Source organism: Dermochelys coriacea, chromosome 3, assembly GCF_009764565.3.
Source record: "Dermochelys coriacea isolate rDerCor1 chromosome 3, rDerCor1.pri.v4, whole genome shotgun sequence".
In the NCBI taxonomy this organism is placed as follows: Eukaryota; Metazoa; Chordata; order Testudines; family Dermochelyidae; genus Dermochelys; species Dermochelys coriacea.
The window spans coordinates 67,215,574-67,359,752 of NC_050070.1; positions in this window are offsets into that span (position 1 = coordinate 67,215,574).

Consider the following 144,179-nt stretch of genomic DNA (forward strand, 5'->3'; position numbering starts at 1 on the left):
ACAATCACCACACCACATAAAAAAGATGAAAATCCTCAGTAAAACTCCCAGGAGAGAATTAGTTATGACCAAAGGCATTACATAGCATTTGGTAATCCACAAATGCCAGTTCACTTGGTACATTGCATATTATAGAATCAGACCTTTTCTGACTGAAATAAATCTGATTGCTGAGAGAACATTTCAGGGTAGGAAGGCATCTGTGTGCGCATCTACCTTCAGAGAACAGCAATTACAGCTAAGTCATTTAATGCATATTCTCTAAAGATAGCTGAGCATTTCTGGTTGGGGCTTTTCCCTTTTGCGGGTGCATGATACCACAGCTGTGGGCTACAACTGGGTACTTATGTGTATCTTATCCACTAGGACCAAACCTGCCTAGTTAAAATAATCCTGAAAAGAAATTGGTCCTGTTCTTCAATTGTATGAAGAAATAAAACCTAATAACATTACAGAACACTTCATAATTCAGACACTTAAATTTCCATATTTGGAGGCTTTCCTGCTCCATCCCAGGAGAGATTGTTGCCTGAACTCTATTTCCTCTCTTGCCCTCAGTGCTAACTCTGAACTCTTTCTGTGCATCCTCTTTCACAACCCTTTTTACTTTTTTCCTTATTTTTACTTTTGTTTTTCCTCCTGATCTCCTTTCTCACAAATCTGCTTTTCTCACCGTCCATCTCTTTCCTCCTCTTTCCTTCTTTGGTTCTGTCACTTTCTTTCTCTTAACTCTCCCCTTCCCCCAACTTCTTCATTCTCTTATGATTCTTTCCCTCCATTCTCCCTTTCCTGCCTCTTCCTTCTTATGCTCATGTGGTCACCTGTGCTACACAACATGGCTCCCTGTCTGTTGCCATAGAGATTGCAGGCAACAAGGCTGTGTATTGCCATCTAAAGCAAACGGGAAGAACCCAGGGCCTGATGTGCAGCAGCAGCAGAGAGATGAAAATAAGCACTAAGCAAATCACTGTCTCCCTGCAACTAGAGAACCTTAAATGGGTCTGATCTCCCTATCGTTTGGAAACATTGGCTGTAAGCTTTTTTATTTGTTTGGTTATATATAAACAATCTCTGCTCTGAGAGTACAGAGATTGGCTGCTATACCTGACAAAGAGAATACCTGTCACAGAGTGGCTTGGCTTCTTAAGGGGATTTGGTCTCAGTCCCACTTGTGCCTAGTAATCTGCCTTCCAGGTGATGAGTTTGGGCTTAGGTTGGTGGCTAGGTCAGGTGACAGGCATGACATGAAGGTAACCAAAGACTTTCTGACCCTCTATCAAAGGGAACTTGCTCATGCAGGGGGACACTTGGGACTAGAAAAGACCTAAGAGGGGGCTGAGGAGCTGAGAGAGACTGCTGATACAAGGATGAAGAGGAGAAACCTTCAGGGAGGCTCCTGAGGAGACCTAGCTTAAGAGAGGGCCAGGGAACAAGTTCCCCTAGACCAGCCATAGGAAAAAGATAGGCTAAAGCACTGCCTGGACTGGATAGTGTTGAAGGGAGCTGATACTTGCACTTTGTCTGCAGTTCAATCTAGGACTTCCAGTTAGGGTGAGAGGAAGTCCCTTCTTCTGTTGCCATGTACAAACCAGGTGTAACAGAGCACGGAGCCCAGTGAAGGTGAAGACAGCATGTGGCCCCATGAGGGAGCTTTCGATGGAACAAGGGAAGACTCAGAGTCGGTTGCAGGATATATTTGTTTTGCTGAACTGTGTTTCATTAAACTAGATTGCAGAAGGGACAAGAGTCTGGGACAGTTTGTTGACATCCCAAAAGTGGGGAGGCTGAGATAGTGGCAGGGTCCAATGTCAGAGAAGGTTATAGTGACAAATACAACTGAAAGGCTGTCCCAGAAACTAGAGGAGCTAGCCTCTTGAATAAGATACTAGTATAATAAATTGGCTGTATGTTCTATGCCTTTCATACTGTATGTATTCATTATTTTCCATAGAAAATAAACATCCCCTGGATTGCCTTCGTAGAACACTCATATCCTGCTTTTGGATGCTCAAAGGAATTTATAGACTTATTTATGTACCTCAGTGCTGATTAGTGTCCCAATGCTGGATTTGAATGTCCTCTTAAGGTACCAAAACTTTAAAAATGGGCTCCCTGCCTTTTTTTCCATAGTGATAGATGCCTTAGAAATACCATAGAAAAGACAGTACGTTTTGAAAACTGGTGCTTTGAAGTTTCTGATGCTGCTCTGAAAATGTCTTGAGAAAATAAGAACATAGGAATTGCCAGATTGGATCAGATGAGTGGTCTCTCTAGTCCAGTATTCTGTCTCCAATAGAGACCAGCACCAGATGCTTCAGACTAAGGCTATGTCTACACTACTGCAGTAAGTCGACCTACGCTACGCAACTCCACCTACATGAATAACGTAGCTGGAGTTGACGTACCTTAGGTTGAGTTATCGTGGGCTCTACATCAGGGAAGGGGAGGTCAATGGGAGGAAATCTCCTGTCCACTTACCTTACTTTTCTTGTCAGGGGTAGAGTACAGGGGTCGACTGGAGAGCAATCTGCAGTCGATTTGGCGAGGCTTTGTTAGACCCGCTAAATTGACAACTGGTGGATAGATCTCAGAGCATCGATTCCTGCTGTAGTGTAGACCTGCCCTAAGATGCAAGAGGTTCTATAAATACATTAGGAGCAAGAGAAAGATGAAGGAAAACATAGGTTCATTTTTAGCAGGGAAGGAAAGCTAATAATGAGCAACATCAAGAAGGCTGAGGAGTGTAATGCTTATTTTGCTTCAGTATTAACTAAAAATGTAAATTGTGACTGGATATTAACAACAAGGGGGAAACACAAGACAAAATAGGGAAAAAACAGATTCAAGAATATTTAGATAAACTGATGTATTCAAATCAACAAAGACTAATGAAATTCACCCTACAATATTTAAGGAACTATCTGAAACCGTCTCAGAACCATTAGCTATTATCTTTCAGACTTCCTGGAGGACAGTGATGTTTCAGAGGATAGGAGAAGGACAAACATAGTACCTATCTTTAAAAAGAGGAACAAAGAGGACTCAGTGAACTACAGACCGGTCAGTCTAACTTCGATTCCTGGACAGATATTAGAACAAATTATTAAACAATCAAATTTGTAAGCACCTAAAAGGTAATAGGGTGATAAATAATAGCCAGCCTGGATTTGTCAAGTACAAATAATTCAAAGCCATCCTAATTTCCTTTTTTGACAAGGTTACTGGCCAAGTAGATGGGAGGAAGCAGTAGACGTGATATCTTGATTTGAGTAAGGCTTTTGACACAGTCCCACACAACTTTCTCATATGCAAAGTAAGAAAATGTGGACTAGATGAAATTACTATAAGATGGGTGCATAACTGGGTGAAAGAATATACTTAGAGTAGTTATTAATGGTTCACTGTCAAACTAGGAAGACTTATCTAGTGTGGTGCCACAGGGGTCTGTCCTCCATCTGGTATTAGTCAATATATTAATGGCTTGGATAGTACAGTGGAGAACATGCTTTATAAAATTTGACGATGACACCAAGTTGGGACAGTGTCACCACCTCTGGGGGTGGTATCTCGAGGGGCCTCAGTTTATCCTGACTGATGCTTTGTAGTTTGCTCTCACTCAGGTCAGTTCCTGGGACCTCATTTAAATTAAGCCTGGCAGTCCTTCTCTTTTTGGGCTTAAAGTCTTTTTTTTTTGGCTGTTTTCTTGGAGGCATCCTGGTGTAGGGCAATTGCCACCTTGCTGTTCCAGGCCTTACTGCCTCCTTTTCCTTCTTTGCAGTCTCCCCTTTCCAACAGGCCTTGTTTTCTCTGTTGGTTGCAGATGAGAGTGCCTGTCTTCATGACTGGCAACTCTGGCAGCTGCACAAGGTTCAGATCAAGCTACTTGCTTGTAAACAGGAGAGACTCTCCTTCCCCCCACTACAAATGGGTTGCAAGCACTCTGGAGGACAGGATGACAATTCAAAACAACCTTGACAAATTGGAGAATTGATCTAAAATCAACAAGATCAAATTCAATAAAAAACAAATGCAAAGTACTACACTTGGGAAGGAAAAAATCAAATTCCCAACTACAAAATAGGGAATAACTGACTAGGCAGTAGTACTGCTAAACAATCAGGTATTATAGAAGGGCACACTGTTAACTCATATCCAGCTTCTCGTCCACTGTAAACCCTAGGTCCTTTTCTGCAGAACTGCTGCCTAGCCATTCGGCCCCTAGTCTGTAGTGGTGCATGGGATTCTTCTGTCCTAAGTGCAGGACTCTGCACTTGTCCTTGTTGAGCCTCATCAGATTTCTTTTGGCCCAATCCTCTAATTTGTCTAGGGCCCTATGTATCCTATCCCTACCCTCCGGCATATCTACCTCTCCTCCCAGTTTAGTGTTATCTGCAAACTTGCTGAAGGTGCAATCAACGCCATCCTCCAGATCATTAATGAAGATATTGAACAAAACCTGCCCAAGGACTGACCCTTGGGGCACTCCAGGGAGTAGGTAATAGAAGCATGGCTCTAAACCATTTATATTGTACAAGCAGTAGTTCTTCCAACTGCTAAATTACTCCAAATGTTCAAGTATTTCTTTAAAAAAATTAATGCCTTGGAACAATAAGTGACTTTTAAAAAATATTTTTTGATTTAAAAACAGATCAATCAATCAAATATTTTAATTAGAACTGCACTTTCTATCTGTGGCTGTGAACAGTCAGTGACAGATCATAGAATCATAGAATATCAGAGTTGGAAGGGACCTCAGGAGATCAACTAGTCTGAACTCCTGCTCAAAGCAGGCACAATCCCCAATTTTTTTTGCCCCAGATCTCTAAATGGCCCCCTCAAGGACTGAGCTCACAAGCCTGGGTTTAGCAGGCCAATGCTCAAACCACTGAGCTATGAACAGTGTCCCCCTCCCTGCACATCCTTCCACAAGAGAGGAAAAAAAAGCCCAGTGACTATCTTTTTAAGCAGGTGAGCAGTATTTTCTACAAGTAATTAATTTAAAATGAGAAGTTACAGTTTTAAACTCTATCACATGATGAACCTGTTATAACAGTATAACAAGAATAAATTTAATCTACTGTATATAGTGGCTTTTAATGGAGAATCTGTATGTGCCCATCAAACACTGAGACACTTTGGAGTAAAAAGAAAAGGAGTACTTGTGGCACCTTAGAGACTAACAAATTTATTAGAGCATAAGCTTTCGTGAGCTACAGCTCACTTCATCGGATGCATTTGGTGGAAAAAACAGAGGAGAGATTTATATACACACACACAGAGAACATGAAACAATGGGTTTATCATACACACTGTAAGGAGAGTGATCACTTAAGATAAGCCATCACCAACAGCAGGGGGGGGGAAGGAGGAAAACCTTTCATGGTGGCAAGCAGGTAGGCTAATTCCAGCAGTTAACAAGAATATCAGAGGAACAGTGGGGGGTGGGGTGGGAGGGAGAAATACCATGGGGAAATAGTTTTACTTTGTGTAATGATTCATCCATTCCCAGTCTCTATTCAAGCCTAAGTTAATTGTATCCAGTTTGCAAATTAATTCCAATTCAGCAGTCTCTCGTTGGAGTCTGTTTTTGAAGCTTTTTTGTTGAAGTATAGCCACTCTTAGGTCTGTGATCGAGTGACCAGAGAGATTGAAGTGTTCTCCAACTGGTTTTTGAATGTTATAATTCTTGACGTCTGATTTGTGTCCATTCATTCTTTTACGTAGAGACTGTCCAGTTTGGCCAATGTACATGGCAGAGGGGCATTGCTGGCACATGATGGCATATATCACATTGGTAGATGCGCAGGTGAACGAGCCTCTGATAGTGTGGCTGATGTGATTAGGCCCTATGATGGTATCCCCTGAATAGATATGTGGACAGAGTTGGCAACGGGCTTTGTTGCAAGGATAGGTTCCTGGGTTAGTGGTTCTGTTGTGTGGTGTGTGTACGTAAGTAGGATAGCACTTTACAAATGTGTAAACTGAAGCACAGAAATTCTATAATTTGCACAAGATCATCCAGTGAGTCATTGGCAGAGCCAGGAACAGCACGTAGGGATCCATAATGTTCTGGTAACATCTCCTCCAGATTATTGACCAAGACTCTGGCCCCAGAGAATCCATTCTAAATTTTATACTTAAATCATTGCACAGTGGGACAGGATTTGGGGAATTTTGTGTGAATACTTACTTATTACAGCTATGTAAGGGTCTAAATGAACTGAATGAATTCTCCCCTGACAGCTAGCTGGGAGAGAAAGAGACTTCTGGAGCCAACTGTATTTACATGAACACACCTACTTTGCTTAGATATCCGGCAGATAGAGTGGTGTTGTTCAAAATTATCAACTTTAGCTGGTGTTGGGTTAAAAATCACTTTACTACTGAATGCAGGGGTAGTGAAATGTTGTTACCAATGTTCTTGGCATTATTGTATGAATACAGGGAAACAGGACTGTGCTTAACCTGTCCCAAATAAGAGGGTCACCCTCAGCTAAAAGGACCTCATTAAGCCAGGGGCTTGAATGCCAGAGCCCTGTGAAAGTAAAATGAGTCGGGATAGGTATCCTAGCCAAGAGGTGTGAACCCTCCCACAAGGATCCTCCCTGGACTGGTTTACTCTGTTCCCCCCTCCACACACTCACACTGTTCAAAGAAAGAGCTAAATAGTTTCATTAGGATCCTCTTTTTTTCAAATGTCAATCAGAGCTGAAACCAGTTGTGGTGGGACTGTGTTTCTGCCCTGCCTGCTAAGAGCTAAAAATCAGTGAGAGCTGAAATCACTTGAGATGAGGCAGTGTTTCTGCCCAGCCTATAAAGAGCTGAAAATTACTAAAAGACTGATGTGCAGAGGTCACAGCAGAGAGGCAGGTGGCAGCAGAAGGTGATTGACAGTAGGCTGGCAAATGAGTGGCTGGAGAGGCGCGATGAGCAACCAGCAGAGTGGCTGGTGGAGAGGCGGCCAACAGGACGGCTGGCAGGGCGGCTGCCAGAGAGGGGTGGTGAGTGAGTGCCCGAGTAATGGAGTGAGTAAGGTGCCTCTTTACCTTCCCCCCTCTGTCCAAGGTGGGAGATGAACTCTGCAGATGCACCTCTGAACTCTAGGTCTGCACTGACCAAGGAAAGCAACTGTGAGTGGAGTGCAGAGAAGGGTCAGGCACGTGAATGGGACTTTTGGGTTGCTGGACTTAAGAACTTGAAGGGAAAAGGATTCTGTCCAACTTACTTGGGGGTGGGTCTTCTGCTCATGGTTTATGTTTATGAATCCTGTTTGCGGTGTTTTCCCAGATTAATGCCAAGTTACTTCCCTCCTCTTATTAAAAGTTTCTTTTCTACACACAGACTCTGTGCTTGCAAGTGGGGAAGTATAGCCTCTCAGAGGTGCCCAGGGGTGGTGTGTAATTTTCCCAGGTTAGTGGGTGGAGGCTCGAGTCAGTTCTGTGTTGTACTGATAGAAAGGAACCCCTAGATATTGAACCCGGCCCTGGTTGCTACTGGCTTCACTTGGCAGATATGATCAATAAAGCTCCTAACTGATCTACCTCACTACAAGCATCAGTGCTTGAAGGTTTATAGAGTTGGGCCAAATTCAAATACTGATCTTTTTAGCATTTTTAGAATCTTTAGTTCCCAACTTGTTCTCTTACTACTTTAACATTTTTAATGAGTTTGTTCTTGGCTTTTACATCTCCTTTCCTCCCACACACACTTTTTTACTGTCTCCAAAATGTCACTCTGAATACTGTAAATACAATGGTAGCTTCTGAATCAAAATATAAGAACAAGAATCTATTTTTGAGCTGATGTTGTTGAAACATCAATAGTGGCAACATGAAATAGAGTGCTATGGATTCCTAGTGGATCACCTTCCTCAGCCACTGAAGTTGATTAAGCTGTCAGTTTTAATAATATCAAGATTCTTTGAGTATCTTTCTTGATCAGGTGACATTAGTGACCCTGAAATCTTTCTCCTTAATGATATAAATGATGTAAAGGAACATTCTGTAGAGTGTCATTAGTGAATACCTGAGAGAGTCCTTGCTAAATAATAGCCAGCCATTACTCTTAAAATGGGAGATTACTTATCATATATGTGGGCCATCAGTTTTGTTGTCACAAATCTTGAATTTGCTTAAGACTGGTAGAGAAAATTGCAAGATTAATTGTGTGTGGCTGCTTGTGCAGAGCTTAACAGTTCATAATGTAATTGTAATATACTCACTAATAAAGCATTTCCATGCCTATATATATTAAAGCACTCTGCTTATTTGCATAGAAATGGCAGGTCAAATAAAACATATTACCTAGACATAGGGTATGTCTACACTGTGAAGTTGTCGACAAAATTTTTGTCTTTCACGGGTATTTTAAAAGCAAAAGACAAAAGTTTTGCTGATGCAAGCAGCAGTGTGAATGCGGCTTTGTTGGCAAGAGCACTCTCCTGCCAACAAAGCTAACGCCGCTCACAGGGCTGGAAGTATTTTGTCGGCAAAAGTGCCTACAAAGTACCAATAAAGAGCATTCACACACGCTGACTTTTAGCGACAAGGCTGTGTCGACACAGCCTTGTCGCTAAAAGCTGTGTGGTGTAGACAAGTCCATAAGAGTGGTTTGAGAGCTTTCCTAGCTATTTTAGAAAAGGGAGTGGTGTGATCTTAATTTGAGCTGTAAAGGGACATGATTAATTTAGTGGCCTCGGAACCTGACCTTTGGGAAGGGCACCTAATTGATATACAGTCTGCTGTTCACTAGTGAAACAGTGCTTTGGCTTTTCCTATTTGTAGTTGTGTCAGTCCCAGGATATTAGAAAGACAAGGTGGGTGAGGTATTATCTTTTACTGGACCAACTTCTGTTGGTGAGAGAGATAAGCTTATCAGCTAACCAGAGCTCTTCTTCAAATCTATACAGAGCTCTGGGTAGCTCATAAGCGAGTCTCTCTCACCAACAGAAGTTGTTCTAATACAAGATGTTACCTCACCCACCTTTCAGAGTAGCAGTCGTGTTAGTCTGTATCTGCAAAAAGAAAAGGAGGACTTGTGGCACCTTAGAGACTAACAAATGTATTTGAGCATAAGCTTTCGTGAGAGCTGTAGCTCACAAAAGCTTATGCTCAAATAAATTGGTTACTCACCCACCTTGTCTCTCTAACAGCCCTTCCTGGTGATCATTATTTCTTGAAATACTGCCTGCATTAGTACTGTACTTACAAAAATTCCCTTTCAACTGTTCAGATACTAATTTGCTAACACGGAAACATCACTTCCAGATGTATTACCTCTGAAAATTTCATCATAGGTGGTAAAAGAAATCACCTGTAGGTAAATTCTGGGTATTAATGCATACAGCTCTGATCTAAGTACTAAAAGATGATGCCTGTATTACCATATCTGCTTTTTGGGTTGTACTGGCCATTTGCAGGTCCCCCACTGACAGAGATTACAGAAACCTTGCACTGCTACAATCCCCCAACAGGCAGGCTCTCTACCTTAGGGAAAGGAGGGAAGGACTGTGGCCTGGTAGCATAGTCTGGGATCAGTATAACCTGTTTTCTTTGTCCTAAATTGCAGTCTACTATTTTCCCTAGACAATGTTAATGAGCAGAATTTTTTTTCTTAAACATATTTTTAAACTCTAAAATATTTGAAAATAGCTTTAATGTGGTCACAGTTTAGACATACTGGTCAAAATCTCTGCTGGTGTATATTGGCGGAGTTCTACTGTCTTCAATGGCAATCATTGACATTTATACTAGCAGAGAACCTGGCCCACTATGTTACTTTGAACTAACACATCACACATAGAAAATGCAATGTGATGGTGCTTACAATGGGAGTCCAATCACATTGCAGGGATTCTCAAACTGGGGGTCATGACCCCTCAGGAGGTTGCAAGGTTATTACATGGGGGGTCATGGAAGCTATCAGCCTCCACCCCCAAACCCTACTTCACCTCCAGAATTTATAATATAGTGTTAAATATTTTAAAAAAGTGTGTTTAATTGGGGGGTTGCACCCCGAGGCTTGTTGTGTGAAAGGGGTCACCAATACAAAAGTTTGAGAAATACTGAGGGAATGAGGATAACCCAGACACTGGAATTCAGAAAATAATCTTTTAAAAAACACTAAAGAAGAGGGAGGAATTTAAGGGAGAAGTACACATGGAACATAAGAGGTGGGGGAAAATAATTCCCTACCTCATTTTACTCTCTCCCAAAATAGATGTAAATTCTATCTATAAACATAGTAGAAAAGGAATTTGAAGCGTGAATAAATTGCTACACAGAGATGAAGCATTTTGCAGTTAAGTGAAGGAGGGGGCTGGAAGGAAACTCATCAGGATTTATTCTGAATCTAAATGTCTACCAAAGAAAAAGAAGAATGCTCAAAGATAGTGATAACATAGAAAGCACTCTATCAAAGTGATAAGATAGAGAACAAACCTCCGCTCCCCAGAGCGATAAACAGAATTGGCTGGTACTGATGCATAGAGGCAAGACTGTTGTTGGAATTAAATGTGATACACAGAGTGAAAATTATAAATGCTCTTCCTCTTTGTTTGATTTGAATCTTGGCAAACAGTTTTTATGAGACTTCACATCAGTAAGTAAGGTTACCTCTTCATGAGAAGCAAGTTCTCAAAATATGAATACTAGTCCAGAAAGTCACTAAACACATAGGCACTGATTCTTATTTACCATAAGGCCTTTTGCATTGCTCTGGCAGTGTAAAAGGGCCTTACATTGAACATAAATGTAATCTGCTCCCACTTTAGGGCTCCATTACACAGCCATAGTGGTGGAAAGGAGGCCTTTGTAAAATTCAGAATTAGGCCTATGGAATTGAGGAGAATCCTGAAGATGGAATAATGGAATAATCTTATAATCATCATACTCTGTGATAATGTAAAAGAAATATAGGGGTTCTAATGAAGAGTTGTGAACTCCCTTGAATTAGATACTTTTCAGTTGTGCAAATATATTTATCATGTGTGGCAGGAAAAAATACATCTGTGTGAACAAACTAGTTGAGAATGATGCTTTCTCTTTTATGCTATATCTTCCCCCTTCTTTTGCCCTTATGGACCTTGTCAAGGACACAGCAGAAACAAATACAATCCATGTTTGACATGATGATGATATTTATGCAAATAACACCAGGTGGCGCCAGTTCAGATATTTCTTAGGAAGAGGCGAATTCCAGTCCCTGCTCCCTGCCCCCCAACAGCAGGGACACCATTCCAGTCCCCACTCATCCCTCCTCCTGCAGGAACCCCAAATCTCACTTGTCTGGGGAGTCTTCCCTCTCTCTCAGCAACACGGTGCATGAACCATTGGTGCCTGAACTTTGGCAGACTGTCAGTCATCATCTCACAAGATGAACCATCGGTCTCGTCTTGTATGCTAGTTCTTATGTAGTATCAATGTATGTAATTTACACAATAGTCCCTTGCACAGAACACAATCCATTCCAGAAGAAGGCCCCAGAACAAAGCAACTTTCCTATAGCCACTAACTTGAAATGTTTCCTTCTCTTGTTTCTAATTTTACATGCTAGTAACATCCAAATATGAATAACGCTATTCAGTTCACACAGACCGTAAATTAAGCTCTTAACAATGAAACAATAGTTCTGGAAAGCATGCTGCCATTAATGCAAAAATTATTGATATTTAAAAAGGTGCTGAAAATTGCAGTGTTCAGACATTATAAACATTTTAATGATAGTGAGCTGAATTCCTTGCTTGTGTAGCCTCATTGATTTCAGTGGAGTTATACCAGGAAGGAATTTCACCCATATTACCTACAAACAGTGTAAAGCTCTCTGTAGAAATACAGTGTTGCAAAACAGTGATGGACCTGTAAGATTCAGCACAGTTCTTAAAGTACATACAACAGATATAGGAGAAATTTATTCCTACAGCTTCCAAATATGGAGGTGTCTTGTTAAGCCACTTAAACTCTGTTCTTGTCTGTGTCACTAGGAAGTTTTCATACAGACCATGGCTTTGCAAGCAACATATATGATAGGCGAAAACTAAGGCCTGGTCTACACTGCCAAATTTTTTTTGCCAAAAGGCAGCTTTTGGCAATGAAACAGCAGAAGTGTACACACTGCAAGCCACTTTTTGCAATGAAACTCCTCAGTTGCAGCTCTGTAATAAAACCGCCTAGACAAGAGTGATAAGGCTTTTTGTGCAAAGGTTTTATCGCCAAAGTGCCCGTGTGAACACCTTGCTTGCTTTTATCACTGTAATTGGCTTCTGGAGATGTCCCACAATGCCTACAGTGACCGCTCTGCTCACTGTTGTGAACTCAGCAGCCTGTAGGCATGCACCCCTCCCCTTTCAAAGCTCCATTCTGACAGCAGGGATGCTGTGCTGCTCTGGGAAACAAAGAGCAAATCTTTAACATGGAATGCTTCTGCTCTGTCCCACACTAAGGGCATGGCTGCACTTGCAGATGTAGAGCGCTTTGAGTTAAACCAGCCTTCGTAGAGCGCAGTAGGGAAAGTGATGCAATCTGTCCACATTGACAGCTGCAAGTGCACTGGCGTGGCCACATTAGCAGCTCTTGCAACGGCCACAGAGAGCAGCGCATTGTGGTAGCTATCGCAGCATGCAAGTGACTGCAATGTGCTTTTCAAATGGGGGCGGGGTGGGGTGAAGTGTGACAGGGAGTGTGTTGTGTGTGTGTGGGGGGAGAGAGAGTGAGTTTTTGGGGGGCTGAGAGCATGTCATCATGCTCTTTTGTAAGTTCAGACAGCAGCAGACCCTCTCCTCCTCCCCCACCTCTCTCTCTCTCTCTCTCTCTCTCTCTCTCACACACACACACACACTCACAACAGCAGCATTCCACAGTAATGGTTGCTTTGTTTTGAAGCAGATAAGCATGCCGGCTATCAGAAATGGAGCTTTCGAAGGGCATATTCACATTCCTACAGTGAGTTCAAAACTATGACAAGAGTGGCCACTTGACTTAAGGGGATTATGGGACGTTTCCAGAAGCTGAACAGAGCGCAGCAATGCAGCACCTCCTTCACACTGACACCTGGGCAGTTCAGCCAAGGCGCAGCAAGTGTTAATCTTCTTGCCAAGGTGGAGTACAAGGAGCGCTCTAGCCGTGGAGTCAGAGCACTCTACATGCCTTGCCAGTGTGGATGGGCAGTGAGTTAGGGCTCCTGGGGCTGCTTTAATGTGCTCTCACTTGCAAGTGTAGCCAAGCCCTAAGAACACAGAGGCAGGCAGGCAGGGGTGGATGTGTGTGTGTGAGAGAGAGAGATTCTGTGCTGTGCAGAGAGCCCGAGGGAGGGAGGCGGGGGCTGATGTCAGGGTTTCTCTCTCCCCCTCCGTCAGCACAGGTTGCTTTTGGCTGCTGTCTGAATAGCATCCTGACACACTCACACTCCCCCACCACACAGTCTGTCTCACCCTCTCTTCCCCCATACATACATGCTCCCTGTCACACACTCTCCCCCTCCCCCCCAACTTTGGTTGAAAAGCGGCTGGCAATCTAGTAGGATGCCCATGGAACAATGGGATTGAGAAAGCTGCATCATGTGATGCTGTACCTGCCCCATGAGGCATTGCAAACCCTTCCCAAAGCACCCTGTGGGATAGCTAGCACAGTGCACTGCTCTCTGTGTCGATGCAAGAGCTGCTAGCGTGGATGCACTCCAGCGACACAAGGAGCACAGTGTGGACATTCAACAGCGGTTTAATAAAAGTGCTTTAATAAAAGTGGCATACCTTCTGGCCAAAAAATTTGGCAGTGTAGCCATAGCTTTAGTCTGTGCCCTTTTGATGGAGAATCTTGAGTGGGGTTTGGCTCCAGGCAACTTTCCTTCACTCTCTCATGTTAGAGGTTGAAGATTTTTTTATGTCGCTGGGTGGTCTATGTGACATTCCTAAACAATCAGACTCAAGTGGTCTAATTAAAGCCAAGATGTATTAAGATTATTTTTCCTCTAATCAAATTAAAACATAAGGGGTCTGTATAATCAAGATTTAAGTCCAATACACCCCAAAATGCACCAGTTTATCTAAAAGGTTTTTATTAGCAATTAGCCTAAATTGCTTCAATTTTGAAGTAATTTAGGCTATGTCTACACTAGAGAACTTACAGCGGCACAACTGTACCAATGCAGCTGTGTCACTGTAAGATCTCTCATATAGCCACTCTATGCTAATGGGAGAGAGCTCTGCCAGAACATAATTAATCCACCTCCAACAAGTGGCAGTAGTTATGTCAGCAGGAGAAGCTCTTTCGCTGACATAGTGCTGTGCACACTAGCATTTATGCTGGTGTAATTTATGTTGGGGGGGGGAGTGTGTGGAATATTCCACCCCTCCCCCCAAGCAACATAAGTGGTAGTGTAGATATAGCCTTAGTTAAATCAGTGCAACTTTGGGCGTGAATACTCTTATTGATTTAGGACAAGCTAAACTGCTACAACTAGTTTAAAACCAAGACAAGTGTATCAACACAGGGATTGGAGCAGTTTGATTAACAAGTGCTAGTTTGTGTGTAGAGAAACCTATATACCTGGGAAGGTATACAAAGGCTAGTGAGTGTCCTCTCCACATCAAGGGAGAGGCGGACAGGGTAATGAACTTACAGTGGTCAGGCTTCTGCCAAGGGCAAGATGGTACAGTTCTGGGGTGTAAGGCTGGAGAGCTGGGGGGATCTGGCTGGTGTCTTTCTCTGTGTGATTCGTGAGTGGCTCTGGGAGCATTCATGCAATCTAGCTGGGTGTTGGGCTCCACATGCAGTTGTGCTGAGTGATAACAGTGCCAGGAGAGGTTTGCTGCTTATCACTAGCAAAGCATTGTGAGAGACAGCCCAGGCTGGAGAATTAAGAGGCACAGAGCTACCCCAGTTCTAGATTATACCCTAGGGATCCTGTCACAACCCCTCCTTTCTGACTTCCAAAAGGTGGGGTCTCATGCCATGGCTGCTATCTGGATCCCAAATCCATTCAGGACTGATTTAATTGATTTAAATTAACAGTTTCAGTTACCATTTTTCCTGTTTGATTTTCATATCTTATTACCCCAAATATATATCTAGGCTTGGCATAATTCAATTTTAATTTTTTATAAGTTTGACCAATTACTATCTTTTATTTGTACGCATTATTTTTAGATTTGCATCTATTTAAAATTTCCAAGTTAAGGGAAATTATGGGGGTGATCAGACAATTATTTAAGGACTGTAGATGTTGAGATGTGAAAAGTTAAAGCTTTGTAAACCATTAAAACAAATTGTCAACATCACATGTCAAAATATACAAAGTAAATATCCTTTAATCCAATGGCTCTCAACCAGGGGCATGCATACCCTTGGGACTACACAGAGGCCATCCGGGGGTGCATCAACTCATCTAGATATTTGCCTAGTTTTACAACAGGCTACATAAAAATCAATAACCAAGTCAGTACAAACTAAAATTTCATACAGACAATGACTTGTTTCTTCTGCTCTACACACTGAAATATAAGTACAATATTTATATTCCAATTGATTTATTTTATAATTATAAGGTAAAAATGAGAAAGTCAGCAATTTTGAGTAATAATGTGCTGTGACACTTTTGTATTTTTATGTCTGATTTTGTAAGCAAGTAGCTTTTTAAGTGAGATGAAACTTTAGGATATGTAAGACAAATCAGACTTCTGAAAGGGGTACAGGAAAGGTTGAGAACCAACAAAGGTTCAGAAGCAACAAATCATACCTGTTTTTACTCTTCATTTGCTAGTCCATTTGTAACAAGCCTAATTCAAAAGTCTAAATCACTGGATTTTTACTTTAAGTTCCCAAGAAGCATTTTTCTTACTTTGCTTATTTGTAAATTTTTATTATTGATGGAAATATTTTGTTGACTTGTGTATATGGTGAAATCTGTTTACCAACTTTTATTGATAAAAATTGAATCTTTCTATATATATCTTATCCCGCTCCAAGAGCTGTCTATCCTTTGTTCTAGCTACTGCACTTTCATATGTTAATTGACCTGGCTGGAGGTATTAACCTGAGTCAAATTCAATCTGTTTTTCAAAACACAGGACTGTTATAATTCTTAAAATAAATTCTACTCTAGCTCAGATATGAATCATGGATTGATGAACTACATTTTTACAATAAAGATGTGACAATCACTACTTGTGTATTCAATCAAATACTAATTTAACTAAAAATGGTTTATGTCTAAAACATGTAATTTTAAAATTATGAATAGTGTCAGGAGGAATTTAGAAAGTTTGCCTTTCCTGTATTAATTCAATTTCAATTGTTAGAATGCTGTAATATCTTTGAATACACAACAAACACAGAAACACACAGAATCCTGCAGAGTGGGAGCTGTCCTGTCCATCCTGGTCCCCACTAGGGCTGACAGCTGCAGTGATGACTGTACTTTTAAAGGGGAGTCCTACCCACTCACCAACCAAGACTCAGAACCTTGGACGGGGAGCATGCTGTTGGTGAGAAGTATATTATTGGAGGTCTGGTCACTCCCGGCCTCCTCATGGAACTCCAGACTTGAAGAGAATGCAGTGAAAAGTTTAGAGCAAGGGAGAAATGTTACAACTGAGGCGAGTGTCATCCCTGTCCCCCACTTTTCCATGCCAGAAGCCAGAAATCCACACGTGGAGGGCCCCAGCAAGGCAGGGATCTCTTAGGCATTGTAGGGCCCTGTTTTGGTTTCTTTGAAATTCTGGGAACACATTTTCTTAGTGAAATTTTCAAAATTACTCAGCCCTTGCTCCAGCAATATAAAACAAATGTAAACCCAGCTTAACTGGCTAGTGCACTCTGGCTGATTTGAACTATTCCAGAGTGGCACAGAACATCCAGTACATACCAGGAACTCTGTTCCTAACCATTAAAATTTTAAAAAATATTGTTTAAGGTAGATCTCACCGATCTTCAAATCATTAGAATTGTTCCTCATTTGGGGGATAGTTACAATATCCCTGAAATTTGTTAGTCTCTAAGGTGCCACAAGTACTCCTTTTCTTTTTGCGAATACAGACTAACACGGCTGCTACTCTGAAAAATATCCCTGTGTTTACCCTAAATCGCTGATATGTGATCTCAACTTTAATTCCATTTTGAGATAGTTCTTTTCTCAGAGTATACTGTGTATTGTGACAAAGCTCTGTCCTTGCCTCCGTGGGTCCCGCGTTTCCGGGTGGATTTCACTAGTCTCAGAGGCTCACTGTGACCCTCCACGTAATCCTTCTTTCTCTAGAGACAAGGGTCACAGTCTACTGAGCCATTTTCATCATAAGCCAATGAAGGAGGTGAGGAGAAATTATCCTTCCTTGGACAGTCTCCGTTGTCTCCCAATCTCAGTGATTAATCAGGGGGCAAAGGTGGGCGGGGGGAGCCTGGGCCCACCCTCTACTCCGGGTTCCAGCCCAGGAACCCTAATAGTATCAGCTATGGTAGCTGACCTTTTAGAAACATGACATGTACAATTCCCTGGGCTACTTCCCCCACAGAAGCCCTCACTTCCTCAAGCTCCACTTCACCCTTACCTCATGGCCTCCTTCCTTGTGCCTGATATGGTGTGTACTACTCAGCATCTCCAACAGCGCAACTTCCTGCCACAGCTCCTGACATGCACACCCACCTGACTAACTGGGAGGCTTTTAACTAGTTTCACCGAGCCCCGGATTGGCTTCAGGTGTCCCAATCAACCTAGTCTTCTGGAAAGTTCTTAATTGGCCCCAGGTGTCTTAATTGACCTGAAGCAGCTGCCATTTCACTTATCCTGGTACCAGGGATTTGTTTAGCCTGAAGCTAATCTCTCTCCCACTACTACTCTCCCATAGCCTTCTAGCTTGGAGGGAGTTCCTAGAAGACGTCCGTGGCTCCCGCAACAAAGTCCAGCTTGCCCTCCAGCGATGGGGGGACTTTAATCAAATCCTCCGGGCCACAAGGGCCCTCATGGGGGAGGGGAAAAGGACCGGGAGACAGGGCGCCGCGGCCTACCAGCGAGTCCGCCACTTCCGTGACTCCTTACTCACCTACGGGGTGGGTCACGGACTGCTACGCGGCCCGCCGGGAGCCACGAGCATCCCTGCCGGCGAGGATCCCCCCCAGCCCTCCTCATGGCACCCTTTACCATCGCAACATTGAACACCCATGGCTGTAGGATGGGTCTCCGCAGGTCCCAGGTGCTCTCCTTCCTTCGAGAGGGGAGGTACTCTGTGGTTTTCCTGCAGGAGAGCCATACGGATCCGACCGCCGAAGACAGCTGGCGGCTGGATTGGGGGGACAGGGTCTACTTTAGCCACCTCACAGTTCATACGGGTGGAGTGGCGACCCTGTTCTCCCCCGACCTACGGCCCGAGGTGCTGGGGGTCGCCGAGGCTGTGCCGGGTCGCCTGTTGCACCTCCGGGTCCAAATGGAGGGGCTCGTAGTCAACCTCGTCAACATCTATGCCCCAGCAGCGAGCCCGGAGCGGCTGCAATTCTATCAGCAGGCATCCGCCTTCCTCGGCACCTTGGATCCTCAGGAGTGCCTGGTCCTGGGAGGGGACTTTAACATCACCCTTGAGGAACGGGACCGCTCGGGAACTGAGCAGAGCCCAGCCGCCGTCGCTGTCCTCCAGGAGATAGTCGAACACCACTCCCTGGTGGACGTCTGGCGCGACCACTACCCGGATGACACTTCCACGTTCACCTTTGTCCGGGTGGAGGCCCATCGGTCGCGCCACTCCCGGTTGGACCGCATTTATTTATCACGCTTTCATCTTTCATGAGCCCACTCCTCCAGCATCCGGCCGGCCCCATTTTCTGACCATCACATAGCCACCGTGACAGCCTCCCTCTGCGCGGAGAGGCCGGGGCTGGCCTATTGGCATTTTAACAACAGCTTGCTGGAGGATGCGGGCTTCGTGGCGTCCTTCCGGGAGTTCTGGCTGGCCTGGCGAGGGCAGCGGCGTGCCTTTCCCTCGGCACGGCGGTGGTGGGACGTAGGGAAGGTGCGCGCCCGGCTCTTCTGCCGTGACTACACCCGGGGCACCAGCCGACGGAGGGATGCAGCGATAGAGCAGTTGGAACGGGAGGTCTTAGAGCTGGAGAGGCGTCTGGCCGCCAGCCCCGAGGATCCACCCCTCTGCGGAGCGTGCCGGGAGAAGCGGGAGGAGCTCCGGAGCCTCGAGGACCATCGGGCCCGGGGTGCCTTTGTTCGATCCCGCATCCGTCTCCTTCGGGAGATGGATTGCGGCTCCCGCTTCTTCTACGCCCTGGAAAAAAAGAGGGGGGCTAAGAAACATATCATCTGCCTACTGGCAGAAGATGGCACCCCCCTCACGGATCCAGTGGAGATGTGCGAGAGGGCGAGAGCCTTCTACGCAAGCCTTTTCTCCCCGGAGCCGACCGATCATAACGCTTGCAGAGTGCTGTGGGAGGAGCTCCCGACGGTCAGCGTGGGCGACCGAGACCGGCTAGAGCTGCCTCTCACTCTGGCCGAGTTCTCGGAAGCCCTCCATCGCATGCCCACCAATAAATCTCCGGGCATGGACGGGCTGACCGTGGAGTTCTACCGCGTGTTCTGGGACGTCCTGGGCCCAGACCTAGTCACCGTCTGGGCCGAGTCTTTGCAGAGCGGGGTCCTCCCTCTTTCGTGCAGGCGAGCCGTGCTCGCCTTATTGCCGAAGAAGGGGGACCTCCGCGATTTACGAAATTGGCGTCCCGTCTCGCTCCTCAGCACGGACTAGAAAATCGTGGCAAAAGCCATCTCCCTGAGGCTAGGGTCCGTGCTGGCGGATGTGGTCCACCCAGACCAGACCTACACCGTCCCGGGCCGCAGCATCTTCGACAACCTCTATCTGGTCCGGGACCTATTGGAACTTGGGTGTAGGGATGGTCTGTCGTTCGCCCTCCTCTCCTTAGATCAGGAGAAGGCGTTCGACAGGATGGATCACGGGTATCTCCTGAGCACTCTGCAGGCGTTTGGCTTCGGACCCAGGTTTGTGAACTTTCTCCGGGTGCTGTACGCTTCCGCAGAGTGTCTGGTAAGGCTCAACTGGACCCTGACCGAACCGGTCAACTTCGGGCGAGGAGTACGGCAGGGGTGCCCCCTCTCAGGCCAGCTCTACGCTCTGGCGATCGAGCCCTTCCTCTGTCTCCTCCGAAGGAGGTTGACAGGGTTGGTGCTGAGGGAGCCGGAGCTGCGGCTGGTCCTGTCGGCGTATGCTGATGACGTGCTCCTCATGGTCGAGGACCCGGGCGACTTGGTGCGAGTGGAGGCTTGCCAGGCCATCTATTCAGCAGCCTCCTCTGCGCGGGTCAACTGGGTCAAGAGCTCTGGCTTGGTGGTAGGGGACTGGCGGCAGGCGAGCCCCCGCCCACCCACGCTTCAAGCCATCCGGTGGAGCACGGGTCCACTGCTCTATCTGGGCGTTTACCTTTCTGCCACGCATCCCTCTCCGCCGGAGAACTGGCAGAATTTAGAGGGCGGGGTGATAGAGCGGCTCCGGAAATGGACAGGACTACTCCGGTGCCTCTCCCTTCGAGGGAGAGCGTTAGTGCTTAATCAACTAGTCCTGTCCATGCTTTGGTACCGGCTCAACACCCTGGTCCCGGCCCCGGCTTTCCTGACCAACCTGCGGACATCGATTCTGGAGTTCTTTTGGTCAGGACTGCACTGGGTCCCTGCAGGGGTTCTCCATCTACCTGTGGAGGAGGGAGGGCAGGGCCTCAAATGTCTGCTTACTCAGGTCCATGTCTTCCGCCTCCAGACCCTGCAGAGGCTCCTTTATGGTGCAGGTAGTCCGGCGTGGAGCATACTGGCGCACGCCTTCCTGCGCCGCTTCCGAGGGCTCCGATACGACCGGCAGCTCCTTTATCTCCATCCGAGAGGTCTTCCGCGAGACCTCTCCGGGCTGCCGGTCTTCTACCAGGACCTCCTCCGGACCTGGAAACTCTTTACAACGAGCAGGTCCGTGGCGGCCACCGAGGGGGCAGATCTCCTCGCGGAGCCCCTGCTACACAACCCCCAGCTCCGTTTGCAGGTGGCGGAGTCCCGCTCGGTGCGCCAGAGGTTGGTCCTGGCAGAGGTCACAAGAGTCGGAGACCTCCTGGACTATGACCGGGGAGATTGGCTGGATCCCCTAAACTTCGCTCAGCGCATGGGTCTTTCCAGACCTTGTACTCCCTGGCGCATACTTCAGGAGGTGAAGGCCGCTTTGCCGCCCGCTGCTCGGGTTTATCTCGACCGGTTCCTGCACGAGGGCACGCCCCGCCCACCCACTACCCCAGGCCCGCCGGACCTTTTAATTGGACCCCTGCCCCGTGGACCCAACCGATCCCTTCACCCCTTCACTAGAAGCCGGCTGCACGAGATGCAGCCGGTCTGTTTTCAAACCGCGCCAAGAAAACATCTCTACACGCTCGTGCTCCACACCCTTCACGCCCGTACCCTCATGTCCCGCCCCGATACAAAATGGCGGGACCTCCTGCCACCTTTGGAGGGTGAGGAGCCCCGGTGGGCCAGCCTATATTCCATCTTAGTCCCAAAGCCCGCCGGGGATATCAGTTGGCGGCTCCTTCACGGAGCCGTGAGCACGGGCTTGTACTTGGCGCAGTTCACCACAATTCCAGACACTTGCCCCTTTTGCGGTGTGAGGGATACCCTGGCACATATCTACCTGGAGTGTGCCAGGCTGCAGCCCCTATTCCGGCTCCTCACCAATATCTTATTACGTTTTTGGTTGCACTTCTCCCCTCACCTTCTCATTTATACACTCCCTATCCGTGGCCCCACAAAGTCGCGGGATTTCCTGGTCAACCTCCTCCTGGCCCTAGCTAAAATGGCCATCTACAAAACCAGAGTGAGGAGGTTGGCCGATGGAGTCTCCTGTGACTGTAGGGCCTATTTCCGATCCTCGGTCCGTTCACGTATCCGGGCAGAGTTTCTCTGGGCGGCATCCTCTGACTCCCTTGACACCTTTGAGGAGCAGTGGGCGCTGTCTGGGGTTCTCTGCTCGGTGTCCCCGTCCGGTTCCCTTCTTTTGACCCTTTGACCGCACACCTCTCCCTGTTATTTTATTAGTTGTCCCCCGGAATTTTTTGGGCATCTAGGTCCTGTGGATCCCCCTTTTAGGCTGGGGGGGACCCTTTAGCAGTGGACGGGCTTCGCCCGCCCACTTCCCGGATCCCAATAAGACTACTACTCTCCCCTGGCCTTCTAGCTTGGAGGGAGGCGGGAAGCTGCTACTAGGCCCTAAGCTCTCCCTGCTGCTCCAGCTGCTCCCCTGGCTGGGCCAGACACCCCACCCCCCCATTCTCTGCTACCTGGTTGCTGGACCCCCCCCTCTCGGGTGCTGCTGCTCCAACTACAGCCCTGAGGCGGGGGGGGCTGCTAGCCCACTCCCCAGAGAGGAGGAGTGAGGGACCCCAACCACTGCTGTTGTGGACACCACCACCTGAGAGGGGTCCTTTCTGCCTGCCTGGATCACCACCTGGAGTTCCTGGAGCTGCTGCTGCTGTGGAGTCTGTTGCCTGGAGCTGCTGAAGCCCTGAGGAGGAGAAGAAGAGGACCATCTGCCAGTGGGGGAGCACCTAGAGACTTTGCAGACCAGCATGGAGGGGGCCCTAAGACTGAGTAATTTTCAAACTGTGCTCTTGTGGTGGGGGTCCTGACTGTGTTTGTAGGGACACAGGGGGTGTGGTGTGGAGCTGCCCCCCAATCCATCTGTGTCCCCCCCAACCCCCACCACTATTACCACCACCGCTGCCCCCTCCACCACCCCCACTGGCTGTATACCATCTGCCTCAGCTCCTGCCTCTGGACTCAGCTGCTTGCTTGGCTTGCCACGCCCTATTTCCACCCTTTGGGCCAGAAGCAGCAGCCAGCTAAAAAAGACTTGTGCAAGTGCACATGTGCCCCCCCCCCCGGACTGCCTAACCCCCAGCTTTGCCCTTTACTACCTGCCCCATTTGCCACTTGCTTTGCCTCCTCTTTTGCTCCAGCCCCCCTTACTAGCTTCAGTTTGTTTGCCTGCCCCGCCCATTTCCTTCTGCAGCCTTTGTTTGTTTGCCCCACCCCAGTCTCTGAAGCTAGCCCCTTGGTTTCCCTGTTCTACCCCCAGACCGCTTAGCCCCTCGCTCCGTGTGCCCATGCCCCCTCCCATGCGCTTGTGCAATTCCCCTCTTTAGTTGTAACCCTCTTCACTGCACCCTCAATGTTGTTGAATCCTGCCCCCCCTGTAGTGCACCAAGAGGAGCCGGAATTTCCACCTTGTGTCGGTGACTGACCCCTAACCCCTGATTGCCCCCCGTCCAGCCCACCCCTTTTGGCGCCCTCCTCCCCTGCCTGCAGCCTAGCGGGGAGGAGTGGTCGACCTGTTTCCCCTCTCCCCTCCTCCTTTTGGTATCCCCCTTTCCTCCTTGCTCATGATGGCGGGGGATGAGACGGGTGAGACCTCTCCAGCAGCCCGAGCTCTCCCTCCCCCGCCTGCCCCTCTGTCACCCCCCCAAGCTTCTACGTCCGCTGCCAAACCATCTGCCATCGCCCCCGCTGGGGCACCAGCAGCGACGGGCACCGGGGTGACCTCCACTGCTGCCACGTCTATCACCCCCTCAGATTTGCGGGGAGTCCTCCCAGACGGTGGGAAGGGCCAGGGGAAGAAGAAGGGGAAGGGCCCCGCTAAAAAGACCAGGCCCTCCATGGCAGGGGCTGTCCCCGATGCCCCGGCCCCATCTCCAGCTGGGGCGCCCCTCCCCGCTGTTCCCTCCACCAGCTCTGCAGGTGTCCCTCCCCCGGCCCCTAGAGCATACGCCCAGGTGGCGGCAGCCCCCCCGCCTGCCGCTACATCATTTCTCCAGCCCACCGCCTCCGCTACCATCTATAGCGGCCGGGGCCCCTTTCCCACCATGACCAGGAAGCACGGCGTCCGTTGCCTCCTGGTGCCCGCCTCACCCCACGTGGAGACCTATGTGCGGGCGTTGGCGAGGGTGGTGGGGCCCACGGCCATTGTGGCGGCCTCCAAAATGTATGGCAAGGTCGTCTTCTTCCTAGCATCGGAGGCCGCCGCCCAGGAGGCGGTGGAGAAGGGCCTGGCGGTGGGGGGCGTGTTCGTCCCCTTAGAGCCACTAGAGGACCTGGGCGTCCTCCTGGTTCTGACCTCCGTCCCTCCCTTTCTGCCCAATGCCGCCCTGTTACCCACCCTTTCTACCTTGGGAAAGCCCATCTCTGTCATCAGCCCTCTCCCGTTGGGCTGCAAAGACCCCGCCCTCCGTCACGTCCTCTCGTTCCGCCGGCAAGTGCAGCTTCAACTGCTGCCGGCGGCGCGCGACGGAGAGGCACTCGAGGGGTCCTTCCTAGTCCCCTACCAGGGGGCCCGTTACAGGGTGCATTATTCCACCGGGGAGGCCCGGTGCTACCTCTGCCGGGCGATGGGGCACGTCCGGAGGGACTGCCCCCTGGCCCGGGAAGAAGGGCCATCCAGGATCCCCGAGCCCCGGCAGGGCACCAGCCCCATCATCGCCAACGCCCCTGGCTGCCCGGCGCCCGAAACCGCCCCTCCTCCTTCCCAGTCCACCATTGCTCCCGCTCGGGCCCAAGGGGCACCTCCCCCACTATGCTCAGACGAGCGGGAGAACCCCGCCCCCGCTGTTTGCAATCTAGCGGGGCCTGTGGAGGAGGGTGCGGCAGGGACACCACCAAGCATGGGAGAGAACCCGCCCCAAGGGGAATCTTCCCTCCCTTGTGCTGCCCCACCGTTACCCCCTCGAGTCCCTGAGCCATCGCCTCTGCCCCCTGACACAACCCCTAATAACCAACCCCTGGATGATGCCATGGAGGGCTGGGCCCTAGTCCAGGGGAAGCGGGGCAAGCGGAAGGCTCGAGCTCCGCTCCTCCCATCTGACGCGGAGGCCCCCCGGAAGACCAGGAAGGGGGGGCACCGATGCCGAGCCTTCCGCTCTACCCAAGGGTGTGTTCCATCCACCAGAGCCAGCTGGGGAAGACGTGGCAGCACTGGAAGGCGGTATCTCCCCTCCACGGGAGTCCCTCCCCTCCAAGACCCCCGAGGCACCATCTGAAACCCCAGTGTGCCCCGAAGTAACCATCGCGTCAGGTGCCGGCGGGGAGAATCCTGGGGTAGCGGAAAACAATTTCCCCTCTATATATGAGGAGATCGAGGCCCTGGGTCTGACCCCGGTCACCCAGGGGGAGGACGATCCTATGCCAGCGGGCCTCGATCTGGGCGACTTCATTCCAGCCCCCCTTTCCCCATACTCCCTCCCCGTAACCGTTGCTTCTGCTCCCACCTCCGAGGAGCCCCTGGACTCCTCCATCAACCCGGCTGCAGAGGGCACCCCGCTGAGAGCCGCCGAGCCAGTTGAGGCGACGGCCAGTGCCATGCGGCTGGAACCTGAGCCACCAGGGGCATCCCTCGCTGGTGAGGAGCATTCGACCTCCTTTCCGGGAGAGGACCCTACAGAAGAAAGTCCACCTCCTGATGCCGTGGCTGCCAAATCCACCAGAGAGCTTGCGCCCGGCATCAGTGAGAGCCCTCTCCCGACCCAGACTCTCACCTCTACCCCTGCCCCTGCCCTTATCCCGCCCACCTCCCGAGATATTATTGCCACCCCTGGGACAGTCTCCTTCCCCTTTCCAACAGATGACTCCCAGGGAATGGCCTTTGTGTTTGCCCGTCCCGACCCACCAGGGGCTGCTATCCTCCCTCCGCCGCCCCCTATCGCCCCAGCATTCAGGTCAACCCAACAAGAGCCCCGTCGGGGGTCCGCACCCTGTCTGCCCGTCTCGCTGGGCCAGGGGGCTGTACCAAGGGCCCCATCGGGGAGCAACCAGACCATAACTCCAGCCCCCCATGCGCTGCGAGAGGAGTTGCGGGAGTTCCTAGAAGACGTCCGTGGCTCCCGCAACAAAGTCCAGCTTGCCCTCCAGCGATGGGGGGACTTTAATCAAATCCTCCGGGCCGCAAGGGCCCTCATGGGGGAGGGGAAAAGGACTGGGAGACAGGGCACCGCGGCCTACCAGCGGGTCCGCCACTTCCGTGACTCCTTACTCACCTACGGGGTGGGTCACGGACTGCTGCGCGGCCCGCCGGGAGCCACGAGCATCCCTGCCGGCGAGGATCCCCCCCAGCCCTCCTCATGGCACCCTTTACCATCGCAACATTGAACACCCATGGCTGTAGGATGGGTCTCCGCAGGTCCCAGGTGCTCTCCTTCCTTCGAGAGGGGAGGTACTCTGTGGTTTTCCTGCAGGAGAGCCATACGGATCCGACCGCCGAAGACAGCTGGCGGCTGGATTGGGGGGACAGGGTCTACTTTAGCCACCTCACAGTTCATACGGGTGGAGTGGCGACCCTACGGCCCGAGGTGCTGGGGGTCGCCGAGGCTGTGCCGGGTCGCCTGCTGCACCTCCGGGTCCGCATGGAGGGGCTCGTAGTCAACCTCGTCAACATCTATGCCCCAGCAGCGAGCCCGGAGCGGCTGCAATTCTATCAGCAGGCGTCCGCCTTCCTCGGCACCTTGGATCCTCAGGAGTGCCTGGTCCTGGGAGGGGACTTTAACATCACCCTTGAGGAACGGGACCGCTCGGGGACGGAGCAGAGCCCAGCCGCCGTCGCCGTCCTCCAGGAGATAGTCGAACACCACTCCCTGGTGGACGTCTGGCGCGACCACCACCCGGATGACACTTCCACGTTCACCTTTGTCCGGGTGGAGGCCCATCGGTCGCGCCACTCCCGGTTGGACCGCATTTATTTATCACGCTTTCATCTTTCACGAGCCCACTCCTCCAGCATCCGGCCGGCCCCATTTTCTGACCATCACATAGCCACCGTGACAGCCTCCCTCTGCGCGGAGAGGCCGGGGCCGGCCTATTGGCATTTTAACAACAGCTTGCTGGAGGATGCGGGCTTCGTGGCGTCCTTCCGGGAGTTCTGGCTGGCCTGGCGAGGGCAGCGGCGTGCCTTTCCCTCGGCACGGCGGTGGTGGGACGTAGGGAAGGTGCGCACCCGGCTCTTCTGCCGTGACTACACTCGGGGCACCAGCCGACGGAGGGATGCAGTGATAGAGCAGTTGGAACGGGAGGTCTTAGAGCTGGAGAGGCGTCTGGCCGCCAGCCCCGAGGATCCACCCCTCTGCGGAGCGTGCCGGGAGAAGCGGGAGGAGCTCCGGAGCCTCGAGGACCATCGGGCCCGGGGTGCCTTTGTTCGATCCTGCATCCGTCTCCTTCGGGAGATGGATCGCGGCTCCCGCTTCTTCTACGCCCTGGAGAAAAAGAGGGGGGCCTAGAAACATATCATCTGCCTACTGGCAGAAGATGGCACCCCCCTCACGGATCCGGTGGAGATGTGCGAGAGGGCGAGAGCCTTCTACGCAAGCCTTTTCTCCCCGGAGCCGACCGATCCTAACGCTTGCAGAGTGCTGTGGGAGGAGCTCCTGACGGTCAGCGTGGGCGACCGAGACCAGCTAGAGCTGCCTCTCACTCTGGCCGAGTTCTCGGAAGCCCTCCGTCGCATGCCCACCAATAAATCTCCGGGCATGGACGGGCTGACCGTGGAGTTCTACCGCGTGTTCTGGGACGTCCTGGGCCCAGACCTAGTCACCGTCTGGGCCGAGTCTTTGCAGAGCGGGGTCCTCCCTCTTTCGTGCAGGCGAGCCGTGCTCGCCTTATTGCCGAAGAAGGGGGACCTCCGTGATTTACGAAATTGGCGTCCCGTCTCGCTCCTCAGCACAGACTACAAAATCGTGGCAAAAGCCATCTCCCTGAGGCTAGGGTCCATGCTGGCGGACGTGGTCCACCCAGACCAGACCTACACCGTCCCGGGCCGCAGCATCTTCGACAACCTATATCTGGTCCGGGACCTATTGGAACTTGGGTGTAGGGATGGTCTGTCGTTCGCCCTCCTGTCCTTAGATCAGGAGAAGGCGTTCGACAGGATGGATCACGGGTATCTCCTGAGCACTCTGCAGGCGTTTGGCTTCGGACCCAGGTTTGTGAACTTTCTCCGGGTGCTGTACGCTTCTGCAGAGTGTCTGGTAAGGCTCAACTGGACCCTGACCGAACCGGTCAACTTCGGGCGAGGAGTACGGCAGGGGTGCCCCCTCTCAGGCCAGTTGTACGCTCTGGCGATTGAGCCCTTCCTCTGTCTCCTCCGAAGAATGTTGACAGGGTTGGTGCTGAGGGAGCCGGAGCTGTGGCTGGTCCTGTCGGCGTACGCTGATGACGTGCTCCTCATGGTCCAGGACCCGGGCGACTTGGTGCGGGTGGAGGCTTGCCAGGCCATCTATTCAGCAGCTTCCTCTGCACGGGTCAACTGGGTCAAGAGCTCTGGCTTGATGGTAGGGGACTGGCGGCAGGCGAGCTCCCTCCCACCCGCGCTTCAAGCCATCCGGTGGAGCACGGGTCCGCTGCTCTATCTGGGCGTTTACCTTTCTGCCACGCATCCCTCTCCGCCGGAGAACTGGCAGAATTTAGAGGGCGGGGTGATAGAGCGGCTCCGGAAATGGACAGGACTACTCCGGTGCCTCTCCCTTTTAGGGAGAGCATTAGTGCTTAATCAACTAGTCCTGTCCATGCTTTGGTACCGGCTCAACACCCTGGTCCCGGCCCCGGCTTTCCTGACCAACCTGCGGACATCGATTCTGGAGTTCTTTTGGTCAGGACTGCACTGGGTCACTGCAGGGGTTCTCCATCTACCTGTGGAGGAGGGAGGGCAGGGCCTCAAATGTCTGCTTACTCAGGTCCATGTCTTCCGCCTCCAGATCCTGCAGAGGCTCCTTTATGGTGCAGGTAGTCCGGCGTGGAGCATACTGGCGCACGCCTTCCTGCGCCGCTTCCGAGGGCTCCGATACGACCGGCAGCTCCTTTATCTCCATCCGAGAGGTCTTCCGCGAGACCTCTCCGGGCTGCCGGTCTTCTACCAGGACCTCCTCCGGACCTGGAAACTCTTTACAACGAGCAGGTCCGTGGCAGCCACCGAGGGGGCAGATCTCCTCGCGGAGCCCCTGCTACACAACCCCCAGCTCCGTTTGCAGGTGGCGGAGTCCCGCTCGGTGCGCCAGAGGTTGGTCCTGGCAGAGGTCACAAGAGTTGGAGACCTCCTGGACTCTGACCGGGGAGACTGGCTGGATCCCCTAACCTTCGCTCAGCGCATGGGGCTTTCCAGACCTTGTACTCCCCGACGCATACTTCAGGAGGTGAAGGCCGCTTTGCCGCCCGCTGCTCGGGTTTATCTCGACCGGGTCCTGCACGAGGGCACGCCCCGCCCACCCACTACCCCAGGCCCGCCGGACCTTTTAATTGGACCCCTGCCCCGTGGACCCAACCGATCCCTTCACCCCTTCACTAGAAGCCGGCTGCACGAGATGCAGCCGGTCTGTTTTCAAACCGCGCCAAGAAAACATCTCTACACGCTCGTGCTCCACACCCTTCACGCCCGTACCCTCGTGTCCCGCCCCGATACAAAATGGCGGGACCTCCTGCCACCTTTGGAGGGTGAGGAGCCCCGGTGGGCCAGCCTATATTCCATCTTAGTCCCAAAGCCCGCCGGGGATGTCAGTTGGCGGCTCCTTCACGGAGCCGTGAGCACGGGAGTGTACTTGGCGCGGTTCACCACAATCCCAGACACCTGCCCCTTTTGCGGCGTGAGGGATACCCTGGCACATGTCTACTAGGAGTGTGCCAGGCTGCAGCCCCTATTCCGGCTCCTCACCAACATCTTATTACGTTTTTGGTTGCACTTCTCCCCTCACCTTCTCATTTATGCACTCCCTATCCGTGGCCCCACAAAGTCACGGGATCTCCTGGTCAACCTCCTCCTGGCCCTAGCTAAAATGGCCATCTACAAAACCAGAGTGAGGAGGTTGGCCGATGGAGTCTCCTGTGACTGTAGGGCCTATTTCCGATCCTCGGTCCGTTCACGTATCCGGGCAGAGTTCCTCTGGGCGGCGTCCTCTGACTCCCTTGACGCCTTTGAGGAGCAGTGGGCGCTGTCCGGGGTTCTCTGCTCGGTGTCCCCGTCCGGTTCCCTTCTTTTGACCCTTTGACCGCACTCCTGTCCCTGTTATTTTATTAGTTGTCCCCCGGAATCTTTTGGGCATCTAGGTCCTGTGGATCCCCCTTTTAGGCTGGGGGGGATCTTTTAGCAGTGGACGGGCCTCGCCCGCCCACTTCCCGGATCCCAATAAGACTGCTCTTCCATAGCCTTCTAGCTTGGAGGGAGGTGGGAAGCTGCTACTCCTGCTGCTAGGCCCTAAGCTCTCCCAGCTGCTCCAGCTGCTCCCCTGGCTGGGCCAGACACTCCCCACCCCGTTCTCTGCTACCTGGTTGCTGGACCCCGCACTCTCGGGAGCTGCTACTGCTCCAACTGCAGCCCCGGGTGGGGGACTGTTAGCCCACTCCCCAGAGAGGAGGAGTGAGGGACCCCAGCCACTGCTGTTGTGGAGACTACCACCACCACCACCTGAGAGGGGTCCTTTCTGCCTGCCTGGACCACCACCTGGAATTCCTGGAGCTGCTGCTGCTGCGGAGCTTGCTGCCTGGAGCTGCTGAAGCCCTGAGGAGGAGAAGAAGAGGACCATCTGCCAGTGGGGCAGCACCTAGAGACTTTGCAGACCACTGTGGAGGGGGCCCTAAGACTGAGTAATTTTCAAACTGTGCTCTTGTGGTGGGAGTCTTGACTGTGTTTTCAGGGACACAGGGGGTGTGGCGTGGAGCTGCCCCCCGATCCATCTGTGTGTCCCCCCCAACTCCCACCACTACTACCACCACCGCTGCCCCCTCCATACCCCCACTGGCTGTATAGCATCTGCCTCAGCTCCTGCCTCTGGACTCAGCTGCTTACTTGGCTTGCCACACCCTATTTCCACCTTTTGGGCCAGAAGCAGCAGCCAGCCTAAACAGATATTGTGCAAGCGCACGTGGGCACATGTGCCCCCCCCGGACTGCCTACCCCCCAGCTTTGCCCTTGCAACCTGCCCCATTTGCGCTTTGCAGCTTTTGCCCCCTTATGTCCCAGCTCCTGCTTACTACTTTCAGTTTGTTTGCCTGCCCCACCCATTTCCTCCTGAAGCCTCTGTTTGTTTGCCCTGTCCAGCCTCTGAGGCTAGCCCCTTGGTTTCCCTGCCCTACCTCCAGCCTGCCTAGCCCCTTGTTCCGTGTGCCCATGCCCCCTCCCATGCGCTTGTGCAACTCCCCATTTTAGTTTCAACCCTTTTCACTGCACCCCAAAGGTTGTTGTATCCCCCCCTCCCCTAGTGCACTAAGAGGAGCCGGAATTCCACCCTGTGTCAGTGACCGACCCCTAACCCCTGATTGCCCCCCGTCCAGTCCACTCCTTTTGGCGCCCTCCTCCCCTGCCTGCAGCCTAGCGGGAAGAAGTGATCGACCTACTTCCCCTTTCCCCTCCTTCTTCTGGTATCTCCCCTTCCCTCACTGCTTACAATGCTGGGGGACAAGACGGGTCGGGTGGGGCCCCTCCAGCAGCCCGAGCTGCCCCTCCCCCGCCTGCCCCTCCATCACCCCCCGAAGCTTCTACCTCCGCTGCCGAACCATCTGCCATCGCCCCCGCTGGGACACCAGCAGCAACGGACACCGGGGTGGCCTCCATTGCTGCCGTCTCTCACCCCCTCAGATTTGGGGGGAGCCCCCCCAGCCGATGGGAAGGACCGGGGAAGAAGAAGGGGAAGGGCCCCGCTAAAAAGACCAGGCCCTCCATGGCAGGGGCTGGCCCCCATGCCCAGGCCCCACCACCGGCTGGGGCGTCCCTCCCTGCTGTTCCCTCCACCAGCTCTGCGGGTGTACCTCCCCTGGCCCCCAGGGCGTACGCCCAGGGGGCGGCAGTCCCTCTGCCTGCCGCTACGTCATCTCTCCTGCCTACCACCTCCACTGCCATCTATAGCGGCCGGGGCCCCTTTCCCACCATGACCAGGAAGCACGGCATCTGTTGCCTCCTGGTGCCCGCCTCGCCCCACGTGGAGACCTATGTGCGGGCGTTGGCGAGGTGGTGGGGCCCATGGCCATTGTGGCGGCCTCCAAAATGTATGGCAAGGTCGTCTTCTTCTTAACATCAGAGGCCGCCGCCCAGGAGGCGGTGGAGAAGGGCCTTGCAGTAGGGGGCGTGTTTGTCCCCTTAGAGTCGCTAGAGGACCTGGGCGTCCGCCTGGTCCTGACCTCCGTCCCTCCCTTTCTCCCCAATGCCGCCCTGTTACCCGCCCTCTCTACCTTGGGGAAGCCCATCTCTGTCATCAGCCCTCTCCCGTTGGGCTGCAAAGACCCCGCCCTCCGTCACGTCCTCTCGTTCCGCTGGCAAGTGCAGCTTCAACTGCTGCCGGCGGCGCGCGACGGAGAGGCGCTGGAGGGGTCTTTCCTAGTCCCCTACCAGGGTGCCCATTACCAGGTGCATTATTCCACGGGGGAGGCCCAGTGCTACGTCTGCCGGGCGATGGGGCACGTCCGGAGGGACTGCCCCTTGGCCCGGTAAGGAGGGGCATCCGGGACCCCTGAGCCCCGGCAGGGCACCGGCCCCGTTATCGCCGGCGCCCCTGGCTGCCCGGCGCCCGAAACCGCCCCTCCTTCTTCCCACTCCACCATTGCTCCCGCTTGGGCCCAAGGGGCACCTCCCCAACTATGCCCAGAAGAGCGGGAGAGCCCTGCCCCCGCTGCTTGCAATCTGGCGGGGCCTGTGAAGAAGGGTGCGGCAGGGACACCGCCGGGCATGGGAGAGGTCCCACCCCAAGGGGAATATTCCCTCCCTTGTGCTGCCCCACCATTCCCCCTCGAGTCCCTGAGCCATCGCCTTTGCCCCCGACACAACCCCTGCTAGCCAGCCCCCGGATGATACCATGGAGGGCTGGGCCCTAGTCCAGGGGAAGCGGGGAAAGCGGAAGGCTCGAGCTCCGCTTCTTCCATCTGATGCGGAGGCCCCCCGGAAGACCAGGAAGGGGGGCACCGATGCCAAGCCTTCCGCTCTACCCAAAGGTGTGTTCCATCCACCAAAGCCGGCTGGGGATGACGTGGCAGCACTGGAAAGCAGTATCTCCCCTCTACGGAAGTCCTTCCTCTCTGAGGCCCCCGAGGTGCCGTCTGACACCTCAGTGTGCCCCGAGGAACCGTTGGATCAGGTGCCAGTGGGGAGCATCCCGGGGTGGTGGAAAAGGATTTCCCGTCCATATATGAGGAGATTGAGGCCCTGGGTCTGACCCCGGTTACCCAGTGGGAGGACGACCTTATGCCAGCGGGCCTCGATCTGGGCGATTTCACTACAGCCACCCTTTCCCCATGTTCCCTCCCCCAACCGTTGCTTCCGCTCCCACCTCCGAGGAGCCCCTGGTCTCCTCCATCAACCTGGCTGCAGTGGGCACCCCACTGAGAGCCGCCGAGCGTGTTGAGGCAACGGCCAGTGCCACGCGGCCGGGACCTGAGCCACCAGGGACACCCCTCGTTGGTGAGGAGCATTCGACCTCCTTCCCGGGAGAGGTCCCTACAGAAGAGAGTCCACCTCCTGATGCTGTGGCTGCCAAATCCACTATAGAGCTTGCACCCGGCATCACTGAGAGCCCTCTCCCCGCCCAGACTCTTACCTCTAACCCTGCCCCTGCCCCTATCCCATCCACCTCCCGAGATGTTATTGCCGCCCCTGGGGCTGTCTCCTTCCCTTTTCCAACAGATGACTCCCAGGGAGCGGCCTTTGTGTTTACCCGTCCCAACCCACCAGGGGCTGCTATCCTTCCTCCGCCGACACCTATCGCCCCAGCGTTCAGGCCAACGCATTAGGAGCCCCGTCGGGGGTCCGCACCCTGTCTGCCCCTCTTGGTGGGCCCCGGGGCTGTACCAAGGGCCCCGTCAGGGAGTAACCAGTAGACCGTAACCCCAGCCCCCCATGCGCTGCGAAAGGAGTTGCGGGAGTTTTTAGAAGACGTCCATGGCTCCCGCAACAAAGTACAGCTTGCTTTCCAGCAATGGGGGGACTTTAATCAAATCCTCCGGGCCGCAAGGGCCCTCATGGGGGAGGGGAAAAGGACCGGGAGGCAGGGCGCTGTGGCCTATCAGCGGGTCCGCCTCTTCCGTGACTCCTTACTCACCTACAGGGTGGGTCACGGACTGCTGCGCGGCCCGTCGGGGGCCTCAAGCGTCCCTGCCGGCGAGGATCCCCCCCAGCCCTCCTTGTGGCACCTCTTACCATCGCAACATTGAACACTCGCGGCTGTAGGATGGGTCTCCGCAGGTCCCAGGTGCTCTCCTTCCTTCGGGAGGGGAGGTACTCTGTGGTTTTCCTGCAGGAGACCCATACGGATCCGACTGCCGAAGACAGCTGGCGGCTGGATTCGGGGGACAGGGTCTACTTTAGCCATCTCACAGTTCGTACGGCTGGAGTGGCGACGCTGTTCTCCCCTGACCTACAGCCCAAGATGCTGGGGGTCACCGAGGCTGTGCCAGGCCGCCTGCTGCACCTCCGGGTCTGCATAGAGGGGCTCGTAGTCAACCTCGTCAACATCTATGCCCCAGCAGCAAGCCCGGAGCGGCTGCAATTCTATCAGCAGGCGTCCGCCTTCCTCAGCACCTTGGATCCTCATGAGTGCCTGGTCCTGGGAGGGGACTTTAACATCACCCTCGAGGAGCGGGACCGCTCGGGGACCGAGCAGAGCCTGGCCGCCACCGCCATCCTCCAGGAGGTAGTCGAACACCACTCCCTGGTGGACGTCTGGCGCAACCAGCACCCGGATGACACTTCACGTTCACCTTTGTCCGGGTGGAGGTCCATCGGTCGAGCCACTCCCGGTTGGACCGCATTTATTTATCACGCTTTCATCTTTCATGAGCCCACTCCTCCAGCATCCGGCCGGCCCCATTTTCTGACCATCACATACCACCGTGACAGCCTCCCTCTGCGCGGAGAGGCCGGGGCCGGCCTATTGGCATTTTAACAACAGCTTGCTGGAGGATGCGGGCTTCCTGGCATCCTTCTGGGAGTTCTGGCTGGCCTGGCGAGGGCAGCGGTGTGCCTTTCCTTCGGCGCGGCGGTGGTGGGACCTAGGGAAGGTGCGTGCCTGGTTCTTCTGCCATGACTACACCCGGGGTGCCAGCTGACGGATGGATGCGGCGATAGAGCAGTTGGAACGGGAGGTGTTAGAGCTGAAGAGGCGTCTGGCTGCCAGCCCCAAGGATCCATCCCTCTGCGGAGCATGCCGGGAGAAGCGGGAGGAGCTCCGGGCCCCCGAGGACCATCGGGCCCGGGGTGCCTTTTTTTGATCCTGCATCCGTCTCCTTTGGGAGATGGATCGCGGCTCCCGCTTCTTCTATGCCCTGGAGAAAAAGAGGGGGGCCAAGAAACATGTCATCTGCCTTCTGGCAGAAGATGGCACCCCCCTCACGGATCCGGTGGAGATGTGCGGGAGGGCGAGAGCCTTCTACGCAAGCCTTTTCTCCCCGGATCTGACCGATCCTAACACTTGCAGAGTGCTTTGGGAGAAGCTCCCTACAGTTAGTGCGGGCGATCGAGACCGACTAGAACTGCCTCTCACCCTGGCCGAGTTCTCAGAAGCCCTCCGTCGCATGCCCACCAATAGATCTCTGGGCATGGACGGGCTGACCGTGGAGTTCTACTGCGTGTTCTGGGACGTCCTCGGCCCAGACCTAGTCACCGTCTGGCCTGAGTCTTTGCAGAGCGGGGTCCTCCCTCTTTCGTGCAGGTGAGCTGTGCTCGCCTTATTGCCGAAGAAGGGGGACCTCCGCGATTTATGAAATTGGCGTCCTGTCTCGCTCCTCAGCACGGACTACAAAGTCGTGGCAAAAGCAATCTCGCTGTGGCTAGGGTCCGTGCTGGCAGACGTGGTCCACCCAGACCAGACCTACACCGTCCCGGGCCGCAGCATCTTTGACAACCTATATCTGGTCTGGGACCTTTTGGAAGTCGGGTGTAGGGATGGTCTGTCGTTCACCCTCCTGTCCTTAGATCAGGAGAAGGCGTTCGACAGGGGGAATCATGGGTATCTCCTGAGCACTCTGCAAGCGTTTGGCTTCGGACCCCAGTTTGCGGGTTTTCTCCGGGTGCTGTATGCCTCTGCAGCGTGTCTGGTCAGGCTCAAGTGGACCCTGACCGAACCGGTCAGCTTCGGGCAAGGAGTACGGCAGGGGTGCCCCCTCTTGGGCCAGCTGTATGCCCTGGCAATCGAGCCCTTCTTCAGCCAGTATAACTACTAGACTAGTATCCACACTGCCCTCGTTACTTATATACATTCTCCTACCCACGGCTGTATCCTTTCTTACTTCGTCTTCTTCTTTCTCAATGCTAAAATCTGGCGTGGAGATTACCTGGACATCTCCCAACCATCTCCCTCAAATTCCTAGTTTAAAGCTCTCTTAATCAGTTGTGCCAGCCTTGATCCTAGAAGTCTATTCTATCCTAGAATTCAGATCTGGTCATAGCATGAGCAACTAAGTTAACTGGGGTTCACCAGACTGGGGCCCCATCAAGGAAAGCACTTAAACATTTTCATAATTTAAGCATGAGTAGTTCCATTGATTTCATGGGTCTATTCATGTGTTTAAGAGTTTTTCTGGATTGGGGCTTATGTTTGGCCCATGGAATGAGAAACGTAACTGGCTGCATAAAAATCAGAGTTCCGGCAGCTCATGTTAAACACAGCAGATAAAGGTGAAATACACTTCACTTCAGAAGCATGAGAACGCCTGGCACATGATCAGTAAAAGCCATTCATGAAAAATATTTTGTAATCTGGTGGAGAAACAGCAGCACATTATCCAGGAGATCAGGGTTTTGAGGTAAATGACTTTCTACTACTTCTCTATGGAGAATAAGATGTAGTGCACATGTGACACACTTGGGTTTATGTATTCATGATTTTAACCAGAATTCCTACTTATGTTTAGAAGAGTCCAAAGGCAAAAATGCCATAGATACATAGTACAAGAAAAAGTAAAACCTAAAATTGAAAACTATCTTCAGAAATGGTCACAGTTATTGGAACAAAAGTCAGAAATCCTTACTCAGGCAAATTCCCACTGGATAAGGGCACAGTAAAAAACCCCAAAAAACTAAATATGTACTTCAAGCTTCTGGTCCAAAGTTTTCAGTTAAATAGCTCCAATACGTTGTTTAAGGGCAGAAATATTTGCTAAAATGTTACTGGTGGGGGTTAATTTATTCCAGGAACTGCTTTCAGATCTATAAATCTAACCAGCTTCCTAAGAGTAACATGAGTCACCCTGTTTTTGCCAAATACCCCCTACTGGCTTATCTATAGGCTGGTGCTGACTAAAGTATTAGTTGGAGTAAGGGTTTCCATGACAGGAGTTATACACAACGATCGTGGGCAGCACAAAGCAGGTAAAGGTCTATATCATGAATTACTTATGAGAACTAATGAACAAAAATTGAACATGGCCACATATGCTTGTCCTCATTGTTAGAGGCACAGATGCTCTGATAGTGAGGGCATCATGACAGGTAGATTTTGGTTGGTATTTTGTTTTGCTTTGGCTCTCAGTAAAGGATATTTCCCTTCTAATATGATACCTAGTCTCTAACAGCCCTGTGTTGCTGATGACCTTCTCTGATCAAAGGGATCTTGGTGATGGAACTCCTCTTGGAGCCCATCAGTTCCTCTCCTAGCTTGCCCAAGAGGACACTATAGGGTAAGGTGCTTTTCAGCTTCTTGGTCCTTCAATTTTGTGCACCTTACCCAGAGGTGCTGGAACAGTTTGTATAGTGGGATGTGCTGAGAGCCACTGACCCAAACTGTAAACCCTGTATATGATGGAAACCACTTGAAGCCAGAGGGGTGGCAGCAACACCCCCAGAATCCCTAGTTCCAGAACCTATGAGCTTACCCCCAGATGATTAGCCTTAGTCCCAAGCAGGGGTGAAAGTAAGGCAAAAGAGTTACTGGTACAGAGGCCTGGCTCCCGGCTCCCAGAAGGGGCAGGGCCTCAGGCAGAAAGGGTGTGGCTTGGGGTCAGCTTCCCCCAGCCAGCCCATCCGCGCTGCCTGGCCTGCACCACCCGGGGCTCCCACAGCAATTTAAAAGGGCCTGGGGGCTCCGGCTGCTGCCACGGTAGTAGCGGCGGTGGCAAGGAGCCCAAGGCCCGTTTAAATCATAGCTGGAACCCTGGGGCAGCTGTCCCTTTTATCACCGCCCCCCGTCGGCGGCCCTGCTGGTAGGGTCCCTTTCGGCAGGGCCGCTGATGGTGGGGGGCAAAAGGGGCAGTGACATTAAAGCACTGCTGCTGCAAAGCTTTAAGGAGGGTCCTTAAAATGCTGCTGCGGCAGCGCTTTAACCAGCCACTTCTTACCGGTGCGCCGTACTGGCCTACTTTCACCCAGGGTCCCAAGAACATACTACAAAAGTGACAGGTGGAGAACAGCTGAGAAATCAAACCTTTGGAGTGTCCCCAGTATTTTGCATCTCTATTTTCACAAAGCTGGTTCTCGTTATCTAATTGTGAAAAGAAGAATTGCTGTTTTTTTCTTTTGCCCTGGTCTTTCAGCCCAGGTCCTGAGATGTGGATTGTAGTTGTATTGATAGGAGAATGAGACATTTAGCAAGATGATACAGAACAGCTGGTCTCATGTTGTAAAATAGACAATCACACCCAACTCACAATCACACAGGGAACATAAAGGAATGCATTCTGTCAACCTGGCTGCACTCTGGACATTAAGGAAAAGGCATGCTTTTTAAGGATCCTGCATTTTTTGCAAGAAATTAGCAAATTAGGGTGCTGTTCAGTAATACTTTTTGTCCCTTTTGGATTAATACAGAATTAACTGGATGCCATCAAAAATATATGCTGTGGCAGGTTGCAATAGTTTTACCACTGTAATTATTTCTATAGTTTGAAATGAATTCTACACATAACTTCTTTCCTGGAATTAATTTTGCAAACTGAAGTGAGACTAAGAACATAAGAATGGACGTAATGGGTCAGACCAATGATCCATCTAGCTGAGTATCCTGTTTCTGACAGTGGCCAGTACCAGAGCTTCAGGGGGAGTGTACAGAACAGGGCAATTTTGTGAGTTCCACCCATCATCCCTTCCCAGCTTCAGCAGTCAGAGGTTTAGGGTTGCCCCATGCATGGGATTAGGTCCAGAGGAGATAGCATCTGACATGGAAAACAATTCATCTATTGAAAGTAGTGCTTTGCATGACATCATTTGATACTTTTCATCAACCATCTTGTGAGATGTTACCTACTCTTAACTGAAAGATGCTTTGTAAATTTTGAGCAGGAAATGTATATATTTTGCTGAGCAAAGAGAGGGAAAGCGTGATACTGTTAAATTTGTCTTTGTGACAAAGACTTTAATTTTTAGAAAAAAAAACCATGGAGTGAAATCCTTGTTCCACTGAAGTCAATGAGAGTTTTGTCATTGACTTCGGTGGGGTCAGAATTTCAGGAGGTTCCAGTGGATGCAGAAAAAGAACTTTACCACTGTGGCTGAGAGAAATTCATACAAATTTCTATTAAACTAAAAGAAATAGAGTTAAATCCATATTTTAATGAGTTCTATCTTCAAGTAAGAACTTCTCCTTCCAACCCTCTTGAAACTGTTATTTATAACTCTTGGAATTATGAGTGTGCTTTTGACATCACTGGGAACAGTGACTGTACATTGATAATCTGTAACTTAATTAGGAAGCTGCTGTAGCTAATTCATATTTAATGAAAAATACTGTTGCTAAATTTTCATTCCATCTTCTGATCTGTTGAACAAAAGGCATTTCAAAAACATTTCTGATGTATGCAACTATGAAAACAGCTTTGACTGAATTTGTTAAAATAATATTTCTTTTGTGTGATGTCACTTTATAACTGTTAGCCAGGTTTCCATGCACTCCATTTTTAAGCGTTAAAGTGGATTCCTTATCCTACTATAAGCGTGTTCAAGATGGTTGCTGTTAGAAAGTCATGCATACTCTTCTCTGTTGGTGGCTTTTTTTTGTTCTTTTCCTTTTTGTTTTACCTAATCAAAAATATCACATATAGAATGCAACACAGAAACTGTTTTTCCATACACAAGGAATGAAATCCTGTCTGGTTGAAGTCAGTAGCAAAATTCCCACTGAGGTCAATAGCACCACGATTTTACCCAAAAGTGTTGAAAGTAGATGATTGCAGTTCTAATATTTTGGACCTCCTGATTGCAAACATCTGTTTCTACTGTCAGGATTTTGAGCTTTAAGACCTCTGCATGTCTGAAACACTATAGCTACAAATCCCAGGGGAGAAAATAGCAACAAAGTCATTTTTATTGTTGACCTTGAAGAATTCTGTCACATACAACATTTAAAAAAACAAAATACAACCCTATACATTATGTGACATGCTTACTTGAAACCAAAACTATATATGCTTTTATAACTCGGAGTTGAAACAGACAAATACTTATATCCTTTGTCCTGTGCTAGAAAGTTTTGTTGGATCATATTAAAGAAGTTCTGTATTAAAATCACAAATGAGTTTGATTCCTCATAGTTTAAATTCCAGGATATTACTAATTAAGAGGTCTTGGTTTTTGGTTCTGTTTCTTTCCCTGTCTGTGTGAAACCTGCAAGTTGCTAATTTGTGTTAGAACATTCTAAGACAGAGTCTGCTCTCAAAGCAATTCTTTGTAACAACAACTACTCACACAGAGAGAGACTCAAAGCAATACTCTGTAACAACAGAAACAGCACCCAGAGACTCCCTGCCCTTTTGTTGTATTCATCTCACTTTGTTAACAATTGTATGTGGATGGATGGTTGGTGTGGATAATAACTGAATGATCAGGGAGGTGCCAGCCTAAGAATCCAGTGTTCATTGGCTGAAGAAGGCGCCCAGTGGAAATAACCAGAGGACCCCCGGAGGGCAGACTGGAATCCACCCAACAGCCTCCAGAATGGGAGAACCAAAGAACAAGATAACATCTGGCAGCATGGAGCCATCAGGAATGCACCATCTGCTGATTGATTCAGCAACAGCATGATGAAGCAATTCCCATAGACTGGCATAGGAAGAAATTCCTATAAAAATGGACTCTAGAAAGTGAGAACTTTGGGGCTGATTCTGCAAACCAACTTCCAGGAGCATCAGATGAGCATCTGACAAGGCCCTGCTCCCTCCTCATGTCCAGGCCACCTGGCTAGTGGCTTGGCATGAGCAACTCTAAGGCTGGTAACTATGATAACAACCTTGCAGAACCTGTGTGTGTGTGTATGAATGAATGTGTGAATAAATATGATAGGAATGGAATGTTATAGCTATAACTAACGGCTTACTATGATTCTTTCTGTATTCACAATAAATGTGGCATTTTGCCTTTTCCACTTTAATAAGATCTTGCTGGTTTTTATTTTATTGGTATAACAGTTTAATCAATGAAAATTTAATTTAAAATATTTTAGATGTTATAGATTGATAATGGATTGAAATGGAAGGAGAATGAAAAACAAAATTTCTTAGAACACTGTTGTGGGCAAATCCCCAGGTTCTTAAGATTCAAGCACATTCTCTAGTGTATATAATATACTTCAAATTTGGAAAAATAGGACTGGTGCTTGTGATACTTCAAATTATCACCATATAATCAAGTAGGGAACCCAACTAAATTTTGCCCAGAAGTTTTAGTGAAATGGGAAATTTAACCAGAAACAATAAATAAGATTTACCTACTGCCTTCATAGCAAAGCATTAGAAGGTATGCAGAGCTTACAACATTTCAGTTACATATATTTTTCTAGTGAAGAAACTTTGCACTTCAGACAGATAATAAAATAATGCTACCAAGGGACCCAATTATTTTGGAAATTTTGTTTATCAGACAACAACAGAAAGGCACAAGAGGAGAAATCTGTAGAGCTTTGCATTGTTTGAATAAACCTAAAATTGACAGTGCAGCATCCAGCCGGGAAAAGGCCTTAAACATTACAGTAAAGGTAGAGGATTGTCAGGATGTATTTAGTTTAATGAGCCATACCACTGCTTATAATTTAACTGAGCTATAAAACAAAATATGGTATACAGTATACTACAGACCAAAATGACACCAAAAGAACATCAAGGTTGTAATGTCAAACAATAAGTTAAGTAATGCCAGAATTATAGTTGCTTGTGAAACCTTAATTTGGCCCGCTAGTGCATATGCATTATTATACTGTCTTTATTGGGTGGGAACATATTTTTCCAAAGGAGCCAGTGCACAACATGGATGATGGTCATTTAATGAGCAACTATCCAATACTTTGTCTTCTCCCCATTGTTCAATATGTCATCCCATTTCTTATTTCCTGTGCTGTATTCCTCCTGTGGAGACAGAAATGCCCATGAGGAAATTAATAATTTGATAGCACTCATCACGATAGTAGCAAAGTGCTTTGAAAACATTAATATATTTTCACAACATCCCTAGGGTGATGGGATGGATGGTATTATCCTCATTTTAGATATAGAATAGATATATAGATATAAAGAACAGAGAAATTAAAGTTAATTTTGGGTGCCCAATGTGAGGCTCCTAGGGGCCAATTTTTCAGAGTACTTAGCTTTATATGGAACTTTGAACATATAAAGCACAGCTCCCCTTGACTTCAATTTCAACTGTGTGTGCTCAACACTTCAGCAACTCACACCCAGCCCCAAAGGCTCAGAGGATGAAGAACACACAATTAATTACCACTTGTAAAAAGTATGATTTTTAAATTACTTGACTAGCATTACACAGGCACTCTGTGGCAAACACAGGAATAGGAGTCTATTATCCAGGGTGTTATGTTATGCCTTAAACATAAGACCATCCTTTCTCTCCCTACAAAACTCTGCCTTATTCATTACACTCCTTCTAACTTCTGCAAAAATCAAGGCCTCTTTTACTACCCAACCCTGATTCATTCCCAGAGCTGATCCATTTTTATGCACTGAATGTGGCTGGAGTCCTATGGAAAATATAGTATGTGATCATATAATTAAAAATTGTGTCACAATGGGTATGCACAAAAGAGGTGGTGGTGGTGAATTGAGGGTGCTTAATTCACTTTGCCAGTGGGTTTCACTGATATTTGCTGACAGCAGAGGAAAGGCGAGACTCAGGAATCTTAGGTTCCATTCACAGACTCTTTCTGTTCCCTTCAAGATAGACCCCATCTGCCTCCAACCTGTCTCTGTCCTAGTCCTGTCTCTTCCTGCCTACCAGCCCCTTTCTCCACTTTTCAAGCTTCTCATCCCAGTCCCAGTGTTCTCATCCACACTAAAGAACATCTAAAATTCATTAGGTTTGCATGATTTCATATAAAAATAGATTTCCCAGTAAGACATTATGGTGTTTTTATGTTCTTGATCAAAATTTTTGAATGAAATGTCTGGGAGGGGAAAGAAGAATACGTCATTGTGTTCATGCTTGGACTTATTCTGGTGATAATTTCATAGATTAATAAAGCACTACAATCACAAGGATCACCTAGAGCTAGATGCATTGTTATACTAATACCAAAGCTTGCAAGAATTAGAAAGGCAACAATTAAGTGCTGGCTGGTAAATTTCTCCATTTTGATATTTGCAATTTAATTGCTATTCATTGTAACTATGGCAGACTGTTTTAGAAAAAAGAAAAGGGGTACTTGTGGCACCTTAGAGACTAACAAATTTATTAGAGCATAAGCTTTCGTGAGCTACAGCTCACTTCATCGGATTATGCTCTAATAAATTTGTTAGTCTCTAAGGTGCCACAAGTACTCCTTTTCTTTTTGCGAATACTGACTAACACGGCTGCTACTCTGAAACCTGTTTTAGAAAATGAATTTACAAAGAGCTTCAGGTTGAGTCTTCTGTCAAAACTGTAATTAGCACTCTGTTTCAGTGCTGCTTTCAACACCAAGGTCTCCTGAGTCAGGAGGTTTAGTAAGTGCCCTCTGTGTACAGGCACCATCATATTATCCAAGCACGTCAGACTCAAATTTAGTGGTAAATCCATCTCTGGGTTAGTGCCAAGATTCATGCAGCAGGTTGAACAAATACAGTATAATCTTTCACAAAAAGCTTTACAGCACAGAGGTGCATGATTCTGGATTGATTTGCAGGGGCTGGTGCACAAAGGGAGAACGGGAAGATTGCACATTGATATATTAGAATCATAGAATCTCAGGGTTGGAAGGGACCTCAGGAGGTCATTGTGACAGGGCATATTGGGCCATTTGAGGCCCCCTGCTGCACATGTCGCAATCCTACCACACCCCGTTCAAGAGAAGAGGCAGAGAAGGTGGGTCCTTCAGGCCTGCCTAGAAAGGCTGCAGGGAAGCAGCCATTCAGAGCCCAGCAGGTTCAGTTAAAAGGAGTTGTAGGGTCTGAGCAGATCAGATCATGGCTTGGACCAGAGGAGTAAGGAAGGATGCTTCTTGCTGGAGCTCAAGGGAGAATCAGAAGAAGGGTTCCGGCGACACTGGCATTTGGTGAGGAGTTGAGAACGTCAGCCCTGAGGTAGGGGCTACTTGGGAGGCGGCCCAGGAAATAGCAGCATCAACTATTAGAGGAAGTAGTACGTGGTTGCTGCGTATAGGGTTCCTGGGTTGGGACCAGGAGTAGTGGGTGGGCCTGGGTCCCCGCACTGGCCACTGGAGAAGTGGCCTAAACTCAAGGAGGGGATAAGTCTTTGTAATAAAAGCCCAAGAAAGGGGCTGGGAGTTTAAACAGGCACAGGAATGGGGCTGAAGATCCTAAAGAGGGTCAACCATTTGTTGAACCTTTGTTACCCTGAAGTAGGGTGACCTAATGTCCTGCTATTAGGGGCTTTGTCTTATACAGGCAACCCTGGCCCCTGATTTTTCACACTTGCTATCTGGTCACCCTACCCTGGAAGGGGACCGAAGTTAAGAAGTGACCTGGTTAGATGGCTGGGAAACCACAGAACTGCTAACGATGAACTCTCCAGGGAGAAAGCCTGGGAGGTAGTGCTCCATAAGAGGGCAGGGACAGACTTAAAGCAAACCCAGAAGGGGCTGAGAATTGAGCCCAGAGACAGGACTGCAGAACCGACAAGGGCACAGTGAAAGACCGTGTTGGACCTTTGTTACCCCCAGAAAGGGTTAATTCATTTTAGACCGTGCGACTCAGCTGGAGGGCTGAGCCATTGAAGACCTGCCTGACAAGGGCAACAGCTGCCAGGAGGTGCTCACGAGAGATGAGTGCACCCCATCACACCGATCCTTATATGTAAGTAGCTGAGAATTAACATGGCTCTAGTTTTGTGCTTTCTTTGATGTTAAGGAAATACAGGAGGTTGCTGCAAGTGCAACTTGTTATGTGGCAATCAGATGCAGTCACTGCCCAGTGTTCTTGACTACAAATTTCAGACAACAAAAATGATCAACAACAAAATTCTTTATTTTTGATTAAAGATGTATGACTTCTTTGCTCTCCAAAGACTGTGGTACGTTAGTACAAATAGACGAACAGAGACAAAATGAAACCTATTCAATACCCACTGCTCAGGGGGCCTCTATATCTGGTGTAGAGCTGGCATGAAGGCTTTGCACTGCCCCTGCAGCCAGTGCCTGGCATAGGGGGCAGGGAGGTGGTATGCAAGGGCAGTGGAGGAGTCATGGCTGCAGCTGACCCTACTCACCTTTCTCTCCTGGCTGGAGCTCCTTGGCCATGCTCATAGTAAGGGCACTGCTGCTTAGGGAATTTGCTGTTCAAAGAACATGTTATCTCTGTCAGTCACAAGATGCGGCCTCTACCAGCTAGATTACAGCCTGATGTTTTTGTCTAGATACACATACTGTTTCTCCAGAAAAAGCCATCCAATTAGACACAATAGGCATGTGCATGGGGGTGCTGGCGTTCTAGGGGTGCCCCAGAGTTAAAAGTGGGTTAAGTTTCATTTGTTATGGAATACACTATGGTGAGCTGTAGGCGGGGATATGTGTGTGCTGTGCCTAGGTGGTGTAAAGTGTAAATCAAGCCCTGCTCTAAGCCATGTGTTTGAAACAATCTAGGACCCTCACTGATTCCTGATTACTGTTGTTTGACTTATTTCAATGTATTAACATTTCTTTTCTTTGAATCGCTGCCTGATCTTTTCAGTCACTGACACAGCACAAAATATAGGTAGTCATCTCAGCTGTGCAACCCCCCCAGAAGCCAATGGGCCCTAGCTTTTTGGCAGGCTGATTAATTCTAAACGAAAGGTTGTGGAGAGAGCTGAGCAAATAATAGGTTTTTAGGTCAGGGACAAAACTGAAAAATCTGAAGAAAAAATATTGATTAGATTTTTAAAAAATTGGTTTTGGTTCAAATCTCTTTATCAAATCAAACTATTAAATTATTTTCAATTGACTGATATGTTTAGGCTGACTAAATAATTTAAAAAAAATCTTTCATTTCAATTCGGCCATTTTTGTGTGGTGTTTGTTTGTTTGTTTGTTTTTTTTAAAAAAAAAGAAAAATGGCCAAATTTGAAACAGCATTTTGAAATAAGTTAAAACAACACACTTCAACTTGGTCGATATAAAACATTTCTACTTCTTAAGGAAGAATTTGTTTTTTCTTGGCTGAAACTATTTGTTAAATTTGACCTGGCCTGACTTCATGAATATTCTGAGTGCCTCCCACCAAAAAAAGAAAAAAGCACTCAGAAAAAAAAGTGAAAAAAATCTGTGTGGTTAAAAAATAATAATTGCCCAACTCTTGGCTAAACTTTAAGCTATGTAACATATTCTTACTCTCCCTGCCTTGGCCAAGGAAAGGCACAGTGTGTTTTGGCTTGCAGCGCCTTTAAACTTCTTCCACGGCTAATAATATTCAGGCCTGGTTTACACTAGAAAATTAGGTCTGTTTAACAGTGTAGGTCATGGATGTGAAAAATCCACCCCCATGAATGGTTTTGGTAAGCTGATCTGCAGCCCCAGTGTAGACAGTGCTAGGTCAACACAAAAATTCTTCCTCAACCTAGCTACTGGCTCTCAGGGAGGTGGATTACCAGTGCTGTTACCTATCAGCTCTGTATTCTTGGGGAACCAGGGCACAGTATCCAGCCTGTCTGACTCACGAAAGACCTTCCCCCCCAGCCTCTGCTTGAACCAAAACCAACCAGAAGAAAGACACACAAAGCAATGAAAAGGCAGTGGGAGACACACCTAAACCCCTCCAGACAAGGGTGACATGATTAAGGAAACTCTCCTAGCCTCAAGAAAAGGAGTACTTGTGGCACCTTAGAGACTAACAAATTTATTTTGCATTGGAGATGGGCATACAGAATGGAGAACAGAGATTTCAAGGCAAGAACCGCACGGAACTATGGGACCAGAAAAGCAGGGAAGTATTTCATGATGGGGAATCTCTGCTCCAGATGTTAATGAACCCATGCCTGCACACATCCAGCTCAGTAGTTATCAGACCAATTCTAGTAATAAAGCCTTTATGGGTATCCAAAATATTGAAGCTGCCCTATTGCACTGTGTGCCCCCTCGAAGGAACACCTACCATAGCCAAGAATGATCAGTTCCTATTGTCCAGCATGAACAAAAGAACTTTGGTATACTCCCTTGAACCATCAGTTTACCCACAAACAATCTAATGTTCTCCCTTGAACCATTGTTCTTTCCCTAAAAAAACCCCCTACCTATGCTCAAATATGTCTGGGTAGTTCCACTGAGAATAATGTGTTTAAGTTGATGAAGTCTCTGCGTTAGAGCTCATTATCTACTCTAAACATCACAGAAAGTGAATGTCGATCTGGGCAGTGCATTTTGATCACATAGCAAATCTCATGTCAAATATACACTTACTGTAAGAGCACAGCTTCTCTATCTCATTCTGTCCAGAAAATGAGAAGAAAGCAGAACCATCAGACAGTGCTTGTGTATGTCAACTGCTAAACAAAGGAGAATCAGCTAATGACAGAGAAATAAATATTGCTCTTACTCATTATTTATATTACAGTAGTGCTCAGAGGCCCTGATCAGGATCAGGGCTCAGTTATGCTAGATGTTGTACAAACATAAGCCCAATCCTACAATTGGCTGCATCCACGCAGTCCCCTGAAGTCCATAGAGCTGTGCGCGTGCAGCAGTGCATCCATGAAGTCAATTGCAAGTCTAGGGTCATTGGTAGACACAACCCATACCCTTAACAATTTGCAGCTAATACAAGAAATGTGCTGAGAATGGGCGGGGAGGGGAAGGTAGATAAATGTATGCCATGCCCTGGGAGCCTCCAGGAATAAACCTAAGCTAATCTGTGCAATGGGTCTAACTCAAAAATACCAATCATAAATGCTATACACCCAATATACACTTAGATTAGAATTAGCACACCTTAATTTAAAGAAACATGGTATAACAGACAGGTATTAAATGTCACTACTAATTTAAATCAGCAGGGGGCAGTCGGATAAATCAATTAACAAATGCAGTTTACCCAGTAGTAATGAAACTTATCTAAACTTGTGTTTACAGTGTCACCATTTGCCCCACCCCAGAGCGTACACTCCTCTGGATTTCAGAGTTCTAAACCCCTGGGTGGGCACACTTGAAGATTTTGAAACTGGAGACAGCACTCTGTCAGTCCAGTAAATTGGTCCAGCCAAAGCAACAAGGGGCAGAACAATTCTAACTTGGGATCACTGCACACCCCCTCTGAAGATTGGAGTTGTTTTAACCAGATGTCAGCAACCCTGGGTTCTGGTTCGATGACAAAACACTTGTCTCTTCTCAGGCAACCCCTTTTAGTCTCTCTGCTGTCGCCCTCTCCTGGCAATCACTTTCCCCATACAAGCGTGGTCGTGACTCACACAGCCTTCACTGCAGGCCCACCTCAGTCGGCTCTAGGCGCAACAACAGTCACTGCCTTGGCTCCCATGAAGCCACCAATAGTCTCTGAGGCTTCCTGCTTGATCAAAGTCCCATTGGCTCTCAGGAGCAGCTTCTAACTCCCTAGCAGCAGTTTAGCCACATTTCCTGTATGGACAGAACTCCACAAAAGCAAGCTCAGCTCCCCTCCAAAATGGAGCCCACCACATGCTCTCCCTGCATTTCCTGGAAGAGGAAGTCTCTCCTCCCCAAGGCATTATCGGAGTTGTAGTTTCCAAGGCTGAATTGCAGCACTCAGGATCTTCCCAACTGGAGCACTCCCAATTAAGTTCAGAGGCCAATCTAATAAAGGGTGCTTACAGATATATACATACAAACCTATGCAATTGGAACCTATTAGGATGTAATATAATATTACAGAAATTCCATTACTTTTATCATTGCTTGTTTCTAACACTGTGATTTATTTTACATTTTCTCTTCTTCCTCTTTCCCCACACTCTTTCAATGGTGGTACTGGAAACACTAGTGAGATGAGTTTATTTGGTTACAAATAGTTATTTGTATAATGGCTGTTTATTATAGAAAATTATTTTCTTTTTCTACCAATTTAAATTTCTTCCCTGACTATTTATAAAACCCCAAACGCAGAACTGACTCACTGTCAGTCAGTATCTACAGACATTTATAGACCTTGGCAAATATTATTCAGTGTTCAACAGATCCTATCCTGCTGTTCTAAAAAAAAGGCAACTATAACAGGCTAGACCATAAGCGGAGCTCAAAATCAAATTACCATATAGTTTTAGAAGACAACTCTGTCAGTTTTCAATCCATGACAATACTCTTATCCAAACTGATTGAAATTAAAATGCAATGTAAAATTTGTGGGATCCTCTATTAAATACTTTAGCAAACCCCAAATATATTTATATTGACCCTTTCCCTCTATCCACTGCTTTTTATTCAATCTAAAGATGCAGCCAAGTTGTTGCTTATTGGCCATAGTTTTGTTATCCTGGTTCTGTTGCAATGACAATGTGTGAAATTAGATATTTTTAATTGAACACTTGCAAAACCAGTGCTCTACATATCACATGGATATAATGTGTTGTCTTTCTGGTGGTTTGTGTTGTGTATACGATTGTAGGAGTCAGAGTGACAGTAAAATAACTATTTATCCAGGTGAAAGTACACTAAGAATTAATCTCCCTGGTAACGAAATGTTGACAGGTTAGCATTAGCAGTTGACAATGGTGGGCAGATTTAGAATATTGTTCAAACTAAAAAACAAAGAGAGCATGAACTCCAGATTTGTCTCCTTTAAAAAGAAATATAATACTTGTGAAAGGTGTGAGTAATAGTATTAGCTCTATTTATCCACAGAACAGATAGAGCCCATGAGTAATATCCCTGCAAACGTCTCCACACTATGTTGCCACGTAGTTGCCTCCATTCTGACTTGGAAGGACCTCATTTATGGATTAGGAAGGCTGGTCAGTGTTCAGAGTCCATTCTACTTTGTTCGCATTGTTACGAAGTGTGCCACTTGTGATATCCATCCCCTGGGAGCTGCCGTCTTAGTTCATTTAGGCCAATGAACAGTTGTCAGATAGTAATGTCTTACTTATAAAGTAGCGTCTAATCCTGCTCTCATTGAAGTCACTGACTTCAATGGGAACAGAATTATGGCCTAGTAATTTTACTTTTGCCACTGTATATGCTTTCTCATGAAATAAGATTAACATTAATTGGTTATGTACTAATTATAATTTTGAGAAAATGGAACTAGAACATTTTATAAATGTTTTCCTTAACTGGAGATTCAGATTTCTGTTGATAATTTGCATGTAAATTTCTGGAATTAAAAAGTAGAGATATACATTTGCTGCTGCTTTAATTGTTCTTAGGCATAATTTAATTTTATTAACTCTGAATAGAGCCAGTTAAAATTTTTAGTCCAAAAAATGTTCTTATGATTAAATGGAAATGTTCACAAGAGCATTCATGATTTGTTGAAAAAAAAAATTTAAATGAAAACCTGAAACATTCTGTAGAAAATTTTGGAAAAAAAATTCTAATTTCTCTGAAAATTTTTATGGAAAAATGTTGATGAACTCCAATCTTGAGACCCACAAGAAAGAAAGATGCTATATACATTAGACTTGGGTCACCTGGTCTGGATGAAAGAGATGGGACAAGACCGATGACATTTATGCATAATCCCATCAGATGCAGCAAGGATTTCAGGTTATACAACCATGCAGCACAAAGCTGGAAATGGTAAACGCAATCCATAGTGCCCAAATAGACAGAAGTGTAAGACAGAACTTGAGATGTCCAACTCTGACCAGGCATGAATGCTGCCATCGAAGATAAGAGGTGAAATCCAAACCCATCTGAAGTCAATGGGTGTTTTTCCTTTGACTGTAATAGGGTTAGGATTTCCCCCAAGACAGAAGTGGATTAGATTTATTGGGGCCCTGGACGCAAAGAACATTTGGGCCCTCTACATCCCATCAACTGCGGGATGGAAGGGGCTATGCCTGCCCACTTTTTAACATGGTTGTAGTAGCCTCAGGCAGGTGTGGAGCGGTGATGGCTTGGGCATAGTTTGGGAAGAGCGGGTATGGGTGTGTGCAGTGGTAAGCTGGAGCCGGTTCTCACCGGTTCTCGCGAACTGGTTGTTAAATTTTGAACCAGTTTTAGAACCGGTTGTTAACCTGCTTCCCTGCAGGGGGTGGCTCCGGCCGGGAAGTGGTGTAATTCCTTGTCCAGCCACCGGGGGCACTGCGCTGCGGGAGCCATGTGGGCTGCCACCTGGCCCTGGGCACGAGCCCTGCTGCTGCTGCTCCCCTGGACCTGGGGCTCCCGCTGCTGCCTGGTAGGTCCCCGGCTGCTCTGCTGGGCCTGGGCTGCGTCTTGCTGTTCTCCCCGTGAGCACCCACCACCCTGCCCGCAGCCAGCCCCATCTCCAGCCACCCCTGCCCTGCCTCCAGCCACCTCCGCACCCCCTTCCTGCAGCCAGCCCCTGCCGCACCCCCTCCCCCGTCTCCAGCCATCCCCACACCCCCTGCCTGCAGCCAGCCCCCGTCTCCAGCCACCCCCTGCCCTGCCTCCAGCCACCCCCGCACCTCCTGCCTGCAGCCCCCCTGCCTGCAGCCAGCCCCTGCTGCACCCTCTGCCCTGCCTGCAGCCAGCCCCTGCCGCACCCCCTGCCCTGTATCCAGCCAACCCCAGCCACACGCACCCCCTGCCCTGCCCGCAGCCAGCCCCTGTCTCCAGCTGGCCCTGCACCCCCCATGCCCTGCCTGCAGCCAGCCCCTACCTCCAGTCAGCCCCTGCCGTACCCTCTGCCTGCAGCCAGCCCGTCTCCAGCCACCCCCACACCCCCTGCCCTGCCTGCAGCCAGCCCCTGCCACATGCACCCCCTGCCCTGCCCGCAACCTGCCCTTGTCTCCAGCCAGCCCCACACCCCCTTGCCCCCAACCCACCCCGCACCTTCCTGTCTCCAGCCAGCTCCGCACCCCCTGCTCTGCCCACAGCCAGCCCCTGCCAATGCACTCCCTGCTCTGCCCGCCCCCAGCTCCTGCCACATGCACCCCCTGCCCTGCCTGCAGCCAGCCCCTGCCGCATGCACCCCCTGCCCTGCCCGCAGCCTGCCCTTGTCTCCAGCCAGCCCCACACCCCCTTGCCCCCAACCCACCCCGCACCTTCCTGTCTCCAGCCAGCTCCGCACCCCCGGCCCTGCCCGCAGCCAGCCCTGCACCCCCTGCCTCCAGCTAGCCCTGCCCCACGCCCCTGTCTGCAGCTGGCCCTACATCCACTGTGGCCCTGCAGTTCCCAGTAACCCTGCACACCTGCTTCAATGAGGGGGGCAGGGAGCAGCTGGGACCCACACATGTGCACACTCTAGCGTGACCAGACAGCAAGTGTGAAAAATCAGGACAGGGGTTGGGGGGTAATAGGAGCCTATATAAGAAAAAGACCCCAAAATCAGGATTGTCCCTATAAAATCCGGACATCTGGTCACCCTAGCACATCCCCAGGGAGTGGCGGGGACCCACACATGTGAAACGGAGCTCATCTCTAGTTCAGGCCCATCTTTTTAAAAAAGAACTTTAGGCAGGGTTAACATACATCCGTATTTTCCTGGACAGGTCAGGCTTTTTGGTTCTTAAATCGCCGTCTGGGAGGAATTTTTAAATTTTAATAATTCCTCCCGGGAAAATACGGACATATAGTAACCCTATTGGTACAAAAAATACATACTGGGGCACATCCCTTAAATCGGAACTTTTTTTAGGGAACCAGTTGTTAAGATTTTGACAGCCCCTCATCACTCTGTGTGTGTGTGTGTGTGTGTGTGTGTGTGTGTGTGTGGTTCCCCCCCCGCAACTGCAAACCTCAGGCCAGAGGCGACAGGTGGAATGGTGCTGTACATGGTTGCTGTTCTCGGGCACAAAGCCCAGATGGCAGTGGGGGCAGCCTGTCACCAAGAGCTGGAGGGACCCAGCGGGGGCAGCAGAACAGCAGTGGGACCCTGCAGGGGCAGCCTGGCAGTGGAAGCCAGGCACAGGCACTGAGTGAGCCCAGGTGGAGTGAGATGGCTTTTGAGGTCAGGCCAGTAGCAGCGGGAGCCATGCCAGAGGAGCCCTTCCTGCCTGGCAACTCCCTGCCTGTGACCTCCCAGCTGGGGCAGGGTCTCCTGTCCCCATAGAGTGTGTCTGCAGACCTTGGGGAGGGGGTAAGAGGCCAGACTGGAGCTCCCGCCTTGGGTCCCAACAGCGGCACCATGCCTGGAGTGAAGAGACACAGGCTGGGGGCTGCTCTCAGGCACCCTGGCCCCCATCCAGGCCAGGTGGAGGATCCAGGCTCCCCACAACAGACTGGACCCCCTGGTTGGCTCTTACCACTGGCCGACTCTGGCTTCTGGCATTTCACCCTGCTTGCACAGTTTTAATTGCACTGTTAAACAATAATAGAATACCAATTTAAATTTATAATTATTTTTGGATGTTTTTCTACATTTTCAAATATTGATTTCAATTAAAACAGAATCCAAAGTGTACAGTGCTCACTTTATTATTTTTATTACAGATATTTACACTGTAAAAAAGAGAAAAGAAATAGTTGTGACACTGCACCCCTATATTCATCATAGTACCGGGTTTCTCAAACTGGGGGTTAGGACCCCTCAGGGTCGCGAGGTTATTACATGCGGGGGGTCGCGAGCTGTTAACCTCCACCCCAAATCCTGCTTTGCCGCCAGCATTTACAATAGTGTTAAATATATAAAAAGTGTTTTTCATTTATAAGGGGGGGTCGCACTCAGAGGCTTGCTATGTGAAAGGGGTCACCGGTAAAAAAGTTTGAGAGCCACTGTCATAGTGGTATCATGAAATGATTATGACATAGTACAAAATGTGTCATTTAAGATGTCTATGGAAAAGTTATGATTTGCCGAATCTGACTATCCTATTTGTATGCACGTATCATTTTTGTATCTGAAGTTATGAATATTGACTATGTATCTGTATTTCAAACGTGGTTACACCTGGGTTACATCCACTAGGCAGCTGGTTGTAAAGGGTCTATTCAAGGTAATGGACCATTAAGGGAAACAATAGACCTTAGGAGAAGCTTATCTTCCATCGGAGAAGCATCCGATGAAGTGAGCTGTAGCTCACGAACGCTTATGCTCAAATAAATTTGTTAGTCTCTAAGGTGCCACAAGTCCTCCATTTCTTCTTCCACCTGGTGAGCCTTCCTAGGAACTCACAGGCTGTCCAGAGCATAATGGCTACTATGAGTCAGCATGGCATGCGATCAGATCACATGACGCTGAATTCCATTTTGGTACCTGTATTTTTCCACAAATTGGGCTGGGAACTTAGCTTAAAACAAAGGGTTCCCACCAAAGGGAAGGCCTATATAAGGTGGGGAGTGACATCATGATTGGTCTTTACTCCCCCACAACTCGACCCCTGAAGGAAGCTCTGAAAGACAAAGGACTTGGAACGGGGGAGGGGAACCCAGGCTTCACAGCCGTTGCAGTCTGTGCCTTCAGAATCTGCAGGCCTGTTTGTATCATCAGTCAGGGTGAGAAATTGCTCATTCAAATCCTGTCTATCTAGTATGTTAGGCCTAGTTTGCAGTTTTTGTTTATTTGTCAGGTAATGTGCTTTGATCTGTTTGGTTTCAGAGTAGCAGCCGTATTAGTCTGTATTCGCAAAAAGAAAAGGAGTACTTGCGGCACCTTAGAGACTAGCAAATTTATTAGAGCATAAGCTTTCGTGAGCTACAGCTCACTTCATCGAAGTGAGCTGTAGCTCACGAAAGCTTATGCTCTAATAAATTTGTTAGTCTCTAAGGTGCCACAAATACTCCTTTTCTTTTTGATCTGTTTGTTATCACTTAAAATCACTTAATCTATCTTTCGGTAGTTAATACACTTGTTTTATGCTTTATCTTAACCAGTGTGTTTTGAATGTAGTGTCTGGAAAATCTCAGCTTGGTTAACACAAACTTGTTGTGCATACCTTTTTCCACATGGAGGGCAAAGCGAACTATATGGCCAAACTGGACAGTCTCTACGTAAAAGAATGAATGGACACAAATCAGACGTCAAGAATTATAACATTCAAAAACCAGTTGGAGAACACTTCAATCTCTCTGGTCACTCGATCACAGACCTAAGAGTGGCTATACTTCAACAAAAAAGCTTCAAAAACAGACTCCAACGAGAGACTGCTGAATTGGAATTAATTTGCAAACTGGATACAATTAACTTAGGCTTGAATAGAGACTGGGAATGGATGAGTCATTACACAAAGTAAAACTATTTCCCCATGGTATTTCTCCCTCCCACCCCACCCCCCACTGTTCCTCTGATATTCTTGTTAACTGCTGGAATTAGCCTACCTGCTTGTCACCATGAAAGGTTTTCCTCCTTCCCCCCCCTGCTGTTGGTGATGGCTTATCTTAAGTGATCACTCTCCTTACAGTGTGTATGATAAACCCATTGTTTCATGTTCTCTGTGTGTGTGTATATAAATCTCTACTCTGTTTTTTCCACCTAACCAGTGTGTTTTGAATGTAGTGTCTGGAAAATCTCAGCTTGGTTAACACAAACTTGTTGTGCATACCTTTTTCCACATGGAGGGCAAAGCGAACTATATTAATGAGCTTACATTGTACAGATCCCTGTGCAATGCGAGACGGTATAATTCTGGGTTTATGCTCTAGCAGCAGGGCTGGTGTAACCATTAGGGGAACTAGGCGGCCGCCTAGGGTGCCAAGATTTGGTGGCACCAAAAAGCGGTGCCCCCCCCTTTTTTTACACTATTGCTTAGGGGCAGGTACCTGCCAGTCTCCAGCGCTCGGGCCACGCCAGGGCCAGCAGCTTCTTCATCTCAGAATCTCCCCCGCTTGCCCGGGGGCCACTCCTCCTCTCAGGCTCCCCGGCTGCTGCTGCCGCGGCCGGACACAGGTGGAGGGCACTGCCGCGGAGGAGATGCAAGGGGCCGGGCTCGGCTGGGGCCCCGCACCTGCCGGCCGAGAACAGCAGGAACCGGGCGCTGCTCGGGGGGAGCCGGGCGGCTCTTGCCCAGGGTGGTGGCAGCCTCCACAGCAGCAGGGGCAGGCAGGGAGTATAGGCACCTCCTGCCCCCCAGCCCAGTGAGTGTTACCTGCCCCACCAGCCTCAGTGCCCTGCCCCATACTGTCAGCCACCCCGAGCACACTGTGACATCAGCACCCTGTGGCAAAGGGCCCCCGATCTTCACAAACAGCTGTCACCGCAGGCCTGACAAACTCACTGCACCCCACACGTGTCTTACAGGGCTCTTACGCGCAAAGAGGAACGTGGAAGGGATCTACACAAGGCTGGTAACTTGTCAAGAGTGAAAAAAGGAAAGGAGTACTTGTGGCACCTTAGAGACTTAAATTTATTTGAGCATAAGCTTTCGTGAGCTACAGCTCACTTTATCGGATGCATTCGGTGGAAAATACAGTGGGGAGATTTATATACACACACAGAGAACATGAAACAATGGGTTTTATCATACACCCTGTAAGGAGAGTGATCACTTAAGATGAGCTATTACCAGCAGGAAGGCGGGGAAGGGGAGGAGGAAAACTTTTTGTGGTGATAATCAAGGTGAGCCATTTCCAGCAGTTAACAAGAACGTCTGATGTTTCAGAGTAGCAGCCGTGTTAGTCTGTATTCGCAAAAAGAAAAGGAGTACTTGTGGCACCTTAGAGACTAAAATTTATTTGAGCATAAGCTTTCGTGAGCTACAGCTCACTTCATCGTATGCATACGATGAAGTGAGCTGTAGCTCACGAAAGCTTATGCTCAAATAAATTTGTTAGTCTCTAAGGTGCCACAAGTACTCCTTTTCTTTCTAAGAACGTCTGAGGAACAGTGGGGGGTGGGGTGGGGGGAGAAATAAAATGGGGAAATAGCTTTACTTTATATAATGACACATCCACTCCCAGTCTCTATTCAAGCCTAAGTTAATTGTATCTCACCTTGATTATCACCACAAAAGGTTCCCCCCCCGCCTTCCTGCTGGTAATAGCTCATCTTAAGTGATCACTCTCCTTACAGTGTGTATGATAAAACCCATTGTTTCATGTTCTCTGTGTGTGTATATAAATCTCCCCACTGTATTTTCCACCGAATGCATCCGATGAAGTGAGCTGTAGCTCACGAAAGCTTATGCTCAAATAAATTTGTTAGTCTCTAAGGTGCCACAAGTACTCCTTTTCTTTTTTGCGAATACAGACTAACACGGCTGCTACTCTGAAACTTTTCAAGAGTGAGAATCTTTGTGAGATGTGTGCATGGGTAATATTGAAGGAATAATGTATTTACCTTAAAAGTCTGCTTTATAGACTTGGAGTAGAAATTAGTCACCAGGGGATAATGGCCCTTTGGGGTAAGGGGGATTTGTCACCCTGCCTAACCTGGCTGGTGATGCAATGCAAGGCTCAATTGTTTAGCTTTGCACAATAGTAAGACTTGAATGGGACACCATCAGAGACAATGGCAAACAATTGAAACGCCTTACAGGTAAATAAGAAACATTACAACAGCTGTTACCCATTCTGACAGGCTGTTTATAATGCTAAGTTAACTAGTTTTCTGAGGGCAGGAGGGGTGCAAGGTAGAAGTCTTTGAAAACTCGTGGCGAACGGGGCGAAACGGGGCGAACGGGGCGAAAACTCGTGGCGAACGGGGGAAGTCCCGGATGACTGGAAAAAGGCTAATGTAGTGCCCATCTTTAAAAAAAGGGAAGAAGGAGGATCCTGGGAACTACAGGCCGGTCAGCCTCACCTCAGTCCCTGGAAAAATCATGGAGCAGGTCCTCAAAGAATCAATCCTGAAGCACTTAGAGGAGAGGAAAGTGATCAGGAACAGTCAGCATGGATTCACCAAGGGAAGGTCATGCCTGACTAATCTAATCGCCTTTTATGATGAGATTACTGGTTCTGTGGATGAAGGGAAAGCAGTGGATGTATTGTTTCTTGACTTTAGCAAAGCTTTTGACACGGTCTCCCACAGCATTCTTGTCAGCAAGTTAAGGAAGTATGGGCTGGATGAATGCACTATAAGGTGGGTAGAAAGCTGGCTAGATTGTCGGGCTCAACGGGTAGTGATCAATGGCTCCATGTCTAGTTGGCAGCCGGTGTCAAGTGGAGTGCCCCAGGGGTCGGTCCTGGGGCCCGTTTTGTTCAATATCTTCATAAATGATCTGGAGGATGGTGTGGATTGCACTCTCAGCAAATTTGCGGATGATACTAAACTGGGAGGAGTGGTAGATACGCTGGAGGGGAGGGATAGGATACAGAAGGACCTAGACAAATTGGAGGATTGGGCCAAAAGAAATCTAATGAGGTTCAATAAGGATAAATGCAGGGTCCTGCACTTAGGATGGAAGAATCCAATGCACCGCTACAGACTAGGGACCGAATGGCTCGGCAGCAGTTCTGCGGAAAAGGACCTAGGGGTGACAGTGGACGAGAAGCTGGATATGAGTCAGCAGTGTGCCCTTGTTGCCAAGAAGGCCAATGGCATTTTGGGATGTATAAGTAGGGGCATAGCGAGCAGATCGAGGGACGTGATCGTTCCCCTCTATTCGACACTGGTGAGGCCTCATCTGGAGTACTGTGTCCAGTTTTGGGCCCCACACTACAAGAAGGATGTGGATAAATTGGAAAGAGTACAGCGAAGGGCAACAAAAATGATTAGGGGTCTAGAGCACATGACTTATGAGGAGAGGCTGAGGGAGCTGGGATTGTTTAGTCTGCAGAAGAGAAGAATGAGGGGGGATTTGATAGCTGCTTTCAACTACCTGAAAGGGGGTTTCAAAGAGGATGGCTCTAGACTGTTCTCAATGGTAGCAGATGACAGAACGAGGAGTAATGGTCTCAAGTTGCAATGGGGGAGGTTTAGATTGGATATTAGGAAAAACTTTTTCACTAAGAGGGTGGTGAAACACTGGAATGCGTTACCTAGGGAGGTGGTAGAATCTCCTTCCTTAGAGGTTTTTAAGGTCAGGCTTGACAAAGCCCTGGCTGGGATGATTTAACTGGGACTTGGTCCTGCTTTGAGCAGGGGGTTGGACTAGATGACCTTCTGGGGTCCCTTCCAACCCTGATATTCTATGATTCTAAGTTTCGCCTAGAGTGCAAAATATCCTTGCACCAGCCCTGTCCAGCAGGGGTGCAAGGCTGGGGAGCTGGGAAATTGGATGTTGTCTTCTGTCTCTCCTGAGTGGCTTACGCAAAGCACTCAGATAGCTCAGTTTGGTGTGTGCACCACCTGCTGTTGTGTTGGGTGATAACAGGGCCTGGCGAGGCTGGCTGAGTCACCAGGAAAGCCATATGAGAAGGGCTAGCCAAGCTGTAGGCTAGGGGGCAAAGCAGTCCCCACAGTGCCCAGACTTTACCCCAGGGGTGACAGCCTGTCACTGTGGTGTAGTCGAGCAGGGCGAAATGCACAGCTTGTTGTTCTGAGTGAGATTTGCATTTCATGCGCTGGTGCAGATTTAAAGTGAAAGTTCAGTGTGGTGGCTTGAGATCAGTCAAAGAGATTACCGGTTTGTTATTTTCTGTTTGCTTATTTTGGGAAAGGGAAGTGGGGACAGAAAAGCAGTGTGAGAGAGGCCTGCCCAGCTGGAGGTGTGTGTGTGTGGGGGGGGAAAGAGTACAGCAGTCCCCACAGCTCGCAGACTGCACGCCAGAGGTGACAACCTGTCACAAGAGTATTTTTCAATTCACCTCATAAAAGTACTGTAGTGCAGTCTCTTTATTGTGAAAGTGCAATTTACAAATGTAGATTTTGTTGTTGTCACATAACTACGCTCAAAAACAAAACAATGTAAAACTTTAACACCTACGTGCCCACTCATTCCTACTTCTTATTCAGCCAATCACTTAGAAAAACAAGTTTCTTTATATTTATGGGTGATAATGCTGCCTGCTTCTTATTTAGAATATCACCACAAAGTGAGAGCATTCTCATGGCACTCTTGTAGCCGGCATTGCAAGGTATTTACATGCCAGATATGCTAAACATTTGTATGCCCCTTCATGCTTCAGCCACTATTCCAGAGGACATGCTTCCATGCTGATGATGGGCTCTGCTCAATAACGATTCAAAGCAGTTTGGACTGACGCCAGTTCATTGTCATCACCTGAGGCAGATGCCACCAGCAGAAGGTTGATTTTCTTTTTTGGTGGTTTGGATCCTGTAGTTTCCAAATTGAAGTGTTGCTCTTTTAAGACTTCTGAAAGCATGCTCCACACCTCATCCCTGTCAGATTTTTGAAGGTACTTCAGATTCTTAAACCTTGGGTAGAGTGCTGTAGCTATCTTTGGAAATATCATATTGGTACTTTTTTTGCATTTTGTCAAATCAGCAATGAAACTGTTCTTAAATCGAACAACATATGTTGGGTCATCATCCAAGACTGCCATAACACAAAATATATGGCAGAATGTGGGCAAAACAGAACAGGAGACATACAATTCCCCCCCTTAGGAGTTCAGTCACAAATTTAATTAACACATTTTTTTAACGAGTATCATCAGAATGGAAGCATGTCCTCTGGAATGGTGGCCGAAGCATGAAAGGGCATACGAATGTTTACCATATCTGGCACATAAATACCTTGCAACGCCGGCTACAACAAGTGCCATGAGAATGCCTGTGCTCACTTTCTGGTGATATTGTAAATAAGAAGTGGGCAGCATTCTCTCTCATACATGTAAACCAACTTGTTCATCTTAGCGATTGGCCGAACAAGAAGTAGGACTGAATATACTTGAGGCTCTAACGTTTTACATTGTTTTGTTTTTGAGTGCAGTTATGTAAAAAAAAAAAAAAAATCTACATTTGTAAGTTATACTTTCATGATAAAGAGACCTGTGGCACCTTATAGACTAACAGACAAAAGCATAAGCTTTCGTGGGTGAATACCCACTTATTCACCCATGAAAGCTTATGTTCCAATACGTCTGTGAGTCTATAAGGTGCCACAGGACTCTTTGCCACTTTCACAGATCCAGACTAACACGGCTACCCCTCTGATACATGATAAAGAGATTACACTACAGAATTTGTATGAAGGGAATTGAAAAATGCTATTTCTTTTATCATTTTTACAGTGTAAATATTTGTAATAAAAATATAAAATGAGCACTGTGCACTTGGTATTCTGTGTTGTAATTGAAATCGATATTTGAAAATGTAGAAAACATCCAAAAATATTTAAATAAATGGTATTTTATTTTTTAACAGTGCGATTAAAACTGCGATTAGTTGCGATTAATTTTTTATAATCGTTTCACACCCCTAGTTTAAACATAATTCACTCATGAATTGTGGGGTCCCATTTCTGGCAATTTGATATATACTTTTTCAGGCATTTACACAGTAAAATAGAATAGCATAAAAGTTGGTTTGCATTGTTTTGTTAAGAAAGTCTTGGTGGATTTAAGGATCCATGCTTGATGTAATACTTGAGACCCTGGTTGTCGGAATTGAACCTGGGATCTTTGTGTATGAGCCTCTACTGCACAAGCTAAAGGCCATATGCCCATGAGTTAAGGTTGTAGAGCAGACTCATTAATCTTTCTCTCTCTCTCTTTAAGTGGTCTCAGTGCCACTAGAGGAGATAGAGCACCACACCCAGGAGGTTACACTTAACACTGTTACAATATTACAACACATTTCAAAAGGTGCATCAGTTCCAGAGGCTTATGGACAAAGGACAAAATCCTAAATGCCAAACTGATGGTCACCAAGTTGGGGATTGAACAGGGACCTTCAGAGCTAAAAGCTTGCAGCTGGAGCTATAACACATTCACTTCCTCTGTGGATTGGGCACAGAGGGGGACACTGTGACCAGTGGGTTATACCAGCAACTGACAATTCACTCTTAATTGAAGAAGTTTCATAGAACTACATTGCAGGAAACTAGAACAGAAGGAATACTAGGACAAGAACACCAAATAGTTACAGTCATTGTGACTAAGGCCAGGAAATATAGTTCAGTCTCTTGTCCATACTCCTGCGTGTGGCATGCCTTTATACAGGATTCATCACCTTTCATTCAGTTGTTACACTCTAATTTACACTGTAACTTGGGCTGTAATGGAACAGGACAGAGCTGTGTATGAATTGCAAGGGGGCACCAGCCCTGCAGTGAGGCTTAGTTATAGGGCTGGGCATTTGACAGGTCAAAAAATAATTGGTAAATTGACTAGTTCAGATACTGTCAAATATTTTAAAGCACTGATTTGTTAGAAAAGTAACAACCATAACAAAGAGTAACACTTTATGGTCTCCAGTAGGCTTAGCCTTAGACACATATGCCTAATAAACAAAAAAAAAAAAAAAAACACAAGTTACTTAACGCAGTTATATTAACTCAGAAAAATGTGAAACAATGAAATGAAGTTCAATTTTTTTTTTTCCTTTTTAGCAATGTTAGGTTAGCAGTTAAATGTGTGTGTTATTCAAGACTGAATAGGCATAAAAGAAATGAAAAATAGCAACCATAAAAGAAAAGAAGTCATCAATTTTAAATACACTCATGGTAAGTAGGCCAACTTAATGGCAGTACATCGTTACTCTTTGTGCTGGGGTAGGAAGTTTAATGATCGTGAATCCTCCTCTTCTTCCCCAACTCACTTGCATGTTAATTTCAGTATTTGTCTAGTCAGTTTAGAAAGTAAACTCTCTGGGACAGGGACTCTGTCTTTTTACTTATTTAATGTGCTTTGGAAACCACCATGTACACTAATGGCCTGATTAACAAATAAAGAAATACATACATTGCTGTTTGCTCTAGAATATTCAAACCAGTCGAGATGCGCATCTTTCAATTAGTTCAGTATTTTCCCAACATGTTGCATTAGCATGTAGTAAAGTGAACAATCAATACATTGAAGTCGGCTTGTTAACAGAGGGAACGAGGATGCAATCAAAAAAGTAGGCTGCCACCTATATCATGGCATTCTTATTGGAATATTTGATGAATGACAATATTCAACTGCCATTCTTTGACCAGGTCATTGACCAGCTTGCCAAGCCTACTTAGTACAGAAACTTTTCTTTAATATATGGAGAAGGTAAGCCTAGAGTACCCATCATAAAGAGCCTGAAGTACTAAATATGCGTATTTATAATGGTTAACTGCCTATATAGACCATCTATAATCATAAAGTGTGGTCACACATTATGCTGTGATATCTTTGTTTTCTTTCAATGTTTGTAACTTCAGAGAAAGGAAACCAACAATGATTTAGGAGTCAATTAATTAGTCATCCCTGCAGCGCTGATAATTTAGATGTGTAATCTAAAGCAGAGAGCTTGGGGAAATAAAGAGATTAAGAGAATTAATTAGGAACTCTGAAGGTCTCAGCAATGAAATGACTGCTTTAGGGACAAAGTCTTGACTGATTTTTCTTTACAGTGAACACCAAATGCTTGCTTTAAACATATACAAGCCACAATAAAGTAAATGAAATGCTTATAACAGATGAAGTAGAATGTAAACTAAGACATCATTCCTTTTATGGGCCCTGATCTAATTATATAAACCAGTAATACTCACTCCTCAGTGGTTCAGGAGCCAAACTGTCAATCAACATTACCCAAAAGAGCCACATTAGTGTGAATTCATTGTTTCATTTACTATATATATTGTGGCAAATTGCCAGCACTACTTTGATGGGTCTCGCACTTTCTCTTCTTGGGGAGGGTTCAGGGCACCATTTCTCGCCAATGAACCGGGGTATTAACTGCCCCACTAGTGTCCTAGAGGAGGGGAGTGGAGAGGGAGGGACCTGGGCTCGCCCTCTACTCCCGGTCCCAGCCCAGGGACCCTAGGGATAGCGGTAAACTGCTTGAACTAGCAGTTTCTTCCCCTGGTCTACTTCCCTCTCCTGCCCTACAGCTTGTGGGGCTTCCTGCCCTCCCTCTGCACAAACCAGATGTCCCTTTACCTAGAGTCTTGGTCTTCTTAGCCCAACACAGCACTTCTCCAAACTCTCCTTTGCTTCCCTCCAAACTGCTCTCTACTCCAACAACAATCCACTCTGCTTCAACTCCTCCAAACTGTTCTCTACTCCAACACCAATCCACTCTGCTTCAACTCCTCCAGACTGCTCTCTGCTCCAATACCAATCCACTCTGCTTCAACTCCTTCCCTTGTCTGATTGAAGCAGGGGGGTTTTATCAGATGCTCTGATTGGTTTCAGGTGCTTTAATTGGCTTCAGGTGCTTTAATTAATCTATAGCAAACTTTCTTCCCTCTACAGGGAATAAGGCTCCCTTCTAACACTCTCCTGCTGCCCTCTGGCCATGCTGTATTACTATATATATATATATAATTCTCACAGAAAAATGACTGACAAGGTAGTATTATTTTTTCAGCTGCAATTGGTTAATAACATAATAAAAGCATCTTGATTGGTTAATAACTTAGATTAGTTAATAATTAAATCACAGAGTTTTTTAATAGCATGTGCTGCAAAGAGCTGCAGGAGACACATTAAAGAGCCACCTGAGGCTTGGGAACCCCAATCTGAGTATCACTGGTCTAAACCATGACACAAACTATTTTCAACAGCAAGTGAGGCAGCTGTACAGACTGAGACCTGGTCTACACTATGGAGTTAGGTCGAATTTCCCCTCATTAGGTCGATTTTAAAATGAATGCGTCCACACAACCAACCCCATTCCATCGACTTTAAGGGCTCTTAAAATCAACTTCTTTACTCCTCCCCAGTGTGGGGAGTAGCTCTAAAATTGACCTTGCTGGATCGAATTTGGATAGAGTGGACGCAAATCGACAGTATTGGCCTCTGGGAACTATCCCAGAGTGCTCCAATGTGACAGCTCTGGACAGCACTTTCAACTCCAATGCACTAGCCAGGTACACAGGAAAAGCCCCAGGAACTTTAGAATTTCATTTCCTGTTTGGTCAGCATGGCGAACTCAGCAGCACAGGTGACCATGCAGTCCCCCCAGAATCACAAATGAGTTCCAGCGTGGACCGAAAGGGAGACACTGAATCTGATTGCTGTATGGGGAGAAGCATCTGTGCAGGCAGAATTCAGATCAAAAAGAAGAAATGCAAATATATTTGCCAAAATCTCACAGGGCATGTTGGACAGAGGCTACAACAGGGAAACACAGCAGTGCTGCATGAAAGTTAAGGAACTGAGGCAAGCCTACCAAAAGACAAAGGAGGCAAACAGTCACTCCAGGTCAGAGCCCCATACATGCCGCTTCTCACAGGCGTGCGTATGGGGTGTGCCGGGTGTGCCCAGGCACACCCTAATGCAGAGGTGGGCAAACTACGGCCCACGGGCCACCGCGGAGTGGGGGGGTTGCACTGCAGGGGCAGGGGAGAGCAGGGTGGGAGGTTCACCTGCAGCCTGAGGGGAGCAGGGATAGAGGGTGGGGTCCCAGGGGGGGTTAGGGGGAGGGGGTCCCAGGAGGGGGGCAGTCAGGGGACAAGGAGCAGGGGGGGTTGGATGGATCGAGGGTTCTGAGGGGGGCAGTCGGAGGGCAGGAAGTGGGAGGGGTGGATACGGGGAGGGGGCCAGGCTGTTTGGGGAGGCACAGCCTTCCCTACCTGGCCCTCCATACAGTTTTGGAACCCCGATGTGGCCCTCAGGCCAAAACGTTTGCCCACCCCTGCCCTAATGTCTCAAAAAAAAAGTGGCTTTGCATTTTAATTTAACCGCATGATATGCTCTTTTAGTTTTACAGTATTGATTGTTATATTATGTAATAAGCGCCAAATTGCATGATATAGATGTTGTAGAAAGCCTGCATTTGCTTGCAGCATGCGTCCCCACTATTGTGGCGCCGCATTACCATTGGTCCTCCCCGCCCCCTCCGACTACTATTCTATAAAATTCTTTGATCTATATAAGCGGCCGCCTCAGGTATGCCCAGTGCAGTGTCTACGGTGTTTGTAATTTTTGTCAGGTGTACTCTACTGAAAAACATAACAAGCCCATGGCTTTACGTTTTAATTCAATCATGTGATACCCACTTTTAATTTTAAAATATGGATCCATTCTTTGTTAAGATAAGAAAAGGAGCAGACAAACTGAATTATAATGAATGTGCTGATAGTAGTGCAAATACCTCAGACTCCTTGGTTAAGAACTTACATGAAGATAATGCCGCCACCAGTTCCAGTGAGTGCAATAAACTGAGTAATGACCAAAAGAAACAGACTTTGTCTCTTAGTTCAGGTCAGTGTAGTTCCTATTCAAAGCCATCAAACATTCCATCTGATGACCCGGTCTGTGATTTTCCAAAAAATAGATTAAAACGCCAGTCTCGATTATCTAGAGGTCCTTATCAGCCTAGATTGAGCATGTTTCCTAGAAGTAAAATAGGGAATAAACAAAAAAGTTTTCAGTCCAATTGGTATGAAAAGTATAGGTGGTTAGAATATAGCCCATCAAAGGACGCAGCATTTTGTTTTTACTGCCGTTTCTTCTCCTCTAATGATGCAGCAAACAAAGGTCACGCTGATCCAGCATTATTGATAAGGGATTCAGAAACTGGCATAGGGCTAACGAATGTTTTAAAATCCACCAACTGTCAAAATCTCATGTGTTGAGTTATTCTTCATGGTCAAGTTTTAATGAAGGAAAACCTATTCATATATTGTTGGATGAGGGCAAGCAGGCTTATTGAAAAATGGTCTCAATAATTGCTGACGACACTACTGACTGTCGACATCATGAACAGATGTCCATTGTGGTGCGGTATTTTGACAATGAAAAACATAGTCCAGTTGAACATTTTGTGTCTGTTCAGAGACTATTAACAGTTGATGCTCAGTCTATTTTTGACCAGTTAAATGACGTCCTTGGCATTCTTAAAATGGACTGGTCATCAGTGATGTCTCTCTGTTTTGATGGGGCATCTACTATGTCTGGATGTACTGCGGGAGTTCAAATGAAATGTAAAGAAAGAAACAGTGGAATACTCTATGTACACTGTTATGAGCATTGTTTGAACCTCGTCCTAGTAGATGCATGCACTGCAAGTAAACAAAACAGAACTGTCTTTGATTTTTTTGATGTTATTCAGACTTTTTATGCCTTCATGGAGGGGAGTCCTGTGTGACATGAAGTTATGGAGAAGATTTCACAAGAAGTAGGATCCCAGTTGAAGACTTGGAAGTCACTATCAAACACAAGATGGGCATGCAGAGCAGAAGCAGTGGCTGTTGTAAAACAAAACTACTCCATCATTTTTCAAACTTTACAAGAGATTATCGAAACAACTCGCCTTGCTGATGCTAAAATAAAAGCCAGAGACCTTATCCATGAACTAAATTCATTCAAGTTTATCTTTGCCCTTCACATGATGCACCCTATTCTCCAGATGGTGGTAAAAGTGAGTAATGCTTTTCAAGCTCCAGATCTCAACTTACTTACTGGAATGCCAGGGGTGAAAAGCTTGCATAACTCTTTGGCCGCAATGAGAAGTGGTCCAGAATATTTTCAATCTATTTTCAATGACAGTGTGAAAATATGTATAGAGAATGATATATCGATTCCCCCAGTTAAGAAGAGAAAAACGTCCACTTGTATTGATGATGCATTTGAGTCCTAGCATCACTTTGATACAAAAGAGGAGCAGGAGAGAATAACTTCATTTTACCCACTCCTAGACGCAGTGATTACTGGCATTGAACAGCGATTTGAACAGAAGACTCGTAAAATTGTGACTGCAGTGGGAAAACTGCTGAGCTTAGACATTGGCAGGGACAATATGAGAATCATTGCCAACAAATTTAAAGTATCCTTGGATGAGTTGGAAGCTGAAGTCGGATTGCTTCGGGGTTATGACAGATCTGTTCCTAAAGGTAGCACTACGAACACCACCAGAGAGTGGCTTGATTGGCTAAAGGAATCGGATCGGTCTTCCATGTTCCAGGACTTTTACAAATCTATTCAATGCTTTGCAGTCTTACCTGTTACAAGCTGTTCATGTGAAAGAGCCTTTTTGAAACTAGCACATGTAAAAAACAAACTAAGAAGTACAATGTCCCAACAGCGCCTCGACTCACTCATGATTTTGTACATTGAACAAGAATTGGCTTTGTCAGTTAATTACAATGATGTGATTGAGGAATTTAACTCCATAACACCTGGTGAACAATGTCTCATTCTCTAGGACAGGAAGATGAAGAAGCCTTAATCTGTTTTGGTCAATTTGGGTCAGCTCATTATCTGGTTAAAGATAAAGATAATTAAAATTGACTGTATCTTTGTATACACCTGGTTATCACTACAGCAAAAATTTGGTATTTTGTGTCTCAATTTTTAAGTTGGTATTTTTAAGTAAAGTTTAGTTGTTAATTTAAAAAAATTAAGTTTTTAGTTAAGTTTTAGTTTCTTTAGTTTGTTTGATGAATAAAAATAATGTCCTTTATGATTGAGTATTCAATAAATGTTTGCCTTTAAAAAAAATTCCCTGGGTGAGCACCCTAATGAAATGTGCTGCTCACGCCTATGTCACTTCTATGATCAGCTGCATGCCATTCTAGGAGGGGACCCTACCACTACCCCACCACTGTCCATGGACAACTGCAAGGGGGGAGTCTCATGCAACAGGTAGGAGGATTTTGTGGATGAGGAAGAGGAGGAGGAGGAGGAGGAGGAGAATGTGCAGCAGGCAAATGGTGAATTTCTTCTCCATTTGTGATGCTAAGGCTAATGGGGGAGCAAACAGACATGATGAAGCATCTGGTGCAGCTGCAGGAAAGCCAACAATAGCACAGACCCCTGCTGCATCCATTGTACAACTGCCTGACCTCCTCCCCAAGTTCCATATCCTCCTCACCCAGATGCCCAAGAATGCAGGGTGGGGGAGGGAGGGAGAGGCTCTGGGCACCCAGTCACTCCACTCCAGAGGATGGCCCAAGCAACAGAAGGCTGTCATTCAAACAGTTTGATTTGTAATGTGGCTACAATAAGCAATGTGGCCTTGTCCTTCCTTCCTCCCCCACCCCACCCAGGCTACTGTGTCAGTTATCTCCCTTTTTTTAATTAATAAAGAAAGAATGCATGGTTTCAAAACAATAGTTACTTTATTTCGAAGTGGGGAGATTGGTTAGCTTACAGGGAATTAAAATCAACAAAGGAGGCGGGTTTCCATCAAGGAGAAATACACACAACTGTCACACCGAAGCCTGGCCAATCATGAAACTGGTTTTCAAAGCCTCTCTGATGCACAGCGCACCTTGCTGTGCTCTTCTAATTGCCCTGGTGTCTGGCTGCTCAAAATCGGATGCCAGGCGATTTGCGTCAACCTCCCACCCCTCCATAAATGTCTCCCCCTTACTCTCACAGATTTTATGGAGCACACAGCAAGCAGCAATAACAATGGGAATATTGGTTGTGCTGAGGTCTGACCTAGTCAGCAAACAGTGCCAGCGAGCTTTTAAACATCCAAGGCACATTCTACCACCATTCTGCACTTGCTCAGCCTATAGTTGAACTGCTCCTTACTACTGTCCAAGGTGCCTGTGTACAGCTTCATGAGCCAGGGCATTAAGGGTAGGCTGGGTCCCCAAGGATAACTATTGGCATTTCAACATTCCCAACAGTAATTTTCTGGTCTGGGAAGTAAGTCCCTTCTTACAGCTGCTCAAACAGCCCAGAGTTCCTAAAGATGCGAGCATAATGACCTTTCCCGGCCATTCCACGTTGATGTTGGTGAAACGTCCCTTGTGATCCACCAGCGCTTGCAGCGCCATTGAGAAGTACCCCTTGCAGTTTATGTACTGGTTGGCAAGGTGGTCTGGTGCCAAGTTAGGGATATGTGTTCTGTCTATTGCCCCACCACAGTTAGGGAAACCTATTGCAGCAAAGCCATCCACTATGACTTGCACATTTCCCAGAATCACTACCCTTGATAACAGAACGTCAATGATTGCATTGGCTACTTGGATCACAGCAGGCCCCACAGTAGATTTGCACACTCCAAATTAATTGCCGACTGACCAGTACCAGTCAGGCGTTGCAAGCTTCCACAGGGCTATTGCCACTCGCTTCTCAACTGTCAGGGCAGCTCTCATCTCGGTATTCCTGCGCTTCAGGGCGGGGGAAAGCAACTCACAGAGTTCCAGTAAAAGTGGCCTTTTGCATGCGAAAGTTTTGCAGCCACTGTGAATCATCCCATATCTGCAACACTATGCGGTCCCACCAGTCTGTGCTTGTTTGCCGGGTCCAGAATCAGCGTTCCACTGTATCAACCAGCCCCACTGCCACCATGATGTCCCAATTGCCACAGCCCATGCTTTCAGGAACATCTGTGTCCATGTCCTCATCAAAATCGTCCTCATGCTGGCGTCTCTTAGCCCGGTTCTGCATATACTCCAGGATAATGCGCGAAGTGTTTATAATGCTCACAACAGCAGCGGTGACGGTGAGCTAAGCGGGCTCCATGCTTGCCATGGTATGGCGTCTGCAAGAGAGCAGAGTTGCAGCGGAAGCGGTGGATGACGATGGATGCCACGAGAATAGCTATTTATACAGAATGATGAGAGGACCTGTGAGGTGGATTCATGGCACCAGGAGAGCAGAGTTGCAGCGGAAGCGGTGGATGATGACAACCTGGAGAAATTTGCTATTGAGACTGAGCTCATTTACAAGAGCAGGAGAGCAAAGTTGCAGCGGAAAAAATGGATGATGATGGTTAGCAGTCATACTGCACCATCTGCTGACAGCAGCACCCAGGACACAACAGCAGCGGTGATGGTGAGCTGAGCTTAGCGGGCTCCATGCTTGCCGTGGTATGGTGGTCTGCATGGAAAAAAGGCACAAAATGATTGTCTGCCATTGCTCTCACGGAGGGAGGGGCAACTGATGACATGCACCCAAAACCACCTGCAACAATGTTTTTGCCTCATCAGGCACTGGGAGCTTAACCCAGAATTCCAATTGGCGGCGGAGACTGTGGGAACTGTGGGATAGCTACCCACAGTGCACCGCTCTGTCAGTCGATGCCAGCCACAGTAATGAGGACGCACTCTGCTGACTTAATGCGCGTACTGTGGACATATGCAATCGACTGTATAAAATTGATTTCTAAAAATCGACTTCTATAAAATCGACCTAATTTCGTAGCATAGACATACTGAGACTGGGTTACTGAGTGGATGACTAACTAGTGTTCTGATCTGAAATGTTGTTAGGAGTTGAGTAAAAACCCCATTGAGCTCACCTTCAATTAACAACTGCAAGCATAAGCACTAACCTAAAACAAAAAGTACATGTGATGGGATGTTCACACCACACTATTCTGGAAGGGGTTAATATGGCTCAGAAGGGGCTAAGTGACCTAATAGGCCACACCTAAGGGAGAGTTATGCTTGATGGAGAATGGAGCCCAGCTGGATAGGAACAGGTGGAGTTGGTATCAGGTCAGGAAGTTTGAAACTGAAAGGATACTGCAGCATGGATGCCTGCAGTTACTTTCTGGGTTCAGAGAGGGAAAGGAGGAAACCCAGGGTGAGAGCAGAAGCAGACTTCGGCTGCTGATTGTAAGGTCCGTGGGCTGGAACCTGCAGTAGTGGGTGGACCCAGATTCTCCTAACTAGCCACTGGGGAAGTGTCATTGCTTTGAATTAGAGCAATGTTGGGAACAATACTGGGTCAGCCAATAGGGGGAGACACTGATACCCTGAAAGGGGGGGAACCACAGACTTACCTGGCTGGAGGGCCAAGCCATGGAGAGAGTGAATGAGACCACAGAGTGAGAAACTGAAGGAAGGAGCATCAGACTGGTCATGAGCTGATCCACAAGGAAGTACCTCAGTAGTAAACCCCATTAAAGTGTGTGTGAACTCTCCAAGGTCTTTTGGCTGAGGATGTGTGCATGTGAAGAATCCTGCTCGGGTCCTGGTTCATGACTGGGGCTCATAGGAACTATCACAATACAAATAAAAAATATTAACAACATAGCCCATAACCAATCCCTGAGCTTCCCTAATATATGTGTAAAATATAATAAAAAGATAGTGATTCACTTACAATGATATGATTGAAAATGGACTTCATAACCAAATAACATGTAAAATCAACTGGCATTACACACACAAATTTACATTAGAAAGAACATTAAGGTTGCAAAGTCAACCATGCAAAAGTTAAGGGGTTATTAAGGTATTCATAGATTCCAAGGCCATTGGTACATCTGAGCCTGGTTTGTACTACAGTTTCCACGGTTTCTCCCAAAGATGGAGAATAACAGATATCAAGCTTGCTAGTGAAGATACAGTCTAAACCTGTACAAACTCTGTAGCTACATGACAGCTGCCATTGTGGCCTACTCCGGGAACTGACTCTGGGATCTCCAAAGCTGAAAGCATGAGGCTCTTCAGCTCAAGCTGTAGCAACAGGGGGCATGGCCCCACAGTATGCCAACCTTTTTATGGCTGACTTAGAACAACGTTTCCTCAGCTCTCGTCCCCTAATACCCCTACTCTACTTGCGCTACATTGATGACATCTTCATCATCTGGACCCATGAAAAAGAAGCCCTTGAGGAATTCCACCATGATTTCTACAATTTCCATCCCACCATCAACCTCAGCCTGGACCAGTCCACACAAGAGATCCACTTCCTGGACACTACGGTGCTAATAAGTGATGGTCACATAAACACCTCCCTATACCGGAAACCTACTGACCACTATTCCTACCTACATGCCTCCAGCTTTCACCCGGATCACACCACACGATCCATTGTCTACAGCCAAGCTTCACGATACAACCGCATTTGCTCCAACCCCTCAGACAGAGACAAACACCTACAAGATCTCTATCAAGCATTCTTACAACTACAATACCCACCTGCTGAAGTGAAGAAACAGATTGACAGAGCCAAAAGAGTACCCAGAAGTCACCTACTACAGGACAAGCCCAACAAAGAAAATAACAGAACGCCACTAGCCATCACCTTCAGCCCCCAACTAAAACCTCTCCAATGCATCATCAAGGATCTACAACCTATCCTGAAGGACGACCCATCACTCTCACAGATCTTGGGAGATAGGTCAGTCCTTGCTTACAGACAGCCCCCCAACCTGAAGCAAATACTCACCAGCAACCACACACCACACAACTGAACCACTAATCCAGGAACCTATCCTTGCAACAAAGCCCGTTGCCAACTGTGTCCACATATCTATTCAGGGGACACCATCATAGGGCCTAATCACATCAGCCACACTATCAGAGGCTCGTTCACCTGCGCATCTACCAATGTGATATACGCCATCTTGTGCAGCAATGCCCCTCTGCCATGTACATTGGTCAAACTGGACAGTCTCTACGTAAAAGAATAAATGGACACAAATCAGACATCAAGAATTATAACATTCAAAAACCAGTCGGAGAACACTTCAATCTCTCTGGTCACTCGATTACAGACCTGAGAGTGGCTATTCTTCAACAAAAAAACTTCAAAAACAGACTCCAACGAGAGACTGCTGAATTGGAATTAATTAGTAAACTGGATACAATTATCTTAGGCTTGAATAGAGACTGGTAGTGGATGTGTCATTACACAAAGTAAAACTATTTCCCCCTGTTATTTCCCCCTCCCTTCCCCCCACTGTTCCTCAGACGTTCTTGTCAACTGCTGGAAATGGCCCACCTTGATTATCACCACAAAAAGTTTTCTTCCTTCCCACCCCTTCCTGCTGGTAATAGCTCATCTTAAGTGATCACTCTCCTTACAGTGTATATGATAAAACCCATTGTTTCATGTTCTCTGTGTGTGTATATAAATTTCCACACTGTATTTTCCACTGAATGCATCCGATGAAGTGAGCTATAGCTCACGAAAGCTTATGCTCAAATAAATTTGTTAGTCTTTAAGGTGCCACAAGTACTCCTTTTCTTTTTACACAAAGCATATACATCTATCTGGAGGACTGTAGAGGGGTGGTTACCCGTTCCAGCCCTGAAAGGGTTAAAGCAGCCTGGGGGGGGGGGGAAGGCTGCCCCGGGGTAGCCAATTGCTAGGCTGATTTGGGAAGCAGCTTCAGCTGGGGCCACACCCCAATCAGGCCACAGCTGGCCCTATAAAGGACATAATACTCATTGACCAATGGGTTATATACTTCCTTTGGATACCAAAAGCTCATCCTCAGTATCTGAGACCCAGGGCAGTTTGAACCCCAGACAAGCCACCACTTATGTGACAGCTCCTATCTTGGTAGCCTAAGTGTCTCCCATTTCAGCTAGAGCCAGGCTGTGTAGCTGGGGCAGTAATAAACTCACATCCTCTATGTATTGGTTACAGAGAGGAGATATGTAACAAACACTGACGTCTTGGTTACAGACAGAAAGCACTAGGATCTAAATTCTTCTATCTAATTTTCAGGAGTAAGCAATAGAAAATAAAAAGCAAGAAATAGAAAAAGAAATAAAAATAGACTAAACTCTTCAAAGTAAAATGAAATTGTCAGAAAATTAGGCATGGGAATTTTTGCTGTCCAAGTTGTTTCCATGTCTAATTTCTCCATTGACTTTAAATAAGATCTTCCTAAGCATGTATTTTTGGTGACTTTACTTTTAATCTAAGCTGTTTTTCTCTAAGCTCTGCCAGCTCCAATTTTTAGCTGTCCTTCATAGGCCACCCTGGGATTATCCCTCTTGCCTTTTCTATGTACCTTCTGTGATGCTTTAATTGTTTAATAATGTGGTAATCTAACCTGAACGAATTTTTCCTAGTGCTTTCATACAATCTCATAATTCTTTCCTTTGGCTGATATTTGAGTGGGCATGATGCCATCCTTTTGGGTTTTTCAATCCCATCACATATAGATGAAATAAGTTTACAGAAGAGACTATTGTCTCCTCCTGCTCCCATGTTGTCTTTCAGGGCCCTTTTCTTTATAATTTATTACTTTTTAAAGAGCTAGAAAATAGAATTAAATTAATGTGTTTATTTAGCTGCATGCTGGTCTTGAAAATCACCATATTGTATGCCCATTTCTCCCCCTAATATAAGTAATGGGCCAGATCCTCAGCTGATGTAGATTGACTTGAATTCAAGGGAGCTACACCAATTTATACCAGCTGAAGTTCTATCTAATCATGTGCTTTATAACAGCAGAGTGTGAAATGCCATTTTTTGTGTGTGCAAGGCATGTACTTACAGGAACACTGTCATAGTTAACAGGCTCACAACTGAACCAACTGTAAGCAAAACTTTTAAAATATTCATCCTGATTTTTTCCCATGTATTGTCACCTCTGTAATATAATGCCCCAGGGGTCATCTGCAGTGACTACAGATTGGTGTGCGGGTTTCCTCCTTTCTCCTGCTCTTATACAAGAGGGACTGGTACTCTTACTTCACAGGAGGTTATTTTTGTTACCATTCTGGATGTCCTCTGGGTCCAGGGAAAACCTATTGCACTGCCTAGTAGTGAGTACTACTGATCACATGAGTGGCTTGGGAGCACTGTTGATTCATAGCCTCATATAGGTAGGAAAGCAGCATGGTACCTTCCCAGGTGTTTGCCTCAGTCTGATAGTCCCCCCATTTCGGAGAAAAAGGCGGAGAAAACTATTTTTTGTTGAAATTTAAAACAAAACAACCTATGTTTAGAATTCTGATGACCTTTTTTTGAATACCTCTAGTGCCCAATAATTTTGAGCAGCGACTTCAAATTTGACATCTATTGGCCATTATCTCAGGTATGTTTCAACATCTGTATGAAAATCTGCCCAAAGTTGACAAAATAAAAAGTTACACTTTGCACATGCCCAGTAGAAACTTTGATTTTTAGCAGCTAAAATCTCCAAAGATTCTACTTCACTGAGCATGCTTGAGCCTCTCCCAGCTCCTAACTCTGACCAGACTGTACAAGTGCTACTCCCAGAGAGCAACTCAGCATGCTCCAGCCCCTTAACTCCTGTATGTGACTGGACTGCACATATCCTATCCCTGCAGAGAAACTTAAGGCTCCAATCAGGAGCTAAAGGGGTGATATTAGAATTTCCCTGTAATTGCTGCTCCAGACTGGGTGGAGCTGGGCACCAGAACTGCAAGCAGAGATTCTGTCTTTTCTGTGCTTTCAGTGATTCTCTTGCTGGCATCATGAACTGTCTGAGTTGATTGAGGAGGGGACAACAGCCAGAACGAGGTGAGAGAAAGGAGGAGATGGGGACAAAGAGTCTGGGGAGACTGAAGGGGGGACAGAAAATGTGACTGAGAGTTAGGGTCGAGATTGGTACTGAAGCCATCCTCCGTCAATGTTATAGTCAAAGGACAAAAGAGAAAGTCCAGCTTCCCAAACAGATTTTCTTAGCTTCTAGAGAGACTTCTCTTTCCCCCCCACACTCACATCTACCACCACAATAGTAGTCAACTCTTTACCTCTATTATTGTTCATAATACAATATCACATACATTAACAGAGTCAAAGGTCGGTGAGCTCAGGACCAAGCCCTCTTCAGGATCACTCCTAACAATGTTTTTTTATACTAGGGATATATATGAGATGTATGGAGAAAAGCAACTCATCAGTGCTGCCTAAAACAGAAACAGAAGTAGCAAACTTTAATGTTCATCAACATTGTGAGGGTATGTGACAAGCGCCACTTACACAACTGGCACTAACGGGGGAATCTCATGAAGATTGCTACCAACTAGTACACAGAGGCTGTATTAAAAATGCATATTGTTTGCTTGTGCCCCATTTACCAAGCGATCCAGACCATTCAGAATCAATGACCTGTCATCTTCATTATTTACCACTCCCCAATTTTTGTCATCCGCCAACTTTCAGTGATTTTATGTTTTCTTCCAGGTCATTGCTAAAAGTGTTAAAGCCATCTCTGTGGGACCCACTGGAAACATGCCCATTTGACTATTCTCTGTGTACAATTATATTTTGAGGTCTACCAGTTAGCCAGTTTTTAATCCTTTTTATGTGTGCCATGTTAATTTTATGTCATTTTAGTATTTTAATCAACATGTGTGGTACCAAGTCAAATGTCTTACAGAAGTTTAAGTGTATTGCATCACGACTATTACCTTTATCAACCAAACTTGTAATTTCATAACAAAAAGATTACAAGTCAGTTTGACAGGATTATTTTCAATAAACCCATGTTGATTTTCATTAATTACATTACCCTCCTTTAATTCTCTATTAATGGAGTCCCATATTGACCATTCCATTATATTGCCCAGTTCTAATGTGAGGCTGACAGGCCTCTAAAGGTCATCCCATTTACTCTTTTAAAAAACTAGCACAACATTAGTTTTATTTTGGAACTTCCCCAGTGCTCCAAGACTTATTGAAAATCAGCATTAACATTCCAGCAAGCTCCTTTTGAGTGCTTGACTTTGCAACCTTAACGTTCTTTTTAAGGTAGTTCTGGATGTAATTTCCTAGGTTTAAAAATAAATAAGTAGTGTGACTTCATATTGACATCCACATGCTTCATCAGCAAGTTGGGAACCTTTAGTTTGCCACACCAACCTCTGCCATTGAGTTAATGAAGTAGCTGATAACAGACTATTATATCATCCTCTATGGGAACTTTCAGTACTAGAAAGGAGTGAGACATGCAACACACAATGTCTTTGTTCTTTGTTCACACATATTAGTAAGGATAGGAGTATCAAAGGTCAAACCCAAAATTCTATCTCCGGCTAACAAACAGGCCTACATACTAACAATAATCATAATAGTAGTCACTCGAGGATGACTGACAGTCACAGTTTGTATTAATGGGTCTTCGCATGGCTCTATAGACCAATTTGGGAAGAACAACATTTATCGCACCAAGCTATTTCTCTGGTTGTGTTGATTGAGCTGCATGTTGTTTCTGTACCTGGCATTGTGCTTCCAGTTGAGCAACACAGTTCTTCTCAGTGTCATGGACACCCACCCTACAGGGCAGTGCCATGCAATGTGGACAACTGACAGTTGCTTGAAGATAGTCGGAAATAGTCATCATGTGCAGATTTTGTTTGAGTATTGTGACAGGGCAAGGCCAGATGGCTATAGAAAAGTAGTGGGAGATAGATATATTAGCTCCAGGCTAAAGAAATCCCTGGTACCAGGATAAGTGAAATGGCAGCTGCTTCAGGTCAATTAAGACACCTGTGGCCAATTAAGAACTTTCCAGAAGGCAGGGAGAAGGCTATGTTGATTGGGACACCTGAAGCCAATCAGGGGCTGGCTGAAACTAGTTAAAAGCCTCCCAGTTCGTCAGGTGGGAATGCATGTCAGGAGCTGTGGGAGGAAGTTGCACTGTTGGAGAGGCTGAGTAGTATACACCATATCAGGCACAAGGAAGGAGGCCCTGAGGTAAGGGTGAAATGGAGCTTGAGGAAGTGAGGGCTGCTGTGGGGGAAGTAGCCCAGGGAATTGTACATGTCATGTTTCTAAAAGGTCAGCTACCATAGCTGATACTATTAAGGTCCCTGGGCTGGAACCTGGCGTAGAGGGTGGGCCCGGGCTCCCCCCGCACTTTTGCCCGCTGATTAATTACTGAGACAGGGAGACAACAGAGACTATGCAAGGAAGGATAACTTCTTGTCACCTCCCTTGCTGGCTTATGATGAAAATGGCTCAGTAGACTGTGACCCTTGTCTCTAGAGAGAGAAGGGTTACGTGCAGAATCACAATGAGCCTCTGAGGCTAGCAAAATCCGCCAGGAAACACGGGACCCACGGAGGTAAGGACAGAGCTTTGTCACAACTGGTGTCAGTAGTGGGATTTCATTCACAACGTGGCCGAAGAAAGAGGTTTAAAAAAAAGTGCACTGGGGTTTTGGATTTTTTTTTGTTAGGTTTGTTTGTTTGCTTTGTACCACAATGGAGGAGGTGGTTACAGCTCTGGTAGAAGCCACAGCAGCCCAGCAGGAGGCCACCTGGGTTCAGGCAATGGCACAACAGGAGTCTATGTGGCTACAGCAGGAAACCAATCAATTATTGATGAGCCAGGCAACCCAAGATTGTCCCCTCTTGAGAGAGGTGGTAGACCAGCTGAAGATCCTCACCACCCAGGCCCGGGGGTCTGATGGGACGCGAACTCTGAGGGCCACTGGTTGTCTGCCAAAGATGACGTCAGGAGATGACATAGAGGCATCATTTGAAATGACTGCTCAGCATGAGGCATGGCCCCAAGAGCAGTGGGCCAGCATTCTCCCCCCTTTTTTGTGTGGAGAGGCCCAGAAGGCCTACTTTGACTTGCCTGCCAGAGATGCCACTGACTATACTCGTCTGAAGGCAGAGATCCTAGCATGAGCAGGGGTAACGGCAGCGGTAAGGGCCCAGAGGTTCCATGAGTGGAAATACCAGGAGAACAAACCCCTGAGGTCCCAACTATTCAACCTCAAACACCTTGCACAGAAATAGTTACAGCCCGAGGTGTACAGGCCGGAAGAAATTTTGGAGATCCTGGTCATTGACCATTACATATGGGGACTGCCGCCAGATCTCCGCAAATGGGTAGGCCAGAATGATCCGTCCATGTAGGACGAGATGATCACACTGGTAGAAAGATGAATGACAGCCAGAGAACTGACCCGACTACCCAAGGAAGGCCCCTTTCAAAGCAAGCACCCGACCCCAACCCTAGAAGGTTGGGCAACCAAACCCCTGGGGAGTGCTAGGTGGAAGAAAGGGAGGGCCGAAAACCAGAGGGGACCCCAGAAGGAAGGGATTGGCCTGAGTGGGGGGAACACCGGGACTAAACCCCAAACCCCCGGGATAGGGGAGTGATTAAAAGCAATTATAGATGTTATGCATGTGGGGAGTGGGGACACATAGCAGCACAGTGTCCAGCACCGAGGAGCCTATGCAATGTAACTTGGGGGATTGGGAGGTCCCATGCTCCCTTATCCACCTCGCGGGGGTCGCATTAGCCCCGCATAATTACACCAGGCCAGTAAGCATAAATGGAGCAGAGACTACAGCGCTTGTGGACTATGGGAGTGCTATCACCCTCATATCGGGTAAGCTGATAAAAAGTAGTCAGCTGATACAAGCCAAACGCGTAGCAGTGACATGCGTGCATGGGACCGTGAGCCATTACCCCACCATCCCAGTGGAGATAGAGGTTCAGGAAAACCCCATTGAGGTGATTGTGGGCGTAGTTCCTAAACTCCCATATCCTGTAGTCATTGGGAGGGACTATCCAGGGTTTGATAATTTACTCTCCCCGGCGAGGCTGGAGGGAGGTGGGGATCCTGAGGACAGCGACTTGTCACCGGGGGAATGTCAACCCCCGATGTTGGCTGAGATTTCTCAGGATCTGTTCTCAGCCCCCCGAAAGACCTGGAAGACAAAAAAAAGAAAGGAAGGCCGTGAAGGCCTTGGGAACCCAGATCCTGACCCAGGGCCAGAAGACCTCCCTAGTAGGCAGATGGATGCGAGCAGCCAACAGAGAAACTTCCACCACAGAAGGTGAGCCAGAAGCTGCCCCCAGCCATGGCAGTGGTGAGCCATTGGAAGAAACAGAAGCTGGCCCCTGGGAGCTTGGGCAGGTTAGTCCCGGGAGAGAGACTTTTGGGCGGGACCAGGCGGAGGACCCCAGATATGATAACGCCAGGAAAGAGGGGCCAAGATCGATGGGATACCTGTGGATGGGAAAGTCCGGGATCCTGGACCTTACTTTATAGTGAAGAAAAATCTCTTGTTCCCGCGTGGTATAAATGCAGGAGCAAGAGATACAACTTCTGGTGCCACGAAAAAATCAAAAAGCTATATTGAGTCTCGCCCACAATCATCTGTTTGGAGGACACCTAGGGGTAGAGAAAACCCAGGCACGGATCCTGTGGAGGTTCTTCTGGCCAGGAGTACATGAAGATGTCTGGTGATACTGCACCTTGTGTCTGGAGCGTTAGGTACATAGCCCTTGCCCGCACTTGTGGGCTCCTTTGATACCTCTTCCAATAATAGAGGTTCCTTTTGAACAGATAGCCATGGATCTGGTAGGGCCCCTAGAGAAGACAGTTCAGGGCCACCAACATGTGCTTGTTATACTGGACTATGCAACTTGATACTCGGAAGCTGTTCTCTTGCGCAACACAACTTCCAAGACAATACCTAAGGAGCTAGTACAGATCTTTGTCCGAGTTGGGCTACCCAAGGAGATACTGACTGATCCAGGGACACCTTTCATGTCCAAGTTGATGAAAGATCTGTGTTCATTGTTCCATGTTCAAGCCCTACGGACCTCTGTATACCACCCAGAAACAGATGGCCTTTTGTAAAGATTCAATAGGACCCTCAAGGCCATGATCAAGAAAGTGGTGAGCCGGGATGGGAAAGATTGAGATATCCTATTGCCTTACCTCATGTTTGCCATCCGGGAGGTTCCGCAAGCCTCCATGGGTTTCTCTCCATTCGAACTACTATATGGGCGCCACCCTTGGGGCATATTGGATATAGCCAGAGAAGCCTGGGAAGAGGAGCCAAATCCCGGAAGGAACATAGTTGTTGTATGTACTGCAGATGAGAGATCGGATAGCCCGAGTTATGCCCATTGTACGGGAACACTTGAAGAGAGCACAGGAGACCCAACGAACCCATTATAACCACCAAGCGAAGCTTCGACAGTTCCAACCAGGGGATCAGCTGATGGTACTGGTGCTCACATCAGAAAGTAAAGTGTTGGCCCAATGGCAGGGACCCTCTGAAGTAATCGAAGCCATGGGAGAGGTTAACTATAACGTGCGGCAGCCAGGCCGCCGGAAATCAGAGCAAATTTACCACATCTAAAACCACCTTCTAAAACCTTGGCACGATCGAGAGACATGCTTAGTCATGCATTGGACCCTTCCGCAGGAGGATAACTTACACGAGCAAGTGAGGATATCATCCAACTTGACGCCGATCCAAAAGATTGAGGCAGCTGACATGATTAATCGCAACCGAGATGTGTTCTCTACAAAACCAGGGTGGACGACTGAGACCTATCACCATATCCGCACGATCCCCACAGCCATGGTAATATTGAGACCCTACTGAATCCCAGCAGCCAGAAGAGAAGAAATCAAGGCCGAAGTAAAGAAAATGTTAGAATTAGGGGTTATTGAAGAATCTTACAGTCAGTGGTCCAGTCCAATTGTTCTAGTGCCTAAACCTGAAGGTACCATGAGATTCTTGAATGACTTTCACCGACTGAATGAAATATCCCAGTTTGATGCATACCCCATACCACACATCGACGAACTAGTTGACCAACTGAGTAGTGCCCGATTCTTGACTACACTGGATCTGACAAAAGGGTACTGGCAGATTCCTCTGACCAAAGAAGCTAAAGAAAAGACAACATTCTCTACCCCGATGGGCTATTCCAGTACATCGTCCTCCCTTTTGGGCTACATGGGGCCCCAGCCACATTCCAGCGCCTCATGGATAAGTTGTTGCACCCCCATACTAGTTATGCAGCTGCATACCTAGATGTCATCATCCATACGCCAGACTGGGGAACCCACTTGGAGAAAGTTGAGGCAGTACTGCACACCTTAAGGCGGGCTGGCCTCACTGCTAATCCCGCTAAATGTGCCATAGGGCTAGCAGAGGCTAGATATCTGGGATATATTGTGGGAAGGGGCATAGTGAAGCCCCAAACGAATAAGCTAGAGGTAATTCAAAACTGGCCCCGGCCGACCCTAAAGAAACAGGTCCGTGCGTTCCTAGGCGTGTTAGGCTACTACCAACGGTTTATTCCCCACTTCGCTACTAGGGCAAGTCCCCTAACGGACCTGGTGAAGGACCGAGGTCCAGACATGGTAAAGTGGACCGATGCAGCAGAGGGGGCATTTACAGACCTTCGGACGGCCCTCTGTAATGATCCCATACTCATAGCCCCAGACTTTAACAGGGAATTTATTTTACAAACAGACGCTTCCGAGGTGGGTTGGGAGCCATTCTGTCGCAAATGGTGGGAGAAGAGGAACACCCGATCCTCTACCTAAGTAGAAAGCTTCTCCCAAGAGAATAGAAATATGCAGTAGTCGAGAGAGAATGCCTTGCTGTCAAATGGGCTATGGAGACACTGTGTTATTACCTTTTAGGCCGGCAATTTTCTCTTGTGACAGACCATGCACCCCTCCAGTGGATGCAGCGGAATAAGGAAAAGAATGCAAGGGTCACCAGGTGGTTCTTATCCCTCCAACCATTCCAGTTCCGCATACGGCACAGGGCTGGAAGCCACCATGGCAACGCTGATGGTCTGTCACGAGTATATTTCCTGGCATCCCAAGTTGCCCAACTCTATGGTGTTGAGCAGAGCGGGGAATATGTGACGGGGCAAGGCTATAGATGGCTATAGAAAAGTAGTAGGAAATAGATATATTAGCTCCAGGCTAAACAAATCCCTGGTCCCAGGATAAGTGAAATGGCAGTTGCTTCAGGTCAATTAAGACACCTGGGGCCAATTAAGAACTTCTCCAGAAGGCAGGGAGAAGGCTATGTTGATTGGGACACCTGAAGCCAATCAGGGGCTGGCTGAAACTAGTTAAAAGCCTCCCAGTTAGTCAGGTGAGCGTGCATGTCAGGAGCTGTGGGAGGAAGTTGTGCTGTTGGAGAGACTGAGTAGTACACACCATATCAGGCACAAGGATGGAGGCCCTGAGGTAAGGGTGAAGTGGAGCTTGAGGAAGTGAGGGCTGCTGTGGGGGAAGTAGCCCAGGGAATTGTACATGTCATGTTTCTAAAAGGTCAGCTACCATAGCTGATACTATTAGGGTCCCTGGGCTGGAGCCGGAGTAGAGGGTGGGCCAGGCTCCCCCCCACCTTTGCCCCCTGATTAATCACTGAGACTGGGAGACAACAGAAACTATGCAAGAAAGGATAACTTCTCCTCACCTCCCTCGCTGGCTTATGATGAAAATGGCTGAGTAGATTGTAACCCTTGTCTCTAGAGAAAGAAGGGTTACGTGCAGGGTCACAGTGAGCCTCTGAGCCTAGTGAAATCCACCAGGAAACGCGGGACCCACGGAGGCAAGGACAGAGCTTTGTCACAGTATCTTTCAATGCGTACGTAAATAATAAAAGCACCTATCTAAAGATCTTTTGACATCTATACAAACAGGAGTAAATCCAGCAATCTCTCCTCACCCTCAAACCCAGAAAATAACCCACCAAACAATGAAAATTGAGCTGAAGCCACCCACAGCTACTAGGTCATCTTGTACTCCTCCCTAAGGAATGGGCTTTGCAGGGTGTCTGAATGGTTAACAGACTCAGGAGTAGAGGAGTGGATTCCAGAGTCCAGGCTCTCTCACAGCTAAAGTCCTTCCATCAGTTTTTTGTCAAATTTCGCCCTCAGACGTTTGCCTGAAACTTCCATTGACAAAATGCCTGCCTGTCAAAGAGAAAAGGAGTACTTGTGGCACCTTAGAGACTAACAAATTTATTTGAGCATAAGCTTTCGTGAGCTACAGCTCACTTCATCGGATGTAGCTCATGAAAGCTTATGCTCAAATAAATTTGTTAGTCTCTAAGGTGCCCCAAGTACTCCTTTTCTTTTTGCGAATACAGACTAACACGGCTGCTACTCTGAAACCTGTCAAAGAGAGTTGTAGGTACATCTCAAGTGGCCATGATCATTCAAGACTACTGCTGTGTCCTAACTGATTGAAGCTTCTGGAAAGAATCACACAGATGCAGTTTGTAGTTTTTAAAGTAAGATTCCAGGGACCACTAGCTCACTGAACACAGCATGCAGCTTCTTTATTTGTAGCTAACTAACTTCTCCAGTCACAACCAAAAGCTGGAATGGACTACTGTGACCTGGCTGATATACTCGGTACTCTAAAAGACTGGTACAGATCATCGAACGGCTTCTTCGCAAACACTACGTCCCTCCCTTTCCCCGCAAACTTCAAATTAACAAAAATTATTAAATTCACCACCATGAAATACTTCAACCTTATAAATAAAATGCAAGAAGCATAAAATAAATGAAGCAATGTCAAAAGGTTGGTGATTAATCAACACCTCCATAAAAGCACAGTGACTTACGTTATACAGTCCTTCAAATGCACTGGAGATTGACAACTACTTCTTTTCAGGTAATGGTGATTTTCTGCCTCTGGAGCACCCTCACTTGTTTTGGAGAGCGTACAGGGGGTTCAGTCTCTGTAAGGTGGTGGTTGTTGTTGTCATTGTCATCATCTTATTGTGGAGTGAGAACATAACAAGTGCCATGAAGTGGCTTAATTTGAGACATTTTGTGTAACTTTATGGAAGCCCTCTGTGAGCAATGACCATCATGCTTTTCACCACTGTGATCTTGTAAGGCTTAGGATAAAGGGGCATAGAGAGTTTGGTGCAAGACTGAAAATTTCTGACAAGAACTACGTCTCCCACATTGAATATCTTGGTATATCTGTGCTGGGCTGCATATTTTTTTACTATGAGCTTCACTTCATGGTCATATTGTTGTAAAGATTCATCATCTGCTCTTAGTTCAACTTGTGGCAATTTTGATCTTAGTTGTCAGTTGCTAGGTAGCGCCATGCCAGTGGAACAGTTTGATAATTGTAGAGGAAACAAAAAAAATCTCCTGTTTTATGTCCAGTCTGTCTACTGCAGCAGTTCATAGTGCTTTGCTGAGTGTTCGCATAAACCTCTCAACTTCTCCATTGGCTTGTGGCCAATGCAGAGTAAGTTTATGATATTTGAAACCAAAATGCTCAGCAAATTGAGTGATTTGCGAGCCTTGAAAGGGAGGACCATTGTCCATTTTAATAACAGCAGGTATGCAAGAAGCTGACAAAATCTTATCTAATTTGGGTGTAACAGCCTTGGCACAGGTAGTACTGATTATTTCAACTTCTGGGAAATGACAATAGTCGTCTATATAACAACCAGAAAATGTTTTCCATTAGGCAGATCACAAATCCACTCTAACTTCTATCCATAGAGATGTGGGCATGTAATGGACTAGTGTGATTCTTGGCATAGTCTGCAAGACTTAATGAGAGTTTTCAGTAAATCTGTCAATCCCAGGGAATCAGACTTTTCTTTAAGCACTTATTTTGTTTTTTACCAGTCTCTGATAACCTTCATGAGCCAAATCAATTGTGTGATCCTACAACAAAGGTGGAATAACAAGTCTCATATCTCTGAGTAGGAGGTCCTTGTCCATGACACTAAGTTCACCTTTAACACGGGCAAACGATCATAGAGCAGCTTGTTTCAGAAGTCAAATGTTGTAGGCTATGCAGATGTAATTCTGAGTTGGACTCTAGCTTGTTTTTATCGGTTGTAATGAAAGCTTTAGGAATGGTGTGCAAGAGGAGGAAGTTTACATGTGCTTCTGCTTTCTCAGTAGTGTTGTGATTGTTAGCTGTTTCAGAACCGGGGTGCCTGGAGTAGTAGTCAGCAGGGTTATCCTTTCCAGAGCAGTAGATAACTTTGCAGTTTGAGCAGGTTAATTCGAGCTAGGGGGGGAAAAGAGGGATGGTTGAACATAGGTTCAAGAGGTTTGTGATCATCATCGGAATCATGACGTGTCATACATGCTGCCGCAAGAGCTTCTCTTTCTATCTGAGGGTATTGTTCAGTGGGAGGAAGAGCCTTGCTCGCATAAGCAGTGTGTTCAAACTCACACCACTGGTCAATCTGTGGTTAGGACTGCTCCTAATCCAACAGGGCTGGCATCTACTAGGAGTTCAGTTTTCTTACTAGAATCAAAATGACATGACTACATTGCTAGGAAGGGATTTTTGTAGTTCCTCAAATGCATTTTGATGTTCATCTGACTAAACCCTTATTTGATTTTTCCTGGTAAGAACTTTCACAGATGGTGTGACAGTGGCCTCAGCATGAATCTGCCACAAAAAGATGCAATTAAAATAAAAGAATATTTAATCCTGTGTGTCACTTAAACACCATCAGTAGTCTCATTTGCTGGCTCAGGGTCTTGGTTCGTAAAAGCCTGACATTAATCAGGATTTTCTGTCAGCTTGCTGCTTATGCATTCTATCTGCTTATTGGTCCTTATTGCCCTCCTCTTTTAATATTCTTAATCTTTTTGAATAGCCTTGAAGTTCTTCATATGTGAGTACTTTGGGCCTGATCCGAAGCCCAATGAAATCAATACAAAGACTCCCACTGAATGTGGTAGGCTTTGGATCAGGCCCTTTAAAAGTAAAAATGTGTTTATAGTCAAAGCCTTTAGGCCAGATTGTGCTCTTGATGCAAAAGAGTGATTTACAGAATTGTATTTGCAGATTGAAGCCACCATGTGATTCTTTTTGTGTTTTTAAGGTGAACAAATATCTTTTCTGAACTCACCACTGCACTTGTTCTAATGTACCATTTTCCAATATTTAATCCTCTTGCACATTTCCATTTTTGTAAGTTTTTTTAAAAAAAATAAGGCCCAGAGGAATTAAAATATTTAATTTCATGAGATTTTCCAAGTCACTTGCTACAAAAACCTTTCAGATCTTTTGGGATATACTGTCTAGATAATATTTATTTTGTTTGTTCTCTTGAGCATTGACATAGCAAACTTATTAAATTCTTTCATCCTTGCCTGCAGTTCCATCATTTCTCACCTTCTTTTGTCTCTGCCTTCATCAGTTTAGCAAGTCCTCTATGTATTCTGAAAATAATTTCTGTAAAATAGCTTTTACCCTCAGATCTCATGCATGTAAATCTGAGTATGGTTTGTCTTCTGGTTTATTATTAAATTTACACATTTTTGTTTGATGCAGTTGTTGCCCCATTGCCCAAGTGGTCAGCCAACATTCAGGACCTTGCTAGGTTATGTCCATTAGAAGGAGGAACTAATACAAGTCAGGTATTTATTTGGTGCAATCCTGTTTCTTCACAAAGAATGTACAGAACATTCCGTTTCCCTGAAGACACTAGGAACAAACAGCAGCAGGCAGTTTCTTTGCACATAGTTTCTATGCTTGCTTTTCCCATCAATGTTGTGCCCCAAGGAGCTCTATGTCTCTACTCTGCCTCAGGGCCACACTCATGACTGCTTCTCTCTTGCTGGTTCCTATGTTATTACTTTCTGGTTGTTTTCTGCCTCTGACACTAATGGGGACACAGCTACTAACCAGACAATGCCTCAGCCACAGTGGGGGCATTCATGCAATCAGTCTTGAAGGAAACCCCTTGGCCTGGATGATTTAGCTTCAACTCAGTCTATGTCATGCTGTGCCTTTGGCAGTGGCTTCCTTTGTTTCAGTCTGTAGACAAAGGGCATTTCATTGCTTCTCCTTCATGTACCTAAATGAAGGGCGTTTAGTGCATCCATTGACTTAACCTAGGCCATGTCTGCACTACAAACTTTGGTCAGCACATGTTATGTCAGCATTAAGCCTCTGCAGTAAGTGCTTGTGTGCATACTTGGATTGGCACTGCACATACTCACCAGGAGTGCTTGTGTCAATGCGCAGTGCAATGCACCACGTGTAGGTATCCCAGTATGCAACCTGCCACCATTCAGCGCACTCTTGGAAAGTTTTGGCAATGCATGGTGGGATGATCATCATCAATCAACAATCATCTCCTGCTATGCAGGACCGTGACTCTCAGCAGTGTGCATGGACATAGGGGCTGGATTTGCAACAATGGGGTTCTTGAGCTGCAATGAGCAATAGACGGCATGCATATGTCTATTTTGGCACCAGACCACGTGCCACAGTGTGCATTAACAGAAAAGGCTATTTTTCTATCGTTATGCAAACATTGGTTGATCGCCGGGGAGGCTTCACCAACATCAACACTGGCTGGTCAGAGAAGATGCATGACCTTGCATCTTCAAGAACATAGGACTGTTCAGAAAGTTACAGCCAGGGATTTTCTTTTTTGACTGGTGGATTACCATTGGCAATGCTAAAATGCCAATAGTAGGCTGAGACCCCAAGGATCGCCTGTTATTCACCTGGCTCATGAAGCCACACTAGGCACTGCCACAGCACCAAGGCAAGATTCAACTACCAGCTCAGCAGGTGCAGAATGAAAATTGAATGTGCTTTTGGAAATTGAAGGGATGCTGACTTTGTTGACTCTCAAGATTGGACCTCAGTAAAGAAAAACATCCCAGGGGTTATAGCTGCCTGCTGTGCTCTGCATAAAATCTGTGAGGCAAAGTGGGGAAAGTTACCACCAGGATAAAGGGCAGAAGTGAAGAGACTGGCTGCTATTAGAAGAGCTCAACTTGGAGCTATATGGCTCAGGAAGGCTTAGAAAGAGCACTTTAACAGTGAGTCACTGTAACGCATTGTGGCATACTGTGCTTTACCTGGCCCTGCTGTTTTGGGGCCTGTTAGGAATTGAGTGGTGCTTGGTACATCTATGAATATACCACTGACAATACACCTATTAATTTTGTGGTGTTTGCTGTTTATGATTATTACACTGTTTGTCATTAATCATGGGAGTTGTGTCTCACTGTAATATGTAAAATAAGTGGGTGGTTTCAGAACTGCAAGGCATTCTGCAGCATATGTTATGAACTAATAAAAATGAATTTATTTTCCAAAGAATAAAATTTCATTCAGTAACAAAACCAGTGCAAAAAAAAATCTGGGCAATTTAAAAGCAAATACATTAAGAACTTAATACATTAATGGAACAGAACTTGAAGAAGGGAAAATAACATGCAGGCCCATTTTAGCTACACATACAGCAACAGTGGCTTTCATAGGTCAGGATAAGTGAAGTTGTGGTTGTCCTGAATGTCTCTTGGGATGGAATTGTAGGGGTAAGGCCTCTTTTGCAATGTGGAATAGAGAGGGGGTATGTGGGGAGGTGCTCTAATGGAATTCTCCATAGACTGCAAAGGGAGGTAAGCCCATGGTTATTGAACCTGCAGGTCCATAAGAGTCTTCAGCTGCTGGAAAAGACCCATTATGTCCTGGTGCATCTTCCTCTCCTTTTCCAGCTGGGACTCTCTCCTGACAACTCTTTCGTTCTTCAGGCTGTCTGCAATATTCACCGTCCATATCCTGTGCTCATGGTCTGATGCAGCACTGGCTTGCAGGATCTCACTGAACATGTCATCCCAAGTCATGTTCTTTCTCCTCTTTATCTGGCTCATCTGTTCAATGGATGTGGAGGGGGAACCTCAAAGCTGCAATGGCAGTAACTGTTGAAAAAACACAGATACCATTGTCAATATAGTCAAAATAGAAAGTGAAAGTTCAGCAGAATTCCCTTTCCTTACTTCCCTAAAATATTAAACAAGACATGCTTATTGACACTTTTGTGTGAGAGTGCTTGTGCATGACCAGAAGCACGAGCCCCAGTGAGTATGGCCTGCCAGGAGCGAGGGAAATGAGGATGGAATTGCTCGGTTGCATGAAACTATGAATATAGGGTAGTGGTTTTCATCCTGTTGTCTGCAGACTTGTGGGGGTGGGGTGTCTCAGACTAAGATTTCCAAAGGGGCCCGCACTTCCATTTGAATTTTTGTAAGTGGTCTGCAAATGAAAAAAGGTTGAAAACCACTGATATGGGGCTATGGCACTGAATAGTGGCACCATTTTCCACAAGGGCTATTTTAGCTGATATATCACTCTTGAGGGTAACAAAGGCAGAGAGAGCACAACTGCTGCTGGCATCCCAAAGCTGCCCACGCCCATATGCTGCTAGCCTATGTAACTGCAATGGTGTCTGCCAAAGTTATCACTGACTGATTGGTATGGGAAAAGGTCCTACCACAGAGGAAGAAATAAGGCAGCCATCCCTAGCAACCTTTAGGAGATGACTGCAGAGTATCTCCATTAAAGTTTCATCAAGATCTCTCATGAGGATTCAAGGGACATCCCTGTGTACATAAACTCCTTCTAACTCTACAGGGGAATGAAAAGTAGATAATAATGCTACCTCTCTTTGTTGTACCGCTACCTCTTCTAGTATGAGTAAATTAATTAAAAGTCAGTAATGGTATCCTGCTAAATTGGGGTTGCCATCAGTACATCATTGTAATGGGAAATACAATTACACACTTTCCTGAGGTTCTTTTCCCTGCATCAGGCTCATCCATTCTTGACTGCTGGGACTGACTGCACTGCAGTGGAGTAAAAAAAACAAGTCCTGTCTGGCAGCATAGCTGGGTCTCCTAATCACATAAGAATGGTCCTACTGGGTCAGACTAAAGGTCCATCTAGCCCAGGATCCTGTCTTCTGACAGTGGCCAATGCCAGGTGCCCCAGAGGGAATGAACAGAAAAGGTAATCATCAAGTGAGCCATCCCCTGTTGCTTATTCCCAGCTTCTGGCAAACAGAGGCTAGGGACACCATTCTTGCCCATCCTGGCTAACAACCATTGATGGACCTATCCTCCATGAATTTATCATCTAGTTCTTTTTTGAACCCTGTTATGGTCTTGGCCTTCACAACATCCTCTGGCAAGGAGTTCTATAGGTTGACTGTGCGTTGTTTGAAGACGACAACTGGGGTGGGATATGATAGAGGTCTATACAATCATGACTGGTGTGGAGAAAGTAAATAAGGAAGTGTTATTTACTCCTTCTCATAACACACGAACTAGGGGTCACCAAATGAAAATAATAGGCAGCAGGTTTAAAACAAACGAAAGGAAGTATTTCTTTGCACAGTGCACAGTCAACCTGTGGAACTCTTTGCCAGAGGATGTTGTGAAGGCCAAGACTATAACAGGGTTCAAAAAAGAACTAGATGTTAAATTCATGGAGGATAGGTCCATCAATTAAAATTTAATTTTAATTAAAGTGCTTTAATAAAAGTGGTTTAACTTTTTTGGCGCAAAAACTTGCCAGTATAGACATACCCTAAGATAGCTATCTATCTCCATGGTAGGCTGAGAGGGGAGAAGGAATGAGAGAAATCACATTATATAAATGCATGAAGATAACCTGATCATTGAAAATGTTCCGCTAGCTCAAACTAGAATATAATTCTCCTCCCCCTTAAAATGTGAAGGGAATCAAATAGTTTTGCAGCTGAAGAGAAGCCAATTTTAACTCTTTTGATAACGTCTCAGAATTTTTTTTTTCTATGTAGTAAAAACAGTCAAACTACAACTCAGGAAAAATCAGTTCAGCCAGGACTGTGACTTGCCCTTATCAAACCATGCAGGGGAAAAGAATCACAGTGTGGGGGAGAAAGAGACCTCCCAAGGGCCATGCAGATGAGTGGAGAGAGAGCAGGCAGGGACACAGAATGGGCAGCTTCAGTGTTGGCCCCCCAATGTGCTGACCAGTTTTAGTCACAATTTTCAATTTGGTCTCCTCCCCAGGCAGTACAGCTGTGTGATGCCTCTTACTCAGAGCAAGATGTAAAAGAACCATCCAGCCCTGGGTAAGAATGTATGTAACCTTATTCATAGGCTAGTTTTCAAAAAAGAAACACAAATGTGTGTGTCTATATTAGCTTTTTTTTCAAAAATTAGGTAAGTCTCTGATTGCAGCCACACCAGCATCAAACAATTGTTCCCTGGAGCATGGAGGATACAGGGAGCTAATTGTGCTTCAAGAGGGGTGTCTTTAAGGCATAATTCCTTCCAGAGCTAGTCCTGGCCAGATGCAGACAAAGGCACAATTTAACCCTTTGCGTGTGTGTCTGATCTCTCTTCCACAGCTCTTCTGTTTTTTGTTTTTGTCAAGTTAGGCTGTAAGCTTTTGGGTGCAAGGACCATGAGTAAAGTGTTCAAAAGCACCTAAATCCCATTTTAGAAAGTGACTTAGGCACTTGAGTCCCACTGACTTTCACTGAGGCCTCTAAGTGCCTAAGTCACTTTTGAAAATGGGAAATAGAAATTTTTAATTATTTTTTTAAATTCCTTTCTGTTTTCCTGGTGTGTGCATTATGCAGGAGATCAGACTAGAACTAGATGATCCAGTGGTCTCTTCTGGCCTTAAAATCTCTGAATCATGGGTGTTACTGCAATATTAAGGGCTACGAGGTCAAGATCCACGCCGTAGTCGTGGGACTCCTGGGCTCATGGAGACCCCCACAATGAGCCGTACTGAGAGTGTGCGGAGTTGGTCGACGCTACACCCGGCTCATGAGACAGCTCATGGTGTCCGACACCATCAGGTGGTCCAGAGACATCTACACGGAACACATCACAGGACACCGACAGTACCAGGTTGAGTAACCTAGAACACATAACAGGGAAATAACTCATTTCCTTCCTTGATGAACCGAGGTACGTCCCCCACCCATGTACTTATTTTCTACACCAGTACTGACTTGGACTTGTAATACAATCCATGGGTGGCGTACCCAGGCCCACTTATACACTGATGCTTTAAAAACTCCCACACTCCAATCTGGATCTATGTTGGTTATGTGATACGTATGTACCTTGTGAACCTTGTAACCAATACTTGCAATTCCCTATAACCCAAGCCCGACCCCAGATGTACAGTACCTTCCCTCTTAACGTGTGTAAATTTGATTTTAAACATTAACTTTAATAAAATTTTTAACTGTGTGGCGGCTTTAGCAGCCAACAACTGTAAGCTGAGTTAGTCATTAAATCCCATCAATGCAACATCCATTAAAAAAAGTTGCTTCTTTTTTGCTTTTCACTTCTTTAGTTTCATATGTACTTTGTTTCACACATTTAAACTCTTCTCAAATAGGGTGTAAAGGTGTTAACCACTGATGTACAAGAGCATACAAAACATAACTCAAGAAAAACAAATCTCCTCCCTGGGGGCAGGGAAATACACCTTAAAGGAAGGAGGATGCAAGCCTCCCTGTGAATTTTTACCTTGTTCACCCTCACACAAATGACATTGCCAACAAGCTACCAAGTGCTGGTTATGTGAGCAGGTGAAAATTGGATTGTAATGAGGTGTAACATCAACTCTCTCTCCATGGAGCATTCATCCAAACCTGCACTCATGTAAGTGTAATAGATGAAGGTGTTCAGTTACCTGGAGTTTGAGGAAGTGTTGCGGGCACATCTCTCACTTATACCAGGGGTTTTTAACCATTTTTATACCATGACCCCAAATTCAGTGACTTGTAATTTTTTCAGCTATACTCCAAATCCTTTGCAGTGATTGTAATGACATTTCATAGGTGGCTTCAAAGCCAGCTGTGCTTCAAAGGAGGTGCCACCAGAACCAGTGAGTGGTTTAGGAGGCTATCCTTGAATTTGCAAGTACTTGATCCATTTTTTTCCCCAGTAGAAGATTGCAGACAAAGAGTGAGAGCACAAGGTTCACAAACCCTTAGAATGCTGCTGGAGAGAGAACCCACTGCTTAGTACTATAGAGAGTGGATTCTTACTCTGGGGCTAATGAGCATCGTCCCTTTCTTGTGGTTAGGAGAATTCTGAAACTCTTCTTATAAAAGATGGGTTCTCAGTAGGGAAAAGTGTGAGACCCACTGTGTATACTATGTGCTAGAGGAGCTCTGAATAGCACGAATGCAGTTGTGGCACCCTTTATGCTGTGTTTACATCAGTTCTCCCAAGCCAAGCTGGGATAGCCTGGGGTAGCACTGCCATAGCAGTCCTCCAAGGAACAGTTTAGTGCTTCAACAAGATTGCTGCAGTCAGAATACTTTGTCCTGGTACTCTGGCAAGCCAGTGCTCCGGTAATTGTTGGGGACACTGTGCTGCTGGAGGAAAGGATATAAAATAGAAACTGTGGCCACTTAGGGCTTGTCTATATTAGAATCTTTAATCATGTTCTAACATGGGAAGAAAATCTAAGGGATAAAGGAGTCCAAGAAAGCCGGCAGTCTTTTTCAAAGAGACAATATTTAAGGCATAACAGAAAATTATCCGATTGTAAAGGATAGACAGGAAGACTAGTAAGAGTCCAATATGGCTGCATCAAAAGCTCTATAATGACCTGAAAATAAAAGAGGAATCTTACAAAAAAAATGGCAACATGGACAAATGCTAAGGAGGAATACAAAGAATAGCACAAGCACATAGGGACAAAATCAGAAAGGCTAAAGCACAAAGAGTGTATCATGAGGCACCCCCTCCTGGCGCGCCCTCTTGTGGCATGACAAGTGAGTTCCCCTCTCAGGTAACCCAAGAGCTCTACTTCATATATGTTAATGGCTGTTATAGAATCAGAAAGGTAGGGCTGGAAGTAACCTTGAGAAGTCATTAAGTCCAGCCCCTTGTGCTGAGCTGGGACCAAATAAACCTAGAGGGTGATAACTAACTTTTCTGCATATTCACTGAGGGTAGGACAAAAATAATCTGATTGATCTGTAGCAAGAGAGATTTAGGTTAAATATTAGGAAAAACCCTTTCAAACTTAAGGATAGTTGAGCTCTGGAATAGGCTTCCAAGCAAGGTTTTGGAATCCCCATCACTGGAAGTTTTTAAGAACAATTTAGACAGACACCAGTCAGGGATGATTTAGGTATACTTGGTCCTGGCTCAGCACAGGGAGGGGTGGGGGAATGGACTAGATAACCTTTGAGATGCCGTCCAGCCCTATATTTATGTGATTCTGTGTTAACTAACACAGCTGTAAATTCGAATGTAGGCAAGACACAAATGTTTAACCCTTAGTTGAATAGAGACTAATACATTTATTAGAGCATAAGCTTTCATGTGCTACAGCCCATTTCATCGGATGCATAGAATGGAACATATAAAATATATATATATATATATATATATATATATATATATATATATACATACAGATAAGTTGGAAGTTATCACACAAACTGTGAGAGGCTAATTAATTAAGATGAGCTATTATCAGCAGGAGAAAAAAACTTTTGTAGTGATAATCAAGATGGCCCATTTAGACAGTTGACAAGAAGATGTGAGGATACTTAATTTAAGGAAATAGATTCAATATGTGTAAAAAGAAAAGGAGTACTTGTGGCACCTTAGAGACTAACAAATTTATTTGAGCATAAGCTTTCGTGAGCTACAGCTCACTTCATTGGATGCATTCCGTGGAAAATACAGTGGGGAGATTTATATACACACACAGAGAACATGAAACAATGGGTTTTATCATATACACTGTAAGGAGAGTGATCACTTAAGAAGAGTTATTACCAGCAGGTAGGAAGGGTGGGGGGAAGGAAGAAAACCTTTTGTAGTGATAATCAAGGTGTACCATTTCCAGCAGTTGACAAGAACGTCTGAGGAACAGTGGAGGGTGGGGCGTGGGGAAATAACATGGGGAAATAGTTTTACTTTGTGTAATGACCCATCCACTCCCAGTCGCTATTCAAGCCTAAGTTAATTGTATCCAGTTTGCAAATTAATTCCAATTCAGCAGTCTCAGGAGTCTGTTTTTGAAGTTTTTTTGTTGAAGAATAGCCACTCTCAGGTCTGTAATCGAGTGACCAAGAGACTGAAGTGTTCTCCGACTGGGTTTTTGAATGTTATAATTCTTGACGTCTGATTTGTGTCCATTTATTCTTTTACGTAGAGACTGTCCAGTTTGACCAATGTACATGGCAGAGGGGCATTGCTGCACATGATGGCATATATCACATTGGTAGATGTGCAAAAAAACTTCAAAAACAGACTCCAATGAGAGACTGCTGAATTGGAATTAATTTGCAAACTGGATACAATTAACTTAGGCTTGAATAGAGACTGGGAGTGGATGGGTCATTACACAAAGTAAAAAGAAAAGGAGTACTTGTGGCACCTTAGAGACTAACAAATTTATTAGAGCATAAGCTTTCGTGAGCTACAGCTCACTTCATCGGATGCATTAGCTCACGAAAGCTTATGCTCTAATAAATTTGTTAGTCTCTAAGGTGCCACAAGTACTCCTTTTCTTTTTGCGAATACAGACTAACACGGCTGCTACTCTGAAACCTACACAAAGTAAAACTATTTCCCCATGTTATTTCCCCACGCCGCACCCCCCACTGTTCCTCAGACGTTCTTGTCAACTGCTGGAAATGGCCCACCTTGATTATCACCACAAAAGGTTTTCTTCCTTCCCCCCACCCTCCCTACCTGCTGGTAATAGCTCATCTTAAGTGATCACTCTCCTTACAGAGTGTATGGTAATACCCATTGTTTCATGTTCTCTGTGTGTGTATATAAATCTCCCCACTGTATTTTCCACTGAATGCATCTGATGAAGTGAGCTATAGCTCACGAAAGCTTATGCTCAAATAAATTTGTTAGTCTCTAAGGTGCCACAAGTACTCCTTTTCTTTTTGCGAATACAGACTAACACTGCTGCTACTCTGAAACCTGTCAATATGTGTAATGACCCAGCTACTCCCAGTCTCTATTCAAACCCAAGTTAATGGTATCTAGTTTGCATATTAATTCAAGCTCAAGCTGTAGCTCATGATAGCTTATGCGCAAATAAATTTGTTAGTCTCTAATGTGCCACAAGTACTCCTTTTCTTTTTGTGAATATAATCAGTTCATCTTCTTTTCTACTCACCACAGCTCATCTACTTTAATGATAGTATTCATTTGCTGGGAACATTCATTTTAGCTGTCAGAAATACTTTGAAAAAGTCAAGCCCATTCAACAAAAGCATTAAAATGAAAGTGAAAAAAGATATGCAGTATAATCTATTTCTGGTGTTGCAACATGTGAAGTAGACTGGAGAGGTTCCTTAATGGCATGATTGACATCATGATGTCAATAAGACAATAGCATAGTGTAAGACATAAAGCAATTTGCAACTCAGAAAAGCTATTTCCATTCATTATTCCCAGTATAATAAATGATGATGACCTCCCTGTAATTGACAACATGCAAATAGAATCCCCAATTAACTCTGAGATATCTGTTTTCAGAGCTGCCCTGTAGCCTTCGTTACATCCTTTTCAAATTAGAAGAAATTCAAAGTGGGCAAGATTCAAATTAAAATTTCCTATAGAAATTAACCAGAATATACAGTATCTGAAAATTTAGCATTATGAATGGATTACGTACGTGGTGCGATGCAGATAAAGACTGACTCCCTGTCCTGAAGAATTTAGTCTGAGGGCTTGTCTACACACAAGTTGCTCCAATTTAACTTCAGTCCGTTAAAAAACTAGTTGCAAACCCCTATGAGGACTCTTATATTGGTTTAAAACTGGTTATATCAGTTTGGCTTGTGCCTGTACATTTACTGATGCAAACAAAACCAATATAATGCCGGTTTAGATTGATTTAAGAGTGTCCACATAAAAAGTTCCAATGGTTTAACTAAATCAGTATAATATAACAGGTTTAGTTAAACAACATGGTGTGCAGGCCAGGCCTAAGTTAAGACAACAACAGACCCAGGAAGCAACCATACGAACTCGGGAATAGAGAGAAGACAGGAGGTGAATACAAATGTCTGGAAGGTAGCAACATAAAACTCCAAACCCTTCTCTGGCCTTTTATCTGTGGTTAATAAGCCTCCTTGAAGAAATGGATTTGGGGAAAGAAGGTTTAAGGTAGGAGAGAGAGGAAGCATAATGGATGGGATTAGAAATGGGAACCATGGGGGCAGCAAGAAAGGAGACAAGGAGGTAAGTGTGAGAGGTGAGGAGCGGTTAGCCAACATTCAGGGTCTTGCAGATTATCTTTTTGACAGAAACAAATTGATGATGAAGTCAGATTTTTTTTTGATGCAATCTTGTTTATTTACAAAGAATGCATATAGAGTCTTGTTTCCTTGAATACAGCAGGAATCAGAAGACAGTTTCCTTATTCAGTATTCTCAGCCTCTTTTTCCATCTATCACTCTGACCAAAGAGTTCTTTGTCTGAGCTTTCTCATATTCTCTGTGATGTGAATGACACAGGGATGCCCATTTGTGATCAATATAGGAACATGTTTGAATAAACATTTTGTAATTATAGAACCCTGAATGCTTTAACTGATGAAATTAAAAAGGGACATTTCAGGCATTCCAAAGCAGTTTCTTGGGACACAGGGTCATCACATGAAGAATAGAGACTCTCCTGATCAAACTGAGATGGAAGGTGTTTTTGATGCTAGGAGGACAAACCAATCCAATTTCTTTCTTTGATGGGGTTACTGACCTAGTGGACAGGGAGGCGGGAGCAGTAGATGTGATATATCTGGACTTCAGTAAGGCTTTTGACACACTCTCACAAGACATTCTGATAAGCAAAGTAGGGACATATGGTCTAGATGAAATTATAGATTCATAGATTCATAGATACTAAGGTCAGAAGGGACCATTCTGATCATCTAGTCCAACCTCCTGCACAACACAGGCCACAGAATCTCACCCACCCACTCCTACGAAAAACCTCACCTATGTCTGAGCGATTGAAGTCCTCAAATCGTGGTTTAAAGACTTCAGGGAGCAGAGAATCCTCCCTCAAGTGACCCGTGCTCCATGCTACAGAGGAAGGCGAAAAAACTTCAGGGCCTCTCCAATCTGCCCTGGAGAAAAATTCCTTCTCGACCCCAAATATGGCGATCAGCTAAACCCTTAGCATATGGGCAAGATTCACCTGCCAGATACTACAGAAAATTCTTTCCTGGGTAACTCAGATCCCATCCATCTAATATCCCATCTCAGGAGATTAGGCCTATTTACCCTGAATATTTAAAGATCAATTACTTACCAAAATCCTATTATCCCATCATACCATCTCCTCCATAAACTTATCGAGTAGAATCTTAAAATCAGATAGATCTTTTGCCCCCACTGCTTCCCTTGGAAGGCTATTCCAAAACTTCACTCCTCTGATGGTTAAAAACCTTCATCTGATTTCAAGTCTAAACTTCCTGGTGGCCAGTTTATACCCATTTGTTCTTGTGTCCACATTGGTGCTGAGCTGAAATAATTCCTCTCCCTCTCCTGTATTTATCCCTCTGATATATTTATAGAGAGCAATCATATCACCCCTCAACCTTCTTTTAGTTAGGCTAAACAAGCCAAGCTCCTTAAGTCTCCTTTTATAAGACAAGGTTTCCATTCCTCGGATCATCCTAGTATCCCTTCTCTGTACCTGCTCCAGTTTGAATTCATCCTTTTTAAACATGGGAGACCAGAACTGCACACAGTATTCTAGGTGAGGTCTCACCAGTGCCTTGTATAACGGTACTAAAACCTCCTTATCCCTACTGGAAATGCCTCTCCTGATGCATCCCAAAACCGCATTAGCTTTTTTCACAGCCATATCACATTGGCAGCTCATAGTCATCCTATGATCAACCAATACTCCAAGGTCCTTCTCCTCTTCTGTTACTTCTAATTGATGCGTCCCCAACTTATAACTAAAATTCTTGTTATTAATCCCTAAATGCATAACCTTACACTTCTCACTATTAAATTTCATCCTATTACTATTACTCCAGTTTACAAGGTCATCCAGATCCTCCTGTATAATATCCTGATCCTTCTCCGAATTGGCAATACCTCCAAGCTTTGTATCATCTGCAAACTTTATTAGCACACTCCCAATTTTTGTGCCAAGGTCAGTAATAAAAAGATTAAATAAGATTGGTCCCAAAACTGATCCCTAAGGAACTCCACTGGTAACCTCCCTCCAACCTGACAGTTCGCCTTTCAGTAGGACCCGTTGCAGTCTCCCCTTTAACCAATTCCTTATCCACCTTTTGATGTTCATATTGATCCCCAACTTCTCCAATTTAACTAATAATTCCCCATGTGGCACGGTATCAAATGCCTTACTGAAATCTAGGTAAATTAGATCCACTGCATTTCCTTTATCTAAAAAATCTGTTATCTTTTCAAAAAAGGAGATTCGGTTGGTTTGGCACGATCTACCTTTTGTAAAACCATGTTGTATTTTGTCCCATTTACCATTGACTTCAATGTCCTTAACTAATTTCTCCTTCAAACTTTTTTCTAGGACCTTGCATACTACAGATGTCAAACTAACTGGCCTGTAGTTACCCGGATCACTTTTTTTTCCTTTCTTAAAAATAGGAACTATATTAGCAATTCTCCAATCATTCGGTATTACTCTTGAGTTTACAGATTCATTAAAAATTCTTGCTAATGGGCTTGCAATTTCAGGTGCCAATTCCTTTAATATTCTTGGATGAAGATTATCTGGGCCCCCCAATTTAGTCCCATTAAGCTGTTTCAGTTTTGCTTCTACCTCAGATATGGTAATATCTACCTCTATATCCTCATTCCCATTTGTCATGCTATCATTATCCCCAAGATCCTCTTTAGCCTTATTAAAGACTGAGGCAAAGTATTTGTTTAGATATTGGGCCATGCCTAGATTATCTTTAACCTCCACTCCATCCTCAGTGTTAAGCGGCCCCACTTCTTCTTAGTTTTCTTCTTATTTATATGGCTATAGAACCTTTTACTATTGGTTTTAATTCCCTTTGCAAGGTCCAACTCTACTCAACTTTTAGCCTGTCTCACTTGATCCTTACATGTTCTGACCTCAATTAGGTAGCTTTCCTTGCTGATCCCTCCCATCTTCCACTCCCTGTATGCTTTCTGCTTCTTCTTAATCACCTCTCTAAGATGCTTGCTCATCCAGCTTGGTCTACAACTCCTTCCTATGAATTTTTTCCCCTTTCTTGGGATACAGGCTTCTGATAGCTTCTGCAGTTTTGATTTAAAGTAATCCCAGGCCTCCTCTACCTTTAGATCCATAGATTCAGTCCAATCCACTTCCCTAACTAATTTCCTTAATTTTTGAAAGTCAGCCCTTTTGAAATCAAAAACCCTAGTTGCAGATTTATTTTTGTTAATCCTTCCATTTAGTTTGAACTGAATTAGCTCATGATCACTTGAGCCAAGATTGTCCCCTACAACCATTTCTTCTATGAGGTCCTCGCTACTCACCAAAATTAAATCTAAAATGGCATCCCCTCTAGTCGGTTCAGCAACTACTTGATGAAGGAATCCATCAGCTATCGCATCTAGGAAAATCTGAGCCCTATTATTATTACTAGCACTGGTCCTCCAGTCTATATCTGGGAAGTTAAAGTCTCCCATGATCACACAATTTCCATTAGTATTTACTTTATTAAAGACATTAAAAAGGGCTCTATCCATATCCAAATTAGATCCCGGAGGTCTGTAGCACACTCCAAGCACTATCGTAGGAGAGGCTTTACTAGTTTTCTTCCCCAATGTAATTTTTGCCCAGACGGACTCTGTCTTATCCATTGCATTGCTTCTTATTTCTTTACATTCTACCTCATCATTATTACTATAAGATGGGTGCACAAATGGTTGAAAGTCTGTACTCAAAGAGTAGTTATCTATGGTTTGTTCTCAAACTGGGGGGACATATCAAGTGCAGTCACGCAGGAGTCTGTCCTGGATCCACTACTATTCAGTATTTTCACTGGTGACTTCCATGATGGAATAGAGAGTATGCTTATAAAATTTGCAGATGACACTAAATTGGGAGGGGTTGCAAGCACTTTGGAGGACAGGATTAGAATTAAAAATGATCTTGATAAATTGGAGAATTGGTCTGAAATCAATAAGATGAAATTCAATAAAGATAAGTATAAATTACTACACTTTGGAAAGAAAAAATCAAATGCACAAATAAAAAATGGGAATAACTGACTAGACAGCAGTACTAAAGAAAGGGATCGGGGGCTATAGTGGATCATAAATTGAATATGAGTCAACAATGTGATGCTGAGGCAAAAAAGGAAATGTCATTCTGGGATATATTAACAGGAGTGTCATATGTAAGACACGGGCGGTAATTGTCTCACTCTGCTGAGCACTGGTGAGGCCTCAGATGGAGTACAGTGTCTTTCAGAAAGATGTGAACAAAGATGTGGAGAGAATCTGGAGGAGAACAACAAAAATGATAAGAGGTTCAAAAACCTGACCTAAGAGGAAAGGTTGAAAGAACTGGGCACATTTAGTTTAGAGAAGAGAAGGGAGACATGAAAAGTCTTCACATATATAAAAAGATTGTTATAAAGAGGATGGTGATAAATTGTTCTCCATGTCCACTGAAGGTAGGACAAGAAGTAATGGGCGTAACCTGCAGCAAGGGAGATTTAGGTTAGATATTAGGAAAATCTTTCTAACTGTATGAATAGGTAAGTACTGGAATAGCTTACCAAGGGAGGTTGCGGAATCCCCCTTTGGAGGATTTTTAGAACCGGTTGGATAAACATGTGTCAGGAATCATCTAGTGTATACTTTGTCTTGCCTCAGCAAGGTGGGGCCGGACTAGATGACCTCTTGAGGTTCCTTCCAGTTCTAAAAAAGACAAGAAGTGTATTCTTCCACTGTGCCTATCACTTTGTTATCTAAGTGCCTTCCAGAGTTGCATTAAGTAATGTGATGAGCGGCTGTCATTTGTGAGTCTTTCCTTCTTCCTCTCCTTGTACCTGTGTGTGGATTTAAAATATGTGTATTTTCTTGTCAATTGTTATTTGATGGCTGCTGTGCCATGTTTTGTTATTGAAGGCAGGCTGAAGAAGCACACTTATGACCTTGGAACAGAAGGTAGTGAGATTTGAGGAGTTTTTTAGATCCTGGGACTGTTCATTCCAAACTTTGCAACTGGCTCTCTAGAAAGCTGTGTGTTCTGGCAAAACAAACTTTACCCTTGCGGTAGACATCCTGTTTCTATTGTTAAACTAAATACTCGTGTTAAGGAATTTCACAATGTAAAAATTTAACAAAGAATGCAAAACATTTTTAATGACAGATTTCTTAGTATCAGTAAGGTTCTCTGTACAAATTGGAGATATTTTCTGGCTGCAGCTGGGCAGGTGCAATGCTGGGCAAAGGTGAAAAGGGCACAAATCTCAAGCAAAATGGTTACCTAGTCCTCCACTGAATGGTAGGCAAGGCTTATGTCTAACATGGTCTACAATGCTCCTTGACTCCATGGTGGCATGGCCAGCTGAATTGAGGAAACATAGCCGAACCTCTTCTACCTCCAGAATATGCTTGGTTACCCATGCTGCTGCTTTTAGGACTAGCAATAAATAGTGCTGCAGCCCCCTGATGCCAGCTGAGCAATTCCACCTGTGAAGGCAGAAAGGCTTAGGAAATCTCTACTTGCCCAGCAGAGCTCCACTGCCTCAGACAAGCTTGAATTTGGTCCCTTTGATGTCAATGGGACTACTCTCATGAATAAAGTTAAACACATGCTTACGTGCTTTCAGGATCAAGGCCTAAGTCTTTAGTAACAGCTTTAAGAACCTTGATGACACAGATATGTGTGAGGAATATACATTGTCATCAGGTAGCCAACAAACAAACCTTATTTCTTATCAATTAGTATACAATTTTGACATGTTGTACAACAGCATAAATATAACGCTATGCAAAGAATTCCCTTGAGAGAGAGAGATTGCTGAAGGCATAATTATATCTGAGCATTTACAGCTCTGCACTGCTGAATGCAGTAATTATCTCTAGTATAGAGCAAGTCTGGTAATGACTATCTCCTGTTTTCCCATATGAAGCATGCTCAGAAGTACATGAAGAACAGATGTGCCTGTAGGGTAAGGGATAGTACTTGACTGTCTACCACAGAGAATAACTTAACTACCTCCAACAGCAGTTGAAGTGGTAAAATTTTTTCTCATGCAAGAGTTTTCCACAGGAATATGCTGATGTGACAGAACTGAAAACATTCTCTGGGAATGTATTGGACATGAGGCAGGCAGGCTAGCTGGCCAGTCCACCTACACACCTGATTTCCTGACAGCCTGCCCAGCTCCCTGGGGCACCCAGTTCCTTAGCAGCTTCCCTGGTGGGATCCCATGTCCTCTTCCTTCTCCTCCTACTGGTGTAGATGGAGAGACCCTCCAGGCCAGATTTCCAGCTGCAAAAGATACAATGCACAGAGGTACTATTGTGAGTGTATTCACAAGATAAATGGAAACTTGGTATACTGAACTCGCTCCCCTTGATCCATGCAAGTTGCAAGCACTACATTCTCACTTCTCCTTGGGATTCATAGAGCATGGCAGCAGTCCCAGCCATGGTGATTCTGGCCCATGGAAGAGGGGGTGAGTTGGGACAATAATGGGGGGGGCATGGGCATAAGTATTTGTGTCTAGGGCAATTGAACTGAATACTGGCACTATTCTCCACATACTCCTTCTCCTCCAACACCTCCTCACTGTTCACTCCAGGAGCCTCTGACTCTGACTTCTCTGAAGTATCCACAGGGCTCTGGGAGGTGGTCATGGGGTTTCCACTGAGGATGGCATGCGACTCTTTGTAAAAGTGGCATGTCTGAGGCTCTGCACCAGAGTGACTGTTGGCCTCCCTTGCCTTCTGGTATGCCTGCCACAGCTCCTTGACTGTCACACGGCACTGCTGCACATCCCTCTTGCAGCTCTTCTCCCCCATGCCCTGAGCAAGCTGCTCATGGATATAAACATTTCTATGGCTGGATTGGAGCTGGTGCCTGCACAGCGTCTTCTCCCCACTTACCCAGGAGATCCAACACCTCCTGTGTTCTCCAGGCAGGAGCACATCTGCAGCGTGTAGCCAGCATGATCAGTATATCTAACTTTTCCATAGAGCCAATTTCCATTTTTTAATTGACTAACTTCAGATGAGCACAGGAACTATATGCTTCTTTGTGGATGAAATTTTTGTCATTTATTATTATTTATGATTGTTGTGACATTACCCAGGGTATAATCTGGACTGCCGAATTACGATGCCTCCTCATTTCTCCAGCCTGGGATGCCTTTTACACTTCTGTACTGGTGAACAGCCACTCCTGGCCAGTTAACACACAGCCTCCAGCATGTAACTTGCTCCTAGCTGCACGGTATTGAGTGCTACTAGCTAGCCACTCACTAATTACACTGCAGAAAAACACCAGCAGATTCTCTAGGCCCAGAATTTTGCCCAGAAATTTGCATCTTATATTGCCCAGCACCTTGCTGAACAATGCAAGCGTATATAAAATCCATAATTTTGTCAAAGGAAAATGATATGTACCAGCTTTGTTATCCCAAATAGAGTTTCCCACACACGTTAATCCATACACACTGGTTAGATAAAATGGTGAAACAAATTTATTAACTATAGAAAGAAAAGAAAGATTTTAAGTGACTACAAGTAATGAGGTATAAAGGTCAGGATTGGTTACAAAAGAAATAAAAAGATAACATGCAAGCTAAACGCCTAACTTAATAAGCTAAATGAACTTAAAAGCAAAAAGGTTTCTGTCACCATAAGCTTACAGCAGTCTGTACTGGCCTGCTTCAGCCAGGACTCCTCCCCCCCACCCAAGTTCAGTTCTTTAAGGGTAGTTGATGTCATGAGCAGAGATGAAGGAGGAAAGTGAAGTCAAGCATTTTTCTCCCTTCTTTATAATTCAATTCCTCGTGCTAGAAACATCCTTGCTGAGCCATGGTGACAAACACCTTCTTGTGGCTGTGAGGTTTGAACTGTCCTTGAGATGAAATGTAAATTTCTTGTTCACACCTTCCCCCTGCCAGAAAATGGTCACTTAACTCGTGATAGCCCACTTGAATTTGTTGAAACCTATCTGGGAGTGCCAGTGTGTCTTTGTCTTGGAAGACTGGTTTGGGCCTGCCTTTCTAACTCTGGATTACAATGATGTTATACAGTAGAAACTTATAACTCTACATGCAATGTTGATACACGTATTTTATCAGGACAATAATATTCCGCATATTATGAGTTTTCAAATCAGGGGTGGTGCTGGGAGAAGGCTTGTTGGAGCTATAGCTAATCCAAAATTTCCCCCCCATAGCCAGACCATAGGAGCTGCCACTCTCCGGCCTCTCAATGCTAAAGGCAGAATAGAGAGAGCATCAGTGGCTGCTGGCTGTCCACCCAGCTCTGGCAGTAGCAAAGAAGTAAGCCCAGGCAGGGAGCCAGGGTGTCTAAGAGCAGCTCTTGGCCCATATCGCTGCCCTCCAGGGCAGGTGGCGGGTCCGGGACTCCCCACAGTGGCCCAGACTGACCTGCTTCAGCCCGGGCTCCTGGGCCCCGCCCCCCACAGTTCCTGCACCTTGAGGGTTCTGCTGGCCCCAGAACCAGGTCTCTTGCTGAGGCAGTTCTTACTGGCTGTGAGCAACCAGCGCCCTGCACTGCCCAGCTCTGGCTTCCGGCCTCTGACCTGGCCTGGAGGGCCTGGAGTCTCATAGCAAGGGAGGCACAGCTCCCCCAATTTTCCCCACCTCAGCCCCTCCCCCCACCAGGAAAAGGCTCGTGCCTCCCCCCATTTCAAATGATACCTCACAAGGCATAATTTATACAAAATGTATCATTGTCTTGTAAAAATGGTGAACACTAATAATTATGACAGTCTACAGCATTATTAATTGTACTGCAGAGGCACCTAGGAGCCCCAGCCAGGGAGCAGGACCCCATTGTGTGAGGTGCTGTACATGCTTAAAATATTAATTTCCTAAATGTTCCATTAAAGGTATTATTGTAGGTCAGCATTTTTCTGTACCACTGCCAACACCAGTCTTTTTGGATCCCATTGTGCGAGGTGCCAACACCTTTTATGGTCTTTGTTTAGTTATAATACTGGCTGACTCTGTTGCAGTAAATCTATTTGATTACACAGGAGCATGTGTCTTTTTCTCTGTTGTTTTCTCCACTGTAGATTGTCAGGCTTGTTTTAGTAGTTTTGAATTGTTTCCTGTCAGTTGTTTAAACAGGTCAGTTCTGAGAAATTTTATTAACGTTGTTCAACTGGTAACAATTTTTTTACACCCTTTTCTTAAAAAAATTAGATAAAGTAACTCGTCTTGCTTGTAAAAGCTGTCAGCTTGCTATGGCTATTGATGTTTTCTTTGCACACAGAACAGGTACAGTATGGATGCTGTCAGTACAAGCATCCCCAGTGCCCATCCAATGTGCCTTAAACCCTGCTCTGGAGGAACCACTTCTAGAAACAAGAGATTAGTTCAGGCTCCATGTCCATTCCAATATTGGCCTCTCTGCTGAGACTGTCAATAAGTGCACATTGCAATGAAAGATTTTATTGATGTGGCAATGGATAGCATGGATTTACTTTACACTGGATGCTAAACTGTTATCAGACAGCAATGACTTGCAGTCGCTATTGACCTGGCCAGATTTGAATAGGTAAAATAAAGATGAGAACTCTTGACTATTTTACCAATCTATGAGTCTCTCAGTCTTTACAATGTGTACACATTTCGTCATATTCCAGAGAGTGGCTAGAGGGATTCTGTGTCTGCTCTCTTTCAAAGGTCTCTTTGTTTCTTTTTAGTGGAAGAGCTTCTTTTCTTTTAAGCTTTGCATCCAGTTTTGTTCTCTTAATTGTTCTCATTTCTTCACTTTTATAACATGCACTGCAAATACATTATTTATGGCAGATGGTAATTCTATAATAAATAATCTCTTTTGAGCAGTAAAAGTTAATTGAAACAAACTGAAACTATGTATGTCATAATTAGTGTTACAATTACACAGCTCTCCAGTCTGTGTTTTGATCTACTGTATCATTCTTACACTGTTTTTACAAAGATCTCTCTGTTTACATGGTGTATTTCTTAATGAGCTGCAGTGACGCAGGTTTTTACATTAGTCATCAAGGTCATATCCCTTCTGGAAAGTAAATTATTAGTATTATTATAGACTTCAAGCGCATCCTCATCTGTTGTGTGCAGAATCCAAGCACACTGCTGGTTCTGAACTGTGTAAGCTATGTTACTGAGACATAGAATTCAAAACAATAGCCCCACTTTCTGCAACTCTCCTCAAGGTTGAGAGTTGGTGCAGATTTTAAAGAATTTAAGCTAATGACAGAACTTACCTTTATTTCTGCTATGAAATCTCAGCATGATAGTTTCCCTCTTTGCCTAAGTTCCCTGTAAGCCACGCAGCTGCTCAGCAGCCTATTTAGGGCCATGCACGTGCTCAAGGAACCTGTCCAGGGACCTGCTGGGGGAGGGGCGCCTCTCCCCTGCTCCCCACCTACCCTGGGCCCCAATCTGCTGCAGCTGGGGCATGAGGCTCCCCTCTCCCAGCCCCAACTCTTCTGTGTCGCGGCCTGGCCCCACTTCCATACCTAGAAGGAATCATTTGGATAGGGAATGCTTAGATAAATGCGATCAGGTTTATTTTTTTATTTTGGCTTGTGGATCTCCTCTGTGTAACCTCAAATGCTGTTGTTCGTTTGTAACCTTTAAGCTGAACCCCCAAGAAGCTATTTTGGGTGCTTAATTTTTGGAATTGCTCTTTTAAAATCTAGCAAAAACCTAAGTTCCAAATGAATTTTTCCCCTTTTTGTTTTTAATAAAATTTACCTTTTTTAAAAACAGGATTGGATTTTTGATGTCCTAAGAGGTTTGTGCATATGCTGTTTGATTAGTTGGTGGCAATAGCTAATTTCCTTTGTTTTCTTTCTCAGCTTTTCTCCAGAGTGTGGGTGAAAGGGCTTGAGAGTATCCCACAGGGAAGAATTCCCAAGTGCTCCTTCCTGGGTCCAAGGGTTTTGGGGTTTTTTGCATTTGGGTGGTGGCAGTGTTTACCAAGGGGTAGCCCACCTAGCAATGGCTACAATTTTACAATGGACTATTGTAAAAGAAAAGAAAGAGAAAAGCTGTAACCTTGGGAGTTTAATTCAATCCTGGAGTAGCAAGTATTAATTTTGACAATCCTTGTGGGCCCCACCTTCTGCACTTGGAGTGAGAGAGTGAGGATTCAGCCTTGAGAAGAGCCCACCAGTGATTGCATGTTTCCTGGGCCAAGAAGTGGTGCTTCACCATCTGCAGCTACTCTGTGAATGTCACCAACAACCTTGAATTGGTTCTCACTATGTCCCACAGCAATTTGTCCTCCATGCAATTGTCATATTCCTCACTGATTCAGTTCTCCTTGGAGTTCTACAAATACTGGAGGATTGTGCATGGTGTGCTTGCAACACTTACGACAATAGCGCAGAACTGTGCAGGCTCCGTGCTTCTGGAGATGGTACCAAAAATACATGCTATAGATGACATTATGAGATGGAGACCATTGCATGCTGTGAAGTTGACCCCTTGCTCGGACTCACCTCTATGCGACTCATTTCTGCCCCACCGTGCATTGCTAAAACTTCCCAAAAGACAGTACACTGGACGGTGGTGGGTTGCACACTGGTACGCCTATCCAGGGTGCTCTGCACTGAGCATCAGCATAAGCAGGATAACAATGATAAGATCATATGCTTGTTTAGGCTAACAATGGTCCTGATCCTGAAGCTGGCTCTACATGAGCACAGGGGTCCCCTCAACATGGAGCCAACTGAAGCACTATGTGAATAGTTATTTAATTTAATGTATATTAAAAATTTACAAAAAATTAATTAAACTATGTATCAGCAAACCCCACTGACCATCTACCAGGAGACTATCAGTTGGCAGTTTTCTGCAGGCTCCACAGTAGAACTGGACTTTAAAGAGGGATTTGAAGGAAGTCTGATTAGTAACTTTAGAGCCCAGTTTGGGGAGATCATTCCTTCCTGAAAGAAGAAAGTGCAAAGGTGTCTCTGGAAGAAGTAGAAACTATGGGCAGTTGGAGCTGGCATTGGCAGTGAGGCAGAGGGGGGATGAGGGGAGGAGCTAACAGGAGTGGATGAATGATGAAGTGGTGACAGAATAGTGTAAAGTCTTGAAGCCAAGGACATGAAACTTGAACTTGATGTGATAGGGAAGTGAAAGCCAGTGGAGAGATTGAAGAATGGGTTGGGTGGATGTGACAAGAACAAGAAAGGAAGCAACTATGCTTGGAATGGATGAGAGGGGGCACTATGTCTGTTCGTTATTAACATGGACAGATTTAGTTTAATTCAAACCACAACAGTGTTCATTCACAACCGTGTGTTGTTATCATTTCTAGTACGAGAAAATATCTGAAGTATGCAGAACTACCCAAAGAGAAAGTCACATAAAAATACTTCCAAATACAGGGATACTCAATTAACTTTGGGTACACAAGCTAAGTTATTCATAGATACCAAGGTCAGAAGGGACCATTCTGATCATCTAGTCTGACCTCCCGCACAACGCAGGCCACAGAATTTCACCCACCCACTCCTATGAAAAACCTTACCTATGTCTGAGCTATTGAAGTCCTCAAATCATGGTTTAAAGACTTCAAGGAGCAGAGAATCCTCCCTCAAGTGACCCGTGCCCCATGCTACAGAGGAAGGCGAAAAACCTCCAGGGCCGCTTCCAATCTGCCCTGGAGGAAAATTCCTTCCCGACCCCAAATATGGCAATCAGCTAAACCCTTAGCATATGGGCAAGATTCACCAGCCAGATACTACAGAAAATTCTTTCCTGGGTAACTCAGATCCCATCCATCTAATATCCCATCTCAGGGGATTAGGCCTATTTACCCTGAATATTTAAAGATCAATTAATTACCAAAATCAAATTATCCCATCGTAGATTCATAGATTCATAGATACTAAGGTCAGAAGGGACCATTCGGATCATCTAGTCCAACCTCCTGCACAACACAGGCCACAGAATCTCACCCACCCACTCCTACGAAAAACCTCACCTATGTCTGAGCGATTGAAGTCCTCAAATCGTGGTTTAAAGACTTCAGGGAGCAGAGAATCCTCCCTCAAGTGACCCGTGCCCCATGCTACAGAGGAAGGCGAAAAAACTTCAGGGCCTCTCCAATCTGCACTGGAGAAAAATTCCTTCTCGACCCCAAATATGGCGATCAGCTAAACCCTGAGCATATGGGCAAGATTTACCAGCCAGATACTACAGAAAATTCTTTCCTGGGTAACTCAGATCCCATCCATCTAATATCCCATCTCAGGGGATTAGGCCTATTTACCATGAATATTTAAAGATCAATTAATTACCAAAATCACATTATCCCATCATACCATCTCCTCCATAAACTTATTGAGTAGAATCTTAAAGCCAGATAGATCTTTTGCCCCCACTGCTTCCCTTGGAAGTCTATTCCAAAACTTCACTCCTCTGATGGTAACTCAGATCCCATCCATCTAATATCCCATCTCAGGGGATTAGGCCTATTTACCCTGAATATTTAAAGATCAATTAATTACCAAAATCAAATTATCCCATCGTAGATTCATAGATTCATAGATACTAAGGTCAGAAGGGACCATTCGGATCATCTAGTCCAACCTCCTGCACAACACAGGCCACAGAATCTCACCCACCCACTCCTACGAAAAACCTCACCTATGTCTGAGCGATTGAAGTCCTCAAATCGTGGTTTAAAGACTTCAGGGAGCAGAGAATCCTCCCTCAAGTGACCCGTGCCCCATGCTACAGAGGAAGGCGAAAAAACTTCAGGGCCTCTCCAATCTGCACTGGAGAAAAATTCCTTCTCGACCCCAAATATGGCGATCAGCTAAACCCTGAGCATATGGGCAAGATTTACCAGCCAGATACTACAGAAAATTCTTTCCTGGGTAACTCAGATCCCATCCATCTAATATCCCATCTCAGGGGATTAGGCCTATTTACCATGAATATTTAAAGATCAATTAATTACCAAAATCACATTATCCCATCATACCATCTCCTCCATAAACTTATTGAGTAGAATCTTAAAGCCAGATAGATCTTTTGCCCCCACTGCTTCCCTTGGAAGTCTATTCCAAAACTTCACTCCTCTGATGGTTAGAAACCTTCGTCTAATTTCAAGTCTAAACTTCCTGGTGGCCAGTTTATACCCATTGGTTCTTGTGTCCACATTGGTGCTGAGCTTAAATAATTCCTCTCCCTCTCCTGTATTTATCCCTCTGATATATTTATAGAGAGCAATCATATCTCTCCTCAACCTTCTTTTAGTTAGGCTAAACAAGCCAAGCTCCTTGAGTCTCCTTTCCTAAGACAAGTTTTCCATTCCTCGGATCATCCTAGTAGCCCTTCTCTGTACCTGCTCCAGTTTGAATTCATCCTTTTTAAACAGGGGAGACCAGAACTGCACACAGTATTCTAGGTGAGGTCTCACCAGTGCCTTGTATAATGGTACTAAAACCTCCTTATCCCTACTGGAAATGCCTCTCCTGATGCATCCCAAAACCACATTAGCTTTTTTCACAGCCATATCACATTGGCAGCTCATAGTCATCCTATGATCAACCAATACTCCAAGGTCCTTCTTCTCTTCCGTTACTTCTAATTGATGCGTCCCCAACTTATAACTAAAATTCTTGTTATTAATCCCTAAATGCATAACCTTACACTTCTCACTATTAAATTTCATCCTATTACTATTACTCCAGTTTACAAGGTCATCCAGATCCTCCTGTATAATATCCCGATCCTTCTCCGAATTAGCAATACCTCCCAGCTTTGTATCATCTGCAAACTTTATTAGCACACTCCCACTTTTTGTGCCAAGGTCAGTAATAAAAAGATTAAATAAGATTGGTCCCAAAACCGATCCCTCAGGAACTCCACTGGTAACCTCCCTCCAGCCTGACAGTTCGCCTTTCAGTAGGACCCGATGCAATCTCCCCTTTAACCAATTTCTTATCCACCTTTTGATGTTCATATTGATCCCTATCTTCTCCAATTTATCTAATAATTCTCTATGTGGCACGGTATCAAATGCCTTACTGAAATCTAGGTAAATTAGATCCACTGCATTTTCTTTATCTAAAAAATCTGTTACTTTTTCAAAAAAGGAGATCAGGTTGGTTTGGCACGATCTACCTTTTGTAAAACCATGTTGTATTTTGTCCCATTTACCATTGACTTCAATGTCCTTAACTAATTTCTCCTTCGAACTTTTTTCCAGGACCTTGCATAATACAGATGTCAAACTAACTGGCCTGTAGTTACCCGGATCACTTTTTTTTCCTTTCTTAAAAATAGGAACTATATTAGCAATTCTCCAATCATACCATCTCCTCCATAAACTTATCGAGTAGAATCTTAAAGCCAGATAGATCTTTTGCCCCCCACTGCTTCCCTTGGAGGGCTATTCCAAAACTTCACTCCTCTGATGGTTAGAAACCTTCGTCTAATTTCAAGTCTAAACTTCCTGGTGGCCAGTTTATACCCATTTGTTCTTGTGTCCACATTGGTGCTGAGCTTAAATAATTCCTCTCCCTCTCCTGTATTTATCCCTCTGATATATTTATAGATCTACTACAATAATATTCCATTGTAAAATTGTAACCATTGCTAGGTGGGCTCATATTTTTTTTTCATTATATTTTAATTTTCAAAAACTGATGGAGCACAAACCACACAAAGGGAGAAGTGGACACACAAACTGAGCGTATAGCGTAAGAAAATTGGAATAACTGTCTAGAGAAATGATATATGTACAAATTTCCACTAATAAGGACAAGAATGCTTTCTGGTATTATAAAGGATTTACCTTAATTTGGCAGTGTAGTGTTTTTGTCATCATTTTTTCCATATTCCAAGAATGGAGGTCAAACTTCATAAAATTTAAATGACTCACTTGTTCCCATTTTCTTATTTTCATTAATTACTCCGTTATTAAAGTGTCCCACACTCTTCAAAACCAAGCAACAGCATCTGTGGATTCTTTCTTTTCCCAGTTTTCTGCAGAGAACGTTTACGTGAGATTTAGAGGGGTGTATTCAGTTCTGCATGTTTATTGGCTTGCTATCCCTCACCAGAATGGCTGGAACCACCACAAGAGACTATAAACAAGTGAAACCAGTAAACTGGGTTCTGCTTGCTCTCCCACACCAGTGTAAATCAAGAGTAATTCCATTGAAGTCAATGGAGTTACACTGGTATGTAGACGGGGATCAGCCCTCTTGAATGTAAATCCTGATATTTAGAGCCAACTGTTTTGTACCTGAGGGCTTTCCTCCCAGATGTAAGTGAAGGCTCCTTGTCCTTATGAGCTTTCCAATATGCAGAAGTGTTACGTGTGCAGAGTACCAAATGAGGGTAGATCCATCCTCATCATCGTACCTGCTCATTATACTCCACACCTGAACATAGCCATTATATGGACAACATACCCCCATATTTCAATGCTTGCACTTTGACCCGTTAAACTTTTACCCCCAATTGGGGAGATTGCAGATTATATATTCCTTACACCACCTGCTCCTAAACTGAACTTCACACCCCTTGATAATCTGTACCTTATTCCTGATAACCAGAAACTTCTATGTCTAAACTCTGTACCATTTTCTTTTTACTTCAACATTATCTTAATAAAATTATTAAGAAGCAGCAAGGGATGAGTTACCACTGTTCCATCCCTTTGCCTTTTATCTCTTTGTTATCAGACAGATAAAAGATATTGCTGACTTTTGCCAGAGTTTTGGCCACTGTTTGAGGTGGTTTTTTGAGGTGGTTTGAGATTATTTCCATTTTTTCATACCCCCCTCTCTTTTGTTCCATTTCTCATTTTATGACTTCTATGTATAGGTTAGAGATTATGTATTTCACGTGTGTCTTCAGATTTATTTCAAAGCCTCTCAAACAATTAGCCTTGGAACCTGAGACTTGGAAAACAGGTATCAGTCCCAGTAAGCCTCTTAAATCATTCCAATCTTAGAGGGTAAGTGTGATGCTTCAGCTGAAATACAGTGAACCTTGGAATTGACACCAATTTGAAGTTGTTGTATAGGAGTGTCCTAATCTATTTTTTCCATTATAAATATTTGCATAAGCTTATTCAGTCATTTACAAAAATACCTTCTGAATTTCCACAAGGGGGATTTTTCCCCCTCCTGGGAGTTAAAAGGAGAAGGGGCCAAGTTACCTTTATGACTGAAAAACTCACACGTTTTGAATGTAAATTTCAAACAGATGACAACCCTTTGGGCAGAGTCTCTGCTGTCCCTTTGAAATATTAATGCACCTTTGGGAGTGTCTGAAAGTTGACTCTGTTCAATATTTGTCCAATGTTCATAGATCCTGAGGATATAAAATTATTAGTGAACATACTGGGCCCACCAGAACTACTCACTGAATTTTTAGCTGCCAGGCCTCCCTCTGATACCAGGCCTCCTCTCTGCAGTGTTATCTGAGTGACCCTAGGTAATTATTATTGCCTCAGATAAAATGTGTACTAATGGCATCACCTCTAGTATTTTGTAGTGATCTCCATCAACAGAGTTAAGAACAGAAAGCAAATTTTTCATATCTAATTCATTTTTATTGCTGCATTTCATCTAAAGAATAATTTGGGGAGATTTTGCCAATTAATTAGATTTTTAAGGCATTTATGAATAAGCATACAATGAAAGAGTCTCTTCAAATGATGAGTGAGTTGTACTAGATACACCTATCAGCATCTAAAATTTGTATGTAGATGTCTCTAGAATTTAGGGACTAATCCAGGGTCCACTGCTTTGCATTTCATATAAATCACTTTCAATCCTATGACTATGCAAAAGTTTATAATTTCTTGCGCAACTCTGGTCATATAGGATTTGGGATCAGAGATCATGAGTAGGCCATTGTTTGTGCAGGTTTTAACACACTAAGTGGTGATTTCCCATAATCTCCTTATAAAATTATAGCAATTTTATTCATAACTAGGGCTTGGCAAAATTAAAATCTCTTTAAAAATTCCTTCTGAATTTTTCCTCCTGAAATCTCCAAAATGATACATGCTGCTGTGACTTTTATATAATCAGAGAAGTATTCCCCCTGTCCCTCATGTTTAACATTCTCAGAATTATCCTGTTTACTGTCCTATCTTCTTCATCCCTCTCTCTATCTCTCTCCTGTTGTATAAGTAGATGTCAGGGATAAATGCTCATGACCTGCTTACCAGGTTTGGCCATGGTGGTGAAAGTGGCATATAAGAACATAAGAATGGCCATACTGGGTCAGACCAATGGTCCATCTAGTCAAATATCCTGTCTTACAACAGTGGCCAGCTTCAGAGGGGATGAACAGAATGGGGCAATTTTGAGTGATCCATTCCCTGTCTTCCAGACCCAGCGTCTGGCAGTTGGAGGTTCACCCAGAGCATGGGGTTTCATTCCTGATCGGCTTGGCAAATAGCTAATGATGGACTTATCCTCCAGTAACTTATCTAATTTTTTTCTGAACCCAGTTATAGTTTTGGCCTTCACAACATCTCATGGCAATGAGTTCCACAGGTTGATTATGACTTGTGTAAAGAAATACTTCCTATTGTTTCTTTTAAACCTGAGGACTATTAATTTCATTAGGTGACTCTTAGTTCTTGTTTTATGTGAAGGGGTAAATAATACTTCCGTATTCACTTTCTCCATACGATTAATAATTTTATAGACCTCTATCATATCCCCCTGAGTTATCTCTTTTCTAAGATGAACAGCTCCAGTCTTTTTAATCTTTCCTCATATGAAAGCTATTCCATACCCCTGATCATTTTATTACCCTTTTCTGTATCTTTTCCAATTCTAATATATCTTTTTTTAGATGGGGTGACCAGATCTGCACGCAGTATTCAAGAGGTGGGTGGATCATGGATTTATATAGTGCACGGTGATAGTTTCTGGTTTTTTTATGACAGGTTTCAGAGTAGCAGCCGTGTTAGTCTATATTTGCAAAAAGAAAAGGAGTACTTGTGGCACCTTAGAGACTAACCAATTTATTTGAGCATAAGCTTTCGTGAGCTACAGCTCACTTCATCGGATGCATTTGGTGGAAAAAAAATGCATCCGATGAAGTGAGCTGTAGCTCACGAAAGCTTATGCTCAAATAAATTGGTTAGTCTCTAAGGTGCCACAAGTACTCCTTTTCTTTTTGTTTTTTTTATGTGTCCCTTTCTTAATGGTTCCTAACATTGTTAGCTTTTTTGACTGCTGTTGCACACAAAGCAGATGTTTTCAGAGAACTATCCATGATCACTCCAAGATCTCTTTCTTGAATGGTAACAGCTAATTTAGACTCCATCATTTTGTATGTTTAGTTGGAATTATGTTTTCCAATGTGCATTCATTTGCATTTATCAATATTAAATTTCATCTGTCACTTACTCGCCCAGTCACTTAGTTTTGTGAGATCCCTTTGTAACTCTTCACAGTCGGCTTTGGACTTAACTGTCTTGAGTAATTGTGTATCATATGCAAATTTTACCACCTCACTATTCACCTCCTTTTCCAGATAATTTATAAATATGTTGAACAGCACTGGTCCCAGAACAGATACTTGGGGGTCCCTTCTCCATTGTGGAAACTGACCATTTATTCCTACCCATTGTTTCCTGTCTTTTAACTAGTTATTGATCCATGAGAGGAACTTCCCTCTTATCCCATGACTGCATAGTTTGCCTAAGAGCTTTTGGTGAGGGACCTTGTCAAAGATCCTTTGAAAGTCCAAGTACATTGGATCACCTTGTCCACATGCTTGTTGACATCCTCAAAGAATTCTAATTGATTGGTGAGGTATAATTTGCCTTTACAAAAGCTGTGTTAACTCTTTCCCAGAATATCATGCTTAACTGTGTGTCTGATAATTCTGTTCTTTACTATAGTTTCAACTAATTTGCCCAGGACTGAAGTTAGGCTTGCCATCATGTAATTGACAGAATAGCCTCTGGAGCCTTTTTAAAAAATTAGTATTATACTTGCTGCTCTCCAGTCATCTGGTACAGAGGCTGACTTAAGCAATAGGTTGCACATCACAGTTAGTAGTTCTGCAATTTCAAATTTGAGTTCTTTCAGAACTCTTGGGTGAAGACCATCTGGTCCTGGAGACTTATTACTGTTTAATTTATCAATTTGTTCCAAAACTTCCTCGACTGACACCTCAATCTGGGACAGTTCCTCAGATTTGTCACCTAAAAATAATGGCTCAGGTGTGGGAATCTCCCTCACATCCTCTGCAGTGAAGACTGATGCAAAGAATTCATTCAGCTTCTCCACTATGGCTCTATCTTCTTTGAGTGCTCTTTTAGCACCTCGATTATCTAATGGCCCCACTAACTGTTCAGTAGGCTTCTTGTTTCTGATGTACTCAAATTTTTTTTTTGCTGTTTAGTTTTTGTGTCTTTAGTTAATTGCTCTTCAGATTCTTGCTTGACCTGCATTATTATACTTTTACACTTCTCTTGCCAGAACTCATGGTCCTTTCTATTTTCCTCTCTAAGGTTTGATTTCCAAAGTTTAAAGGATGCCTTTTTGCCTCTAACCACCTCTTTTACTCTGCTGTTTAGCCATGGTGACATTGTTTTGGTCCTTTTACTGTTTTTTTTTTAATTTGGGTTATACATTTAGTTTGAGCCTTTATTATGCTTTTAAATTGTCTCCACACAGTTTGCAGGTATTTCACCCTTGTGACTGATCCTTTTAATTTCCATTTAACTAGCTTCCTCATTTTTGTGTAGTTCCCCTTTTTGAAGTTAAATGTTATTGTGGTGGGTTCCTTTGGCATTCTCCCCCACCCCCACAATGCACATAAGCATTGTGTGTGTGTCGGGGGGGTGCATGCATGGTAGGAGTTTTTTGAGGACTATCAGATTGTTTGGAGTTTCTCATGAAAGCACCATTAAATGTTCAACAGCCTCAAGATCCAGCTGTGTTTGAATAGACTTGATAGACATTTGGTCTCATAGTTAATATTGGGTTAATATATGGATGAGGAATTATCTTTCCTCATTTCCTTTTACAATTCATATCACTGTAGATTGCAGTGTGCTATTAGCTCCTTTTGTTTTTAACAGTCTTTTGATTCAGTTAATTCTCAGATATAAGAGAATGTGCTATTATACCATTTTTGATTCAGGTTTTTATATATGCAGATTTTCAGTAGACCTATTATGTTTTTATTTGGTGACGGCAGTTTAAGCTTGTCAGTTGATGAAGCATTCCTATACTAGATATAAGACATTCTTAGTGTATGTGATGAGTGGAAATACTGATAATCATTTTCTATGGAGATACATAAGCAAAAATTAATGATGATATTGTGAGAGCAAAATATGGTCACTAAAAATGGTCTCGCTTCAAATATTGATGTCCTTGTTACTACAGCAATATTTTTGAGCTCACTCTATTGTGTTCTCTGTCAAGGGCTATATTGCTTTGACCTGCTTGGTCTTAGTTTGCAGCAAATAATAATCACAAGGCCTGATATTCAAAGGTGTCTCAACCTGGTCTCATTTAGTACAACTGCAACTCTGCAACCAGCAGCTGTGGGCATACATACACTTTTCAAGCACTAACAGCTGAGTATGTAAGTTGTAGAGGTACACATGATAGAATTTACAAACACAAACGCATCATCTGTGCACATGGTTCTTTTGAAAAGTACACATGCAAGTGTTTGTGCCTGCATAAAAGGAGGCCACCTTCAGAAAAACAGGCCCCTCAAGTGAGAATATAAAATTGAAGGAGCTTCTGGATAGTACTCAAATTGGGTCACCTACTCCCTAAACCAGGGGTTCTCAAACTTCATTGCACCACGATTCCCTTCTGACAACAAAGTTACTACATGACCCCGGGGAGCGGAGCCCAAGCCCCACTGCCCCCGGTGGGGTGGGGAGAGAGGGCCACAGCTCGAGCCCTGCTGCCCTGGGTGGAGGTGGAACTCGGGCTTCAGCTTCAGCCCTGAATCCCAGCAAGTCTAAAGTTGGCCCTCGTGACCCCATTAAAATGAGATTGCGACCCACAGTTGAGAACCACTGCCCTAAACTAACAGTATATTGAAAAGTCAAAGGTCCAAATCCTGATCTCTTTAAAGTCTGTGCAAATTTTGTTATTGACTTTGGTGAGAGGTGCATATGGCACCATATGCCTGATTTACATAGAAGTATCTTTTCTAAACTGGTTTAACCCATCTCCAATGAAATCCCCAGCCATGTGAGTGATGGAAACTCAAGTTAGTAATTGTCAGTAGTACTGATCTGAAAAAAGGATCTCACCTGTTTCCCCTCTGTTTTTATTATTATTATTTTTATTTATTTTCATAAAGAAACAGGCAGTGAAAAGTACAAAAGGTAAATGACTTCCAGCTTGTATATATTTCCAAATACTGCATGTTTCTCAAGATCTCCAATAGAATGATGGCATAAAACAATTTTACAACTTGTCAAAACTGCAACACCAGACAACATAAAATCAGATAATACTACAGACATAACATGTTAGGTAGGGGGAACAATAATGAAATAGGAATAAGGAGCGGTTGGGGGAGGGATAGTTCAGTGGTTTGAGCATTGGCCTGCTAAACCCAGGGTTGTGATGAACTCAATCCTTGAGGGGGCCATTTGGGATCTGGGGCAAAAATTGGGGATTGGTCCTGCTTTGAGCAAGGGGTTGGACTAGATGACCTCCTGAGGTTCCTTCCAACCCTGGTATTCTATGATTCTATGAGAGTAGGGAGAGGAAGGAAGGAGGATTTTACTCCACTGCAAAGACTTTGGTTCTTGAGGAGCTGAAATGATCACCAAGCACATGAATGCAGCAGTGATATTTGGACCTGTTTGAGTTAGCAGCCAAAGAAGGAATAGCTTCGGATCATAGAGAGCTATGAATTTGAAGAAATTTCGGCCCCATTTCTAGATACATTTGGATAAAAACATTAAGGTGGCTCAAAGAATGCAAGACCTCTATTCTACCCAAACCTTCCTCTTTTAACCTCTTCCCCACAGCTCTCCGCCTTGCCTCTGTTCTTGCTGTGCATGATTGAAATGAGCCCAACAATTACATATTTTTAAAGAAAATCATCTGTGTATATTGGGGCAAAATGTATTTGTGTTATATTTCTGTACTTTGCAAATCTGAATTGATATCTTCTATATTTAACTGAGGCAAATGAAATTCGTTAGACATCAGAATGCATCACTAAAATAGCCGGAACCTGTTGCAAGATTTGTTTATCAGGATTTAAATGGAAATGGGGTAGACAATTTTTTTTTGCAGCATCTCTTCCAAACAACTGATTAAATGTAACTGAATAAACAGAGTCCAACAGAGTGATATGTAGGGGAAGCACAAAATCCTTACTTTTAATTGGAGCAATGTAGTTATGGGATCAGGAAAATGTGAATCAAAATGGAGAGGCCTTTAAATGAAATCAACCCACTGTGCCACATGGCTCTTCTAATTCTTGTTTAAAATAAATTTGTCTGTTGATCTCAGACTCTTACAGACTAAAAGGAAATGAGGGCCAGTGTTATCAGAATTTTTTTGGTGAAATCCTTATGTAAATATTTAACAGGCCATCAGGAAAGACAAATGAGGGAAGTGGAATGATAGCAAAAGAAAAAGGAGGAAGGAGAAGAAAATGGGAAGAGAAGTAGAGGGAGGGAGGGGAAATAGAGAAAAGAAAGGTGAGGCTGGGAGAGAGACTCTCTGTCACAGCAAGCAGCAAGGAAAGGCTTAGCTTGTCTAGTGCTTCATTCTCATCCCAGGAAGCTTTTTAAAATTCAATTCCTCTACTTATTTAAAGAAAATTTGTTTTCTTGTGTCATTGCTGGTTGTTAGTTCAACTCCAGCTTGGGCAGAACAGGAAGAGGGACTTCAAACTGAAAGTGAAAGGACCCCTAGGTCTGTAGTATTTATCCAAAGTGAAACAGCTTCAACAGGAGAGACTGAGGGAAACTGCCGTCAGACTGTCTTGTTGCTCAGGCCACTCTGCTGGGAGGTTAGACACTGCTGTTCACAATCCCGTCTCCCCATCAAGCAGAGAAGGGAATTGAACCCTGGTCTTCTACATCCCAGGTGAATGCTCTAACCACTGGGCTAGAACTTATAAGAGAGGGAGTAGCTCTTCCAGAGGGATTTTGAATGGGGCCGAATCCTGTGTGCAGTCTGAGTATGCCTACCAGATCATGGATCGCACTGGGGCTTTGATGTGAGATAGGTGTCTAAACACCTAGAGAGGCAGCAGTGTGCATACTCAGAGGCAGAAACAAAGGTGCTGAGGGAACTTTTACAACAAAAACTTAAGTGCCAAGTGAGTTTAGGCACCTACAAGGTTAGGTGGCATCCAAGGGGAGGTTTGTGGATCATAATGGCACCTAAAACATTGCTGATCTGGGCCTATGTCCTTTCAGTGAGAAGAAAATGGAACCTGTGATCTTTACCCCCACAGGCTGTGAAAGGGTTAATATGGGCCTGAGAGGCCAATTAACCAGTCTGGGTGCACCTGGAGGATGGGCCAGGCCTAATTAGAAATAAAGCCCAGCTTGGAGAGAGTAGGGCGTATCTCCATAAATAGCTGAGTGAGGCCAATTCAGGAGGGAAGACTGAGAGGAAAAGAGGTGGGAAGTGCCCTCTGGGAGCCAGCTTGAAAAGACAGCTGAGAGGGAGAAGTGGTACAAGAGGAGGTAGGGCTTCTCCAAGAATGAGTGGGGAGGTTTAACTGAGACAGGGGCGCTGATGAGCCTGTTGGAAACCCTGAGTATGGGGAGGAGCGTGCCAGCCCGTGAATTAGAGGATTGATCAAATGGCAACAGTAAAGGCATAGCTGCACTGAGGTGACTACCTGCTGAGCCCAGCCAGGATGAAAGTATGGTTGGTATATGTTTTTGTTGGACTTTGATAAAGGATTCTGTGGCCCTGGAAGGAGCAGAATATTGTGAAGTGGTCTGGCTGAAGGGCCAGGACATGCCTATGGTGGTAGTAGGCCAAAAGAAGGTGGGGGAAACTGAGACAAATGTTGCTGCAGTGCCACAGCCAGTCAGTGGGGTTTGTTGGGGCAGCAACTTTGCCACTGAGCCTTTCAAGTGAAACTCCCTCTGCCCTGGTGAGGGTTCTGTGATGGGGTGCATACCCCACACTGGCAGAGAAAGGGTTAGCTGGAGACAGAGCAATTAGTGCATGGTGAGTGCACCTGGAGGATTGGCCAGGCCCAATTTAGGATTAGCTTCTGGCTGAGGTGGAACTTGGTGTCTATATTAATGATGAGTCTCCTCTGAGAGGAGCAGAGTGGCTAACAAAGGAGACTTCAGGGCAGTAGAAAGGAGGCAGGATGCCCAAGGGACAATAGGTCTTGGGATCATCTCCTGGGAAGGCAGCTCTGCTAAAGGTCTAGGAGACACTGGGAACCCATAGTGGTGGAGTGAGCTCCTGTGGTGAGACTTGACAAAAGGGCAAAACCCCAGAGAAGCAGCTCAGGGATCCAGTTTCCAGAAGAAAGAGACATGGTCACACAGCCTTTGGAGAGACAGACAGGACCTGGCCCTTCCAGGAGAAAGGCCTGGGAGATGTCATAGGTACGAGAGCCAGAGAGAACTCTGCAGAGCCTGAGAAAAGGCAAAGAGTCTGAAGGAGTGAGCAGTGGAGGAGTGAGGGGGCTGCAAGGCATTGGAGGAAGCAGATTTAACTGTATGCTTTCTACAGGGTCCTTGAACTGGAACCCAGAGTAGAGGGTGGGCCTGGGTTCCCCTACTGGCCACCGAGGAAGCTGGCATGACAGCCCCCTGATATAAGGGGGTAAGAACCACTGAGCCCAAAGTTGGGCTGAAGACCTGGTGTAGGGACTATTGTTTTGGGGAATTTTGTTAGGGGTGAGACTGAACGTGATCTGGCCGGAGGGCTGAGTGACTAGAAGCAGAGCACCACAGGGCCAAAATGGCTGTCAGCAAGGGGTCTGTTATGCTCTGGCATGAGGAGCTCTTTGACAGGTCTCTAGAGATGTTAGCACCTCAGTGTCATTAGTTGGTTCGCACCTCAGCCAACTGACACTTGCGTGGGACTTCTCTCAGTAACTTCTCCATAATGTCATTTGACAAACAAACACATTTATAAAATGTCCCTACATCTCTTTCCTTTAGATTCCTCCTGGTTTCTGACACTTGCAAACTGCAAGGACAGCAGGCATAAAGATAACAATACAAACTAATAATACATACCAGAGGCCCCTTGTACGTAACAGTAAAAGTCAGCTGGCCTGACCAAGTCACACCTTATGCCTTGTTTATTTAAAGGGATCTTGTAATATATCACTTTAAAACTAATAATGAGTTGGTCATTAATATAATTGTGAAATGTATGTTATGACTCTGTATGTGAAATTGTGGATACTCTCTGATATTATGTCATGGAGTCTGTAAACAGACCAAGGCGGCAAAATGGATTTGTTCCAGACAAAGGAGAATGAGCCCAAGAAGTGCTGGCCAATAGCAAATCAAGCCAGGTGCAGTCAAGAACAATAGACTAACTTGCACAGGGATTGCAGGAAGAACACTTGCATTGTAAAAAGAAAAGGAGTACTTGTGGCACCTTAGAAACTTACAAATTTGAGCATAAGCTTTCGTGAGCTACAGCTCACTTTTTCCGATGAAGTGAGCTGTAGCTCATGAAAGCTTATGCTCAAATAAATTTTAGTCTCTAAGGTGCCACAAGTCCTCCTTTTCTTTTTGTGGATACAGAATAACGTGGCTGCTACTCTGAAACTTGCATTGTAAAATCACACAAGACTGCAAAAATTAACATGACATCGGCTCCCTGGTGGACTGAGCAAGCTGAGCCCCTAGAAGGGCTTCTTGACTTTGAAAACAACGGCGAAACTCTGAGGCTATAAAGAACTGCTGAAAGACTTTGGAGGTATTCAACATTTATGGTAGGGTGACCAGATGAAACAAAGAAAATATCAGGGCACCTGGGGGACGCAAAAAAAAGTGGCCAGAGTTGATGCAGGAAAAAAATCTAAAAACTCCGGAGCGGCGTCAAGTGGCGTCCCGACCGTGCAGCAGGACAAAGACCTAAAAATTGGGACAGTCCCAATTCTATCAGGATGTCTGGTCACCCTAATTTATGGGCAAAGGTGCTGCTGTACCCTTTGAATTCATGAAAAGTTGATCCTCTTGGCTTGGGAGGCAAGAATAGCTGGAAACTGACTAGGAGAGAAATCTGCTTAGACAACTATTGTAACTTGCTCCAATTCAGTTTTAGTCACTAGGAAGCTTGTTTTTGCTTTAGTTGTCACCATCCCTGTCTCTCCTATTCTCACTTATCACTTAAATCTCTGTTCTTAAACTTATTATTGTTTTATTACAAAACTAGCTCAGTGCTGTGTATCAAATTGAAGGGTAAAATCCAGGGCTGGCTCTACCTTTTTTGCTGCACCAAGCAGCCAAGCAGAAACAAAAGTGGCCGCCGAAGAAGAAAAAATGTGTTAGTGTGGCCATTATGTGTGAGAGCTGTTGGTGTCCGAGCTCTGAGTCAAAGCTGCACAGCAGCATCCAGAATTACAGGGCAGGAGGTGACACAACCTCTTACTGGTCTGTGTGAACCAGCTATGAACTAACAGCTTCAATTACCTAGAACTTGTGGAAAATTCTGTTAACACAGTCACCTAAACCAGTGGCCTTCAGTCTTTTCAGACTTCCGTACCCCTTTCAGGTGTCTGATTTGTCTTGCGTACCCCCAAGTTTCACCTCACTAAAAAGCTACTTGCTAATAAAATCAGACATAAAAATACAAGTAGAAAAGGAGGACTCATTTCATCGGATGCATTTCCACTGAATGCATCCGATGAAGTGAGCTGTAGCTCACGAAAGCTTATGCTCAAATAAATGTGTTAGTCTCTAAGGTGCCACAAGTACTCCTTTTCTTTTTGCAGATACAGACTAACACGGCTGCTACTCTGAAAAATACAAGTGTCATTGCACACTATTACTGCAAAATTGCTTCCTCTCATTTTTCCTATATAAATAAACTGGAATATAAATATTGTACTTGTATATAGAGCAGTATAAACAAGTCACTGTCAGTATATTTTAGTTTGTACTGACTTTGTTAGTGCTTTTTATGTAACTTGTTGTAAAACTAGGCAAATATCTCTGTTCCTTCCTTCTGAAGCCTCTGGCAACAGCTGCTGTTGGAAGATGGGCTTTTGGGCTAGATGGACCATTGGTCTGATCTTAGGCAAGAGAGGGGGCAGGATAAACAGTCTCGGGGCATGAGTACAGGAAGTCTATGGGAATTTTAGAGGCCCAGAGACTTCTGAAGTGACTCTGGAAAATGCATACCCCATGTGATTGTCTTTTAGCCTTATTCAGCAGAGCACCCCCAAGAAAACTCAAGAGAGCACAGACAGGTATGTGAGCTTCAAGCAAGTCACCCCATGAACAAAACACAAGATTGATTGATTGATCTTCCTTATTCCTTTCAATCAAAGTTTCTTTGAGAAGTTTGTTTTGTTAAATTAAAATATTTTAGTGTATTGTAGTATTGATTTAAAAGAAAATCTGAGTTGATGACCGCTTGTCCAAAACTGTCTTCCCCCCCACACAAAAAAATTGCCTTTATTGGAAAATTTAATTTGTCAAAAAAATGACACCTGAAGGCCAAAAAGGGGTGGGGGGGAGTTCCAAATGAAAAACTGAATTTTTTTTAAACAGCAAAAAGCCACACAGAGATAAAGAACGGACGTTGCTTGAATGCCAGCAAACACCAGGACCATACGCTGCCAGGCTTTGTCATGCGATGATAGCAGATTACTTGCTACTAGTATAGCATGGTAAAGTGTCTTACCATGGAGGACAGAATAAGGCTGCCAGAGGCTTCAGAAGGAAGGAACGGAGTAGGGCAATTTATCGAGTGATCCATCCTCTGTTATCCAGTCCCAGCTTCAGGCAGGCAGTTAGTGGTTTAGGGGGTTGCATCCCTGACTAGCTTGTCTAATAGCTATTGATGAACCTACCCTCCATGAACTTATCTAATTCTTTTTTGACACCAGTTATACTTTTGGTCGTGACAACATCCCCTGGCAAAAGTTCCACAGGTTGACTCTGCGCTGTGTGACGAAGTACGTCCTTCTGTATTTTTTAAATCTGCTGCCTATTAATTTCATTTGGTGACCCCTGGTTCTTGTGTTATGTGAAAGGGTAAATAACACTTCCTTATTCACTTTCTCCACACCATTCACGAGTTAATAGATAGGGCCTTACCAAATTCACAGTCCATTTTGGTTAATTTCACGGTCATAGAATTTTAAAAATTGTAAATTTCATAATTTCAGTTATTTAAATCTGAAATTTCATGGTGTTGTAACTGTAGGGGTCCTGATCCAAAAAGGAGTTGTGGGGTGGGGGTTGCAAGGTCATTGTAGGGGAGGGGGTTGTAGTACTGCTACCCTTATTTCTGTGCTGCTGCTGGCCGGGCACTGCCTTCAGAGCTGGGCCCCTGGCCAACAGCCACCACTCTGTCTGCCCAGCTCTGAAGGCAGCACAGAAGTAAGGGTGGCAATACCATGACCCCCCTAAAATAACCTTGTGACCCCCCCTGCAATTTCCTTAGGGGTCAGGATCCTGAATTTGAGAAACACTGGTCTCCCTTGTGAAATCTGTATAGTATAGGATAAATGCACACAAAAGATGAGATTTCACAGGGGGAGGCCAGATTTCATGGTCCATGATGTTTTTTACATGGCCATGAATTTGGTAGGGCTCTGTTTATAGAACTCTATCATATCCCCGCCCCCCCTCCTGCGCCTTAGTCATCTAAGCTGAACAGGTCCCAGTCTTTTTAAGCTGTTCCATCTCCTGGTCATTTTTGTTGCCCTTCTCTATATCTCTTCCAATTCTAATACATCTTTTTTTGAGATGGGGCGACCAGAACTGCACACAGTACTCAAGGTGTGGGCATACCCTGGATGTATACCATGCATTATGATATTTTCTGTATTATCTATCCCTCTCCTAATGGTTCCTAACAAATGCATTAACAATATGCCTGTGAATATTAATGCATTTGACATTTAAAGTGCCCTTCAGAGACCCCCTGGAGATACAGAGGGAGCATTCCAAACCTCTTATAATTTATCTGCCACAGACTCCACACAGCTTCAGTGGGTTCATATATGGAAGGTTTTCTTTGTAGCTACAAATTTAGATTCTACAAATTCTAAACCTGCACAAAGCTGGAACCTCATGGGAGTAACCACCCTCAGATTCTTCCTCCTCCTCCATAGATCTGCCACTGCCTTTAAGGAACTTGCTTCATTACCACAGTCCTTATGCAAAAAGAAAAGGAGTACTTGTGGCACCTTAGAGACTAACAAATTTATTAGAGCATAAGCTTTCGTGAGCTACAGCTCACTTCATCGGATGCTGTAGCTCACGAAAGCTTATGCTCTAATAAATTTGTTAGTCTCTAAGGTGCCACAAGTACTCCTTTTCTTTTTGCGAATACAGACTAACACGGCTGCTACTCTGAAACCTGTGATTACACAGTCCTTATGGTAGCATCTGCTGTCCCATCCATTATCACTGAACAGTGAAAAATACTCTTCACGCTCTTTGCCACAGACTTGTGATGTTTAGAGCCTCTCGTGTGATATCAGCATAAGGATTTCATTAACACTTTTGAGACATCCATTCGTATTCAGGTTGTTATAATTCTGCTTTGAGTTCTGGCTCATGGAATGAAGGTGTTTTGTTAAAACTGGATTTTTATTCATGTGACCAAGTACAGTTAATCCTTGAGCAGCCAAATATTAAGGAGAGGAAAGAATTCTGATTAATGCAAATATAGCATCTTGGATTACACTCCTTCGCTTTCTTTGCATGGCAGACTAGAAGCACCAGCATGCTGTTTCCTTTCAGTGGAAGTTTGTTCTTTGTGCATACGTGCAGAGTGAGGAATGGATTTGGCCTTTTCCTCTTGAAACAAATACATAATAAAATATTCTGCAATCTCCCACTGATGTCAATGTGAAGCTGGTGCAAAGATCAAAGAATAGAATAAGCCTTGACTACACTAGATCCACCGGTATCAGTGCAGCGGTGGGAGATTTTACTTAAAATTCAAGTGTAGTCACAGCCCTAGTGGGCTGAACAATATAGCACTGTTCTGCTACTGCAGTGAAAGCCAAAGACAGGAATTATGTTTAGTGTGCTATAAAGTTGACTTTGCTTTGTTATTACAGCTGGTGAAAAAGTTTCCACTGGAACATTTTTCCATCAGAAAATACCAGTTTGTCAAAATCAAAACCTTCCATGGGAATATGTTGGTTTTGATAAAATTACATTTTGATTTTTTTCTAAATGTTTCAATAAGGTTGAAACCTTTGACCTGATTGGAATAGAATGGAATTAAATTTCACTTCACGAAAAATTTTCAAATTTCAACTTTTGGAACTATCTTTGTTTAAATGTCAGAATTTTCTGCAGAATGGGAATTCTAAGACTTGACCAATCAAGTGTTATAATTTATAATCAAAGTGCTTTGCAACAATGTAAATCAAATTATAACAATCTAGAGAGACAGACGAAGTCTGAGCTTTTCTGCACTTTTGTCTAATTTAATAAATAAACCAATGAGAGCCTAAATATTTTGTTTAATTAAAATATAATGTCTTTATTTTAAGACTATATCCTCCATGGCTAAGAATGGAGAAAATTACTGCAAGAGTTCTTGTAGTTCTATTGCATTCATGTGGTAAAATAGAAAGGAGTTAACATCTCTCTCTAGAGGCACTGCGGCTGGGCATTTTTACTATACTGAACCAGGAAACGTATGGTATAAAATGCTTCAGTGCAGCTCAGATTGCAAAACTAAAATATATATGAAAACCCAATGCTAAGAATAGATGTTTGTAGGCCAGCATACACCCAGTTGTATGGGGTCCTCAGAATGTTTAGCTAAGGTTCTGGTGTGCAGCTTCAGGATAGGTGCAGGGGAATCTGTTTCCCCCTTGTACAACTGGGTTTCATGCTAATTCCACAGAACCCAATGCAGAGGTTTGGGATGGGGAGAGGCATGACCTATAAGTCCATGGTGCTCTAGACCCAATGTTCACACATGGCAGGTGTCTGCACTGTGACCGCACGTTATGTGGCTGGCAGTACTCTCTCCACAATCTAAGGTGGTTATGAGCAGTCTAAACCTGCACAAAGCTATTTACCTGCCCAAGGGTCATGAATCTGACCCTTAAAGAACAGCATGATTTACCCTGCTTGAAATGGGAGTAGATCCAAAGAACACTAGAGAACTGCTAGTGCATGGAAGTAGCATCCACGTGGACAGTTAGTGAGCTACAGGCTAGTGTGCAGTAGATTTACACCCCAGCTTGCCACAAACTACATTTATGCAGACAAGCCCTCAGTATTAAATTGTGTATTGCCAGTCTATAAATCTGTGTGGTATACTACTACTGATAAACTTATGACTGTCCATGTTGCCTTTTTGATTTTTATGTGGGATGGTTTTCTAGAACCTAACTAGACTTGAATTGGATGAGGAGAAAGATTATTAATACAAACTGGAATCTGTGGATTTATCTGGCTGGGCATGAACAATGAAATATCTGTACCAGATCTAGTTTGATGGGAGTTACTTTCTATTTTCTTAATGAGTGATTAGGTTCCTTTACTGCCTGACCATTTGTATTACTGTCAGAGGATCAAAATTATCTTGTATCACATAGCTAGCATAGTACCATGAGTTATGCATAAATGTTCATTCTCCATTTTAATTTGGAAAATGGACAAATTAGTTTAACAAGCTAATAGTGCAAGCAGATACTAATAAGCAACTGCACATAGATTTAAAAGAAACACAAGTCTGAAAATATCCTGCTTATGACTATATACAATATGTATGTACTAGTTTTTGTCTCTAAAGACAGAGTCCTGGCTACCTGTTAATTGTAACAATCCAGAGCACCTGACATTTCTGTGGAATATTTTTAGTGCTAGTGGCTAAATTTGAACTACTTATCGGCATTCATACATGGTATAAAACCTCTAGGCTCCTGCCAGAGTACATGGCTGCCTTCTCTTTGCAGCTGGTACTGATCAACTGTGGGGGTACCCAGTCAACTGTGGCACAGCCAAAGCTCAGAGCCATCCCTGCAGGAACACTCCTGCCTCAGGACAGAATGCAGGTTACACTGCTCTGGATCCCCAATATCTATAGGGTTGTCAATGAGTGCAGCCTCCAAAATCTGCAGTCCCTTGCCCCAATCTCCTCTCTGGCACCTGGAGGATCAAATTGCACCTCCCTGAATGAGCAGAGGTGTGAATTTGGCCCACAATCTTGTGTCTCCATGAGTCCGAGTTGCAGAATCAATGTTAAGCAAGTCTCCATCAAGCTTGTCTTGCTTTATAAAGTCTTGTATATACATTGGCTAAAATCTACTGGATGTCTTGATGAAATATCTGCTGGTACTCAATGCAGAAATCATTGAATATATTTCACTTTGGTCTCATGTGTTCTCCTAGGCTGAGATTCCCCAAGGTACGTAGGGACTTAAACCCAGTCTTCACCCCCTACCTCCTAGTTTTAGGCTCCATTGCAATTCATAAAATTCCAGTTGAACCATGTAGATAGCTAAACTCACTCAGCACCAACGTTTTTGCAATAAAAAGTTCCTTCAGCGCCTCTGGTTTCTGCCTCCTGGCCTGCATGCTGCTGCCTCTCACTAGGTGCCTATCTCTCACCTAAGCCCCAGAATGAGTCACAAACTGGGGAAGATGGGTATTCTCTGCCTAACTCGCATGCAGAGCCTGAGCTGGTGATGGTGCCTGAAGCAGCCTATTGGGTTGGGCCCTGTGCACAAGTTCACACAACAGATGGGCGGGCTGGGAGGTGACTTCCCTCATAACTTGTAGCCTGGTGATTAGAGCACTCAGGTGGGATGTGGGCAGTGATGAGCTGCCAAAATCTTAACTACCGGTTCCCTCCTCACCCCATGAGGGGGTCGTTACCCACCCCCATCCCCCAGGACTCCTGCCCCATCCAACCCCCTGCATTCCTTGAGGCCCCCCCGGGACCTCTGCAACATCCATCCCCCTCCCCTGTCCCCTGACTGCCCCCAGAACCAGGCAGGAGGGTCTCTTCAGCCACCATAGTGGGTGCCCACCCCACCCCTAAGAGCCAGAGGGACCTGCCGGGGGGCGAGGTGGGGAGTCCTGGCGGTGCTTACCTGGGGCAGCTCCCAGGAAGCATTCGGCAGGTCCCTCTGGCTCCTAGGGGTGGGGTAGCATATCTGGGGGGGAGCAGCCACTCCCCACACTGATCACATCAAAAGTGGAGGCTTAGGCACCAACTATGTGGATGCTCCGGGACTGGAGCACCCTAAGGTGAGCTGGGGTGGGGAACGGTTCCCCTGCGTGCCCCCCAGGTTACCTGCTGTGGTGCGGGTGGCCCTCCTCGCGCCGCCCCCCCCCCCCGCTCCAGCTCACCTCCGCCTCCCTGGGCCTGAGCGCAAAGCTGCTGCTTGCTTCTCAGTCTGCCGCAGCTTCCCGCGTGAACAGCTGATTTGCAGGAAGCCTGGGGGTGGCGGAGAAGCAGGGCAGGGCGGCGCATTCAGGGGAGGAGGCGGAGCGGAGGTGAGCTGGGGCTGGAGGCGGGGTGGGGAGCTGCCGATGGGTCCTCTGCACCCACCAAATTTTCCCCTTGGGTGCTCCAGCCCAGGAGCACCCATGGAGTCGGTGCCTAAGGCGTCACTTTTGGCTGGTGGTTAAATTTAGAAGCCCTTTTAGAACCGGTTGTCCCTCATGGAACAACCGGTTCAAAAAGGGCTTCTAAATTGAACAACCAGTTCCAGCGAACCGGTGCAACATTGGCTCCAGCTCACCACTGAATGTGGGAGATCACTAGTTCAGGTACCCACGCCACCTGATGAGAAAGGATTTGAAGAGGGATCTGCCACCCCTGAACCACTGGGCAATGGGCTGTTCTGATATGGGGCTCCCTCAGCCTTTCCTGTGGAAGCTGTTGCACTCTGGATAAATAATGAAAGATTCACTGGGCCAGAGGAAGAGAGCACCCTGGCATAAGTGTAACACTGTAGCCTGATGGTGAGAGCGCTCACCCAAGGTCGGGGAGACCCACAGGCCAGTCACCCTGTCTGATTCTTTATCTATCCACAGCATAACTCCTTTCCCAGGCAAGACTGAGGGAGTTCCACATCACAACAGCCCATTGCCCAGTGATTCAGGCACTCACCTGAGGGGTGGCAGATCCCTTTTCAAATCCCTCCTCCACATCAGGCAGAGGGGGGACTTGAACCAGGGGTCTCCCAGTAATTTTTCAAAAAATTAAGTAACTGAATATCATAACCCTCCTCCCCAAAGTCCATTACTAAAGTATGGTAATTTTGTCAAATGTCCGTCATGCAACATGGTGGTGCCGACCTGTCTGGGACCCTGTGAAGGAGGAATATGCTTCTGATATTGACAGACAACCACTGTCAATCTCCACTGATTGTAGTTTTTTTTTTTCCCCCTCCTCCTCGCCTTCGGTAATAAGAGGTATCTATGCTGAATCTTTTTCTACCCTTGTTGACATTGCATTCTTTGGGCATGATCATTTGATAACTATAAAGTACTATGTACTGCTGCAGCTGCAAAAAACTAAGTTTTGAAGCAAACCTATTATGATGAAATGATACAGACAGTCCAGCTCTATTAATTTGTTTGGCCATATACCATATGAATGATAGTTTCAGTGTTCAGTGTGCCAGAAGCACAATAAGCTTGAACAGATTGTAAGTACTTTTCCTTTCAGCCTAAAAGAAAATATTCGATGGAATATCCTTGGGGGAAATACACTGCAGTCAGACGAACATTAAAGTATTCCTAAAGGTTGGTTAATTGTAGAGCTATTGACCCTAAATACTGTATATTTCATCCTAAACATGCCACCAATCATGACAAATTAGCATTTCAACTAGAAAAGGAGTACTTGTGGCACTTTAGAGACTAACAAATTTATTTGAGCATAAGCACTCATGAACTACAGCTCACTTCATCAGATGCATTCAGTGGAAAATACAGTGGGAAGATTTATATACATAGAGAACATGAAACAATGGGTGTTACCATACACACTGTAACCAGAGTGATCACTTAAGGTGAGCTTATTACCAGCAGGACAGCGGGTGGGGGGGGGGGACAGACTGACTACCTTTTGTAGTGATAATCAAGGTGGGCCATTTCCAGCAGTTGACAAGAATGTCTGAGGAACAGTGGGGGGTGGAGGGGGGGGTAATAGACATGGAGAAATAGTTTTACTTTGTGTAATGATCCATCCACTCCCAGTCTCTGTTCAAGCCTAAGTTAATTGTATCCAGTTTGCAAATTAATTCCAATTAATTAATTCCCTGAAAAAGCACAAGAACAAATCCATACAGACACCCCTGGAATCCCAACCTGGGGTATACTATCTGCTACCCAAGATCCATAAACCTGGAAATCCTGGACACACCATCTCAGGCATTGGCACCCTGACAGCAGGATTGTATGGCTATGTAGACTCCCTCCTCAGGCCCCACACTACCAGCACTCCCAGCTATCTTTGAGACACCCCTGACTTCCTGAGGAAACTACAATCCATTGGTGATCTTACTAAAAACACCATCCTGGCCACTATGGATGTAGAAGCCCTCTACACCAACACTCCACACAAAGATGGACTACAGGCCATCAGGAACAGTATCCCCGATAATGTCACGGCAAACCTGGTGGCTGAACTTTGACTTTGTCCTCACCCATAACTATTTCACATTTGGGGACAATGTATACCTTCAAATCAGCAGCACTGCAATGGGTACCCGCATGGCCCCACAGTATGCCAACATTTTTATGGCTGACTTAGAACAATGCTTCCTCAACTCTCGTCCCCTAATGCCCCTACTCTATTTGCGCTACATTGATGACATCTTCATCATCTGGACCCATGGAAAAGAAGCCCTTGAGGAATTCCACCATGATTTCAACAATTTCCATCCCATCAACCTCAGTCTGGACCCCAGTCCACACAAGAGATCCACTTCCTGGACACTACAGTGCTAATAAGCGATGATCACATAAACACCACCCTATACCGGAAACCTACTGACTGCTATTCCTACCTACATGCCTCCAGCTTTCAACCAGACCACACCGCATGATCCATTGTCTAGAGCCAAGCTCTATGATACAACCGCATTTGCTCCAACCCCTCAGACAGAGAAAAACACCTACAAGATCTCTATCAAGCATTCTTACAACTACAATACCCACCTGCTGAAGTGAAGAAACAGATTGACAGAGCCAGAAGAGTATCCAGAAGTCACCTACTACAGGACAGGCCCAACAAAGAAAAGAACAGAACGCCACTAGCCATCACCTTCAGCCCCCAACTAAAACCTCTCCAATGCATCATCAAGGATCTACAACCTGTCCTGAAGGACGACCCATCATTCTTACAGATCTTGGGAGACAGGCCAGTCCTTGCTTACAGACAGTCCCCCAACCTGAAGCAAATACTTACCGGCAACTACCCACCACACAACAGAACCACTAACCCAGGATCCTACCCTTGCAACAAAGCCCGTTGCCAACTGTGTCCACATATCTATTCAGGGGACACCATCATAGGGCCTTGTCATAAATATAAAGGGAAGGGTAAACACCTTTAAAATCCCTCCTGGCCAGAAGAAAAATCCTTTCACCTGTAAAGGGTTAAGAAGCTACGATAACCTCGCTGGCACCTGATCATAATGACCAATGAGGAGACAAGATACTTTCAAAGCTGGAGGGAGGGAAAAACAAAGGGTCTGTCTGTGTGATGCTTTTGCTGGGGACAGAAAAGGAATGGAATCTTAGAATTTAGTCAGTATTCTAGCTAGATATGCGTTAGATTATGATTTCTTTAAATGGCTGAGAAATTAGACTGTGCTGAATAGAATGAATATTCTTGTCTTTGTCTTTTTTGTAACTTAAGGTTTTGCCTAGAGGGATTCTCTGTTTTGAATCTAGTTACCCTGTAAGGTATTTACCATTCTGATTTTACAGAGGTGATTCTTTTTACCTTTTCTTGTATTAAAATTCTTCTTGTGGAAAATTGAATGCTTTTTTCATTGTTCTTAAGATCCAAAGGTTTGGGTCTGTGGCCACCTATGCAAATTGGTGAGGATTTTGATCAAGCTTTTCCCAGGCAGGGGGTACAAGGTTTTGGTGAGGATTTTGGGGGGGAAGACATTTCCAAACAACATTTTCCCAGTAAACCCACTCGAACGTGGTGGTGGCGGTGGAAGTCCAAGAGCAAAGGGTAAAATAGTTTGTACCTTGGGGAAGTTTTAAACTAGGCTGGTAAAAGTAAGCTTAGGAGGTTTTCATGCAGGTCCCCACATCTGTACCCTAGAGTTCAGAGTGGGGAAGGAACCTTGACAGGCCTAATCACATCAGCCACACTATCAGAGGCTTGTTCACCTGCACATCTACCAATGTAATATATGCCATCATGTGCCAGCAATGCCCCTCTGCCATGTACATTGGTCAAACTGGACAGTCTCTACATAAAAGAATAAATGGGCACAAATGAGACATCAATTATAATATTCAAAAACCAGTTTGAGAACACTTCAATCTCTCTGGTAACTCGATTACAGACCTAAAAGTTGCAATTCTTCAACAAAAAAAAACTTCAAAAAACAGACTCCAACGAGAGACTGCTGAATTGGAATTAATTTGCAAATTGGATACAATTAACTTAGGCTTGAATAGAGACTGGGAGTGGATGGGTCATTACACAAAGTAAAACTATTTCCCCATGTCTATTACTCCCCTCCACCCACCACTGTTCCTAAGACGTTCTTGTCAACTGCTGGAAATGGCCCACCTTGATTATCACTACAAAAGGTTTTCCCCCCTCCCGCTGTCCCGCTGGTAATAGCTCACCTTAAGTGATCACTCTCATTACAGAGTGTATAGTAACACCCATTGTTTCATGTTCTCTATGTATATAAATCTCCCCACTGTATTTTCCACTGAATGCATCCGATGAAGTGAGCTGTAGCTCACGAGCGCTTATACGCTAATAAATTTGTTAGTCTCTAAGGTGCCACAAGTACTCCTTTTCTTTTTGCGAATACAAACTAACACGGTCGCTACTCTGAAACCTGTCATTTCGACTAGATATTTTTAGAAAAGGGTAATTTATAATGTAGGTTGGGCAAATTGGTTCATTTGGAATAAGAACCTACCCAGACAAGAGCATAATGCCTCATCTGAATCAAACCTCAGTGTTGTAAAAAGTCACAAGGAACAGGGAGATGCAGATTGTCATTTTGGTATATGGCAGTCTATGGGGACATGAGCTAAAAGAACCTCAATGACCTTCTAGCCCTCTGAAATTTAAGGAAGACCCCCCCCCCAAAGTGGGCTGGATTTTTAGGGTAATCAGGTCATATCTTAAATATGTCCAAAATTAAGTCATGCATGTAGGCTAAGATTTTTCAAAAGTGGCTAATTTGGTTGCCTCCATTTTTTGGGTTCCAATTTGAGATGCCTTAAAAGGGGTCCAAGTCACAAAAAGTGATTGATAGTAGCTGAAACTCAGTACACTTTCAGATGTATCCAGTTGTGCACTCAATCCCAAGTCACTTCTGAAAAATCTTGATTGTGATCAATTTAAGGGTTAAGTATATTACCCAATAACCTTTAACTTGCAGTTATTCTTGTTATGAATTTACATGGTCTGTACTATGCCCTGACCATAGACAGTCCCCCGTGAAACCCCTTTCATGTACCAGACCCCAAGGACCCACACAATTCCACAGGGGCAGGCCTGTTGCCTCCATCACTCTGATAGTAGGCTTTCAGGTGCGAGCAATCCCTGTATCTCTCTGATTCCCTGCAATGAGTTCAGCAAGGCCAGACTCCTGTGGGAGACTTGTTCCTTCCTCCTCTGGATGCAAGGCTTTGAGTAAGTATCTGTGGAGACAGTGGACAGTCTTTGCAAAACAAGATAGCTGTTTGTTAATCACCTGGCATACATCATCTGAAAGTCTTTGGTTTAGAATGAGAGAGGCAGGCTTAGGATAGACAGAGTTCCTGCTGGTGGATGCCAGGGAGTTGCTATGCCTTCCTTCCCTTGAGCCCATCCTCATCTGCTCTGTCTCCTTTATCTCCCAGTCTCCAGAATCTTAAGTGGCAGGTGCTTTGTCTCAGGGACTCCACATGACACCTCTTGTCTTTGTTCTCCAGATGCTGCCATGCTGTGTTCACATGTTCAGCTGCCTCTTCCACTAGGTATTAAGCTTGGGTCATAAGGATTTCCATTGTCTCTTCTAAATCTTCCATTCACATGGGTAAGGTCTTTTCAGTTTAACGATTCTGATCTCTGGCTATGTGAGTCAAATGCTTCATGTCTCCTGCTCTGCCCCAGGAGTAGCAATTTCACCTTTCTCTGCACCCACCGTGTAGCAGTACCAAGGTAATAGGTACAGAGTCATGCAGATGGCTCACAAAAATATTACAGATAATTCCCCCCTTTGTCACAGTTGGGTAACTATGTAAAATTCATGGAAGTGCAATGGCTCTTCCTGTAAAGCTGTTCAACAGGAGATTGAGATGTTTCTTAAGAGTCCTGAAGTTTTCAGAAAATACAATGTGAACTCAGTCATTTATTCCATAGATGGTGACAGAACAAAGAGCACAGAGTGACGAGACTAAATTTCACTTTGTCAGAGTAATACCTGCAGTGAAGCAATAGAAACTGTAATGTTTTGAATCAGTCCCCAAAGGTCAGAACTTGTAAACACCTGTGCTATGACTGTGGCCACTGGCTCATTGAAGAGTTAGTTTTCCTTAGAGCTTTCCTGTTCTGAAAGCCAATGGTGCAGCAAGTACATGCAATTAAAACCCAATACTGTCATGTGACAATGGTAAATCAGTCACTTTTTTCCTAACATTGAACAAGGAATTTTACTAAAATAAAGTCTCTAATTATATGCTGTCTCCCTCTGCTTCACTGACCCTCTTTAGGTTTACATGTCAATTTTTTGTATATGTAAGTGGGGGAATAGTCCTGCTCTTTTGGGGAACTTTCCTGGCTTCTGCTCTACCCCGGTGAAGTGGGCTAGCGAAAGCATCTGAGTCCTCGCTCCCACTTCCTTTACCCAGTGGCCTCCCTGCCCCTGAGGACTCCCTTCCACTCTCCTGTCTGGCAGAGTCCTCGTAACCCCAACAAGGCTGGGCCCCCAACCCTGCTGTGGTCACCTAGGACGGAGCTAGGGTGTCCCCACTCCGGGGTACTCTCTCTGCACTGGGCACTTCTCTGACCCACTGACCATTACATACAAGTTAAAGCAAATGCAAGTTATTTAATCAACAATTAATTTTAAAAAGAATAAGGAATAATGGGAAAGGTTAAAGGAAACACATCAACCCACTCTGTGGCAAGGAACATCACAAACAGTGTCTCTGGAATGTCAGGGCAGTTCAGTCTGTCCCTTGTAAGTCCCGGGCCTTCTTCTCAGGCCCTGGCTGTGCTGCAGGGATGCTGTGGGGTGGACACTTGCTCTGGTGGTGGCCACACGCTCTCAGGCTCTAAGTGGTAGGACCCTTCTTCCCAGTGTCGCCCCCGCCCTGTCGGGGTTACGATCCAAGCCTGGCCTGCAGAGCCCCTTGGCTGAGGAGTCTCCCTGTGCTGGGCCTGCTGCCCAGGGTCCCCCTCGGTCTCCCCAGCTGCTCACCGCACCCAGTTCCAGACTGCTCCAGCCCCAGCTGCACCACTCTGTCTCTGCTGCTCTGCCTCCAGCTCCCTGGGCTGCTTCTTTGGCCCCTCTGGCTCTGGTTGCTGCAGCTCCTCCCAGGGCAAGTCTGCTCTCTCTGGGCTGTGCCTCTGGCTTTGGGGCTGCAGCTCTGCTCCCAGGACAGGGTCTGCTCTCTCTGGGCTGCTTTTCTGGTTGCTCTGTATCTGGCCCAGCTCTGCTCCCCAGCTCAGCTTGGGCCCCTGCTTTCTCCTTAGCTCAGCCCCACTCTCTGACCCAGGCAAATCCAGCTCACATGGAGGACGGGACCTCCCTGACTCCCTGATTTGCCTGCTCGCCCTGTCATTCAGGCTGACCTGGAGCACTGGCCTCTCCCCATTGTTCCTGGGGACTGTCAGTCTCAGGGTCCTGATTCCCCATTGACCCTTCCGCACAGGTCATTTTAGTTTCCACCTACTGGGAGCTAGCAACTAAAACACCCCCACTGAATGTTAGTAAGGGGGCAACATTCCCCTTACATATAGCAAATCTAGGATACGCTTTGTTGGCTAAGTGATGTACTCTATCACACCATTAGTCTCCATCCTATCCTTCCTTTGCTTTGAGAAGCAGTGGGACTGATCCCTATCAGGCTGTGCTGAGTGCATAAGGTACAACCCTCTCTCTAAGATTCTGGGCTGGTTCTCTCATTTTTGTTGAACTCTGTTCCAACATCCTCAATGCATTTAACGAGGCCCATCTCAGGGCTGGTCTACACTGTGCAGGACTACAGGAATGACTATCAATGCACACCAAAATGCTGTACTGGAACTTCTCCCGTGTGGATGCTGTGGACCCAAACTAAAAGGTTCCTAGTTCTCAATAACATAGTCCTCTAATGGGAACTGATATTTTTGTTTGCATCCGCAGCATCCACATGGGGGAGCTACAGTGCAGCACTTTGGTGTGCACTGCTATTCACACCCCCATACTATGGACTGCAGACAGTATAGACCAGGCCTCAATGTTTGTGGCATAGTCTAGGAAGCCACTTCTGATGGTCCCATTAATGATGGAGTCAACACATGCATAATTGTTGCCTCTGTCACTTAGGAAACAGACAGTGTACAGATTTGTTTTTAAAGCAACTTTCCTGATTTTGGAGATAAAACTTCAATGTTTTGAAAATTGTAACTTTTTACTGAGGAATAAAATTGTAGTATTTCTAATTAGCAGACTTTGTATCAACCTGATTAAAGAAGATCTTATCACTGTAAGAATAGCTTTCACTCTTACACTTTTTCCCAGTGTAATAAAAACTAGGAATAGACAATTGTTTTAAAAAGAAATTTAAAATAATAGTGGTTCCTACAGAAACCACTTGGAAGATGCAGAGATTTTTAAAGAAGGCACTATTTATGTACATGTTTAAAAGATTTGGAACCGTTATGTTGAGCACATAGCTAGCCTGTGAAACTGCATGGTCATACTACCATTGCTCTTGTCCTTCTCTAAGTCCTTTCTGTTTAGTACTGACTTGTTGCATCTTATCTGAAATTAGGCCCCAATCCTGCCCTAGGCAGAGTGCTGCCCCTACATAGGGAGCCCCAGTTAATTCAGTGCATCTATTTGCCTATGTGGAGCACAATGCAAGATCGGGGCTGTAGACTTAAATTCTTCAATGAAGGGCCCTGTACAGTACCCAGCACAGTAGGGCCCTATTCTTAGTTGGGTTCACTGGGCGCTATCACAGTATAAATAATAAAGTCTCATTGTTACTATAATTCATCTCAACTGCCTGTGATTGCAATAGAATTCTTGTTTTTTGAGTTTTCTAATACAAATTACTATTAAAGGAGGCTCTTTATACTTTGATGGATGCCCTGGGGAAGCTGCTTCTTGTTTTCTAGTGCTCACTATTTTATTTTCTATTTAAAGTTTCGCTGTGTGACAGTCCCTTTATTGACTAATAAACTGACTGATTTAGTCTCACCCACCTGGATGTGAACATTCTTGTCAGAGCTTGACACTTTACCTTTGAAGTTAGTGGCTGGAAACTGTATTCAGTGAGAAGGAACAGCTTGACCAAACAGTAAACTCATCCAAAATGCCGTTGTCAAATCTTTTTTAATGAGGCTTGGGTAAAGATAGACATGTTATAGACCAGATGTAGAGGTTGTCAGTGCAATCTCAGTATTAGGTGTCATCCTACACTGTGTCAGAAACAAATGAAAGCATCTGACTCAGGTTTTTGCAATGCCATGAAAAAAAAATCCTATGAATCAACATTTTACATTTTGTGAAATGATATCATGGAGAAAGAATGAGTGAGACTAGACGGTCTTTCCGTAAGTGCTCATATGGTGTTATAATTGCAAGCTGGAGGTTTTAAGAAGATACCAAATCTATTTGTACAATGTATCCTTAGCAGTTATTGAAGACCTACTGGATTCTTTACAAGTAACAAAAATGTGCTATCTACTCCTAGACTCAATATTCTTTCATAAAAGAAAAACAACCTCATGGGACCTGATCCTAAGCCCATTGGAGTTGTTGGAAAGATTCCCAGTGACATCATTGGATTTTGGATCTGGCCCATGAACAACAATTTTTATAAGCCTGATCCCTTCTTTCCCTTTCTGATTCCTTTTTAATTATCTCTTTATTATTATAGAATATTTCTAGTAAAGAATTTATTCTTTTACAGTGGCAACTTTCAAATCATTCAGATATATGCCCTTTTGAAACAAAGCTTTGGTAGATTGTGTTAAATTAGTGCATTAATGGAGGTCAGTACCTATATATTTTCCAAAGGCTTTCACTTTAAAATGATCATGCATCAGATAGGTAGATGTCCAGTTGCCGCCATTTGTGCCCACAATTTGTTGCAGGAATGAAACCAGGCAAAGTTTTTTGTGGGGCAAAATTGTGCCTGCAAATATTTAAAGTCCTGATAAAAACTGGGGCCCTTAAAATCTGCTTTTTGGTTAATTTTCTTTTAACATGTAAAAGGAAAATCTTTAATATAGTGTCTCTCATTTATTGAATATAGACTGCTCAGCATTTCCTAAGCAAGAACTTAATTGCTGAAGACTTAACTAGCCTATAGCTGGGGAATAAAGAACTCACAGTAATGACCCATAGTCTTAGCTTCTCCTTCTCCTTATGACATACAGTGCTCCAAGTTTAAAGTCTCTAATTGACAGGAAAAATCTCAGCAGCAACATCAGAGAGAAACAAAAACCAACCCTCAAAACAAGAACTCTGTTTAGATTCTGAATTTGAAATGGGCATAGAGTGAAAATACCGAGACCCCTTTGATTAAAAATTAAGCACTATATATAGCACACTGTTTGGGGGGGGGGGGCACTTGGGATGCCTTCGTGCACAGCTTCGCTCTGCAAAAGTGCTCTAAACTTTAAACCCATAAATAACCCCATCCCTATTCCAAGAAGCACTCAAGCACTTGAAAGTCCATTTGAAGTGAACAGGACCGTTCGTTATTGTTAGTGCAAACTTTCCCTACTGGGAAAATACCATGTGAGGAAACAAGATGGAATATAGTTCAGTGAACAGAAAAGAAAACTATCTGTATGTGAAATGACTGCAGATAGAAGGAGGGATTCTCAAAGGAAAAGGAAAGCTTAGTA